This window comes from Trachinotus anak, unplaced genomic scaffold, assembly GCF_046630095.1.
Source record: "Trachinotus anak isolate AG129_WGS33_773 ecotype Australia unplaced genomic scaffold, CSIRO_AGI_Tana_v1 ptg000012l, whole genome shotgun sequence".
In the NCBI taxonomy this organism is placed as follows: domain Eukaryota; kingdom Metazoa; phylum Chordata; class Actinopteri; order Carangiformes; family Carangidae; genus Trachinotus; species Trachinotus anak.
Window position 1 is genome coordinate 17,292,900 of NW_027273863.1, and position 121,896 is coordinate 17,414,795.

General features: G+C 39.7%; 12 protein-coding genes, 1 long non-coding RNA gene and 1 pseudogene across 24 annotated transcripts; 4 read left to right on the forward strand and 10 right to left on the reverse strand.

The window, feature by feature from the left end:
* Positions 1 to 11,292: 11,292 nt before the first annotated feature.
* Positions 11,293 to 13,681, forward strand: LOC139629751 (uncharacterized). The gene is made up of 5 exons (XM_071492555.1): positions 11,293 to 11,779; positions 11,951 to 12,047; positions 12,197 to 12,313; positions 13,075 to 13,153; positions 13,331 to 13,681. Exons 1-5 carry the CDS (start codon positions 11,478 to 11,480, stop codon positions 13,417 to 13,419), a joined length of 684 nt encoding a protein of 227 aa, XP_071348656.1. The 5' UTR covers positions 11,293 to 11,477; the 3' UTR covers positions 13,420 to 13,681.
* Positions 13,682 to 24,588: 10,907 nt separating this feature from the next.
* Positions 24,589 to 28,214, forward strand: pter (phosphotriesterase related). The gene is made up of 5 exons (XM_071491997.1): positions 24,589 to 24,721; positions 25,189 to 25,634; positions 26,053 to 26,318; positions 26,952 to 27,092; positions 27,623 to 28,214. The coding sequence occupies exons 2-5, from the start codon at positions 25,203 to 25,205 to the stop codon at positions 27,831 to 27,833; spliced, it is 1,050 nt and encodes a 349-aa protein (XP_071348098.1). The 5' UTR covers positions 24,589 to 24,721; positions 25,189 to 25,202; the 3' UTR covers positions 27,834 to 28,214.
* Positions 28,215 to 28,268: 54 nt separating this feature from the next.
* Positions 28,269 to 31,014, reverse strand: c1ql3b (complement component 1, q subcomponent-like 3b). The gene is made up of 2 exons (XM_071491998.1): positions 30,089 to 31,014; positions 28,269 to 29,797 (listed from the first exon to the last, which is right to left on the reverse strand). Exons 1-2 carry the CDS (start codon positions 30,707 to 30,709, stop codon positions 29,618 to 29,620), a joined length of 801 nt encoding a protein of 266 aa, XP_071348099.1. The 5' UTR covers positions 30,710 to 31,014; the 3' UTR covers positions 28,269 to 29,617.
* A 10,658-nt stretch (positions 31,015 to 41,672) lies between these two features.
* Positions 41,673 to 56,233, reverse strand: gpt (glutamic--pyruvic transaminase). Of its 7 annotated transcripts, XM_071492154.1 has the most exons (14): positions 56,042 to 56,210; positions 55,877 to 55,901; positions 53,141 to 53,191; positions 51,729 to 51,915; positions 47,525 to 47,614; positions 47,200 to 47,308; positions 46,901 to 47,034; positions 46,340 to 46,583; positions 46,014 to 46,093; positions 45,790 to 45,926; positions 45,436 to 45,610; positions 44,174 to 44,329; positions 42,676 to 42,788; positions 41,673 to 42,292 (listed from the first exon to the last, which is right to left on the reverse strand). In XM_071492154.1, exons 4-14 carry the CDS (start codon positions 51,864 to 51,866, stop codon positions 42,202 to 42,204), a joined length of 1,467 nt encoding a protein of 488 aa, XP_071348255.1. In that variant the 5' UTR covers positions 51,867 to 51,915; positions 53,141 to 53,191; positions 55,877 to 55,901; positions 56,042 to 56,210; the 3' UTR covers positions 41,673 to 42,201. The 7 variants fall into 7 exon arrangements, with proteins under 7 accessions (XP_071348255.1, XP_071348257.1, XP_071348254.1 ...); XM_071492156.1 differs by lacking the exon at positions 51,729 to 51,915 and having other exon boundaries at positions 56,042 to 56,206; XM_071492153.1 differs by lacking the exon at positions 55,877 to 55,901 and having other exon boundaries at positions 56,042 to 56,116.
* On the reverse strand, positions 53,641 to 55,859 carry fuz (fuzzy planar cell polarity protein). Its single transcript, XM_071492163.1, has one exon. The coding sequence runs from the start codon at positions 55,653 to 55,655 to the stop codon at positions 54,339 to 54,341; it is 1,317 nt and encodes a 438-aa protein (XP_071348264.1). The 5' UTR covers positions 55,656 to 55,859; the 3' UTR covers positions 53,641 to 54,338.
* A 976-nt stretch (positions 56,234 to 57,209) lies between the features above and the next one.
* LOC139629509 (guanine nucleotide-binding protein G(I)/G(S)/G(O) subunit gamma-5-like) lies at positions 57,210 to 59,496 on the reverse strand. The gene is made up of 3 exons (XM_071492169.1): positions 59,338 to 59,496; positions 58,182 to 58,324; positions 57,210 to 57,485 (listed from the first exon to the last, which is right to left on the reverse strand). Exons 1-2 carry the CDS (start codon positions 59,416 to 59,418, stop codon positions 58,199 to 58,201), a joined length of 207 nt encoding a protein of 68 aa, XP_071348270.1. The 5' UTR covers positions 59,419 to 59,496; the 3' UTR covers positions 57,210 to 57,485; positions 58,182 to 58,198.
* A 92-nt stretch (positions 59,497 to 59,588) lies between these two features.
* Positions 59,589 to 66,168, reverse strand: ssx2ipa (synovial sarcoma, X breakpoint 2 interacting protein a). Its single transcript, XM_071492149.1, has 14 exons — positions 65,896 to 66,168; positions 64,719 to 64,865; positions 64,341 to 64,507; positions 63,969 to 64,178; positions 63,205 to 63,315; positions 62,950 to 63,085; positions 62,763 to 62,838; positions 62,493 to 62,673; positions 62,065 to 62,212; positions 61,713 to 61,849; positions 61,306 to 61,479; positions 61,090 to 61,207; positions 60,529 to 60,682; positions 59,589 to 60,223 (listed from the first exon to the last, which is right to left on the reverse strand). Exons 2-14 carry the CDS (start codon positions 64,759 to 64,761, stop codon positions 60,082 to 60,084), a joined length of 1,797 nt encoding a protein of 598 aa, XP_071348250.1. The 5' UTR covers positions 64,762 to 64,865; positions 65,896 to 66,168; the 3' UTR covers positions 59,589 to 60,081.
* Positions 66,169 to 66,577: 409 nt separating this feature from the next.
* On the reverse strand, positions 66,578 to 71,581 carry LOC139629502 (mucolipin-3-like). Of its 4 annotated transcripts, none has more exons than XM_071492161.1 (14): positions 71,381 to 71,581; positions 70,922 to 70,957; positions 70,531 to 70,750; positions 70,257 to 70,424; positions 69,980 to 70,133; positions 69,552 to 69,633; positions 69,377 to 69,473; positions 69,114 to 69,213; positions 68,796 to 68,908; positions 68,202 to 68,351; positions 67,874 to 67,975; positions 67,654 to 67,776; positions 67,308 to 67,514; positions 66,578 to 67,203 (listed from the first exon to the last, which is right to left on the reverse strand). In XM_071492161.1, exons 3-14 carry the CDS (start codon positions 70,744 to 70,746, stop codon positions 67,066 to 67,068), a joined length of 1,650 nt encoding a protein of 549 aa, XP_071348262.1. In that variant the 5' UTR covers positions 70,747 to 70,750; positions 70,922 to 70,957; positions 71,381 to 71,581; the 3' UTR covers positions 66,578 to 67,065. The 4 variants fall into 4 exon arrangements, with proteins under 4 accessions (XP_071348262.1, XP_071348261.1, XP_071348260.1 ...); XM_071492160.1 differs by having other exon boundaries at positions 70,922 to 71,062; XM_071492159.1 differs by lacking the exon at positions 70,922 to 70,957.
* Positions 71,582 to 71,784: 203 nt separating this feature from the next.
* bcl10 (BCL10 immune signaling adaptor) lies at positions 71,785 to 74,352 on the reverse strand. Of its 2 annotated transcripts, none has more exons than XM_071492165.1 (3): positions 73,905 to 74,352; positions 73,235 to 73,523; positions 71,785 to 73,115 (listed from the first exon to the last, which is right to left on the reverse strand). In XM_071492165.1, exons 1-3 carry the CDS (start codon positions 73,953 to 73,955, stop codon positions 72,700 to 72,702), a joined length of 756 nt encoding a protein of 251 aa, XP_071348266.1. In that variant the 5' UTR covers positions 73,956 to 74,352; the 3' UTR covers positions 71,785 to 72,699. The 2 variants fall into 2 exon arrangements, with proteins under 2 accessions (XP_071348266.1, XP_071348265.1); XM_071492164.1 differs by having other exon boundaries at positions 71,785 to 73,118; positions 73,905 to 74,338.
* Positions 74,353 to 74,734: 382 nt separating this feature from the next.
* LOC139629504 (CCN family member 1-like) lies at positions 74,735 to 82,001 on the forward strand (annotated as a pseudogene).
* Positions 82,002 to 82,972: 971 nt separating this feature from the next.
* LOC139629498 (outer dense fiber protein 2-like) lies at positions 82,973 to 92,220 on the reverse strand. Of its 2 annotated transcripts, XM_071492147.1 has the most exons (17): positions 92,074 to 92,220; positions 91,575 to 91,749; positions 91,325 to 91,448; positions 91,044 to 91,175; positions 90,820 to 90,894; positions 90,349 to 90,420; positions 90,133 to 90,249; positions 88,869 to 89,054; positions 88,651 to 88,760; positions 88,399 to 88,534; positions 88,047 to 88,157; positions 87,093 to 87,197; positions 86,448 to 86,606; positions 85,938 to 86,038; positions 85,684 to 85,846; positions 85,053 to 85,178; positions 82,973 to 84,910 (listed from the first exon to the last, which is right to left on the reverse strand). In XM_071492147.1, the coding sequence occupies exons 2-17, from the start codon at positions 91,736 to 91,738 to the stop codon at positions 84,737 to 84,739; spliced, it is 2,055 nt and encodes a 684-aa protein (XP_071348248.1). In that variant the 5' UTR covers positions 91,739 to 91,749; positions 92,074 to 92,220; the 3' UTR covers positions 82,973 to 84,736. The 2 variants fall into 2 exon arrangements, with proteins under 2 accessions (XP_071348248.1, XP_071348249.1); XM_071492148.1 differs by lacking the exon at positions 86,448 to 86,606 and having other exon boundaries at positions 92,074 to 92,219.
* Positions 92,221 to 92,289: 69 nt separating this feature from the next.
* ift22 (intraflagellar transport 22 homolog (Chlamydomonas)) lies at positions 92,290 to 95,324 on the forward strand. The gene is made up of 5 exons (XM_071492166.1): positions 92,290 to 92,571; positions 93,845 to 93,927; positions 94,193 to 94,279; positions 94,401 to 94,603; positions 94,689 to 95,324. Exons 1-5 carry the CDS (start codon positions 92,533 to 92,535, stop codon positions 94,835 to 94,837), a joined length of 561 nt encoding a protein of 186 aa, XP_071348267.1. The 5' UTR covers positions 92,290 to 92,532; the 3' UTR covers positions 94,838 to 95,324.
* On the reverse strand, positions 95,094 to 96,197 carry LOC139629508 (ATP synthase subunit g, mitochondrial-like). The gene is made up of 3 exons (XM_071492168.1): positions 96,069 to 96,197; positions 95,641 to 95,801; positions 95,094 to 95,287 (listed from the first exon to the last, which is right to left on the reverse strand). Exons 1-3 carry the CDS (start codon positions 96,118 to 96,120, stop codon positions 95,189 to 95,191), a joined length of 312 nt encoding a protein of 103 aa, XP_071348269.1. The 5' UTR covers positions 96,121 to 96,197; the 3' UTR covers positions 95,094 to 95,188.
* Positions 96,198 to 105,363: 9,166 nt separating this feature from the next.
* Positions 105,364 to 121,639, reverse strand: LOC139629517 (uncharacterized). The gene is made up of 3 exons (XR_011692993.1): positions 121,378 to 121,639; positions 110,468 to 110,532; positions 105,364 to 107,666 (listed from the first exon to the last, which is right to left on the reverse strand). It is a non-coding gene; the product is annotated as an uncharacterized lncRNA (long non-coding RNA).
* Positions 121,640 to 121,896: the final 257 nt, after the last annotated feature.

Here is a 121,896-nt window from a genome sequence, read left to right on the forward strand (position 1 = left end):
ATCCTACACACAGCTCTCTTTGTGTTTTACACAACTGCTCCATAGAGGACACAGGCTAAAATGACAATACACCATATATGAGAAGACTAGAAATTAATAACATATATATGTTATACTAATGTAATGTTGGAGTTCAAAATATAAATAAACCATTTTTTATTAGTTAATATATTGGCAAAAAAACCTCTCTTTAGTCATAATGTTTCTGTTTGAAAGGCCAGTCATCACACTAACCTAAATTAATTGATCAGATGAATGTGATATGGCCCCTATCCGACCATATATCTTATAAATACATTTATTCTAGTGTTGTTTGCCATTGTTCACCACGCTGTATGTGTGCATGTTTCTCTGTGTCTCTAAGCAGTAATGTCTGCTTTAGTCAAAGGGACCACATGGATAACAAATAATACATGAAATCATTTTTTTTTTTCATTAACAAAGTAGGCACCTCGTGGTAATTCACAAGTCAGATGACGAATTCTTCCTATGGTTAGTTAGTCATGTGGACTAGTGAACCAGATTAAAGAGAAAAGGGTCAAATACCCATTAAAGGGTTTATTCATCCAACTTTAAAAAGATAAACACAACAAACAATCACCTATTGTGGTATCAAGCCAGGCAGGTACTGTGGTTAAATCTGCCAACCTTTTCAGATAGTTTCCTATCTCTATTTTCTTTATTCTCTAATTCGGATAAACTGTGACTTAATCAATCAGAGAAGTTTGTTCCTCTTCTCTCCAACCTGTCCTACTGAAACCCTGAAGACACAGGTCTCTAATACTGATGAACTGAGCTTTAAACGGAGCCTAATCACATAAAAAGGACAAAGCATATTTGACTTCTAACAATTGTATTGTCTCATTATACTATTGTATTCTGTAAATATTTAGTCATTTCCATAAACAGAAATAAAAACAAATGAACCAAATTGTAGTTGAGAATTCAAAATGAGAATTGTTTCTTGTGTTATTAGAACAATCACCACAAGATCAACAAGTAATACAATCATCACAAGACCCACAAGTCATACCCTTAACCAAATCAATTTCAAGCATCATTACTGACCCTCATGACAAGCCTTATATTTTGTATAAATGGCTCACAAAGGAATCAGCAACCAGCCCACTCTCACCAGTTACACTGCACTACAGGAGGAAGCAACTTGCTTGACTTCACCATGAGGACTCTGTTGCTGGCCTCTGCTTTCTTTGCAGGACTGTTTGGCTCCTTGGCTGCTGTCCTGGTCCCTCATGCTCCTGCTCCTGCTCCTGCTCCTTACATTCCCTTCTGCAAAGCTTTATGGTAGGCTTGTTTTTCCATTTTGTGCCTCTGTATATGAATTTGATTTCAAAATAGTTTTTTATTGTCAGGAATGCTTACTGCTGTCTCAAATAAAAGGTTGAAATAGTTGATATATTTTCATGTTTAAAGTTTGAATGTGTCCAAACTGTGTTACACTCTCTTCCCTTCTAGGCTCTTTAAAGCACACTGTCCTAAAATCAGCACCATAATATCGCAACAGATTCAAGCATTCAGCCCTGTGATCGGCTGTGATGAATGTCGGTACATGGTAAGAACCATGTAGATAGGTCACATTCCAATAAATGATATCGGTTTAAAAAATACACAAACCATGATTTACCAAGGGTAACATCAATGTAAAAATACATCTCTGTGGTGGAATGATAAGTTGTTTTCTCTTCTAGCTTGTGTCAGCCACGCCTCTGGCGATCAAAGCCAACCACACTTCCCTTGATGGCATTCAGGCTGAAAACATAACCCTCACCTTCAGTCCTATACTGACTGGTGGCTGCCGTGTGTCTGTAAGTATCAATTACACTCGATTTTGAACTGACTTCTATTAATCAAGGACAAAAAATGGAAATAGTAAACTGAAACACCGTCAAAATACAGGTTAATAAAACAGTAGCTATAGCTTTAAAGACAAACTTATTAACTCTATATGTTTTGCATGACTTTTTATTTTATTTTATGCACAGAACACAAAGTGATTGTTGAATGCTTGTTCACAATCTGGCATGAGTCATTCATAACAGTGCGTAAATCATGGTATAAATTCTTGTTTTTGTACTTATCAGGCACAGTCCACCTCTCTTGGATTCACCAGCCTTCTTGATGATGGCATCAATTACTGCAACCTCCACAGACTGCTGTCAGGTGAGTCAACAAGTCCAGATTGTGTCATCTTTCACACTGGGGACTCTAAAACTAAAAATCACAGCGCTCATATAATTTGTTGCAGTGGTACTGCTGATAAAGTTCAGTGCCATCCCTGTTGATATAGGAATATGAGAAATGAATGTGGAATGACCTAATTTCCATCCATGTTTTGATTTTAGCAAGTGGACTCACCTCAGCACCAGGGTTCATGGAGATCACCAATGAGTGGGCTTGCCTGGGCTATGGACCCACCACCTGTACAGACTAACAAGCTTCAATTTTGAATTTAATTGACAAAAAAAGGCAATATTTTCTCTTTAGTCCTGGCTATTTCTGATACTGTAATACGTGACTGAAGACTAATACATGTTGTATGTACCACTGCCTATAGACTGAGAGTAACACCAATAAAGAGTTGCAATTGTATTTTACTCTCTGTGTCATTGTATGTGTGCCTTCTCATCCTGAAACAGGGCATAGAAAAGGAACCATCCTTTGAAGAAGAATATAGTTTGACACACCTTAGTTCCTCTTCTTTTTTCCCATGCATTCATTTCCCATAACTCCCTCCTCTTCTTTACCAAATTTCCAATTACCTTGACAGGAATATTGGTGTTTATCAAGTGTTAACAATAGCAGCATGCACACAACTGAAAGGACCAGAGCACATACACAGACATGGAGGGGGGTGGGGGGGTGGGTGGGGGGTGGGGGGGCATCACATGCTCCTACAGAGCACACACACAATGGCGTGAAGAAAGGGCATGCTAGCCTTCATGCAAACTGGTAAAATGGATCTGTCTCATATCCAAGTCGGTGCTCCTGTAAAAGTATCAGAGCCGCTGTATGAGACACTTAGATAGGTAAATGTATGTTTTTAAAACTTGTTTCAGGGCTGCAGATTACTCTTTCATCCTAAAGTTCACTGTAGCTATATGTTTTCTGGTTTAACAGCACCGCTATGAGCAGGTGACAGATGTGATTACAGTCTCTGTTTGCACTCAAAGATGTCACAGCAGGAAAAGGAGCAAAAATTAGCAGGTTCACCCAGATGCTGTTTTTACATCAATGCCAATCGGAATGGGAGCCGATAAATACCCACATCTACTGCAGAGTCATTTGACACGGGTGTAAATGCCGATTGTACCCTTTTCATTATCATTAACATCATGAGCTATGTTTTTTTGGACAGCAGTGCAATGCAAGGTCATTGTTCTCCAAGAAAAGTTGAATTGAGGACAACTGAACTTGGTTCTAGATAACTGAGGACATTTCACCCTGATCCAAAGGATTCTTCAGTTCTGACTGACTGGTGAGAGGATCCAGGTATTTAGCCTCTGTGGGATTGTTATCAAAGCCATTGATGTCACTTGATTTGTTACTACACCTGGTTGTCGTAAAGACAGTTGTTAGAGTTGCTGGAATCACCTGAGGCCAAGTGTGAATTGTTGTTAAATCTCCTGGAAAGGGATAAATGGACACAACATTGCAGGTGGCGATAAGTGGTGTTGTGGACCTCCTGAGATGCCTCCCTTTACTCCTCTATCAAACCATCTGTCCTTCCTATCTAAAATATGTACATGGTTGTCATAGAACCAGTGTTCCTCATCCTTTAGGTGTAGGTAAACTGCTGAGTCTTGGCCTGAGGAGTTTGCTGATAACTCCTGGCTTGTGTTCCAATGGGTGGTGAGAGTCAATTTACTGCACTGCAGCCATTTTATTTGTCCAATATCTGCAGGAGAAAACGTCCAGAATTCACCAACACCACAAACACAGATGAAAGGTGACTCAAATTAGCTAGGGTGACGCCTAACAGACAGCTAGTGGTGGCACCCCCCTGTCACTCAAAACAGCCACGCCCTCAATTATGCATAACTTTAAGCCTTAATAAAATTTGAACAGGTGAGTTATATAAAAATTCACCCCTGTACAGTTGTTATGAAGGGGGGAATTAGCTATAAAGACCAAAACTAGTTTTTGCACCAGGCTTGGCTTGGGCATTTTAACATGGGAACCCATAGGAATTGACTTGCTTTTGAAGCCAGCCTCAAGTGGCCATTCGAGGAACTGCAGATTTTGGCACCTCTATTTTGGCTTCATTTTTCATACCCAGAGGTTGCCACTTGAATGTAACTGACAGCAGAGGTTAGTGGTAATGCTTCTATTTGAAGGTCCAATCATCACATTAACTTCAGTGTAATTGGCCAGATTAATGTGATATAGCCCATGTCATCAGATATATCTTATATGTTTGTTTTGTTCTGATTTTGTTTACCATTGTTTACCATGCTGTATGTTTGCAGGTTTCTCTGTGTCTCTGAGCAGAAATATCTGTAGTCACAGTGACCACATGGATAACAAATGATATGCATGAAATCATGTTTTTCTTCATTAATAAAGTAGACACCCTGTGGTCATTAACAAATCAGATGACCAATTCTTCCTATGGTCAGTCAGACATGTGGACTAGTGAGCCAGATTTGAGAGAAGAAGGTCAAACATTTATTAAAGGGTTGGTTCACCCAACTTTAAAAAAGGTAAATAAACATAACAAACAACCTATAGTGCTACCAAGCCAGGCAGATGCTGTGGTTAAATCTGCAGGCATCTGCATGCTGGGAAGGTCTCCTCTCTCACTCTCAGAGGTGGTGAGAGATGGCAGTTGTGCAATTCAAAATGTGTGTAATAGGTAATCCTAAGTGTATTTATCTATTTGTGGGATAAAGTATTTGTGCAATTAAGCAGTTTATTTCTCTCTATTTATTTTATTTGTAAGTATTTGTATAGAGAGAGAGAGAGAGAAAGAGAGAGAGAGAGACTACTTTCTGTCTATTCTTGTTGCTTTATTTTGGAATTTATGACTGTATATATATTTTTGTGACTAATTGATGACTTTGCATCAAGGAAAACAATAAAGATCAGGCTGTAGATGATCATTTAAAATGTGTGTGTCTTGTTTGAAGTCTACAATAGTGTAATAATCAGGTTATCTTAAGTGTGTGTGAAGAATTTGGTATAATTTAGTATTTTGATTCTCAATTTTATTCGTGTACACATATAAAATACTATTTCCTTTGTATTCGTGTTACTTTAGTTCAGTATTGATTTGGTATTTAGTTGTATTTGGAGGTGTGGGGGCAGCAAGGGGGGTTCGACCAGGGCACCTTACAAGCCAGAACTGCCACTGCTCTAACCTGTCCTCCTTACACCCTGATGGTGCAGGTCTGTAATGTTGGTGAACTGAGCTTTTAATTTAAAGGACCCTAATTATAAAAAAAACTCCAGCACATTTGTACACAATTGTATTGTCTCATTATACTATTGTATTCTGTAACTATTTAGTCATTTCCATAAACAGAAATAAAAACAAATGAACCAAATTGTAGTTGCTGTGAATTTAAAATGAGAATTGTTTCTTGCGTTATTAGAACAGTCACCACAAGATCAACAAGTCATACAATCACCACAAGACCCACAAGTCATACCCTTAACCAAATCAATTTCAAGCATCATTACTGACCCTCATGACAAGCCTTATATTTTGTATAAATGGGCTCGCAAGGGAATCAGCAACCAACCCACTCTCACCAGTTACACTGCACTACAGGAGGAAGCAACTTGCCTGACTTCACCATGAGGACTCTGCTGCTGGCCTCTGCTTTCTTTGCAGGACTGTTTGGCTCCTTGGCTGCTGTCCCGGTCCCTCCGGCTCCTGCTCTTTACAGTGCCTTCTGCAGAACAATATGGTAGGCTTGTTTTTTCCATTCTGGACCTCTGTACATAAATTTGAGCTCAAAAGTCAGGAATGCTAACTGTTGTCTCAAATAAAAGGTTGAAATAGTTGATATATTTTCACATTTAATGCTTGAATGTGTCCAAACTGTGTTTCTTCTCTTCTCTTCTAGGCTCTTTGCAACACCTTGTGCTGAAGTCAGCACCACAATAGTGCAACAGATTCAAGCATTCAGCCCTCTGATTGGCTGTGATGAATGTCAGTACATGGTAAGAACCACTCACCTGTTTACATTTGATGGGCTGAATTCCAATGAATGATAATAATAATAAATGATTTACCAAGGTCTAACATCAATGTAAGAAGACATATATCTAATGTAACAATAAATAGTTTTCTCTTCCAGCTTGTGTCAGTCACACCTCTGGGCGTCAAAGCCAACCACACTTCCCTTGATGGTCTTCAGGCTGAAAACATAACCCTCACCTTCAGCCCCACCATACTGACTGGTGGCTGTCGTGTGTCTGTAAGTATCAATTACACTCCATTTTGATCTGATCTTCTATCAATAAAGAACAAATAATAGAAATAGTTAACTGACACACTGTCAAGATATTAGTTAACACCAAAGACTGACAACTCACCATGTCAAATAAATAACACATACCATCTGTGCAATGTCCCTTATCTGTTGCTTTTTTGTTCGTTATATTTATATAATATATATTTATATATATATATATATATATATATATATATATATATATGTATTTTGCAGTTTTTTTTCTTTGTACTGCCCACTTTGCTGCTGTGACACTGCAAATTTCCTCACTGTGGGACTAATAAAGGATTATCTTATCTTAATAAAACAGTAGCTACGGCTTTAGAGACATATTCATTAACTTTATATTTTGAATGTTTTTATTTACGTTTTATGTGCAGCACACAAAGAGGTCATTAACTGTTAAATGCTTGCTCACAATTATTACTGATCTGTAACCATATTGGAAACCGTTATGTCCTTCATAACAGTGCATAAATCATGTTAGAACTTGGTACAGTGTCTTCATTTTTTTAATTCACTTTCTTACTTACCAGGCACAGTCCACTTCTCTTGGATTCACCAGCCTTCTTGATGATGGCCTCAATTACTGCAACCTCTACAACCTGCTGTCAGGTGAGTCAAGAAGTCCAGATTGTGTCATCTTTCACACTGGGAACTCTAAAACTATTTTTAAAAAATCACAGTGCTCACATTATTTGTTGTAGTGCCACTGCTTTATATACTTAAATGATAAAATTCAGTGCAATCCCTGTTTACATAGAGACAAAGTAATATGAGACATGAATGTGAAATGAACTTATTTCCATCCATGTTTTGATTCTAGCAAGTGGACTCACCTCAGCGCCAGGCTTCATGGAGATAACCAGTGAATGGGCTTGCCTTGGCTATGGACTCGCCACCTGTAAAGCCTAACAAGCATCAATTTTGAAATTGATTAACCAATAAAAGGCAAGATTTAGTAAGATTTAAAACCCTAGTTTTCAAGGGTTTCTGGCTGTTTCTCATAGTTTATATAGTAATATGTGACTGTACACTAATACATCCTGTATATGCCACTGCCTATGAGCTAAGAGTAATATCAATAAAATGTTGCAATTGTATTATGCTCCCTGTGTGTTTTTATGTGTGTTGTCTCATCCTGCAACTCAGCGTAGAAAGTGAACAGCCTTGAAGAACAATCTGGTTTGACACGCCTGTCATTTTTCCCATGCATTCATTTCCCATAACTCCCTCCTCTTCTTTATGCTTGACAGGAATATTGGTGTTTGTTAAATGTCAACAATTTTAGAAAAAAGAGTATTCAGACTGGTGGTATAGACTGTCACTGCACAAGTACCCATTCCTAATCCATGTACACATAGGCCTAAAATTAGAGGGTGCAGTAAGGTTTTCACGCCAGGTAAAGATCCTTCACACAGCTATCTATGTTTCACACAGCTATTACATAGGGAACACAAGCTAAAATGACGACACACCATATATGAGAAGAGTACAAAGTAATATCATATGTATGTTATCGTAATATAATATTGGAGTTCAAAATATGAGTCAACAGCTTTTTTTTGGTGTAATAGAGTCAAAATCAATGGAGTGCAGATGGTAAGAATGTTTAAACTCGATGAACGACACAGCACACAGAGACCTGCTAACATCTGAGCTTTGTTAGCAATGGAAAAGGGTACAATCGGCATTCACACAATAAGTAAAGTGACTCTGCGGGAGACGCAGGTATTTATTTGCGCCGGAATTGAAGTAAACACGAAACCTGGGTGAACCCACAAATTGTCGTCCCTTTTCCCGCTGTAATGTCTTCCAGTGCAAACAGACATTGTAGACAGACCTGCCAAGTGTCCAGCATGGTGCTGTTAAACCAGAAACACCATGGACACAGTGCGCTTCAGGATGAAAAAGTGAGCTGCTGCCCCAAAATATCTTTTTAAAATCACCAATCGAAGTATGTCACACTTTTAGTGGAGCACCAACTTCGAGATGAGACATCTCCATTTTACCAATTTGCACAGTGGCTAGCAGCTCACTCTGTCCCCCCTGTGTCTGTGTGCATGTGATGACATCGCTCCTTGCAGTTATGTGTCCTCAGTCAGAACAGAGAGGAAAACTTCACTGGCATTGGAAAAGGGGTCAATTGGTTTTTATTAGCGGATTTACCTGTGTTTAAAAAATATGCTTAAGTATGTTAAAGTATGGACCACTTTAGTGTGTTGCTGGGTTTGCTTGTTGAAGGTCCTCCTGACTTTCTCACATACAGATTGAGGATATTGTTGCATTTACTCTTTTCTTCACCTCCAGTAGTGTCAGTTTTCATCATGGATCTTGTGGCTGATTTCACAAAGGTCCAGTTAAGGTATCCACAAGCTTTAAGTGCATCCCTCTGTAACTTATATTCCAGTGGGTAGTGAGAATCGTAGAGTTGAATTGTTTCCCAACAAAGGTCCTAGGATGGGGGCTGAGTGTTTGGCAATGTTATAGGTAACTGAGCTGATGCTGCTGCTGATGGGCCTGAGGGGTCTCCTTCTTTGTGAACCTTGAGGAGTCCATATATGCATGGGATGGCTTGTCCAGGATACCAGTGATTATATTGTTGACACTCTGTGGTTTGGTCCATCTGTCGGTTCTGTAAACATTCTGTTACCTTCTTTTTATAGCCACTGGTTGGGTCTCACCTCCATGTTTCATATGTGTAGGTATTGGGTCAGGTTAGGGTCAGGGTTAGGGTGATGCTCACCATGGATCCTCACATACAACACACATTTCACTTACTTATATTTTACAAAAACATTTTTACAATGTTATTACCAATATGTTTTCAATGACTCCTTAATTTCTCTTAACAGTAACTGAACTAAAACTGCTCAGTGTCCCCCCTGTTTTGTCTTTTTAAAGAGTATGTATACCTTTTTATGTTACATGATAAAATGATATATTAATTTAACAAATACTCTTCTTGTTCAGATTTTTCTCAAAGGTAAAATTTACTCCTCATATACTTTCTTTTATACTCTGTGTAAAATTCACAAAGATATTTTAAAAAAGTATGAACAAGTTCTTTAAAAAGAAAGAAAAGAGAAGAGACACCCCGAAGGACCTCTCCTTTTCCCACAGCTCACAGTGACCATATAAACTACAAATTAGGAGTGTAAAATCACTTCATTCTCCATTAACATGGAGTGTTAATGGAGTGCCTGATGATCATTCACAAAACAGGTGACTCTTGGCTTCTTTGTTGAGTTACGCACTGTATGTGGATCTGTTAAATCAGATTTAGGAAGCCAGGTTTGAGAGAAGATGAGCATTCATCCATTTTATTATTCTCTCACAACTCATGGGTAAGACAAAAAATAATTAGACTAATGAATGCTGCTCTTTTCTCAAATTACAACAATCCTGATATTTTTGGTTTTATTTTCCCAGATGTATTGAGATATATTTCTTATATTTCTTCCACAACTCTAATGCAATTGAAGCGAGTATTTAGCTCATGGTGCCTGGACTGTTTGAGTTTTTAAAAAGTTGACTGTGATGTGCAGTGACGATTCTAGAGTCCGTTGGGGCCTGAGGCAAATAATTGCCAGGGGGTCCCTCCAGTCAGCATTCATCACCATTATGTAATAAATACTCTGACGCCACCGGAAAAAAGGTACAATATGTAAACACTGTAAATATAAAGAATATGGAAAAATGTGTAAATTTTATAAATAAAAACCGAAATAAACAACTAATTAGATTCAATGTTGGCACTTTGTGAATAACCCATATTATAAGGTTAGTGCTCATCAGCACATAAAGGGAGGCTTCCTCCTCAGTGGCATCAGCAACTTAACAGTTTTCTCACTCTATTAGTGACTTTTAAGACGCCTTTAGCTACTTTCTTTCATAAAAGCAGGTGGTGACATATCAAGCAACTTTTTGGACAGACCTTGACTTCTCTCCTTCTCAGTTTAGTTTAAGTTTAATTTTCTTTTGTCCAGATAGACAGAGTTGACAATAGTGAATTAATTCCAGTGCTCTATTCATGATACTTCAGTTAAACCGTCTATGCAAGAGCCTGCATAACGTTTTTTTTATGTTAGGCTGTAACATTTAGATGCACATTGAGAAGTTGCTTGAAAAAAGTAGATCATTATATAGGTAGTAACAGTTTAGTTTAATCTAATTATCTCTAGAGTCTAAGGAAAATCTTGTATGTGCAGGCTTTACTGAAAATAGCTGGCAACACTGCTTCTGAGATGTTGTTGGTAATTGTCCAGGGGAGTTTTTCTACTGATAAGTCATTGAAAATTATCAGTTGGTTTTTTAAGATGGAGAAGGCTGCATTTTGAGATGCTGCTGTGAAATTAAGTTTGTCAGACCTTTGGGGACCTCTAATAGCCTGGGGCCCCAAGCAGCTGCCTGCCTTGCGTGTTTACAAGCTGCATCTCCGGTGATGTATCTTTCCATAAACAATATCCTGGATAATATTTCACAGATGTCATTTTGACCAGTTTTTAATGGAATGACTTTCTGCCAAAGAAATAGTCTGAAACATTGCATTTTGACACCACCAGGTAGGATAGAAAATATGTTTTGATGTTATTTTGATGAACTTACCCTTTAACTTAGGAAAAGTGCTGGATCAAAAAAGGAAGGGCTGACTTCTAATCATTGTTGTTTCTCTCATTCCATTGACATTACATTACACTCATTTGGCAGAGGATTTCGTAAAAAAGTTACCTATAATAAGTACATTAAAATTTCACAGTAACAAGAGTTAGATGTCATCAAAGACTGGGTATGCACCCTCTCAAACAAAATGATAGCATACAGTACAAGTGCTTCAAGTTTCTCCTTTTAAATCTATTTTTAGGTGAGAAGTACGTATTAGCTTGAACTGTGGTGTAGTCTTTAAAGGTGGGGGTGGGACTACACAATAGAGGATAGGCAGTGACTTACTGACCTAAATGAATGACGTGAAGGGCCCTCCAACCATGGAATGGTTTCATGACCACCAAGTCATATGTTTTGTCAAATCAGTTTCAAGGATCATTACTGGCCCTCATGACAAGCCTGTTATTTTGCATAAATTGGCCTGCAAGAGAATCATTCACTCAGCCAAACCTCAGCCACCAACGAGCACACTCTCAGCAGCCACTCTGCATTACAGGAAGAAGCAACCTGCCTGACTTCACCATGAGGACTCTGCTGCTGGCCTCTGCTCTCTTTGCAGGCCTTTTTGGCTCCTCGGCTGCTGTCCCGGTCCCTCCGGCTCCTGCTCCTTACAGTGCCTTCTGCAGAACAGTATGGTAGGCTTGTTTGTCATTTTGTGCCTCTGTATACGAATTTGACTTCAAAAGAGTTTTTTTTTATTGTCAGGAACACTAACTATTGTCTCAAATAAAAGCTTGAAATTCTCTATATTTTCACATTTAAAGCTTGAACGTGTCCAAACTGTGTTACACTCTCTTTCCTTCTAGGCTCTTTGCAATACCTTGTGCTGAGGTCAGCACCACAATCGTGCAACAGATTCAAGCTTTCAGCCCTCTGATTGGCTGTGAGAAATGTCAGTATATGGTAAGAACCACTCACCTGTTTACATAAATGGTCTTTTTGATTGATCAAATTCCAATAAATTATATCAGTTTAAAAAGAAATACACAAAAAAATTATTTACCAGTGTTAAATATCAAGATTAAAAAACAATAAATCTCTTTCTCTTCTAGCTTGTGTCAGCCACCCCTCTATCCGTCAAAGCCAACCACACTTCCATCGTTGGCCTTCAGGCTGAGAGCTTAACCTTCACCTTCAGTCCCACAATAACTGGTGGCTGCCGTGTGTCTGTAAGTAACAGTGACGCTCTTTTTTTTGACAGTGGCTTGCACTATTCAAGTGGCAAAAGGAAAATATTAACTGACACAGCAGCGAGTTGTTTGTTTTGTTTTATTCTGAATAATAATTTACATATCACTGATAAGCTGTTTTATTGCAATGACATATCTGCATTAGCTATTAGCTAGCTAGTATATTCTCTGCCAACAAGACATGCCTTAACGTTCCACCTTCCTATCATCCGGAAGATGGACTCACACCATCCATACATGTAAATGGGTCACTAATATGTATTTTTATATAATAAATTGTAGGCATGATGTATGGGCTTCCACTTCTTGTGAACTCACAATGAAGCAGGCCAATATTTATAGACATTTAATGGGCAACTGTCTTGAAGCCCAAAGTCCCAGGGGACCCTGAAAGCACCAGTCTCACCGTGTGTCAACTGGTGTGTGCTGATGGAGGAGGAGGGTCCCTGTTTCAAACACTAGTAATTTTACCACATGGCAAACCTGGGGCCATAGAACTACACTCTTCACAGAGGATGGGTCGAACAAGATTGACAGGGGCCCGAATATTTTTTGTCCACGGGCCACCTAGCAGTTTAACCCTGCTATGGATGAATTTCTGATGTAGCTAAAACACTTATTTAGTGATTGGGAAAGCTGTCATAAATGTTTTGGAAACTGTCAGTAAAGTAATCATAGGCACCCTAATATAATTCAACATTTACTAAGCTTAATTACTTACTTATTTGCTTATTTACCAGGCACGGTCCACTTCTCTTGGATTCACCAGCCTTCTTGATGGTGGCCTCAATTACTGCAACCTCTACAACCTGCTGTCAGGTGAGTTCAGGAGCCAACGTCTTTACCCTTTATATGAAAATGAATGATCTTTCCATGTCTACAGCTCCATATGACTGGGAAGTCTGACACTATTTGAAATGATTGTTGCTCTTGTAAGAAAACAAGATTACACATGCATGTGGAATGATCTAATTTCCATCTATGTTTTGATTTTAGCGAGTGGACTCACCTCAGCACCAGGCTTCATGGAGATCACCAGTGAATGGGCTTGCCTGGGCTATGGACTCGCCACCTGTAAAGCCTAAAACAGTCTTCAATGTTGAAAGTAGTTGACCAAAAAAGGAAAGATGTTGTTAAACCATGGATATCATACATATGGTGACATCAACAAACAAAAATGCTCTGAATCAGTCTTGCTACCTTGATGAAGTTTGAAATATGTTTTTGCTGAGGTGGGTGGGCATGAATATCTTTGGCTTAATACTTTGAGAACCACTGTTGTAGAGTAGTACTTACTGTATGACCCTACATAGGAAAGAAATACTAATAAAAAAAGTTGAACTTTCATGATGTTTTCGTTTGTTTGTAGTGTTTTTCTGTTAACATCCAGCAACTGAACATGTAGAGGGAGCCATGTAACAGACTCTTTTAATATTCTTTCCAAGAAGGGGAGCAAGTGATAGGGAACATCAATTGCTCCCCTTCTTCTCTGAAGCACCCACTTTTCCCTCTTCTTTCCAGTAAAGTGGATTTACCACTTCTCATGCAAGACACCACATTTTCTGGGTTTTTCAGTGTTTGGTGGTTTTGAGAGGCGATGAAGATGGCCAATGGCAAGAAACACAACATACTGTATATCTGCATTCATGGGATAATTAACAAGTCAATAGTCCTCCAAACAATAGGCCCACCACAGGAGCTCTGAGGTAAATGAGCATAGACAATTGCCTGATAAAACACCAGAAACAGACAGGCCAAAGATTTCTTTTCTTTGGGTCAACCCCTGACTGGAAGGTCACATGTTATAAGCAATAAAAAGAAATAGGATGAATGTTCACGGTTGATAGATAATGTGAATAGAAGTAAGTCAGAAGTCCAACCCACACTGAAAATTGCTTCAACTTTGCAGTCTTGCTCTTCTACACCATTAGCTGCTGCATTTAGAGGTCAGTTTCAACTTCAAACAAGTAAACATGTATGCATACATAAATTTTCCACCACTTATTACGGTCTGGCTACCAGGATGAATTCAACATACTTTTTCTCATCAAGTCACAAATATTGCGTATTTACGAGATGTCAAGCCAACTTTTCAGGTACTTCAGTCTCGTTATATTAGTGCTGCATCTCATCATGGTAAATATGGTATAACACTATAAACATGCACAAAGATACATGTACATAACTTGCATTTACTCCAACTGCTGTGACTAAGGGCTTGAGTAGAGGCTACTTGCAACAAGACCTATAGCCCACATCCTTGATCTGATCAATTTTCATCGGCCATAATGGTCCTCGTGACAAGCCTTGATCTGAATTTTCCTCGGAAATGTATCCACTTGCTCACTCACAAGCTCAGGTTACATCAAGGGTACACATAAAACTCCTCCAGTGTCATTGCAACCATGAGGACTGTACTGCTGACCTCTGTTCTCTTCGCAGGATTGTTTGGCTCTTCAGCTGCCAGTCCTGTACCCATTCCTCACAATGCTTTCTGCAGAACACTCTGGTAAGGCTCACCGACATGTCTTTATTGTAGGTTTCTTTGTGTCTTTGTGTTCAGACAGATGTTCTGTCAAATGGAAATAATAAACAGTAGATACTATAAAAACATGCACAGGAAGTCAGTTGCTGCTGCTTTCTACCATTTCAAGAGTAATGTGCCCATACTGTGATAATTGCTGTCTTCCTCCAGGCTGTTTGCGCTGCCTTGTGTTGACGTTGGCTCCAAACTAGTGCAGCAAATTCAAGCCTTCAATCCTGTGAATGTCTGTGAAAAATGTCAATATATAGTAAGTTTCGTTATTTTTTAAAAGCAAAGGCAATGTTTAAAATTAGTTATATTCCCATATAAAGGACATTGGAAGATTCATGTTTGTGTTTCTCTGCTCATCATAATTCAAAATTCTGGCCAGTTGCTACAGAACTGGTACTTATTAGCCGTAATATTGCTTCTTTTAAATAATGTGTTGTCCAGAGATGTTCTCTTTAATATTTCCCCTGAAAACAAACAGTACATGGGCAAAAGTATGTGGACCCCTTGTCCTCTGGGTGCTTTTATTCTGCAGCTGTCATTCATGGTTCGGGTTAGGTCCAATTTAGGGAAATCTTAATGCTACAGCATACATGAATATTTTTTTGGTAATTGGTTGCCTCCAACTTTTTGGCAACAGTCTGGGAAAGGCTCTTTCCAGTTTTATCTTGACAGTGCCCCCGTGCACAAGGAGTTATCCTGGTTTGTGTGGAAGAAATTGACTGGCTTTTCAACATGCCCACTGATTGTGAAGTTTCAACAGCTCAATATCAGTGGACAACGTCACCGATGCTCTTGTGGCTCAGTAGGAGAAAATCTTGTAGAAAATCTTCCCAGAAGAGTGGAGGTTGTTATAGAAGCATGATAATGCCCATGGGTTTGGAATGAGATAGAATAATCAAGTAATCATGTAAAGTTTGGATGTAGACTTTATTTGTATGTCCACACACTTTTGGCCAGTTAGTTTTCAATATGTTGAAACAGTGCAAAATCATATCATTAGATCATATATTAGATAGGCTATAATATATATGTATAACCACCTCTGTTATCCTCTGTTCCAGCTTGTTTCAGCCACCAACTCATCTATCCATGCCCACCACACTTCCCCAGACAACCTGTGTGTTGAGAGCATAGACTTCACCTTGCATAGGACTGTGCTGACCGACAGCTGCCGTGTGTCTGTGAGCCACTCTAAAGTTCAGTCCTTAACATGAATTACTTCCCTAAATCGAGAGAATAACACATAACAAGCCTTTCGTGTTTGTCTAAAAAAACAGGCTCAGTCTGTTTCTCTCACAAACACCAGCATTCTTGACAGTGGCCTCAACTACTGTAACCGCTACAACCTACTGACAGGTGATTTTTTTTTTTTTCTAAAAGAGGTTAATTATTTTGTGTTATAAAACCAAAGTTAGCTTCTCAAGTTTAGTCTTTGCTGTTCTGAACACACATTCCTTCCTATTTGTGGATGCATTGTGTGAAAAACATTATGATGTGAAATAATCTGATTTCCACTGATCTGTTTGTGAATGAATCCTTTGGTTTTAGCGAGCGGCCTCAACTTAGCACGAGGCTTCATAGAGATGACCAGTGAATGGGCTTGTCTTGGCTACGGATTCGCCACCTGTAGAACAAGCTGGAAATAATATAAGTAGACCTACAGCTTGTTGCATCATGCTTTGTGCTTTGCCAAATGTATACAAATGATCCAATCCATGCTGATGTGTGTCATGATAGGCCCTCTACCTGTGACTCTGTTCTTCACACCTAAGTAATTCTGTAGTGATTGATACATGTGACGTATAAGAATTCTCATTAGATATAGTTAAATGTCATTAATTGTTATTGTCATTATTGTTAATATAATATACATTTCATGTCATTCAAAGTACATAAAACCAAATAAAGTAAGAAATAAAAGCAATCATGTGAGCATCATGGATAATGTCGAAGGTCTACTGACATTGAATGAGCTGCCATGTCTGTAGTCATCATCACCTTCGACATCAGATAATAAGAACAAATATTTTCATTGGAATTTTCAACCCTGCTTTTATACTCTGTGAAATCTCTATAGTATTCATCTACATGGTGAAATGTAGGGTGGTCATTCACAAGTCAGATGACCTTTTCCAGCTGGCTGGGCATCAGGAGGCTTGTCACTCAATTTTGACTCATCTTGAAATAGAGGACAGCAGTGGATGTCTACATATATAGAATAAAAAATCCACAGAAAATTAACTGATTTATTTAGTCACCTTAAAGTGTGAATCTGGACAACAGGAAATGTTTTCATTTATATTAGATGTGAAAGTAATTGTAGATGTGAAAATGGTAAAAGCAGCAGGTAAACTGGAAACATATAGCTCAAAGCCAACACACACACACACACACACACACATACATACACACACACCACACACACACACAAATGCAATAAAGCACTAATTTCAGCTGTGTAATCGGTGTTATGTTAAATAGCACCTTATTCCTCATCCCCATCACACAAACAGACACACAACCAGCAGAGTGAGGGAAAACAACAACAACAACTTTGTATAATTTTCTCATGAATTGTATAATTTTGTAAACATAGCAGTTATGTGGAAACATAATGCCCAGCCTTTATGTGTGATAATACATTGTTGTGCCGGACAGGAAAGAGCAGCTAAAGAAAAATGACAGCAAATTCAGCACAAATAATCACCGACATTTGAAACTCTGTGCCATGGTTGGAGACAGTGATATCTTCAGTTTATGGTTTACAGCATGTCTAGAACTTAAATTAAAGCTCAGTCACTGTAACTTCATTATCAGGTTAGGTCAGATATATTTGTGCCTGCGGGTAAATTTGATTTGCAGTAAAAAAAGGGTCATCAATCTTACACACACACATTTACCACAGCACAGACAACATCACGTGCACAAGGTAAATAAAAATTAATTAATTAATTAAGTAATTAAACATTGCTTCTTTCCACTATTACTACAACGTATTCATATGAGTTATGGCTGCTGGAACAAAGCTCTTTGAAACAATGAACCTTTGACCAGAAGGAAGAAGCTGAAATTTACTGTTCAAAGGGGTCGTCATTTAAAATCAAGCCAGTTATCTGCTGCACCAGCCTGGTGTACAGGTGAACCTGTGACTCACCAGTCAGCTCATTGGACCATTTAACAATTTGATTCAGAGAATTCCACCTCTTCAAAGATAGGTTTCCAAAGCATGATACCAAAGAAAAAGATACAAATCGATCCAACAAAAGCAAGAAGGTGGAAGGAGGTCATCACGTTTTCTTGTCAATGTGGAAATAGGACAGCTTCCTCAGACACAACTAAAATCAACTATCACATCTTTTGTCTTTGATATGTTTAGTTGAAAGATATGATCATTGGTTTTAGAAGACGTGCCAACATAAGTCACTATCACAGATGTGACACTGAGTACCTTTCTCCAGCTGGCTGAAGGAGTCTTTTGAGAAGGAAAACATGGATTGTTGTTTTATTGTTAAAGAGTCTCGTGGATAGTGTGGCAAAAGCAGAGTGTCGTGGATCAGGCTTTTGTATGGATAATTACTTTATAGTCATACTTTATTTGTTTGACTAGTGGGGTCATCTGATCCTGGGCACAAAGTGTACTTTCTGATCAAATTTTTTGCTCCTTATTGTTTAGTGTATAGCACCATCCTGTGTTAAGTTCAAGAAGGTTTCGGGAAGATGGTTGCATCAGAGATGTTGGTATGTCTGGCAACAAGAATGGTATTGTGCTCAAAGTCCAATATTTAGTCAAACAGTAACTTCTCCTGTCTGCTTTATAGTTTAACTGTCAATATGCTTTAAACTGTAGCCTGTGTGAGATACTTCCTCGAGAAGCATGTCATGGGAGGCAAATTCTAACAACTGTGTTTAGCTGCAGCATTAATGATCAAATCTGTCACTGATGAAATTATCAACAACAGCCAAATATTGATCATTTCCATTCTTTGTGCGGGAATTTTAAGATAAAATCAGCTGGTTTCAGTCACTGTTGCCATCACATCGTCTGATTAGTTTGAAAATGAAATCCATAGATTCTAATTTTGTAGATTAGTACACCAGCAAATGTACCGTAATTACATTTGTGTCCCACAGGCAAACTGATCCTTCAAAAACAGCATAGCTTATTAATTCAGAGCAGAAGTTCCTGTGTTATAGCAACAACACATGATTTTTAGCCATGTGAACATAGCTTTTATTTTGGAAATCCATTCTTTTCTTGTGTGACAAGACAGAAATGTCAACCATTACAAAACACACATTTCAGATTTCACAATCATTTGCAGGAAGAAAGTCCAAATCCAAGGCAAAGCCACTCGTTGGTGTACTCCATGAAGCCTGGAGCTTTAGTAAGTCCACTTCCTGTACAGACAGGAGACGCAAAACAATCAGTGATGGTGCTCAATATATACATTTTAGGATTGGATTCTGACTGTGATTGAAGTAGGAAAATACCTAAAATACATCTTTTAAAGACAAGATCAACAAAAATAGTGCAGTTCAGTGTGTGAAAACTTACCTTGTATTACATTGCGGAGGTTACAGTAATTGGTGCCATTATCAAACAGGCTGAACCAGAATGCAGACTCGGATGAACCCTGAACCAAAGAAAACATGTTCATTACATTACATTTTTTAAGTTACTCCTCTAAAATGAGTCACAGATTTTTCTGATGATGATTAAATCTATGTCTTACTTGTACGTGGCAGCCCAGGCCCGTAGATATGGCGCTCATGGTGAAGTTAACTCTCTCGACCTGACCAACCGCAGAAGTGTGGTTGGCCTGAATTAGGACTGAGCTCACTGAGCCAAGCTGGAATGGAAACCCAGAAGAAGTATTTTGTAAATCAGTATTAACTACATTACAGCAATTTCAGTCACTGAAATAAATCAGTGTTAATATATAAAGTTCCTCTTTAACAACTTTCTTACCTTATAAGAGCCCATGGCTTTCATCTGAGTCACGATGGCCATGTTGACTTGGTCACACGGCACTGCAAGCAACCTAGGAACAGAAAGAGTAAAACAATCTATATATCAATCTATGTAATTTATATATACAGCATGTTTGGCCTTTTTCTCATTAGTATCTTATATTGCCTCTGTGTTCACACTGCATGGAACACTGGAAAACGAAATGAAAAACTCAATTCTTACCAGACAATCCTGCAGAAGGCGTGTGTTGTGTCGGTTGTTTGGCTGCTTGTGATGATGCTTATTCCCAAAAAGAGAACGCAGGCCACAACCAAAGTCCTCCCAGCCATGATGAAGTTTGTTCCTTGTTCCAGGGGCAATGTTCTCACAGTGTGTGAATGTTTCTGCTCCTGGGGTTTATATAGAGCACTGCATGAAAAGGAACAACTTGGCTTGTCACATGGACCCGTGGAAAAGTGATTTGCATGACACTTCACATGAACATCGTCTTATCTTTCAAACCATCAGGGTCAGATCCAACCGCCTCAACCCAGCAGGGGCATCTGGGACAAAAATGCCACTTCATCCTCGGCATTTTTGCTGAAAAAATGATTTACACAATCCAAAATTGTTGTCTATTAATTTTCATTTTCAGTTCAGTTCAGTTCAGTTTCCGATTAACCGACCACATGGTTAACCTCTCATCTGGTTTGAATGTGGAGGTGTAAGAATTGAAGTCTAAAGAGCTTTTTAATCCTTTCCTACAGTCAAAAAATATCTAACTGTAATAGTAAGAACATGCAAGACCATACTTAAGTGTGTCTTTGAGCTTGTGTTCATTGGCACATCTCTTTCCATAAACTTACCTCAATCTAAAAGTTGTTCTTCAAACCTGCTCTGTATGAAGCAGCTACTGGCTTTTACTTCCCTGTATACTGTGGACATGGCTGTTCACATACATTTATGTACTTTTGGTCTGGGGCTTCATGGTTTGGGTCAGGCCTCTTAGTTCCAGTGATATCGTAATAATACATACAGTGATGTTTTAGACAATAATGTGATTCAAACTTTGTGGAAAGAGCTTCAACATGAAAATACACCTGGCTCATATCCAAAGTTAGGCCTGTGAAGAAATCCACTGCTGAAGAGCTGGCTTGCCAACTGATCTGAACCATATCTAATGGCTTTAGGGTGAAGTGTAATGCCAACTGAGAGCCCGGCCTTATCGCCCAACATCGGGCTGACCTCACCAATGCTCTTGTGGGTGGAAGGGAGCAAATCCTCACAGCCAGGTTCCAATATCTTGTAACAAGCTAACCTGGAAGAGTGGAGATTGTTACAGCAGAATATTAATGCCCGTGGTTTTCAAAAGAGATCTTCAACAGTTGTATATGAGTGTGATGTTAAGGTGTTGACGTCCTTTTGGTCACGTAGTGTATACAATATGTTGATTCTTTCTAAGTTTCAGAGTAAGTCAAAACTGAAAGCTTTATTTTCATCAACTGATTGTATCCTGCTTCTTGGTTGATACTTATTGATTCTTTTCCTATATAGTAGTATATCTGTACATTGTAGACACAGTTTTCAGCTATTTTAACTGAATACTGTCAACACTGATTTTTTTTGTTGTTGTTTTTTTTAAAGCACAGTTCATATGGAGTATAAGGCAGAAGTTAACAATAGAGATACTCTGAAGACTCCCGCCCTCTGAATAAAGATAAAGCATAATGTTGATCACATTTTCCTGTCTGTGTATCATCCCGAAACATGTGCCTCTTCTTAAACGCTGTGGTTACAATTCATCAGTTTCACTGTTGTCATAATTCATGATTGCACAGTTACTTCTTGAAACAATCATGGCTATTGATTCATCACGCTGGAGGCTCTGGACAGCCTAGTCAGCACTGAAAATGAGACAAAGAGCAGAAACAACAAACAGAATACCAGACTAAACCACTGGCTTTTATTGTCATTCATGTCATTTAAATTGACTGAAGGCACCCCAGCCTCCCCCTCAGGCAGGAGGAGTACAATGTGCACATTTCTACTTTCAAGTAGATCACTTTGAGTGGTTGTTAAGACTAGAAAAGCGCTATATAAATTCAGTCCATTTACCATTTGCATGGGTGGGCTACTATAAAATAATATTTACAATGATTTAAATAATTACAGAAAAAATGAGATATACCAGAATACCAGGGCTTTTTGTTCACATCAAACTGCAAAATACATGCCTCCTCTTTGCCTGCAGAGGGCACCAGATTACAACACTCAGCTGACATCCTCCCCCTGCTAGCTTGAAGTCAGTCTTTTTCTTTCAGTACAGTATATACAGCAAATATATAAATGCAGAAAAGAAAAAAGAAAATGCTGTGTTCATAGGTAGATCAGCAGTGAGTTTAGAGCATATAGGCCATGCTTTCAGTACATTTGTATGTCATATCTGATGGTTCTTCTATCAGGAACAGACCAGGCAGTAAATCACAGCAGGGTCCACAAAATTACACAAACTCAAATCCCCTTTAATGTCGGCGCTGTTTCTCAGGCGGCCTGTCCACATGGGAGAGCGCTGTTTTAGTCATCCCCTCTCCTTGAGAATCTCCCTGTGGCCGTGTCCGTCTGAAACGTGTCTGCCATGCAGATGAACGAGAGTGACCATCTTCTCTTGTCACTAATGAGGAACCCTGCAGTGGGATGGTGCACATGAGTAAGAGCACTCCAAAAACCCATTTAGCCGAGGGAGTTTGTGTAATTTTTGAGTCAGTAAATTCATGTTGCATCCCTGCTGCCTTCAGACATATCAGTGGCTGACTGTGCTGATTTTGTCTTTCCGCTCATTATCAGTAGCGTTTGCTTAACATGTTGATATATTAGTGGTTTTTAGTTTTTTATCAGTATTTCACAGATCTTCATGATCTGTGGTTTGTCTTTTTGGGCCTTATGTAAGAAATCTAGCGTTAGCATCATTTAAATCTGCTTCAGTACATTGCATATATTTCTTAATTAATTTCTGTTTAATAAAATTACAACAAACTAAGTGAAACAAAGCACAGTAAAGCTGGGAGGAAAGTAAGTCGTTAAGTAAAGCTTATTGGTATGGAACCTCTCTACATCAGATGTTTCACAAAGTTCTTCACAATAAAAGAAAAAAGCTATGTATAAAACACAGATATAATATAAAAAGTGACAAATAAAATGGAGATATAAATAATTGAAGCTAAGCTAAAGTAAGTCTAAACAGGTGGGTCTCGGGCTGCTTTTCAAAGGTTTCGAAAGGTCTTAATTCCACACTTCCTGTTTCCAAACAGGTTTAAAAAATTACACAAATTAAAATAGTCACTGCATGTGGCCCCCGACCACCTTCCACTTCTTCGCTTATAAAGACATGAAAGCTTTCTCCAGCCTTGAACATGAAAACTAAACACAGTATGTTTCCTTTAAACCGCAGCTGTTGCTCTGTTCTACAGAGTAGTCATCTTGCCGACAAACGGATGGCACACGCTCCACAGTATGAGGATGGTCGATTGCTCACCCAATTGCAGGGATGGTCAGTGCAATGGTGACTGTTCACAGGGCAGTTCCCTGCAACAGCAGACCAAATGCTGCTGTGGGGACCATCTGCTCAGTGTACAGCACAGAAACAAAGAGTCACAGTCTGTCTCCCAAACCCTGCATCATCTTCACATGTTCTCCTCAAATTACTAAAACATGATATTTGCCAGATTATAAGGGACAGCTCATTACCCATTTGCTGGTAAATGAATTTAAGACTCTAGGTTTGTATGTAATTTATTGTGGTTGTGTAAATCTATGAATCTATTGAATCACTTGTGCTTTCAAGTTAAACAGTTTGATACCACTGTCTAATAACCCACCATTTATAAAGGGTTTATACATTCTAAGTAATTGCTTTAATAACTCATACTAAATAAATTAGTAATGCTTAATGGTCATCAATCACAAAAATCTTGCAGTTGCCAGGTTTTGGATGGTGTTCATCCTCCTTCAGGATAACTCTTTCCCAGGAAAACCCCTCCAACGTACTGTTTGACCTCTGACCCTTTGTGCTGCAGTGCATCTTGCTCTAAGTCCAGTCATTAACAGATCTTTAACATCTGCTGACTTGATGGATTGTTGTAATAACTCTTTATCAATGTATTTAACATTTAAAGGTGCAGATGATTTGCAAAGTTTTGTTGCTGGCTTAGTGAAATGTCAGAAACTCCTCATGGCCCTTTATGAATAACTGTATCAATGAATTGACTATCGATGACTAAGCAGCCGGAGAGATATTTTTTACAGTCTTGTTACCAAACATTTTTATTAATGGTTTCTACTATCTCATCGTTAAATGATTTATTAACCCCTTAAAAAGCCATAGGCTACAACTTTATTGGTTAGTATCCACAATTTATTCGTGTATGTATTATGTTAATGTTTTGCTTTTATTTATTTATGTATCTGTTCTCGCACATTGATCTACAAAATGTGTCAGTGCTAACCAAAAACGCTACTTTTCAACTCCTAAATCAGCTTTTAAAATAAGATAAGATATTTTCTCCTTACGAGATATCTTTCAACAATTAAATGTAACCAAAATTTAAAAATAAAGTAAAATATAAGAGTCACAAAAACATATTTTAAAAAAACCGTTATATTTCTGTAGGCTAATAAACTCTAATAAGAAACATACAAAGATATATATATATATCTCATATATATACCCCATGGATGTATTATAAGACTCACGTCGCAGAGCTGCTGTCAGCGGTACTGAACTCTCTTAAAATCTCGCGATGGCTCGCACTTGTCGCGACGTGTTGCTGTGCCCCTAATAGACCGTCGAAAGCGGAGCTGCTGGGTGTGCTCGGCTGGTGGTAGACGTGGAAGCAGAAACAAGGTCAGCTGTTTCTTGCAGCAGTTTAGCTACACTTCAGGGTTTAAGCTGAAGATAGTCGGAGTGTCCGTTTCCCTCCTGCTGCAGCCCTGACTTCACTGCACGTTGTTTAGGGTCATTTTCACCAGTTGCATGTTGTGCTTTCACAAAACGCTACTTTTTGTTAGTTAACTAGCACTATGCTGCAAGAGTTACTTATATTTTACAAAGTAGAGCAAATGCTTTAAGAGGGAAGGGAAGAAATACATTTAGACTTAAGTTGGACACACGTTTTAATAAGGATTAGGATTTGCATTTGGCAGTTCAAAGGTCTCTGCTGCACACACTTTACAGTGTGACTCAGCCTGGTCAATGAGTTGTCAGAGCTTCTTTTTCCAAACACACATTCCTGTTTTAAAGACCTGTTAAAGCTTCATCATTTACGGTATTTGTCTCGGCTGTCAATAAATCAATAATCTGTGTCCTTTCAGGCTGTGGCAGCATCATGTCAGAGTTGACTGGAAAGGTCCAGACTGTCCTGGGTCTGGTGGATCCGGACCAGCTGGGCCGCACAATGACCCATGAGCACCTGACCATGAGCTTCGAGTGCTGCTACTTCCCTCCTCCTCCAGGTGATGAGGCAGTGGCGGAGAACCCGTTCCACATGCAGCACATGTACTGGCTCAGGCAGAACCCTTACAGCTGCCACGAGAACCTGCTCCTGCAGCAGGAGACCAGCGCCGTGCGGGACGAGCTGCTGGCCTACAGGAAGGCCGGCGGGGGCACAATCGTGGAGAACACCACCACGGGCATCGACCGGGACCTGCCCACCCTGCGGCAGCTGGCCAAGGACACCGGGGTCCACATCATTGCAGGAGCAGGGTACTATGTGGACTGCACCCATAGTGAGACCACCAAGAAAATGAGTGTGGAGAAGGTGTGGCCCAGTCTGAGAGCGAGTGTAGCAGTGGCTAGTTTGGCCGAAATCTGGCGCACACACACTTTTGTCAGGAAGTTTAAAACAATTTTAAGTAAACTGTGGAAGCCTTATAAGTATGTGTGTGTCTGGAGTAGGACACTGGTCTGTATGTCTCAGTCACAGGGTAGTGAGAACATACTGCATCATTATTGTGCTGACAGTTTGATCTAGTCGCCCACTCTCTCGGCGCGTTCTGTGTTTATGTGCAAGGATTTCTTCTGTATCTTTTGATTGATTTCAATGGCTTTCTGGCTGCTCTATGAAAACCTTTAGAGATGCACTAAAATGTGCATGTGCCCTTTATGGACATTTAGATATTATCATTTTAATATGTTGATATGTCAGTGAATTAACCCCCGGATTTCCTGTGCAATAGCTCACAGACATCATCGTCAGCGAGGTGCTTCATGGCGCAGACGGGACAGACATCCGCTGCGGTGTGATTGGAGAGATTGGCACCAGCTGGCCCATCACAGAGAGCGAAAAGAAGGTGCTGAGGGCCACGGCTCGCGCTCAGGCTCAGCTCGGCTGCCCCGTTATCATTCATCCCGGCAGAAACCCTGCCGCTCCGGCTGAAGTCGTCCGGATTCTCCAGGAGGCTGGCGGTGACATCAGCAAAACTGTCATGTCACACCTGGACAGGTGACAAGTCCCTGAGAACAGTTTGCTTTTTAAGAATAAGTTCTTTATTGATTAAGGTTCAGAATTAAGGCCACATTTTCCATTAGCCCCAATCCGTGTGTCATCTTGCTACTTATCCAAGCAGTGTTTGTTTTTCTCCTTGGTTTTACTATAAATAAATATGTTACAATTGATTCTTCATAGATTTCAGCACATCTCCACGTGTATATATATTTAACTCTTTCTGTGCTGGAAGAAAAGCAGCAGTTATATGATAATCCATGAAATTATCTGCTCCTTATTCATCTTTTCACATTCCATAACTGGAAACATTTTCTTAGCTGTGCTTGTTGCAAGGAAATCTTGTTTACCAGAAACAGCAGTGACTAGGAGCGTAACTTCTGAACTCACACAGACATCAAATCTGCATGGAAATGTGTTTAAACTGATGTATTCTTTGAAAAAAAAAATCTGGTTGTTTTAGTGAAAATAAGTGAAAACTGAAAATGACTTTTTCTTTTTACAACACATCAGCTGAGTCACTATTACGCCGATCACTAGTGCACAGTGCATGATAAGGAAACTGGGAAAAAAAAACGTTTTAAGAGATATTCAGCACCTGGACTTTATTCTCCTTCTGTTCTCTTCCTGCAGGACTATATTTGATGAGGGCGAACTGCTGGAGTTTGCTAAACTGGGGAGTTACCTTGAGTATGATTTGTTTGGAACGGAGATGCTGCACTACCCGTATAACCAGGAGGTGGACATGCCCAGTGACAGCCAGAGAGTCAAAGCGTGAGTAACAGTGGTCAGGGTTAGAGCTGTCTTTTCAGAGTGACTTTTGTGATTGGATGCAACAGATCTAGATGACCACTCTGATGTGTCCCTAGTTGACCTTTAAATGTGCCCTCTGGGTTGGATCTATTTTCCTGAGAGAATCCCTTTATATTTTTTCGTGTACAGTTTGCGGTGTTAGAATTCACATCAGGACCATTTTATTTGAACTAAAACATCTTTTTTATTTAGTTTAACCCCTGTGAAGAGAAGTGTGTGTCCTACAGCTTATTCATAGAAACTGTGAGACATTGATCTCCCACCACAGTGTAGGGAGGAGTGTATGTGTCAACAGGAGGAGTGACGAATGAGTTGCGTCGCTTGAGATATTTCACATTCTCTGGCCAGACTTTTGTTTTCACACACACAAGACACGTTTAGTAACGCATGAAGGCCAATTGGCCGGTGACGTATGTTCTTAAGCGTAAAATGATCAGTTGTGTAATGGTCAAGACCTCTTAGTTTTCACAAGTTTCTTTGTTTGTGTTCAGCTTGGCACTCCTGGCAAAGGAGGGCCACGAGGACAAGATTGTGGTCGCACATGACATCCACACCAAGAACCGCCTGACCAAGTACGGAGGCCACGGCTACTCTCACATCCTGAAGAACATTGTGCCGAAGATGCTGATGAGGGGCATCTCACAGCACCAGGTGGATAAGATTCTCATCGACAACCCGAAACACTGGCTGACCTTCAAGTAAAGCCAAAAAAAAGAGACGAGAGGCAGGCGTTTGATGTAGTGATGATTTTATCCTCAGATGATGACAGTACAATGAACTTTTCTGAGATCTTTGCAATAATCACAGTCCAAAGTGAGTCATGAATGTGGTTTTGGGCCTTTAAACCAATAAGCTTACTCTGTCTTTGTCTTTAATTTCAATGTTCTTAAATTTATATCAAAGCAAAATATTTTGTGACTTTATCTTTTCAATGGAAAATAATTACAGGCTGTTGTTTCATCCAGCTGGAAGAGTTTTTTTTTTTTTACAGAGACCCTTATTAATTAAAGCTCAATTCTATATTGTAATTAAACATTATTCACTGTTGAAGCAAATTATATGAAGGAACCTTGTAGGATCACAGTGCCTCTCATTAGCCGTCTTGTTTTTGTCCCATTTATGCCACAAAAAAACAGCTTTTTCTTTCTGCAGAAATTTGAAAGCAATCTAAGACAAATACTCCCCGTTCTATGGAGGTATTGTCTACAGTGGTGCTCACAAATATGGTGCTAACTGATTTTTCAATTGCAGTGTCAGTGTCGTGGCTGCTGTCTCTGTATTTCTAAGTTACATTTCTGCAAACAGGCTTTATGGAAGGAAAATAATGAGCATTTTAGTCATCAGTATGCTGCTCTGCTCTCGACACATTGCGGCTTTGTTAGATGAGTTGTCCTGTCGCCCCTCAGTGGGTGCCAGGGTGTCTATGGGAGGCTGACTGTCTGGCAGGTCCAGATGAAGGACACATTCTCCTCTCACCTGGGAACAGGTGGCCTCACAGGGTGACTTCACCACATGATCAATGGCATGATCGCAACAGCTGACTTGTGCACCGTGAAAAACTATATAACTTTGATTTATCGTCTGTGAGGATGACAAGAGTGAGCCAGAGTGTTAAATTTTACGTTATATTTTACATTCAAGCTGACAGTCTTATCTGGAGGGGCTTAAAAAATCAGCAGGCAGATCGATGAACGTTGTTGATCTGAAGGAAACATTTCTGTCCGTGTGACTGTCCAGTTTTGTGATGGTGACTAACTATCAGACCACCCCGCTGCCCCAACCAGCTGTCGTATTGAGACAGACAAGAAAAATGAGTTGCGATGATGAGTTCGTGACAGTGCTTCAATGTGAACATCAGAATGGCCCTTTACAGATCTCTGTTTCTCTTTGAAATTGTTTTTTTTTTATGCTGCACAAGGTTAAACTGTTAATTTTTATAATCATGCATCACTACAGCTTTGAACATTTTCACTTAAAATGCAACAACTATCACATATTTTTAAGAAATAAAGGACAAAATGTGCACTAGCAACACTGTGAAAAGGGTGGGGATTATGTGAGGATCATTTTAGCTTCTATCCTTTAAGGTTAAAAGTCAATACATTGAACTTTTAATCTACATTCACTCGGTATGTGTGAGCCACAGCAGCTACAGTATGTTTGACATAACTTAATTTGTGAAGCGAGAGTTCATTCAAGTGCACTAACCAATCTGACAAGGGAATAATTCAACGCTGTACAAGGTAAAATTCATTATTACTATCCTGTAATTACACTGTAAGCGCATCACTATTGCAAAGTACAGTTCTTGTCTCTTTTTTTTTTCCCCGTATGACCTCCTCCACATCTTCCTTGACTCTTTTTGCAAATATGGAGATGGTGAGCTCTGTCTCTAATAATCCAACTGACACTGACTTGAGGCCGAGCAATGAAGCAAGCTATGTGCAGAGCAGATCCCCTCCCCACGGTAGATGATCTTCTGTGTCTCAATCAGCGTACAACATGAAGCCGGAGAAGGTGCTGTACTTGTTGTTGTTGCCCCCGTGTGCCTTCCCGCCATCCAGTTTGATGTAGATCTCGTCCCCGGGCTCTAGGTGCAGGACCACACTGTTGCTGGCGTAGTCGTAGTTCTGGTCGGCGTCTTGGGCAATGGCACTGGCTCTCACCTGGAAGAAAAAGGGTGTCATTTCTAGTGATGAAGTGTGCTTTTATTTTGACATCAGAGGTAAATTCACTTATAACAGGCCTGTTTATTTCATTTCAGGTGTTAAACTAACCCTCCAACAACTCTTTTTACTTCAAAGTGTGTGGGCGGCTTTCCGTGTACAACCGTGCGTAAAGCTTGTGCGTAAAAAGGAGGGGATTTTAATATAGGGTCTCTCCGCTTTGTATTGTACCAAAAGAAATGTTTATTGAGTAAAGATATTGTTACATAACTATACCATGAAGCGTCATACCTGATTGTTTTTACAGAGGTCAGCCCACATGCTGGTTCCATCTCCGCCTCGCATCAGCACATGGTAAACAAAGAAGTAAATCCCCGGTATTGAGCAGGTGAATTTCCCTGTGGCGGGATCATAGTGGTTGCCGAGGTTTGTGACTACGTCGTCGAATTTCAGCACTTCATATCCCTCATGCTGCTTCTTCAGTCCTGCATAAAATGCAATCTTTGGGACTGTGTTGTAAGTGGCAGCGCTGATGGCACCGTTGGGCCCATTTAGTCCGGGCACTCCGGGTGGACCCGGTGGGCCCGGTGCCCCTCTCTCTCCGGGTGGACCCGCAGGTCCAGGTGGCCCGGGCTCGCCAACCGGACCCCTTGGACCCATCCTTCCGGCTCGCCCCGGCTCTCCTTGAGGACCTTGGATGAACGTCGGAAGCGACTGAACCAGACGGTTGTCTTTGATCGGGTTGGTTGCCTTGGCTGTAGCTGTGGCTGCGGTCCCGTGGGAGTCGCACACCATTTGACAGGACCCGAGCATCTCGTAGCGGGCGGGAGTCCCGGCGGAGTTCACCACGACAGGGATCAGAACCACCAACACCAGCACCAGCGCAACGCCACAAACACCAGTTGCGATCATCTGCGCTCTGCGGATTCGCGGTGTTCTCCGGAGTGGATGGTCTTCCAGCCTGCTTGTGGGCGATATCTTTGCAGAGATGAGAATACGACCTGTTCTTGTATTAAACTGCAACTTTTGGAGGCGAAATAGTCTTTTAAGTGTTTATGCGCAAAAGTAATCATCCACAATCTTTACGCGCTGCAATATCCGTCCAACTGGTTCATCTCCACTTTCTCACCGCAAGAAAAACAACAGCAAAAGACTTTCTCAGAGGAAAAACTAAACAATCTGCATTATGTGATCAAAGTCGGCTGCACAAGTTTCTGCCCACCACGGTGCCACAGGAGAGAATGGGCTAGAAATTAAGCGTTACCCGTTTCTGTGTTTTGGAGAGTGAGGGGAGGGGTGGAGGTGATGGATGGGTTAGAAACCATGCATTTCTTCAATCAAAAGAGAGAAAGTGAACAACATACAAACATCGATGCAACTTTGAAGCTTAGAAACGTGACTGCCTTATTTTATGCATTTGTTTGTGAAGTTAGGAAAGCGCTTTGTAGCATTTCAACGGGGTTTTAACACTGATTGTAAAGTTACATCCCACAACATGTTATTAACAGTTATCCAAACACCTCTAAAGGTCTTGAGCATAATTAGGCCCATTAAAGACAAAAAGCTATACTCCTTTGGCACCTGGTCACACCTTAGTGGTTCCCTGTGTCCAATTTATCATTTGGAAAAAATCTATAGAGCCACTGAGAGGAAGGAGGGAGTCACTAGGAGCTGGCAGTGAAGGATGACTTCACACAGATATACTGATGAAATGCTGAGGCATTTAGAGACAAAATAAGATGAAATCCCATAATTACCAATATGAATTTAATATTAGTAGCTGTAAGTTAAGAAATTGAAATTATTGGTCATAATATTGTAATAAGTAAGTCATAGTTTGCTTAAAATGTACAACAGAATTTCAAATTATTGATTAAATGATCCAAACAGTCCATATTGATTTCTAAGATTTAAAACAATGATAAAACTTCAGCGCAGTGATTTTTTTATTTTTTTTCCCTGGGGTTTGAGTGATGAAGGACTAATTCTTCATGAGGAGGGCTGATGATGATATGCACATGAATGCAGAGGCTGTCACTCTGTGTCCATGGCACCTCGCAGCCAGGTGGAGAGAACATGAAGGAAAAACATAGATAGCCTTGTTTGTTTGGGAGGAGGGGGGTCAACTGATTGCAGTATGAATGAGAAGCTGGGGAAGTTCACATGCAACAACGTGTTTTTTAATCGTGATCTCAAAATGTGCTAGACAGAACTGTTGACACACCCTAAAAAGACATAGTTAAAATGGCTATAGAAATCATCCATATAAAAATAATCAGCTGTATAATTTGACTACAAATACCAAATTCTGTCACAGAGGGAATTATGTTAATGTAAATGCACACTCAAATCAAAGGCTTAACAGCCACAGACCTGCACTGATTTTTACATCTGAATGGATTAAAATACATAATTGCGGGCTCTCCATGTTTATAGTACATTGTATCATAATGCTCATTCTTACATGTCACTGACAAACAGCCCATCACACAAGGATATACGCTGAGGTGCAAAAGAAATAAAAGGAGACATATGTGTACATGTTCTTGGCACTTAGGAAAGAAGAAGGTTAAGATGTCTGCTTAGACATTAGAAATCAGGTTGATGGAAAGGACACATTCTCCAAATAATAAATAGATTAAAATTCAATTTTTCTTATATATTTTTCAATATTATAAATTATCCGTTTAGTGAATCTCAGTTTCTCAATTTGAAGACCTCCTCAATCCATCGCATAAAAGATTCAAGGGCAGATGGCTTTCCATTAACCCTGAGGATTCATTGTCAAACTAACAATAAAACAAACACTACAGCATTTGATGGATATGAAGCTACGCAATGTTCTTCTGAAATTACACCGAATATTGTCATATTTGTGTCTACTGTGTTGTAACAGATACAGGAGAGCAAAAATCATTTAGAAATGCATGATGAGAACATATGCTGCTGATTTGTGCTGCTGGTGTCTGGTAACATTCAGGGCAACTGACATCAGAACTGAATACATTTTGGGCTGCTTATGCACATAGATGAGGAGTGAAAACAAGATCCTAAGTGGTGTCAGGTATAGTCTAGTCTACCATAGACAGATCCTATCTCCACAGCGCTGTGTCAGCACTGGAGAATGGTCTGGCTATACACCCATTATCATTCTGCTATAGAAAACTAGAATTACCACCTCATGGTTGCATGCCCCCGCCAACCAGTTGTTGCAGGACATATGGTCACAATCTCCCCTTCCTTCAGTTATAGCATTGAATAATGACCAAAAGTGTTTTTGCAGAACATTACGTTGTCACAGTGAAGTTGACCTTTGACCGTTTGGATATGAAATGTCATCACTTCATCATTTTATCCTATTAGACTATTAGATTTGTGTTATATTGTTTCATTAGTGTATGAATTTGTGAGTTATGGCCAAAAACGTGTTGTGTGCTCATGCTGACCTTGACCTTTGACCTTTGAGCACCAAATTCTAATCAGTTCATCCTAGTCAATGTTTGTGCCAGATGTAAAGAAATTCCTTCTGGGCATTCCTGATACATCACATTCCCAAGAACATGAGGTCACCGTGACCCTGAACTTTGACAATGCAAATTTATTCACTGAGCAAAACTATGAGAAGTCTGAACTTGTGAACAGGTGGTGCAACTGGCTCCAGATTAGTTGTTGTGTTTAACTCTTAATAAATAATAGATTTGAATATATCAGCTTATAGAAAAATACCTGCGATTTCAAAAACAGTGAGAAAGGGAGCTTTGTGGATTTTTATAAAGTGCAGTCTGATTGCAATATTTTACAGATAATGACTTGACTTGAAAAATAGATGCTAAAAACTAAGTCATACAATTAGAGAATTATGATAAATTCCTCTCATAATTTCCCCTAAGACCACAACACACTCCTCATTTTTATTAGCTGTGTTATGATATTTTATATTCCTATTAGTATTTCCTGGTTTTGTTTTGTTTTATTTTATTTATGCATCTTTTTTACAGGTGACGGTAGGTTGGGGGGAGGGTGGGGGGGCACTGCATTTGAACTAAAATACATTATAATTACTAAAGAAACACATTTTCTGTGGGATGGTTGCAAGGTGAGAAAATGAATAGTATATAATTGAATAGTATATTAAGAGCCACATGCACATGCACGCTCACAGTGGGACATACTGTGGTGCTATGAGTCAGTGAACACTTGTTAGTGGTCAGGCTCTTTCCCTCCAGTTGGCACGAGCCTCTAGTGACTCAGGGAGACTTGTCGACCAGGAGCCAGAGTGAACAGCAGTGTCAAAATACACCAAAAGCTGTGGGAAGAAGACGCAACTTGTATTAGAAAGCTTTTCACAGTATCACACCAACTGAATCAGAGTGTACATTTTTCTATTTCTGTTTAAAAAAACAAAACAATGATCCTGCGTGTGTCCAAAGTTGACTCTTTTCACTCTTCACATCACTCTTTTTCAGTACAAGATCTTTAGTTACTCAGCTCACCTCTGCAGCTGTATTGAAAGATTCCTCTGGTGGTGGAGAGCTCTGACAGGTTGTTTTGAGTCTCAGCTTTGGAGTTCATTTACAACCAGTCAAGCAGGAGTCCTGGGGGAGCCTGATGATTTTTGACATCCGGACAAGCAGATGTTCAGAGGACATGAATAAAACATAGAGCTCATCTGACCACAGGCCGGAGGCTTTGCGAGTGTCTAATGAAATATGAGGCGTGATTTCAATTCACACGCTACAAAAAAATCCTTTTGTCAGTAACCGTGATGCTGCAATGAAAAATGTATGACATTTGTGTAGCCTGACCTGGGTGGCTAAGCAGGGTTCAGTTGTGGTTATGACAATCAAAGCTGAGACAGGTTTGTCAAACAGTTTGTGCGTTGAATGGCGAGGAAACTGAATGGACCTCTCATTACCAGCCAGGAATATAAACAGAAATATTATGTGACCACTGACACCCAAGTGTTTATCAACTGATAAAACAGCATGTGTGCCGGGCAGTGATAAGTTGCATGTCCCTAAGTACTTTTCACACGTTCTGCTCTTTCAGAATTTGAGTATTTATTTTTCTTTTCCACAGAAATGCCAGTGAAAAGGCTTGGCTCAACAGTTCAGCTCAGCAGGGGGATAACAGAATGCGTTACCAAACCACCCACTCAAAGCTGGTCCTGTAAGGTATTTAAGATGGAGAAGCAATCACAATCGTCCAGGGTGGGACTTTAGTTGCATACTGCAGAGCAGGGCTTTTCATTCAAGTGAAAATCAAGGTGTGATTGGTGATTGTTTGTTTCATTTCATTATTTGCTTTTAGCTGATAAGCAAACAGTTATTTTCAGACCTTAATTTTCACTTGTGTGCATGTCCTTGTGTCAGTGTGCTGCTGCTCTTTTCATTCTTCATTTGTTCATTTGTGGAGGATGCGTTCTCCATGTTCTCTACTCTTGTGTGCTCTTCTGACAGATAATAATAATAAATAATAAAGAATATAAGCAATGAGCAAGGTCTCGAAATACTGTATAAAGTTAAAGCTTCCCACATGAGGGAAACATACAAATAAAGATTCGGACCATTCAGAGCTTCGAGTGCATCATCTGTAGAGAGAAAATGTAGAGGAAGAGGAGATCGCAGATGAGAACTTGAGAATTTATAAGTACACGCATTGTGGAAATGCTAGTGTCTGTGGGTGTTCTTTAGTGCCTCAAGGACAGTTCATGAACAGGCAATAAACTATTTCAATGTTGCCCTTTCGTGATCTCTGTTTCATTAAAAATTTTTAACAAGTAATTTTCGTCTTTGAGTCTGAAAAGTCTCATTTTCTTACAAATGGAAAATCCACCAAGGCATTCAGAATATTTTGCTTGTACCACTTGTTTCTGATACAAATCCCCTTGTTTTAGTTATTTTGCCGAATCATGTTTACTTTTTTTTTTATCAATTCTAGTGCAGCCATCTGTCTTATTCTTTCTTGTATCAAGATAAAGATGTTTATTTTTGGAAAGTTCTGTTTCTGTTTCAACCTGTTTCTGTTGGAAACAGGTTGAAATTATTTCAGTACACTGGCATATTTTTTCCCACTTTTTATGATAGTATTTTTATGACTCACTTAAAGGAGCTATTTGTAAGTTTTGCTATTGCTACATAGCTAATGTTAGCATTAACTTGTTTACTTACCAGTCTAGAAGAAACGTTGCGAGTTCACCATCAAACTTCTACAGGAGAAGTAGAGCTAATGTAATAATGTTGTAAGCATAATAATCTAGTACATGGCTGAACCTTGCATGATCATCTGATTGACCATTTTATAAGTAATTGTAACTAAATCACAGCACAGTCTTTGTCTTAAATTTTTGTGTTTTTGGTGATTTTTTCAGATGACATCATGGTTATTATTTGACCATAGTCAGTCCAGCCATATACTAGGTTTTGACTTAGTCTTGTTAGACATTTGTTTAGCAGCTATTAGCATCATTTCACAATAAAACTCTCCATAGCAGCATTTTAGTATATGGGAAACTGGGTCACACAGAACCACTAAAATCAAAATTAATTTGAACACACCATTTCAAAAAAAGGTGATTACCGCATTGGATAACTTATCATTTGCAATGGTAGACTGCAGCTGAGTACATTCACGCAAGTGTTGCATTTCAACACAAATTTGAGACACATTTTATATTGTATTATATTTATATTGTTTATATTATACTGTACTCCTCTACATTTCAGAGTAAAGTATGGCACTTTTCACACCATTCATATGTAAGTAATAGTTATTAGGTACATTGCAGATTAAGATTTTACATACATACCAAATGATAATTTCTTGTAAAATATGACGCATTTTTCTGGATTGAATTAATTAATTCATCTTAATGAGTTTCTTTTTTTTACTTCTGATATACTTTGCTAATAAGACTTATGTCATTTTATTTAAGTAAAACTTTGAAGGAATTTGCAGCACTTTTACTTGACTCTTACTTCCTTATCTTACGTAAAGGATCATAATACTTCTTCCACCACCGCTGAAAGGGTCAGTTTCAGTCAATTTCAACTGTTGATTTCAAATTATAAAAATGATGAAAATCATCTCCGTCTTTAATCAGAAAACGAAACAAATAAACATTTGTGTAAAGCCTTGTTGAGATTTGGCAGTTCGTGTAGGCTAACTATTTCTAAGGAAATGCCCGGCCCTGCATTCCAAGGCTGTTTTGGTTGCTAACAATAAAACTTTATGTATTGCAACCTGGAATACAGGATTACAACAAAGGATTATAACAAAACCAAATCCCTCCTGCAACAACAACAACATAAAAAAATAAGTAGATTGATTTTCATGGAGATGTCAATCGATGCACTGTTTCGCTGATGGCATCAGAGGGTGGAGTGTCACATTTTCTGCCGATGAGATTGAGCGGCAGCGAGGGGCTTAGTGGCAAATACAATCGAGGAGTGTAAACATACCGAGGGCCGCAAGAGGCCGATCAATGCCTCCAGTCTGGGATTGATTAATTACCCCAAGAAAGAGACTGAGGTGTGAGGGCACCAGAGAAACCTGATCAGAACAAGATTTATCACCCAATCTCTGTATCATCACTCCCTCCCTCTCACTGGTCTCTTCTTTTACTTTTTTTTTTCCAGATCTGCCCTTCTCCATTTAGTATTAACTTGTGTGTGTCATGTGAAAAGGTGAATGACTCTAACATTTTGTAGAGGTCAAAAAATAGAAAAAAACCCCCAATAGGTTATGGTAACCTTAACCTACATTTTTGAACAATATTTATCCTGAAAATATATTTTTTTAATGGTTTGAACCCATTGGAAAATTAACATGTAGACCAATATGGGCTATCAAACCATAAAGTCCAACAAAGCACCTGACAATAAAATAAACCACTGGATATCAACCACACATAATAAAGCTCCATGATAACAAACAATTGACTTATTTTGTTATTTCTGAGACTTAATGGAATAAGTAACATAAAATTAATTTCAGCTTGGACAATAATAATAAATAAATAAATTATCTTTAGTCAAGGTCCACAAACATTTTTTGACATCTGATTATGTTCCATATTAAGGAGTTGTTTTTATGGGGAAAAGTTCTGTTTCCAAGGTCAAAATAAACTTTTATTTATTTATTTATTCATTTATTATTAGTGGGGTTTTTTTCAGGGGCACATTAAAGGAAATATGCTTCTCTTTAAGCCAAGCTAAGCTAAGCTAACTGGTTTCTGGCAGTACAGCCCTATATTTATCAGAGAGATATGACAATGGTATCACTTTTCATCTAACAAAAGCTTAAACAAAAAAAAGAAAGAAAAAAATGGATGATATGGAAACAAATCAGGCTCACATTCAGAAACAACCAAACATATGAGAGGGGAGGCAGAAATCTCGTTTTCCCTCAGATGTACAATTAAGCAACAACTACATGCAAACCATTGTGCTCAACACAGTGATTTGCAACAACAAAGTTTAGCACAATGTTAAGTAGTAGCCACATGTCATACCATCAAGAAAACAATGCAGTTGCTGATTGGAGGTACTGATGGTTTCGTCCACAACGCATCAGTTTCATTTACAGCACATTTTAATTGCAGCATAATGATAACATACAGGACAAAGATAGAAGCAGACCTGGATAATTTACTATTTCTGCATAGTTTTTGTAGACTTCCTTGTTACCAAATTGGTGAGGTTGGCTTCACAGAACAATAAGTGTGAGTATCTTAAGAAATTTAGGGAACAACAGACATATCTTATCCAACACTACTCTGTATAAATCCTCCATACAAGATAAACCCTCTAGGTCATTCAAGCAAAAAATAACAAAGAAGGAAGGATGATATCTTCCAGCGTCTGGATTCAAAGCTTAAGCCCCTAGATTTAACCAGATATGTGTTTTAAAGTTAAAAAATGTACAGCCATTGAGGGCTGTGGATATTTGACGTCATGGCCTGTGTCATTTTTGTGGGGATTTTTGCACCCAAAGGAAGTTCCATGTGGTTGGCATTTTATTGGCTGATTTAAGGATTTTTAGAGTCAATATGTTAAAATGTGATTTTTTTTTTTTTTTGGGCCAATAAATTTCAGCCTGTATGTTCTTGGCAGTGTGAAGGAGGCGGCCTTCAGAGCTTTGTTAAAGCTCCTCTAATCAATATTTTCCAATTAGCAATGAGTCAGATGACAAGGTTACAGTATGTGTTCATGAAAGGGGTTGCCCGTAGTAACGAACCCACAGAGAATTATCATCTGACTCTGCAGCTTACTCCAGCTCTACTGAGCATTTTATTGTCTTTTGACTATTATTTTGGTTTCACCTCTCAATGGCTCAGTCTCACTAATTTGCATAATTTCCACACATGGAACCCGTTTTCATAAATAAATAAATACCCACTGTGCACAACCTGTCTAGGAAATAACAAAGCTGGCAACTAGCGGCTAAAAAAACAGATATTTCTCTCAGATGTTGGTGGAGACCCAAAGCGGAGCTAAAAGGAGAGTGAATATTGGATTTACACCCATCAGGTGGTCAGAAACACAACTCCAAATGAATACTTATGTGCTTTGTCTGTTGGATGTGTAAATAGGCAACTGTTTGCTAACATGTTCACCATATCATCTTTACATCAATTTTATAAGGGGATTATATATCATGATTGTGATTAATTTGCGTTTGGGTATGTCTGATTGTGTTGACTTCTTGTATGTGAAATTGGTTCATCCATTTTAATTGTAAATACCTTTTCACAAGGTTAAGAGAAAATACATTAATATATTAAACACATTAAGAGTTAAGGTTTCAAATACCTTTGGTGTGAGTCTTTTGTTACATTTTCATTGGAATTACCTTTCAAAGACAAAGCCAAAGTTAAGATTTGGACCACCTAAACTATCAACACTATACAGAATATTGAACAATTCACAAATGACACTCAGTTACAATAAACTGTTCCAGTCCATCATATCTATCTCCTCATATAAAACTGTGCACAGTGACTAAAGACTGGTCATTGTCATAACCAGGAAAGCCACATGACAGCGCTGATGTCTGATGCATGACTGGCTCTCTGTCACCCTACACCCTCACCCGAACTAATGATGACCTTTGATTCCCAGAAGATGTCAAGAGATGAGAGAAAAAATGCAAACGCACCCAATTAATTTAGAGTGAAGAGGACTGGAACGTGTGAGCACGTCATGCTGCTGGAGTGAATGGTGAGGTGCTCCAGGAGAGACAAAGCTCGGTATAATTAGGATTCAGGAGGCCCTTTGTCAAAGATAATTAAAACTGACAGCCACTGTGGAGAAGAGAGGAAGAGAGCAGAAAACCCCTTCAAACTACAAGCTTCACTTTAACACACTCTCCGTAGTCAGTCAGTCTGTACACCTCACACACACACACACACACACACACACACACACACACACACACACAGAACCTGCAGTGCCATTCATCATCCCAGCTTTCCTGGAAACTGCATGCTAGGCAATAAATAGATGACAGACTAATAGAGACAATAAAGGTAGTTGTGGTATCTACACATCCGGCCTTTTGAGCCTGAATGAACACTATCATTATTAGAGGTGACGGTTTCAGCAGTGTGCAGACAGCTCACATCTCACCTTCTCACAGATGCGTGTGAGGTCTGAGGGGGGGCCTTTACTCTGTACCACTGAAGTGGAAATTGTCTATATAACTTAGCTAATTATCAACTGAGTCATGACAGAACAAGGATCTGCCCTTTATTTGGCTTAACACATAAACACCCAAAATGACCACACAGATAAACATTTAAAAACAAAGGCTTATTTAAGTGACACTTGGACCTATGAATGGGTTCGATGACAGTGAGACTTTGTAACTTGCTTAACAGCGGCCACTGTGGTCATGTGGAAATTACAGGAGAATGGCACATTCAATTTTCCCCATTTTAAAGCTGCATTAATCAATATTTTTACTCTAATGTATCAAATTATGATTTGTAATTTGAAAGAGATTGTGTGCAGTGATGACCCCAATGAAAATTATCACCCAACACTGAGTTCTATCGATTTTATAATCTGTTTTAGGTTAACTGGTTTTCCTGTCCCTTAAAAGAAACTTCTGTGAGCAGATGAATATTTTACAGTTATGGGACCATATGTTTATCAGAAATAAAGCAGAGCTAAGAAGAGAGCGAATGTTGAACTCAGGTGGCCACAAATATCTTTGCCACACAACTGATTAATTTGCCTTCCAGATATAATCATTAGGTAATGTGCATTGAAAGTGAAAGGAATAGATGCAGTGTGTTAATTTCTTGATTCACTTTTGCAATAAAAACACTTTTACATTTCCATATATGTATATGAGTCAAGAAGTCAGGGCATGGACTCACTAATGTCAGTTATACAGCAATATCCCATAAACTACTGGTCATACCAGACCAAAGACTGGCAGCCAAGTGTACTGAACTAGGCAAGTGTTTTTTTGTTTCTTTATTCAACATTTCAATTGACAGAGGAAAAACGTGTAATTTTTCTTTCAAACATTATATAGTCTCACTTTGATTTAACCCCCTTGTTACCTTATGAGTAACATTTTGTGAATGATTCGCTCATGTTTTGCCTTATATAATGTAATGATTACAGAGATAGGAAATGACTAACCACTGTACTTTTATATTTCTGTTTTAGACGGTGTCTTTTCAAATATTACACATATTGTCATTGCCTAATCCCTCCCTTAATGAAAGCTCTTTGAATGTTAAATAATGCATTTGTGACATTTTGTGGCACAACATCTTCACAGTCAAAGGATAGGACCTACTTGTCTTCTTATAAACTCTAAATACATCTGAAAGATCTTTCTAAAATAATGAGACAAACCGTAGACTGATACATTTATTTTAATTCTACAAAATCATTTCTTTATCATCATGCAAATGAGTCTTTCCTGTATATGCTCTCCATCCAGTACATCCTGTAGGAATGGAATATTTTAACCAGTACTCATGGTTTTAAGCAGCATCACATTTTCTTCACTTGTACCATTTTTTAAGCTTGGCATTGACATATACAATCTATCTCTCATACTCACAAATACACAGACTTAGAGTAAATACATCTTCAGGAACAACACTAGATGAAGCCACGTTTTTCGTACTAAGCTGGCACATGGCTCTCAATTCATTTCTTCATCTCCAGTTTTGTTTTGTTTTCTGACACAAAACAGTGCCTTGTGTACTGTCCACCAATGCCCAAATGAAATTGCTGTAGAGGCTGAAGTGCGTCATCACAGAGACCACCAGAGCCGCCGTAGAGAAGGCACTTATTAGTGACAGATAAATTGTGATTGGCTGAGTTCTTTTTTGTTGTGGTTGGTGAGCTCCTCCCTTTGAGAACGGAGGACGTGGAAATTTAAGAGTACTGGTTGGTGAATTTCTGGTGGAACTCCTTGACTTTGTTCAGCAGGATCTGCAGCTTGTTTGTTGGTGGCAAGATGGTCATCCTGGGCAGCAGAGGGGAAGAAAAGAAAGACAAAAATGATCCATTAACTTGAGTAACTGACAACAGGATGCTTCGGCAAAGAGTTAAAGATTATCATGGACTTTGTATAACAACCTAAGAATTATTTCTAAAAGTTATTCAATAACTGGAGAGAGTATATAGGGATAATTTGACAATCATTCTCTCTTCTTTGCATTGAGGAAAAAAATTGCTTCCTTTCAGCCGGCTGGAAGTAATCACAATAAATGCTCTAAATCATATTTATAATCAGTACACCTAGCAAAAACCAATGCAAAAGATTTTTATTGCAGGACTGTTGTATTAGACCCCATTAGTTTTTACTAGGTGTATCTAATAAACTGGCAACTGTGTGTATTTTACAACCTGAAATGGTAGGTTCCATCCTTCTGGCCAAAGCCGCTTCCAGGTACGAGGCAGATCCCTGTCTCCTCCAGCATCTTCATGCAGTAAAACATATCTGGCTGCTGACCTAAGTCCTATTAGAGAGGAAAAGGAACATGATAGAGCCACCTGAGTCTTAATGTTCTGCTTGTATGGAACTATTTCAAGTGGTATGAATTTGATCAGGATTTTTTTTTAAAGTACAGTTTTGCTGTTACTCCAGTATAAGCTATATTAATAAGCAGTATAGCCATACTGTGATCCTTCACACTAAAAGTATTGTATGCACTTTTTCTTGTAGCATTCCCAAGACTTCATTATTTTCTTTCAACTGCATTCTGTTTTTGATTCATGACTTGCAAATTGAAAACCCTTCTGACTAGGGTTTTCAATTTGCAGAAAATCAAATCAGTTTACAGTAGAAGATGGCTCAACTGAGCATCTGTTTGTAACCAGTTGTCCATTCCTGTACTTCAAACATAAAAATGGGTAATCACGATTTATTATACACTGGTATATCTCTGGAGGAACTCTTTAAAAGCGCTTCACGTCATCATTTCTACTGTTTCAGTACATGTATTCTTAAGTTTCATGGTGACAATTTTCCCCTTTTGATCACGTGTTTTAGAGTTATTTCTGTACAGGTGCCCTTCGGCTTTGAGTAAGGACACAAGGACATTTATTCAGTTGTAAAAGGGTAACTGAAGGTTGATGTTAACAAAAACCAAAAATACATGAATAGTAATTTGAGTTCAAATGAATCTGAAGTATATCCTCTGGATCAAAAGCATCTGTTAACACTTTTTTAAATTATTTTTGAAGTGATCAAGGACAAGCTGGACTCTACATGAGCTCTGCCAATGGTAATTCTGACATAAAGAAGCTCTATGTTTGCACATTGTTTCAAGAAAAGTGCAGGGAGGAACAAGTATGCTTACAGCTGTGTGATCAGGATGGCGAGAACAGTTACTGGGATTGATCAGGTGTCAAGGGGTCAGCTTTATTCTGACCTTATCCTCTGTAAGGCTAATCAGATTCTCAGTGGCTTGGCTCATCTGCTCTCCCTGAAATTCCTACTGAGCAGTCAACCGCGGGACAGACTTGAAACCACAAGCTATTGAAAATCATTTGTTCCCTTTAACAAAGGGTGGTAGATGCAGCGTGAACCTTGTTAAAGTGGTATTTCATCCAGCATAGTGTAGGGTACCAGATGTTGGTCTTATGTCTTTCTGCATTATGTCCCAGATGCAATTTCATTGAAGGTTGTTTGGTTTTTGGTTGTTTCTAGCACATTATGAGCAGAAATGGATCAATGGGTGTTGAGACCAAGAAATAGCAATAGTACGTGAAATGATAATAAATTGACCAAATAACAAGTTGTAGATAAAATATATATATATATATATATTCAATGTCCTTGAAGAAAAAATACAGTCAATTTTGAATCACTGAGACATTTCTAAAAAGGGTGAAGACTGACCATGGCCTCTTTGATGGCTTTTTCAGGGATGGTTATGCGAGGGAAGGAGTACATAGCACCCTGCACAGGATTGCAGCTGATGCCTTGCACAGTATTGAGAACTTGCTCTGTAAGCTTGGCCTTCTCTGCTAAGGCACTTAGGGTGGCCGTGCGCTCCTGGATGTGGGAGAGAGAATAGAAAGAAGACAGAGAGAAAAATAAATTAAACCAAAGAGAGACGTTACTAGAATCAGAACCACTGGCAACTACATTTGCGATGCCTGAGACTGACTGCAATAGAAACATTCATCTTATGTAGCAATACCCTGTCTTATTAAGCTCAAGGTGGTCTGGAGGAAATCTAAGCCACAGAAAAAGGGGATTTGTAAGTCCTGAAGCAGTGTAGAAATGACCAATTCTAGAAAGGGTTATGTTTCAGCACCGTTAAGTTGTCCCCTGCCTTATATTATTGGTTGAAAATGAAATAATGGCCCACTGTGTCTCTGGCCTTTTTTAATATGGTTTTCTGCTTGAATTTCTCCAGACTTCTGTGAGTTCCATGAGACGGATGAATGCCCATGTCAGACACTGTACAGTAAGTGTGAACAGATCATATGTCTCTTTTTTTACACACAAGATCCTTTTTCACACCTACAAGAGGTCAGGAGTTTTCAGAAGTAATCCATATATAGACTTCCCAAAGCAGCTTGGCACATGCTTTTGGAAGCACTGTTATGATACACTGATGATGATAATGCCTGTTATATGATTCCAGTGACAAGTGAAAAATGCAAATAATGTACCCTAGCCATGGTAAATCTATTTTTCATAGAAACAGAAACATAATGGGATATAATGCATATTCACTGTATTACAAAGTGTTCAATTTCAAAGAGATTTGTGATAAAAACTGAGTGCAACAATACGCATACAGTTGAGGCCACTTTAACACAGAAACATGAACATGTACATGTAAGTATCATAGTAAACCGGACGTTTTCAGTGTGCTAAGAGAGAAGAGAGAAAACAAAATTTAACAAAATTAAAGCATTAAAAGCAAAAAAAATAAAAAATAAAAAATAAAAATTTCTATGTAAAATCTATAATCAATGGCAGTGTAGATAGTGCATTGCAAAAAGAATGTGTAATCTTACAGGTGCCAGTGTGCTGGTAATCCATAACAACAGATTATGTTTAATCAGATTATATTCTGTATTGGTGAATTGATGATCTGTTCTACCCCGAGAGTAAATAATGATGGCTCTAGGATGTAAACTGTGCACCTTGATGAAGTTGTCATATGAAGGCTCGCCAGGCTGCGGAGGGTTGACCACCAAATCCATTAGGGCCTGACCAGGAACAGGAGGACACAGACGGACCGACACCAGCTTAGTCAGCTGGGCCTTCACATCATCGTCCATGTTGATGATCTCCATGTAGCCTCCACGGAAGCCACACCTAAGAGGGAGACAAAAACATTACGACGTGACCTAGTAGCACCAAAAACGTAGACAGAAAACAAAAAGACTAAAAGAAACACAACCAAACAAGTTGAAGCACACACAAAGAACAAGTTGTCAAAACTGTGGTCACGAGGTGTGACGGATTTATCCCTGAATGAAACTGAGATGACTTACTCTCCCATGTAACACTTTGAAGTGGAGTGGAAGGAGGCCAGTTCCACTGTATTTGAGTACTCGGGCCCCATCTCAAACAGAACCTTCTTAAAAGAGTGGAACTGGCAACCATCAGCATACACATTATCCTGGTACACCTGGGAGATGGGGACAGAATGAGAAATATCACAGGGTGAAGTGGACAATAAAGCAGGCAGATGTTGAAAAACATGCAGAGACGGTACCTCATCAGCCATGAGGAAGAGACGTTCCTTTGCTGCAAATCGGATTACGTCTTCAATGCACTCCCTGCTCTGAACCTGACCTGTGAGGGAATAGGAGGCTCATTATGGAGGGTTTGAAATGGTGATTAAGTAGGCAGTTACGTCCTGTTGCTGCCATCTAGTGGCTCCTATTTTGAGTGGCACATGAAATCTGTGGTCATAAAACTACAACTTAAGGGGAGACATAATGATGTCTATATCTTATGCAGGGAGATTTGATCTCAAGTAAATGAACTTGACATCATAATAATATTAATTTTGATCTAAAAAAATGAAGACAAGTTTACCAGTGGGGTTTCCAGGGTTGATGATGCACAGGGCTCTTGGGTTGCAGTATTGCCGAGCCTCATCCAGGGCGCGCTGCAGCTCGCTGATGTCCAGACTCCAGCACTTTTCCTCATTAAGGTAATAGTTGATCTGCACAGCGCCAAGTTCGGCCAGCGCAGCAGAATACAGGGGATACTGAGGTATGGAGATCATGACGCCTGTACGGGCCGCACCTTCACCACACATCAGCAGTTTCAGCATGGTCTGCCAGGGAAAGATGGGGAAGTGAAGAAAGACACCAGATATGTTGTATTGCATTATACAGAGAGGTGTTTTTGTTATTTAGTCTACCCTCACTGATATAAATAGGGTGGACAAAATAACACAAACATCTGTCAGTGTAACGTGCCCATAAAGTTAAATTAACACCTCCCTGAAGCGGTAACAAAGACTGAACATTATACCCGTCATGAAGGAAGGATTTATTGTCGAGCTGTTGTGTTAGACTGCATTCATTTTAGCTAGACGTATGATTAAAAGTACAGAGGAGACACAAAGTGAAAATGAGAGGTGCTTTGTACCACAATGCCGTCGCTGGCTCCTGTGGTGAGGTAAATGTCGTCTGGGTCGCAGAGAACGCCGCCATCCCTTCGCTCAATGTAGCGGGCCACATCCTGCCGCACAGAGTCGATGCCCTGACTGGCACTGTAGGAGCCTGAGGGAGATTCATGTGGAGACAATTCATAGCTTTAACAAAACAAAGCACCACCAGAAAGCATAATGTGCATATAAGGAGACTGAAGGTGATAATAAGCAGCCAAGGACACATAAAGCTTGTTGTGTTTGCATGTTTGCAAAAAGCCAACAAACTCATACACACCCATACTGTTCCCTCCGCAGGACTGGAGAATGCGGTGTGCTCTACTTTTAGCATCCTCTGGGAATGTGCTGTCATTCAGTAGTTCAGGATAGGAGCATAGAGCCAAGACCTTGAAACAAAGGGAGATGTGAGTACAAAGGGTACAAAGAAGGTACAGCATGTAACATCCTCCACTGATTATTGCATAAGACAGGACAAACTGATTGACACCAACTTCTCGAAGGAGGATGAAATCAGTTTTTTGCTCATTCTTATGTCAGAGGGGGAGGTGCTATATTTAGATGAGGTTAGATGAGGTTTGGGGGATGGGGGGGTAGGAGCAGACCTGTCGGAAGAAAGTGATTGGCTGCTGTCCCATAGCATGTGCGTCACCAATGTTGGCCTTGATGACCTCAGCAAATGGCTTCTTCATTCCCTGCAGAGCATTAAAACACAGCATACAGAAATGATTAAAAATATGAAGAATGGAAACAAAGGTATGAACAATGAGAGGATGTATTCACTTTGCATACAAGCAATAGTTCCAGTGACTCCCCGTTAACAAACCTGACTCAAATTGAGGTTGGCTGAGAGCCCCCACTGCACCTAAACAGGCTTGACCCTGTGCCACACACAGGCTCAAACACACATAGCTTTTCCATAAACATTTAAACCACAAGAGGCTGAGAGCACAGCAGCTGCAGAGCACTCGGTGGGTTAGCGGTTTACTCATAACCATTTGCAGGAGTGAAATTCATTGACTGTTGTTTGTACTCATTCAGTTATTTTCCTGTAGAACTGAGACTGAAAAATTCAAAACATTATAATTCTAAATATCTTTACTGTATTTTGGGGTACTATGTCCCAAATGTTATCCTGGACTAAAATTTGGTATAAATTATCAAGTGATATAACAGATTTTCTGCTGCTTCGGGACTAAAAGCAGGTGTAAAGTTAAGCTTATCCAAACGAGCAGGTTTTCTGCACAAAGTAATTTTCCAGTTTACATGGTTTGCCGTGAAATTTTCAAGGCCGATTTTCTAAGTAACAGTGTGAGCTCTTCATTCTCTATGCTAAATTTCTATATTTTAAAGTGTACTGCAATTCTTAACTGACAGAAATGAGGAAATTTTATGCAAATGCACATCTATTCTATGTGGTGATCTGGGTTTATTAGGGAGCTTACACTGGATTTTACCAGGGATAGAAACCATATGGAAAACAATTAAGTGTATTTGCAACACCCTTGATAAGGTGTGCAAGCAGGGGAACAAACTTCCAACCTGCGCGAACCACTTTATCTTACTGATACCACTAACCTTGTGACCCATAAACACAGAGACATACATTTATAGAGGCCTTTAACCTCTGTATAAATGTATGTCTGTATGTCAACCTGTAGGCTGAGGAAGAACAGGATTTATGACAGAAAAGCGGAAGTGAGCTCAATGTAAAAATATACTTAGGAGAATGCATTGTCAAAAGCAAGGTATCAATTTACTGTCCTCCAGGACAATGATATAGGATTTCAGAAAGATCACATCTTGAGCAGCTGAGATCAGGAAAAACAGCCTTGCAAAAAGACACGTGCACAAACACAAGCACGCACACATGCTGTTAACACCCGATGTTGGGACCATCGTGACGCTGCAAAGAGGCCACGAGTGAAACCTCACACTCACACCCTGCAGAAATCAAAGCAGCTTGTTTGTTTGATTTGTCCAATTCAGAGTTCAGATTGTAGAGCGGGCGAGTCTCTGGCTGTCATTGGTCGCACATAAGAGGCGTCTCTCGGTCTCAACCAATAGCATCATACGGGGTGAATAACACCCCTAGCTCAAAAGTACCGCCCATTCATGAAGGGGATCTTTCAGAAACAAACTGACCTCTGCTCCTGAGAACAGACTAGAAAGGCCTGTGCTTTTGTCCTCCATCAGTGATAAAAAACAGTCCAGCAAACAAAGCTGAAGTTCCAGCAGAAGGGGAAACAGTGCTTTCGATGTACAGCTCTGATAGTGTTTCTTTTTACCCCCAAAGAATTACAGCAAAAACTTTCCATTAAAGAGATCAAACAGCGAAAGTCCTTGTGAGTACCATTATGACCTGTTAACAGTATAACGTTGAGATAATAAACTAAGATAAGAAAATTCACTTTGCACCATTAAAGCTTTTTTATTTTTATTTTTGGCCAATCAGTACCAAACACATCCAATAATCAGACCAGTCTCATTCCAAAATGCAAGCTCAGCATGGCTTAAAACATTTTTTAGAGGCTTGCGTGCCGCATTTCATTCTTGCAGAATATGTGGAAAGAATCTGACAAACACATGCCTCGTGTATCTATGGTCTGTCGCCACAACAACTCTCCTGAAAAGGTCCCCACTCGCTATCAGCTAGCTGCTCATTAGAACAAAACAAAGACCACAAAGTAATAACTGCATGTGAAGCCTTTATCCGTGCGCTTGTTAACTGGAGCACTCAACTGGCTCAGCGTTGGTCTGGTTCTGTGATTCGGCTCCCTGTCAGGAAAAGCTCTAAACCACCCGTCTTTAGTATTAGGAGTGAATAAAAAAAACAAAAAAACAAGAACAATGACATGCTTGTACTGTAGACGAAGAGCAAAGATCTCATTTCCAAAAAAACAAGGTGTGTGGGAAACAGGAGTAGGGGATCACAGAGCGTGCATTTGTCTGAGTGTGTGTGTGTGTGTGTGTGTGTGTGTGTGTTTAATTCCCGGACAAAAGAGAGAATACAACTGTGACCCGTTTCCCAAAGTAACACAACACCATCCAAAACCGCAACTTGGAAAAGAAGAAGCCCGTAAAATGCAGAGGAATGTGTTTTGACGAAACTTAGAACAACATTTATGCCTATAATATCACAGTTCTCTTCTTCTGAAGACTCTCAGCTGTATCTGATTATGTGCAGTACATTTTTTACCTGCTGGCTTGGGAATGTATGATTGAAAATGTGTGGGTAATGAACAGAGAAACAGCACTATCTCTCCTGTCTTAGAGGGAAATGGAGAAGTATTAGCAGGTGTACTAAGTATGTTAATTATCGTATTGCTCCACTGAAAAATGCTCCCATCCCTCAATGATGTCTTGGCTGGGTTTGCCGCAATATCTTCTGCTTTCTGAACAACTAAACATCAACTTGATAATGCCTGATCAACCTCTTGTACAATTGAGAGGAAAATAAATATCCCACGGAGAGAGGGGGGGATCCGCTGCAAGAACAAACAGAGCATAAAATCTTTGGTGCCAGTGAACCATCTGGTTAAAAAGGTCACTACTGTCATTACAGCCCCTGCAGGCTCATGCCACTGTGCCTTTCACCTGTGCGAGAACCTGTTCGCATACTCATCCCTTCCTGAGCAAAGCACTCAAGAGAGGACAGTTTTCACACCACACTGCACTCGGTACACTAACAGCTGGTTGCCACATCACCATAAACAGTGCCAGAGGAAGGGATCAGAGTGTGCGTAAAGAATGCACAGATGATCTGGATTTACACTGGCACTGACTTGGAAAGGGCCTATAATATCTTACATATAAAAACATAACCATGTTTGTGCTTTGCCAAGTAGGACAGTTTGATATTTTTGGACATAAGGAATTTTCAGAGGTTGACTGACACATATCATCACTGGGTCATCAGACGGTGAAACACGATAGGACAACCAGACTGGACAAAAAAAAACACAGTCGGTAGTTCAGACTGCGAACTATGGACTCTCTTTCTTTCTCTCTCGCTCTCTCTCTTTATACAAGTAACTGAGTTTTAAAAACAGAGAGGATGAAAAAGCAACAAGTGTGACTTTAAAAAAAAAAAAACATGAGTTAGAGATTTACACTGAGGACTGGTCAGAAAGAGATGGTAAAGTATGTGGTTATCTGGATCATATTGGTCTACTAATTATCTGATATGATCAACTTTCTCAGGAATCACTAACCAACTGATGGACTTTGATGTGGGGCAGGTAAGCAGCCCAGCAAGTGATTAACAGAGAGTCTTCTTTTGGGATCATGTTTAGATGGTAATGGTGAGAACGTAATTAGGAAAGAAAACCTGCTGGTCTGCAATTAGAACTAATGAAAGACGGACTAAATAAACTCAAGCATTCAGGAGCAAATAAGCATGAAGAACCCCCTTTTAATGGAGTCAAAGCTGCAATGTCACTTTTAAAGAAAAAGTTATATTCAAGGTTCAAAGAGATTCAAAACTGTTCATTGTGGCAAGTCCTGGGTGATATGAACATCAATTTTTTCCAGTCTTCTGATTCAGATACAGTACACATAAAAAGGCTCTTAGAAATTTTAAGCCTAAATTCTAAGTACTAATTGTCTTCTTATAAACAATATGCTGGGCAAACTGGCTTGTGCTGGTCTTCATAAGGCACCGCTGCAACAAGCCAACAACATGCTGATGTAATGAAAGACAGACGACACCAGATGTATGTCACATGCAAAGAGATGAGAAGCGGGTCTGAAAATGAGACCTGATGCAACAGAGGCTCCAGGCGGCATGAACACTGAGATCGGACCAACCTCTGAGAGCTCCCTCTCCAGCTCCACGGCCCGCTGCACGATGGGCCCCCGCACGGCATACTCCACCTTCTTCACCGTGGGGTTCATGGTGTCGATGGTCAACACCTTGGCCCGGGACACTACTCCGTTTTCAGACATTTTCTCTTTGGGGAGCCCACGCCGCGTCGCACTCAAACTCGATAAGGCTCTGCCGGGAGAGGAGGAGGACAGAGGGGGAGAGGTCAGTGAGAGGACCCTGGGACCACCGCCGCGCCGCTGCGCTCCACTGCTGCCGGCTAACAACTCGCTTCGCCCGCGGCTTAAAAGCCGGACGTGTCTGGGTGATAGCAACTGCATCCGTGCCGCTGACATGCTGCACGGCCGTCTCTAGACGAGTGGGGCAACTTTAAAAGCCTCTGCGGTTCGACGGTGACCTGCACGGCGCTGGCTGCTTCACTCTGGCGGAGTGAAATCAAAGTTGTGCAAGAGGAGCCACCGCGCTCCTAAAAGTGACTCAGCGCTCAGACCTTTGAACCCTGCAGAGGCGATAGCGCCCTGCGGCTCCGACAAAATTATAATTCAGCCCCAGGAAGTTCCTTAAGGTCCTGGCTGCATCCACATGCACTGACTAAACTTTTCTCTCTGAAATTTTTTTGGGGGGTACGTTCCCCGCACACACGGCAACGTTACAGCCAGCGAGCGTATCCCTCCCCTTTGTGTGGTTTCTGGTCCACCGTTATCCCACCCCCACCAGTCCCCCCCCCCGCCCCCTCTTCTCCTGTATCCTGCGCACCGTAAAGGCTGTCAGTCAGGGTCGGTTCTCCGGTTACTGAGCCTGAACAGCTTTGGACCACAGACCTGCTGGCTCAGAAATATATAACCAGCGAGCCGGTGCAACTTTCCAACTTCCAACTCGGGCTCACTGCACAGCGCCTCACTTTTTGTCCTGAGGGCTCCGTGAGGTTTTGGGTGGAGACTCTGAAGGATAACAGCTGAGGAAAATAATCACGAATGCTCCTCCTATCTGGACTAGACTTAAGTTCCCTCCAACTGCTGAGGTGGTTCATGCACATTTCTTTGACAAAGTCTATAGTGACTCCTGCCATCAGAATAATTTGGGGAAAAAACCTATTATAATTAAAAGTCTACACATGGTGGCTTTACTTTAAATAAAAGAACATCCTGGTATATTCCTACAGGCCTGTGGTAAAATGTATTGTGTCATTGCTGCTCAGCAGCATTGATTGGCCCTTGATGGTGAGGTCAAACTGAAAGAACAAGGTAATGGCACTGGTTCAACTTTCACACTTCTCAGGTTAAACTGGGATGGTCGTGTTCTCCGACAGCCTCTCCTCACTCACAGGAACTTCTACATGCAAAATGAGCATGGAGGGCAGAGCATCTGATGAAAACTAGGATTAGAAACTACTTACTGGGATGTTACTGATCCTCAGTGTGACTTTCAGTGAAACTCTGCCTTCACACTGAAAAGTGAGAGAGCGATAGGTTTCTTGAAATCACCAGTGCAAATATAAACAAGACAAAACACAGCACTTATCATGCCTAGGCATATTCATTAAATAATGGTGTGTGTCTGTTTAGTCAATGGTATATTATTACACTATTATTATAGCATTATGTGGTGTGGAATACAGATGGTTTTGGGGTTTTTTTTGCATCTGTAATTGTGACTTATAGAACAGTCCCTTAAAGTTCGACCAACTTAGTCTTTATCCATACTGTCCACTGTCTATGTGTTGGCTGTTAAGAAAATGTCTGAGATATGAAAAAAAACATATACACATAACTATCTTTCACTGACAAGCAGTTTCAATTGAAATATCAATATTAAAACCAGTCAACTGCTTGTGCAAACATCATTATCACATCAGCTGTATGAAAATGGGAATAAATGACTCAATGATACAAAGACCCATAGAAAGTAACCAACTATATTTAGGATCAGAACTAGAACAGACAAATAAATTATTTCATCTTTTTGCAGCCAAATGATTGAAAATGTTAAAACAACAAACAGCAGGCACTTATTATCCCAGTGTAGCCTTTTCACATGATTCTCCAACACATTTTAAGATACAGTGCAACCATGTGATAATTTTAATATTCAATTTGGCTACAGTGTTTGAACTGTGGTCTATCCAGCTTTCATTGTTGTGACAGTTCAGCCTTGAAGCCAGTGAAGTTAGACACAATTGTGAGACAGTGACTTTTCTCTTAAATGCAAAACAAAGCTTGAAGAAGTTCACTTTGGTATGGCATTCCAACTGTTTTCATACTTTCTTGGCATTAAATTAGTAGCAGTAGTTTAGTAAAAATGTAAAAAGATTAACAGTGATTTGTTTTTCTACTGAACAGCTCTCATGAGTGGTCAGTTAATCACTGTCTTTATGAACAAATGGAAGCTGATTTTTATGCCTCTACTGTAGATCTGTTAGATAACATGTGATTTTATGTTTGCAGTCATCAGTAAAGATATAAGGAAAAAATAAAACATCAGCAGTCAATTCATGTAACAGGTGAATAGCTATTCACCTGTTAACTCATATATTATGAGGAGAAACATGGTAGGTTAACTAAAATTGAGATGTTATAGCAAAGTGAACTGTTCAATTAAAACCGAGTGGCTGCAACTATATCAGAGAGAGTCTGTGTGGCCACAGTACGCAGTGCAAAGGTGGGGACTGAGGATGGGATCAGCAGGAAGAGCTGGTGCTGTGCTGTCTGAAGTCCATAGCTTTTGCACTCCTCTGTGACTAGGTAGCACTGTAGCGGCTGGTGTGAGAATCCAAGGACAAAGTCTTCAGTGTTGCTTCTCTGAGCCCTCTCCTCTGGGGAGACAGACAATGTCTCCTCCTGGGTGAAGTAGCGTGTTGTGCTGAAGATGTAGAACAGCTTCAGCAGCTCCCAGCAGCGGGCCTTGGAGGGTAAAGGAGGGTCACTGAGCAGATGATTAGAGGGGGTCCGCACACAGCAGACTGACCGACGAGTTTCACGGTTGATGAGAAGAAGTGCCAGCACATCAGGGCGCAGGGACACAGATGCTGGTAAACAGCGTTCTCCAACAGCCAGGCAGTCTCTCAGGGTTTCCACCAGGGGTGACCAGAAACGACCCACCAGCCCACTCTCGGCTCTGTGAAGGGAAGGAGTGGGACCGCACAGCACGCACACATCTGCTCCAGGGAGGAGCTGGAAGCGAAGCAGGCGATGGGCCACAGTGGGGCTGCCATGAGGAAGGAAAACTGGGTAATCACAAGAAGCTGATCCAGAGGCTGAGAGGGAGCGAATCAAAGCAGACAGCAGCACAACTTCCTGTGGTGCTAGGCGCCACCATTTCTCAGTTGCTGCAGTTATTCGCCCGTGGACTATAAGGCAACCAAACTCACTGTCTGCAGCCTGAGCAAAGCCATCCACAGCCTCTTGAAGAAGAGAAGGGTTTGGAGGCAGCAGTGAATCAGCGCAGTGTGTCAGATTGCCCAGGATACCCTCTTGCCTCTCCTCCAACAGCTGATCAATGAGGCTGAAGCAGGACCGCAAGTCCCTCTTCAGCCTCTCAACATTCCTCATGTTGGCCAACTCATCCTGCCCCAACACCAGCACCATGCAGTTCCACACATTCTCCAGGAGGCGTTGTAAATGCACCTCCTCCTCTTTGCTGCTGCCTGCACCGCCTGCACCACCTTGTCCACCTCCACTCACAGCGATGAGCATCACGCTGTCCTGGAAAACCCTCCACACCACCTTCCCCCCACCTTCAGTCTCACAGCAGGACAACACGACTCCCTGACCACCTCCAAACATGTGAACACCATTCAGGGAGCCAATGACAGAGAAGGGAAGCTGTTTAGAGGCCCCCCTTGTGAAAAGAGGAACCCCGCTGCTGGCTGTGAGACAGAGGAGCTGTGTTGACCCCTCCTGGAGCATCATCATGGGGTTTAGCTAGCTGTGGTTCACTCTTGCATGCACGGTCAACAGACTCGCTTTACAGCTGCAGCACATCACTGAACCAGTCGACTAACGGTCTTCGCTGATCTGACTGTACAATAACAACCATTCAGTCAAAACTGAACAACTAACACTAATAGCTAAATCTGGCTCTAGGGTTACATCATGGAGGGTGAGCACCTGGGTGAGCCGTTAACGTTACGTACCGTTAAACCATTTTCCTGCAGCTGGCTGAAACGACAACAAGACAAGAGATATCATGCGGCAATTCTATCTATCATGCCCGGACCGTACACATACCGTCGGCTCGGTAACCACTTGCTTTTGTTGGCTAACTGTATTTAACATGCTAGGTTAACAAAAGAAGTTACCGTCGTTTCCACAGTAACGCTGTCCCATGATTCATTCTTCGAGCTGGCGAGGACAGTTACATCCGGCTGGTCGAGCTGCAGTTATGAGTTACGAGCTCTGTTGTAACCGCTGGAGCGGCGGGACGAGTAGACCGATCTGGGTTCAGTCCCTCGGAGCTCATGGAAGTGTTGCTCACATGGACCTCTTCGCGTCCGTTAGTTCACTTCTCGCGAGAGTTGAACCAAACCCGCGGATAAAGCTGCGATCGCGACATTAAACGATGACTTTATGGTAAATGGTGTTTTTTTTTTTTTATAATTAATTGGTGATTGTGACGAGTGTGTTATAACTTAGTGTCTCATCATTCAAATAACGTGCATTACTGTAATGTAAATGAAAGGACATTTTGTTATGGTGATCAGGCGCAGCTACTCAAATACTGTCCATTTTTGAGGTACTTTATTGTTTCAGTTTTGTTACTTTATACATTTAGTCTATAGCGCCCCAAAATGTTCAATATTAAATATATAAATATGACAGCATGAAATAATCAAATGAACAAATAAAACAAAATATATAAGTATTTAAAAAAACATTTAAAATGATTTAACCTCTTATAATTTTCATAAGTTTTATGTCTTTTTTTTTCAAAATGTCCCTTTTGAAGTCTGTCTATGATAGTATTTCCCCAATGACATTTTATGTAATATATATATTTTAGTTAGTTGATAACACCTATGTCATTTTAAGTAACATCAAGTAACAACAAGTTTTATTTCTACCAGAATAAATGTTACATTGTTGTATTTCTATTTTACTCAAGTAAAGGATCTGAATTCATCCATCCATAGCTCTGATTCTCTACAACCCAATTTAGCAGTCTGGCAGTTTATCACAAACTGATTAGGGAACTAGGCACAAAATATATATATTTTTCATCTTTCTTTTCTTCATTATTTTTTATTTGTATTTATAATTTAAAAATTGGAAATGCATTGCCCTCAGAGCTAACCTTCATTTAGTATATTCTATTATCGAAACCTCAGCTGCCTACTTAATTATCTCTGGAATACATTAAAATGCCTCAGGCAGGACTGTCCGCAGACTTTCACAAGCAGTTATATCCATCATGCAATGCTGTCAAACAGCTGAAGAGCAGAAAACAGAAAATGCGATATCGATAAAACCTTGGAGTAGGAAAGAATGTTTTTTATTCATTAAATACAAAAAAGTTCAGAACAGTGATGACTAAAATAGAACGATAGAAAAGGCACAATAATTTACTCAAAAATCACACTGTGCCATGAAAAATAAAACTGTCTCCTTTCTTCTACTGTGGCTGAAAATAGATGGTCGTCTTCCTGACAATGTGTTCTACACTCGAGAGATCCTGTGGCAGTATAATGGCTTGGCATGAGGAGCAGTGTTGAGGTCAACTTTTCCCTGTAGCATCAAAATGAAGGCCTGTGGAACAAAAAAATACAACCAGAGACAAAAATAGACAACACATTAGGCACTGGATTTGATTATTAATGAGTATAAGTTCAACAGTATTTCTACAATTGGAGACACATTATACCAGGCTTTTTACTAGAGTAGTGAGGACATTACACCTGCTTTAGCTGTATTCTACAGCTGCATATATTCTCAAGTAATTGCAACTTATGAAATACTGCCAAATATCCACATTGTTCAAATATAGCTCCAAACACATGTAGATGTGATGTGTGAACAGCTAACAGAGTCTCCAGTTTCACCATTTTTGTAGGAGAAATATTAGTTTGGAACATACTGAAAAAAAAGGTTTTCCCCCACTGTGAAAACATAACACCACGATGTTCAAGCTGACCACAGTCTCTATTTTTTCCGGAAGGAACCATCAACATTTAGAAGCCATTTTAATGAATTTTTTTTTTTTTTTTTTTTTTTTAGAAGCCATTTTAAATTAAAATACTTTCTATATAATGAATGAGTGTCCTTTCACTGAAAACACTTTATTTCAAGAGGCACAGAAGAGAACACCTGACTTCTCTGACCAGCCTTTCAACTATGCTTCACACCTTTGCGCGAAGCTATTCAAAACTTACACCAGTTGCTTGTGCTGGATGCACAGTATGTACGAGCATGTGTCTGAACGCGCTGACAGGGTGGCAGACTCACCAATGAATACAGTGGTTTCACAAGAAGGAGCAGACCTTCTGCGGCCTGAAGGGGTTGGTGCTGGAGGACACACCGGTGAGCAGAGGGTCATGCAAAGCGTTCTGAATGCAAAACTGTTGAAGGTCTGCAGCTGCCTGAGAGACCTGGTGACAAAAGAGGACCCAAAATGTAAACCATGACTTGGGATAAGATTGGGTTGTTTAACAGGCGGATTGGAAAGGGCCACTCCCTTGAAAGCAGTTGTAAAATGTTATCTGTGGCTATACATGGAGGATTTTATAACGAAAAAATAAACCCAATGACATGATCAAAAAGACGGTGCTGAATTAAATGGGCGGTTTTTTTTTTAAGCAAGAAAAGTCAGGATAACTTGGCCCCTGCTATTTACATTTTGACCGGTCTTTTTCGTTAAATCAGCATTTTTGAGTAGGGCTGAGGAATTAATTGAAATGTTATCGAAATCGCTGTATGGCCAATTGCAATATCCAGTGATTACTCGGTCAACAACTCATTGATGGAAAGAAAATTAACCAACAACTATTTTTGATAACAGATGAAAAGTTATGACAGACATTTTCTCACAAGTAATTAAATCCTAAAAGAAGCACTAGACTAAATCGATAATGAAAATAATTGTTAGGTACAGGGCCTAGTTTTGGTTCCCGAAATGCAGCGTGTTGCAGAAAGTGCTGATGAAATCTTACAATGTTTGAGTCTTCAATAACACCAGTACTGGCGATCCTCTTCATTCAAATACCTGAGTACTTCCCACATACATTTGTGTTTACATCTTATCATTTTATTTAGTCTGTCACTTTTACTCTCCAGTGACGTTAGGACAGGTTACAACTCCGGATTAGTAATCTTTAAATTAATAACTAGATAGATGCTAGCTGCCAGTGGCTTGAGGTCTGGACATTATCTCTTCTTTCTCAGATGCTGGGCGATTGATCTCAACATTGTATCAGACTTTTTTTTTTTTTTTTAAATACTTCCTTTCTTTCCGAGCAACGCCCTGCTACGCCTGTTGACTGTCGGCTAACTTAGCTTAACGCTGCTAGCCTCTGGCACTAGCTAGCGGTGCTAGCGGACTCAGGGTAACGGTCGCTATTCCTCCCGTTATCAAGACAGAAAAACAACAAACCCAAACAATTACCTTCACTCTGTTTATGCTCGCCTCGAAACGGAGCTGCTGTACGACTTTTTTCATGGCTACAAGATTTGAGGAGCCCGACATTCTCGACGTGCTGTGTGGAAAAATAAACGCCGAGCGGTGGGTGGGATTCTGGGCTGGATGCTGAGACAAAAGCAAAGATGATGACATCCGGATTCCAGTTTTCACACTTACGACTGCAACTCGCAGTGAAACCCGCTAGTCTGCGCCAAATTACAGAGAAAAACAAAGCGTTTAATTAAAAATATCTTTATTGTACTGTTGCACCGGCAGGGTGGGTCATATCATTCTAATGTCAATAAATGCTTCCATTAAAACTCGTAATTTATACATCTACAATATGTAAACATTAAAGTTAGTTTCAAACTAATATTTATGCATTCCATATAATCAATATGTAGAAGAGATTACCAACTGCAAATCTCTACTTGGTAAATACCCTCCCCCTGATTGTAGCTAAAAGTCTGAACTGTCAGTGTTGATTCACTTGTAAAGAAAATAACTTAACAATGGCAGATTAATTAAAGTGCTTTCTTATTTGATCAGCTTTGGTGAATTAATGACATGTGCATGTCCATAAAAAAAGCAACAGTGAAAAACAATGTTGCAAAAAAAAAAAAAAATGAAGTGTTCATCAGTGGTGATGGAATTCAGCCATGGACTGATACTAAAGTCCACTGTGGAGTCACAATCTTTTTTTTTTTTTTAAAAGGCACTGGTTGTTCCTTAAGTGAGGATGTTCTCATCTTCACCCAGGGAAAAGATACTCAGGTCTCCACATCGAACTCTGTTTTTTGACTGTGCATGTCTATCATCTTCAGTGGTGCTGGACTCTTGCCAGTTTCCTCGATTTGAATGTCTGGAGGAACTGCAACGGGAAAATACAGGTATTAATGTTTAACATGGCACAAACACGGACAGCAACAGGTTCTAGTCCTGACTTCTACACTAACACACGAGACATTTGTGGCCTTTACAAAGCGCTGAAATTATGTTGTTAACCAGTTGAAAGTTAATAGGTCATATCCTGCACTGCCTTAAAGCATTCCTGGTAAAATAACACTGCACAAATAAAATTCAGTAGAGCAAACATGACAAGAAAACAAAAATTAAAATTTCTCTAAATACAGCCAATCGTGTTTACAGCAATGATTAACTGTGACTAAATAATACCTGCTGTCTGGTATTAGGCGGAGTGTCCGGTACAGTTCGGTCGTGGATGGCACACCAGCACTTTGAGTAGGTTTAGGAGTGGAGAAGGTAGCGTAGGTTGAAGATTTGGTCAGTTCAGCTTTCGTGGAAGACATCCTCATCTCTGGCTCACTTCCTGTAATGCAGAGAATATTGATATAAGAAATAAAAAAAGAAAAGAAAAAGTTGTTTAAATCCAATATTAGTCAAAAATGTCATACTGTTTAGGTTTTTATTTTAATATCCAGTGTTCTTTATTTTTTAGTTTTCATTCCACTGTGCCATCTGCAATTGATACACATCCTCTCTAAATGAATAACTAATTTTAAAGAATAATGATTTGTTGTGGTTTTCTGACAAAGACTGCATTTTCTGAATGTCCCCAAGCAGCACATAGGAAGTGAAAAAAAAACTACGGTGAAGGTCAGTCCTACCAGTTATTTTGTGCTGATTTTATACTATATGTACACATATATAAATTTAAAAAATATATATTCTCTGAAAATGTATTATTATTATTATTTTTTGATTACCCACACTTACTGATTGATAAGGCACTTTGTCCATCAGATGAGGAACATCTCCTACGGTCTGTAAAAGGAGTCATACTCAAAAACTGATTCTTGAGCCAAGAGGCACGGTCCTCCTCAAAGGCCTTTTTCTGTGAAATGCAAAAAGATTAAAATGAATACAACGTAATTACAATGCCACAATATATGATGAATGACATTATAGTACCACATCAGAAGCCTTGAATACCTCTCGCCCCAGGCGAATAGCAGCCTCTGTGAAGTTCTTCCTCTCCCTCTCAAAGTTTCTCTTCTGTTCCTCAAAGAGCCTCCATTCCTCTTTGAGACGCTCTTTCTCCTCCAATGTGTAGCAGTCATTAAGAAGAGCTGCAGTCTCATCATCGAATGATGTATTGAGTTGTTGCTGCAAAGGCAGAAACAGACACACACTTAACATTTTAGACTAAATTATTATTTAGAATGTCCAAATAACATTCAACAATGTACAATAGACATGTGCTCTTCATCTAAATTGTTATTTCATCCCTTAATTTGCGCTTGAACTGAGAAGCCCCATGTGTCTCCGTAAAGAACTCTGACAAGCAAATGTTTAACCTGCACAGACCTAATGATTTTAGATGGTCAGCAGATACTGACCTGGAGAAGTTGTTGTTGTGCATGAATGAACTCTTTGCACTGCTGGACTTCACACCTCATCCTCTCCATCTCATCCTCATGGGTCTCCCTTGGTATCACCTCTTTATTGGACTCCAGCTGATTTTGCACTTGAGATGCTTGGAAAACAAAAGCCATCAACAGTTGATAAACATACTTTTCTTCCTAATATACTGCAAACATGTAAATTCTAGGTTGAACAGCTACACATATTTCCAATCCCAACTTTTTAATAACCTCAAGTTTTATATGTCAAAACATTTAATCTATAAAACCACCACCATAAGAGCTTATTTTAGTAGGATTTCAGGGTATGCAACAGTGCTGTGTTTACCTTGGCTATCCAACTTCTCCATGTGGTTCCTCAGTTTCCGCCACTGCTGGCGGATGCTGTTGGTGAGCTGCTCCCTCGCTTGCTCGCAGGATTGGTCCAGTGTTTCCCTGCTCGAGTCCCCCGTCTTCTCCTCCCCATCTGAATCAACCTGAGCAAAACAAAAAGAAACTGTAACTTTTCAACATAGAACCGTCTCATCTTATTAATCTGATACACATGAACGCAAGTTTGGTTTATGTGTAATGATCAATTTAAAAAAAAAGAATGATTAATTTGAATGATTAAACGAGCACCATGAACATAATTCAATAGTCCTCCCATCAATCCTCTCAACCCATCTAACAGGCTTCTTTTTTATGCATTAGCACTGTGAGAGAGAGAGAGAAGAGAAAAAAAAAAAAAAAAAAAAAAAAAATCTATAAAAACACCTGCTCCTGGCTGTCATCAGCAGTGGCTCCTCTGGTAGAGGACTGGCGTGGACTGAGGATATGTATCATCTCCTTCTTCATCTGCTGGAGGACTTTCTTAAGCTCAGCGTTCTCTAGCATCAAGGACCTCTGACTTGTCTCGTAGTCACTGAGCAAGGACTTGTACATCTCACCCTCATGGCTGCAGGGAGCAATTTACAGATACAGTTAACCTGATTGATGTTGCACATTCAACGAATTCTGTGGTGAACAAGTGACATGAAATGTTACCTAGCTGTCGCTTTTGCTGTCTTCCAGTGGCTCCTTTTTCCATCTGACCGGCCCAAGCAATTCAGTACATCAATAGCTAAAACAGAGAAGTGAAAATAACTTCCAGAATAAAAGATGAAGAAGCTGAATGCCATGTATCCAACACATACCCCTTGCACTGCCGTATGGTGGAGATCAGCATGCTTACCAAGTTTTTTATCCTTTCTATCGACCAGTAACTGGCTGAGGCGTTCCTTGAGCTTTACAGCTTCTCTCTCTTTTCTCTTGGCATCATGACTGTACTGTGAGGCACGGCTGGAAATGATACTTTGGAGCTTCTGAACCTGCACAGGATAATTGAATCATGAAAGTATTTTTCAGGCATGTGCACACACACTTCCACACACTGTAAAATTGAAAACATGAATGTTGCTGATGATAGAGGGAAAAAAATTAAGCCTACCTCATCTTTTTCAGTTTTCAAGCAGCTCTGCAGAGTCTTGATTTTGAGTTGTAGCTGCCTCTCTGTCTCATGGAGACCTGACTTCTCCCTCATGGACAGCTCCAACTGATCCTGGAAGGAAATACACTTTCATTATGAGCACAGTGAGATGGCAATGTTTTGAACAAGTAATCAGTTCAGGGTTGAAGCTACAAGAGTAAATTCCTGAGCAAAACCCCATCCTAAAACTGGTATGTGCTATCTGAAGATTTAAATACGCCAACAATATCCACACGTGTGGACCAGGTACTCGCTATTTTCAACTCCTTTCCTTAAGAAATTGAAAATAATGCTGTGTAATCCAAACTAAAATGCCTTCTGCACCATTCCTTACTCCTCACTTCTCATTATGGGACTCACAACCTTGACTTCTTCTCTGGTGGGTTTAGATAGAAGAGGTATGTTTAGTCTGGAGATATGGAAACATGACTTTCATTGCTATTCAAAATGACAGGAATTTGTCCTTTTTTGCCCTTGTAGTAGTGATACAGTTTATACACTTCTTTTTTACATGGAAGTAAAGAGTGAGGAGCAGCTTCACAGTATCTTTACAGTATATATAATTGTTGTGTCTCCTGTCTGCTTACTAGTGGGCAGAAATCTATAACTGCACCTTTACTCCAGGACAAATACAGATTAAAGTCTATGGGTACATTGAATTGAATCCAAAGCCATTTGAAACACTGTCTAGTACTGAAACCCCAACACCCCCCCATATTAGATACCTTGAGTCTGGAGTTATTCATCTGTATGTGCTCCAAGGTGCTGGATCTCTTTAGCTGTTCTTTCTCTAGCTCCTCCAAAGTGCACATGTTTCGTCTGTGAATCTGCAGCAGCTCATACATGGCATTCAGAGCTGGCACTGTGCACAGGCCGCCTCCCCCTGGTGAGCTGGCCTCGATACATGTGGAAGAGAGGCCCAGTGAGGCGAGCTCCTGTCAAAGAAAGAGGACATTGGTTACTGTCCTGGTTTTGTAATGAATTATTCCTGCACAGATGCAACGGCAAACAGAACCAAAGTTAATATCAAGTCTATTGTGAAGGACGAATGCATTTTATTTTTGTAACAGATTAACGACACCTGAGCATTTCCATACCTGATTGATGTATAAAATGCACTGAGGAATATTATCCTCTGTGCAAAAGGCACTTATCACACTGTAGGAGCTTTTGGACAGGGGCAAAGAAGAGTACATTGACACAAGGTTGTTCTGTCTTGAGGGTGACATTGTCAAATGTGATATGCTGGAAATCTCATAGTTTCCTAAAAAAAAAAAAAAAAAAAAAAAAAAAAAGACAGAGAGAGGGAAATTATGTCAATTGTAGATACATTTTGAGAGGACTGAATTAGGTTGCTACTCCAAAATGAGATCATGAATATGGGTCACATCTGGCAGATCCCAAAAACAGCATAGCCGGTGGGGTTTTGCCATATTTATAGTATTCTTCCAGATACAGAGGAGAAAAAAAGTTACCTATAGATGTCTCTGTCGGCACACTTGTCCACCACTCTCCCATATCACCGACACATCAGGACACAGGGATGTGAGGTCATGAGTTATCAACCGGGAGGTGGATTAGCAGTCAGGCCGTGGATCAGAGGCTCCCACTGGATCAGAGCCCTGAAATGGAACATCAAGCCATGTGATAGACCAGCAACAGATAATCTGGGCGGCAGCTTCACCCGCACAGGATTAACGGTCGGTTGTGTACCAGTGGGGGTTAGATTGGGGTTTAAGAGGGTCTTCCTATCGGCCACTGGCATCTAAATTGCAGGGTAGTAAGATGATCTCAGCTACAAGCCAATGTATTTACAAAGACGAAAATGAGAGAATCCATTAGAGAGGGTCTAAAATCATAACCAATCTCTAGTGGGTACAAAAAAGAAAATATAAAGTGTACAAGCCTTTTTTGGACTTTCATGCCTTTAGGATAATATTATTATCTTGACATGTTGTTGTGAAACAAGTTGAACCAGATAGCTACACTTGCCACTCCCACAACTTTACTATGCACTGAAATGTTCCAACTTGTGTTCAGGGCCTGTCAGGCACATTGTGTTGATTAACAAGGGAGAGAAACCTTCCGGTCTAGTTCAGTAATAAAACCGTCAGGGTTTCAGTGCACCATGTTGGTGAGGACACAACCAGTCAACGCAAATGCCTGCTTTTCAGTGTCTGCCATGTCAGTGTGCATCGCAGCAAACTCCCTTCAATGTTCTTATCTGGTCAACCAGAAAACACAACTTTTATCTACAGATACACGGACCGAGGAGGTCAAGTGTGATTCTGCTTATGTCATGGGTTAACCTTAACGTTATATTTTGATATCAAGGAGGACAACACGCATTAAAGTTGTGGTTGAGTAAGGTAACGCCTGTACGATTCGCTAACGTTAGCTAGTTTGCTAAATTAAAAGATTAATTGAAATAATTGACCCACTTCAGCGTTAAGTACTAGCACACCTGAGCTAGATAACTTAGCCAAACATCCCTGGTTTGTCAGATGAATTTGACATTAGCTAAGTTGTTAAACCCAAATATATAAAGTCGTACAATACTACGTTAACTGCCGTTGTGTCGTTTCGCTTGAGACGCTACCTTACAGCCTCTGCTAACCTGGATAATAGCGATGCTAGGTTAAACAAACTCACGGTCGCGGCGTGAAATGGGTCAAACTCAGTCCGACAGCTGCTCCTTCATCGACAACGCCTGCAACTTTCTGCGTCGAAGTCGACTGTCATCATGTTGTCAGCAAAAACACGAGCGAAAAACCTCTCGAAAAACCTCTCCACCTCCAGCGTGAACGCGGTCCAGCGGAGATGCGCCGACGGCACCGCTGGTAAAGCTCAGGCTGCAGCGGCGGCTGCTTGTGTATTTTTGAAGTCTACTCCTCCGCTGGCTGCAAACCAAACCTCTTTGTTATTGGAGGCAGCGTTGTTAGGGCAACCAGTATGTGAGCCGGACATTGGATGGGAACATGTGCAGTGTGCGGTTATGCAAATGAGAAATGCTGTCAGGTGTCATAAAGCACTGCACCTCTGTGGCAGCAAGAGGAAGTGTCACCCCCACACAGCAAGCCCACAGTGCTACTGCAAGATCTTACCTCACTATACTGTAGTACATAAAAGAACACAGTTTTAGGCAGTACTGTGGGATACATTTTATTTTAAATATTATGTTGAGCTAAAGACAAATATAGTGTATTAGAATAAAATATGGAATATAATCAGAGCGTAGGTGAAAATTGGCAAATAAAGAAAATTCATTTAGTCAGAGGTGCGAAAAATAAATAGAAGCAGTACAAAAATACATACAAACAAGTAAAACCATTGAGCCAATCCATGTCATTTATATGTCAGTATACAGAAAATATGCACAGGAAATGTTTCCAGTACAACGTGTACAAAGGATGAAAACAACCAATTACAATTCACTTTCTTGTAAGTGAGTAGCTTATTCCGTTATATTGTACATTCAGGGTAAGCGTGATTAAAACCAGTAAACCTACGTTCATTTAGATTCTCCATATTGTACTCTACTGCTTGTACAGTTATGTTATTGTGGAATCAGAACAAATGTCCTCTTAAGTTTGAATTGGAGGGGTTTTTTTCTTCATAAGGTAATCTCTGAGAAATCTTTCTTGATGGGAAAAGTTACCCACCACTGGATTGAAGAGTAAATGGATCAACCATTTAATGCATATTAATACTGAAATTGTTAACTTGAGGATATCACGAAGTCAAGTAAAACCTTCTGTTTGAGTAAGATGTTAACCCTTGGCCAACACATGGCAAAGGCACATGCTACATCTCTTCACTTCATCAAAAGCAGCAGCACGGAGAGAGGCAGCAGGACGCTGGCTCTTCATCAGTCTGGTATCTCCCAGACTCAGGCTGATCCCTGCACTCTGCTATGAAGGCCTGCAGCTGGGACACTGGCACCTTGTCTTTCTGATGATGCTGGAAAAGAACCATCGCTCAGTCACATATGAGGACTTGTCAAATGAAAAGATAACTAACATCTCTGTACAGCAAGCTATCCAGTCCAGGTGACTCAGACTGACCTTGATGGTCTCGTAGGTGTCAGTGATGAGAGCAATGAACAGGCTGAGCACCAAGTAGATGAAGAGGGAGATGAAGGAGTAGAGATAGAGTCTGCTGAAAAGCCACACCATGTAGCTCTTGTCTCTCATGTTCAGGAAGGTGGCGTACATGTCGTCGCCGTTGATGAGAGAGAAGAGGCACTCTGTCACCTTGTCAAGCGTTCGGAACTAGAGAAAAGACGTATTAATAATTGAGGTTTTATGTTTCAGTGATAGATGTGTTACCAGAACAGAGTATCACAATACTTGGGAGAATTTATTAGACAGCACAGACATTTGAAATAGATTATGATTATAATTTTCATACTTTGTCGTGGTAAGGGCCAAGCACTATCCAACCACAGAAGCAGTACCCAAAGTAGATCATGGCCGCACAACAGCAGAATCGGATCACATTTGGCAACGCTGCTCTCAGGGTTAATATTAAGATCTAAGAAGGAATTAAAGTTTTCACTTCCTTTGGAGATGCATTTGTTTTTTTTAACAGGTTGGCTGAAAACAAAAAGTAGAGTCATGAAAGTTCTTACATTGTATTTCTTGAAAAAACCAAGGTAACGAATCACTCCGACCCAGACAAGCATGGTGGCTGTTCCCAGCAAGATACTACAGACATCATAGTTTGTCAGGAACTGGAAAAGAAAAGAAAAGACAGCTTAATAAACACAATATCAGGTAATTTACATATATCAAACTACAAAACAAAAGAGCCTTTTTCAAACATTATAGATCTTGAGTGGTGATTTCGGACCATTTAGCTTTTCAGGTTTCCCTTTGCCTTCAGCCCAACATTCCTACGGTGAATAATATGTGAAAATATAGCAAATATATACAATACAGCTCAATAAAAAAACCAACCTTTGTTTGTATTCCGATTTTGAGCGCTGACCCGGCGATGGTTAATGTGTCGCTGACAATGATGAGGATATACCAGCCATTCACAAACTCCATGCGGTCTGACCATGTGACAATTTTATTGTAGTACGCGTGGAAGAATATGTTGAACTCCTGCATTAGAGAAATGAAAATATTGCAAAACACAACAATTAAACCAATACACTCAAACTAAGAGTTCGTATAGATGGAAGTTGGGTTGTTAAATTACCATGTGGTTAATTTCCAATTTTCCACATGCACATGAATCTAAAATATGAAAATTAGCTTATTCAAATACACACTGTATAAATGGTTTTAATTATGGAATGTAAATGCCCCCCCCCCAAATTCCCAAAGTACAGAGGACATGACCTCGGTGTAATACAGCTACAGCCCTGCTTCTGATGCTGGCTTACATGGTATATGGTATTAATTAAATCAGTAATTTATTACTGAATGAATGACCTTGAGGCTTAACTGAGCCAATGGCTAAATGTACCAAACTCCTGTACAAGGTAAAATTTTGTGGTGAAGGTTAAAAAAACGAATGAATTTATTCCTCTAATTTAAACTTACAAACTGGAGTTGGATGCCATTGATGACGGATCGTGTGCAGAGGATGAGAGAGGTGAAACAGGCGAGGATGACCACAGAGTCAAACCACAGGAGGAGATAATCATTCTTCCCAGCTACAAATAAGAGCCACAGATTCAAGTTTAGTTGTAGCTTTACCAGCTTTGTTATTGTTGTTGTTGTTGTGCCAATCAGATGCTGAGTTGGATCATATTATAGAATGATGTCACCGTGCCCCCTGCTGGCCATCACAGATGATGATGATTATTTGGTGTGCTGGTGTTGGTGCGCTTTACAGCATGAGTTTGTGTAATAACTTACAAGTTCCTTCCACATTCCAGTCCCTGCATTCATAAATCATAACATCATTTTCAACATCAACCCTTATCTTTCCACTGTGAGCACGGTTGTCAAACATGATCTGTGAAAAACAAAGGAAAGGAATTTATTAGAGAATTCGTTAGAGACACATCTCAAGTGGTTTCCCAGCATGGAAAATGATGTAGCTAACAATTGATTTATGAATTCATTATATCCTAAAACATCAAATCAGGGTGTGGCAGGTTTCGAACACTGTCACCAACCATTATATGGAAGTCATAACAGTCTGGTAGCTCATGGTGCCGCACAGTCTGCAGATTGATGGTTTTCAGTGTTAGGTAGATGTTCACTGACAGAAGCCTAGACACGCAAACATATATTAGCAGCAGGAAGCATGCTTGCCACATGGCATGGAACCAGTATTTTCAGTTTAGTCACCTTTTGAAATCTAAGGAGAAGTTGAAGTGTGCGGCCAAACTGCGGTTGTCAAACAACTGCACAGGGTATATGGAAATACAATCTGTGAGAAGGAAACACAGGCAAAGTTGCTAGATTTCATTTGGTAGTTCAGCATCAGCATTCATTCCCCTGACTGCACTGTGCTGCTATTAACAATGCCGGCTTCCTCTTTTTTAACGGAGTCACAAGTAAATCCACATTGTGATTATGTTCCACTGCTGCCATGAATCAGCTTCCATAAATACATCTTGCATTAAAAAAAAAAAAAAAAAAAAAAAGACACATTATGGATACAACCCGAGGTAGCTACTGGACTTAAATTCACAATTTCCACAGCTAGTTGTGACTCCGTATGATGATTCAATAAATATTTTGTATGTTTATGTGGCAGTTTTGTGCTTTAGTACCTTTATCAATATGAGGATCAATGTCAAAGGTCCCGTTGCCAGGATCAATGCTGCTGTTTCTGTAAAACTCTTGACAGACAGACAAAGGAGTGTACTCGCCATCAACCATCTCATATCCAAGATTACCTGCGGTCAGGTTCTGGAGATTGATGTACTGAAAAAAAATACGAGAGGAAGCGTAAAGTAAGTCTTTTCATGAAATAAAATAATAATTTTGCCATGAAATCCCCATGAGATATGATGTTAAATTCTTGTCATTGATCTACATTTGCAGTACCCTGTTGATAATGTAGTCGATGTGCTCATACACGTCTGCTTTTGTGTAAAGTGCGTAGCTGCCCATCCGGTGATCTTTGTATCCTTTGAGAAACAGATGTCTGAAAGTCATCAGATTTTCATCTTTGAAGGTGACCATCATTTCGTTGCTCAGGCCAAAAGACACTAACTAATTGGAAAAGGAGGGAATAATATGCAACAAATATAAATCCACCATCTGTACACATTCATACTCACTGAAAAATAAGTTGCAATCAAAGGATTTTGTCCGCTACCTGGATTGTGATGATGGCAATTTTTAATATTTGTAACATCAGTTTCCAAGGTTTGCGACCCCTGGCTCTGTATTTCTCACAGGGGTTCATGAAAAAGTACTTGAGCCTTCGTCTGAAGTCCTCCACCACCTTCGACTCCAGAGTGTGAGTGCTCCATCTGTACTGGCCGTTTTGCCTCCTCTCCTCCGATCTCAGTAGAAGTTGGGAGTCCTCCATTATACTGAAGTGCAGAATAAAATTTTACTGTTGTTGCGCAGTTTTGGTCGTGTTTGTCTTCACGCATTTTGTTCAAGGTTCGACACACATCAGAAATGTGTTGGAGATCAGGTTAGGGGTTAGCCATTCCAGTCATTCCGATGTGTATCAAACTGGTTCTCCTGCATGAACTCACTGCTGTCATTCTCTCCTCTGTCTTCACACTGTCATTCTGGAGTGCAAACTAATGGCATTAAAATCAATCAAATATTATAGGAAACCACAAAGGTGTTTTCTTCGGCGTCATTTAGCTCAGCCATAGCTTATTGTAGCAGACCTACCAGCAACAGTGAGAAGAAATGAGACAGCAAATGTACAGACTTCAACCATGTATATAACAAATTCCCTCTATGTAGAAGTAACTATATCATACAGTTAAATTTAAACGATGCAGAAAAACACTAGTAGCAAACATTAGTGAATAAAAGTTAATAGTTGTTACACTGTAGATACTATTGTACTGTTAATTATATATTATTTTTTACAACCCCTTGGTAGGATATATTAAATTACAGAGTAAAGGCTCCACACTTAAAGTTAAGTTAAGATATAATAGTAGATATAGTAGCACTCATAGTAATAGTAAACTAATTACCTGCTAAAACCTGCAGTGCACCAGCGAGCCACAGAGCAACTCGACCAACAGACGGCTCACTACTGTCTGTGGAGGAGGTGCAGTCACCACACCAGGCTTCACCACGATGACTGTCATTCCTGTGTGTCATCGTGGCTGCGTTTAAGCTTTTCCAGTTTTTCCAAGACAAATACAGACCTCCCAGTTACAGCATCTATGCATAGAAGCTGATATGTGGGCTTATCAGAGTCTAAGATACTATTTTGCAAATTACTAGAAAGCAAATGGGTCAATGGTTGTAGGATCTCTTAATGTCACCTTAATAATACGTCCTCACTATGTCCGATGAAATCAGCAGAGATAAACTACACCAATTGTTTTCTTAACCACCACACAGCCACTGACAAAAAAATACATGAGCAGGATTCATGTAGAAAACCTTTAGTATGCAATAGATTATTGTACAAGACCAATGAACGAAGTAAAAAGCAAGACATTATTTGCATTTCACAATGTTTTTTGTGATTCAAGACTTCTGTAGTGATAACAATGTAAAGCAACTTCTTGATTTAATGCTGCATAGAAAGTAGCGGAAAACATCATTTGAAGCTACAGGGCTCTGATCAAAGGCTTGAAAGATCAGACTTGCTCATTATGCACATGTATACTCAAGTAGCCATTCCAGTGTATATAGCATCTTTTTCTCACTACACCTACACCGCAGCTGCCATGTCTTCAAACTACACATTTTGTCAGGAAATCACACCTTTGATAAGAGGAGGAGAAAAAGTTAAAGAAGATGAGTCACATTTTCTTAGCTCACGACATATTGGGCTGGGAACTGAACCTCAACACATTCTGCACAGACTTAAACTCAACTTATTTAAATACTGTTTTTGCCAATTTAAACTGTATTTTATTTAGGCACAGTTCTTGCACATTTGCTTATGTTTCATAGACATTCAACGTTTGACTTCTTACATTTGATAAAAAAGGTTTCACAGAAAAGCACGTATATATTCTCATACCTAAGATATTGTTTTGGCCTCAGAAGAAAACTAAGGTAACAAATAAGCAAGTATCAAAACCCTTCAAACATTACCCCAGCCCCAGTGACAAAATGTCTCTATTTTCTCTCCAAACAGCTGATTGGTTTAGTACGAACATGTAGTATATCCCATGTGCAGCGATTTCTCACAAAATGCCTAATCAAAGGCAAAAGCAACAGCAAAAAGACAAAATGAGAGTGTTTGTGTATGAGCTGAGTTGAGTTAAGTTACTGAGGTTTGTACCTGTTTGTCGCTTTAACTGCATGAGAACTGTCCTATCAAGATGTGAAATTAAAAGATGTTCCTAGGTGACGACGGAGTGAGCGAGCGTGACCGGAGGGGCTGGAAGTTTGGGTCCCCTCCCGTGCTGGTGCACCCTGTCGATGTGGCATCTATGTTAGAGGGGGATTCGACCATCACCTCATCCGGAAGCGGAGGAGCTCCTGGGTCTCCAGGCCTCGGGAGGCTGGAGGAGGTTGTGGAGGTTGTGGAGGAGGCTATGGCGATGCTCGCACCGGAGACAGAGGACATGTCTCCGCCTTTTTGTAATGAGGGCAGGTTGAGTGAGGCTGCTATGTCTGAAGTGGACGGGCTTCGTTCTCCATCTGGGTGGAAGAGCAAGGTGGAGTTGTTTGAAAATGTTGCGGGGAGGTCGCTGGTTGTGCTTGGAGTGCTGAGGTTGCTGTCAGACGAAGAACTGGAGGCCCCTGCTGTGGAGTGGCAGATGAGGACAGGAAGAACAGGAAGAGGGTTTGAATTAAAGCATCGAGAATATCGTAAAGATTTCAAATACACAACAGGTTTCATTACGATTTGGTCTATATACCTCTGAGAGACTCAATCTTCTCATTTTTGGCCTTTTGCACCTCGTCAGTGATCTTGGTGATGATAAAGTTTTGTGAGCGCATCTCCCTGATGGAGTCAATCAAGGCGTCCAGCCCCCGGGGGTTTTCGGTGAGGATATCCAACAACATGGCTGTCCTCTTGGTCTGTGTGGTCCTGCAGCTGATTTCCTCCGCATCGTCCCGCGTCAGGATCCTGCGAGAGCGCAGGTAGTCAAGGTGGCGTTCGGCTCTGATCTTGTCACAGAGATAGTGCCGCAGTCTGATCAGCACCTGGAAATCCACAGCAAAGGGAGAACAAAGTGAGCTGTCAAGGCCCTTAACAGAATCATTCAGGGACAGGGAACCAAACCAAAGAAGGTGATCTGAAATCACTTGTATAGCCTGGTCTGGTTCTTCTGTCCATGTCATATAGTTACTGTGTGTAATGCAGACTGACTAATGCAGTTAATGTAGTCAAATCTTCCAGAGGAAAGGGTGTTGATAAGTGCACAGAGAGGGTGTGGCGGTTTATTTCCTCCTTTTAACAGGCCTTTTAACGCCAAACATGGAGCAAATTAGCGCAATACACGTATCTGCATTTGAGACACACATTACCTTATTCGCAAGGTTATTTATTCGGGAGTCGGGTTCGGGCTGAATGATCATACTCACGTCTTTTTTAATCTCTGCCATTTCATCTTCAGTGATCTGAAGAACATCCATCCCTCTCACCCGAAAAGTGAAAATCCAGGTGCTCCGGGTGACGAATGAGGACCGAAATAGGTCAATAAGCTGGAACCAATGAAGTAAACTACAGCAATGTGGTAATTGTAAAGCGTTAATCTGTTCGGCTCTTCATTATCTGTCGTTAAAAGGAGACGGATCTACTATCCATTCAAGTTTTCTGTTTCATGAACCGAAAAAAAAAAAAAAAAAAAAAAAAAAATCCCCGGACTTCCTGATTGTGTCGAGGTTTTACGTCGACACCAGAGGAGAAGTAACCGAGGGCAGAGTCGTGGGTTTCTCACTCACGGCTCATTTTTGAAGATATCAGTAAACAACAAGCCTGGATCACGACATTCAAGCGGACGCGTCTGTCACAAGGACAGGAAAGGCTGCAGCTCCCCAACTTCAGTGACTGGTTTCAAGTGTTAAACAGTGATACAGGTGGATTTTTATTCTGATTGTCTCCACTGGGTGGCGCTGCTGGATCTCCCCACACACACACACACACACACACACACACACACATACACACACACACACGTACTTGTACTTCAATCTTTGTGAGGACACTCGTTGACATAATGCATTCCCTAGCCCCTTACCCTAACCTTAACCATCACAGCTGAGTGCCTAACCCTAACCCTAACCCTGACCCTGACCCTGACCTTAACCTAAACCTAATTCTAACCATAACTCTAAAACCAAGTCTTAACCCTCAGAATGTGATTTGAAGGTGTCTCAAAAAGTGAGGACCGGCAAAAATGTCCTCACTTTCCCAAAATGTCCTCACTCTGTTAGTAAAATACTTTTTTTGGTCCTCACTATGTAGCAAGTACAAGTACACACACACACACACACACACACACAGTTCATTCCCCACACAAAATCTCATAATACATTAGAGATGTGTTTCCAGGGGCGGAAATGATTATATTTTGATGTACTTGTACTTTAGTTGAGTCTATTTTACGCTACTTTATACTTCTGCCTCACTATGTTTAAGAGGGAAATATTGACTTTTCACCACATTTATCTGACAGCTGTGATCACTAGTTAATGTTCAAATTAAGAATGTGCATTAAAAACAGATGATGAGGTTATAAAATACTAAACATAGGTTGGGAACCACTGAACTAAACGACCTGTACTGTAAAGTAGTTAAAACTAGCTGCTCCTGAATCAACTACAACTTTATGCTATTTATTCAGTGATTCAATATTATTAATCTAACAATCTCATATATGACAATTTATTAGGCACAGGGACCAAATACTTTTACTTTTGACACTTTAAGTATGTTCATTACTTTCAGTACATCGTTAGCTCAATATAGCTACCTGAAGTCTATTTATCTATTGTGTTTAAGTGGAGCATATTGGACACATTTTCAGTTGTATTAACGCAAACTGATTGATAGACAAGGCTACAGGTTTCAGACCCTTTGGAGTTTTGGGGCCAAGAGTTCCCTGTAATGAATGACAGAAACTTTTGCCAGGTTGGCCTCAGCCTCCAATAAAAACTGGATGAATGGTTTGTTTGGAAGGACTTAATTCAATTAGTGAACTGAGGAAATACATACTCACCAAACCATGATGTAACAGGATGTAATGATCCACAGCATTCACCCAGATGCCAGCCAACCAGGCCCAACATTCATGCCTCACTAATGTAAAACTAAAAGGAGTGTACTTCGATTGCAACGGTGGAGGCTATATCTTTACTTTAAGTCCCTACGTATCATTGCTCCGCCCAGTCAGGTTTTTTTGCCTATGGCGTCTGAAGACCGTGAAGGCGTGTATAGACTATGCTTGATTGATATCGACCTCATCTACCATCTCGAGTTTGGGGACCTTCCGTAATTTATATATAATAATACACAGTTTTTATCCAGCTGTGCATAGCCTATTTCAAAGTATAGGTTACTGCTATTTAAAATTATATGCGCAATGTAATTTTCCAGCTAACACACCAACTCAGCCCAAATTTGGTTTTGTAGATTATGTTACACACTTACCAGTTATGACACATTATTGAATTATGTTGTATACCACCATAATCATGGATCTACAAATGAAATTGAAAGGTCAAGGCAAGAGATAGCCTTTATTATTACAGGACAGCAGCAGTTATAGTGAGCAGCAACTGTAAGCTGTTATTGGGGATTGGCAGGGAAAGTGTGAATCAGGGCATAGAGAACAGTGAGTCTTCCTAAGTGCATGGTGAACTACAGTGCATGCGAAGAACGAAATAACACTCCAGTCAACTTGAAATAAACTGCAAAATGGCAAAACACATTCATTCAGGATCCACTCACTTCCCTCTAATCATGATATGCCACGGACTGTTTGAGGACGGGTGCTCCCTGAGGAGATTGTTGTCAGGCTTGTTTTGTCATGTTCTGCAATGTAATATGTACTGTGTAGCTGGAAAACACCGTCTCCAAACAGAAAAATATGCCAATTTAAAATCAGACACAAGGCCATCTGTTGCTCCCTGGAAGGGATAATGGTTTGAAAGAGAGGTTTGAGAGGCTCGAACGAGCGATAATGGTTTGAGAGTGGAAATACAGGCTCCAGTATCTGTCTGGCTGCTGTCACATCCCAGCAATTTCTGGGGGAGAACAGAAACAGAAAGATGCCCTTTAAATGTCAACCTGTGTTGAGAGGTCAACTTGTACGTTGATCAGCCTCTTTAGACAAGAAATAAATATTTGTTAAATGCTTACAAAGCATGTGCAGAAACTGAAAACACATGTCCGCTTTTCCACAGAAACTCCTCATGGTGATTCACAGTATTGATGTCAAACAGCAGAGAGCAGCAGCCTGGAAATAATGCCAAATCAGCTGTGAGAGACTCACACGAACCCAATGCACTGACTCGTGAGTGGCCTCTGCAGGGAACGAAAGTCAAGAAAGGGAGTCATTTATAGAAATGATGTAATGAACTGGATTTGCAATCATATCTAGACAGCCCCCACAGACATCCGTGTCTGTTGTACAGTGTGTGACCCGCTCTCACGTAACAGCCAGAACAAGCTTGTCTCAGACGCACTGTGGTTTTAGACTGAGTGCAACTGGGAAGCTTTGTCTGCCTTTCCATTCTCTGCCGCCAATCTTTATGAGACACTGAGAATTTGAATCACACACACATCGCCACATTTTTGTCTATGTCTCTCTCCTTTTTCCATTTGTAATGTAGCACGAATGTGTACAGTATAGCACATTTTTCACACATTACACTTTCCTCCAAACTATCATCATATATCTGCCCATCCACCACCTATTAAATGTCATCCTCAAGACAAAGGAACACGTGATTAACTTAAACTATTAATTGCTAAATTAATCCATGAGTTTTGATAAACTCTGACACATGTCAGTTATGTGAAGTTAGCAAACATGCCAGCTTTAGAGCTCCTTTCCCCTTCACTGACACTTTAATGCGTTGTATAATTAATCCAGAGAGCAAAATACCAAAGGGAAGTAAACAGAAGCACGGGGAGCTCTTGAGACTGACTAGCTAGCATGTTTCCTGCTAGCTAACATTTTCAGTGTTGGCTTGCCAGCAAAGTAGTTTACCAATGAGCCTTCATCGCCAGGCCCTTAGAAACTCATATTTTGCAACAACGGGGATAAATTCTGCTGTGCTGCTGTGTCACGAGGCCAGGCCGGTCTTGTCGTCCTTTTTTCTTGTTTGTGAGGCTGCCCAGAGACCGATGCTAGCTGTTTCCCCATGCCTCCAGTTTAGCAAAGAGCTGTTTTTTTTTTATTGTATTATGGTATTATCACATCAACATCCAAGTATAAGTTTTCTGAAAGCTCAGATATATCTGACATTGGCAATTAATTCCAAAGTGTCTGAAAATCAAACAAATGTGATGCCAAATCAGATCATCATTTAGTGTAGGCTAATAATAACAAATTTAATGGATATGTTTGTTTCCTCAAATTGATCTTTTCGTCTAACTCTCATTAAGAAAGTGAATAAGTTCTGTTAAACTATTGCTTTAGCTGGTGGCGGAATATGCGGGGAGATTTTCATTGAGTTTAAGATCCTGATTTGGCAAATCTCTGCTTTGCTAAAGGAAACCATTTAAAAATTTCACCCTTACATTAATATTAACATTAATGTAACGCTGGTGTTTTCAGGAACTGAAAAGTTGAGTGTCAGACAGGTCAGTTTAACATGCAACTGAAGTCCTCTCCAAGCCCTCCACAGCTGCATGTTTATGTCCGATGTTCCTCTTACCTAACATGGTTCTGCAAATTCTTTATATTACAGCTTTGGAGGGAGAAGTTTCCACTCCAAACCACAATAGTCAGCGATTTCCAGGCACCAGCGAATGCACGGAGCTCACGCTTGTTCGCTCTTCATCTGCCTGAGCTGGCACGGACTCAAACTTGCTCTTGTAACCTCGGTTAGATAAGACGGAACATGTGCCAGTCTTCCATGCTCAGCCTCTTGTTCTCACAGGTTATAATGAAAGGAAAGGCATTTTTGTCCTTGATAATTTTCATTGTTCTTTGATGTGGATAAAAGAGGATGCTTTTTATCCTGGCAGCTATTTCAAAGAAACCATCAATGTTCATCCCGAGAGGAATGTTGCTGCAGGCGTTGCTCAACTTTCCTTTTTTCTGTCTTGTTTTGTTGGTGTGTTTCTCATTCTGGACGCTCTCATTCAGACCGAACAAAGGATTCCTGAGTTTCAAACATTCCAAGAGGCTCTTGCCTCCTTTTTGAAATATTGAAGTCAAACAAAGTCTAACCCATCCCTACCTAGTAGGTGACGGAGGGGAATTTCATCTGTGACCTTGAATGCAAGCAAGGTTAGAAAACACAAACATCGATCACAGACAATGGGCAACAGTCTAAACACGGCTTCGTCTGAGATAGAAATTCAGTTGGTCATAGAAATATGTAGCTATTTATGTCAGAACTTGTGGTGTCCTGATGTGGAATCCCTCGTGGGTCTGCTCTCACATGCATGGGGCTGATAATGAAATATTTCAGGTATTAGGTATAAATGTACGTAAGGTTGTTATGTTTTGGGCCTTTACATAATCATACAGTATTACATGCCACCAGTCTTTCTTTCATACTTTTTACTCCATTTAACCAAAGTGAATAATATCTTTTCCAGGAGAAGGAAGCAAAAAACATTGTTACAACAATCAATAAATAATGATAACACAAACAGAAACAGAAAACAGAAGAAGACATTCACACAACACAAAAGCAGAAATAATATCCAGGTAAGCTGCATATGTGGAACAAAATAATGCAAAATATCTGACAGCAAACACATTAAGGCATTATTTATAATATATATAATATTTTATATGATATAATATATTTGTAATATTTTGTTACAGAATATGTACATTTCGGAAATCCACATACTTAATGGTGAGAAAAGTTAGCTCTGGTTCCTCTTCATGGTGATAAAACAGATAGGAAAATGAAAATTACATGGTTAAATTGGAGCAAAAGCCCTGGCAGAGTGGAAGTTAGACAGGGTGGTTCTTGGCTCACTGAGTGAGAGGAGAGGAGGAGGGGGGGGCTTCTTTTGGGCTTATGGGAGGACGCATGGAGGAGCATTCCTATCATAGTTTCAGGACACCTCTTCAGCGCGTATAAAAGGAGATGGGGACTCCAAAAGAGGGAGAGCAAGTAGTCATCAACTCACCGCCAGGTCTGGTGTTATAATAATTAGACAGAAGTTTACTCAGGAAAGAAAGCTTTAGCCTCTGAAGATGTGGAAAGTCGTTGTCATCGTGATCCTCTGTCTTACACTGGTGAGGAAATAATCTCTGTTCTGTTCATAAGTTGCTTGCAAAGCTGTTATAAGATGATCTCTTTTGTGAGCAAACTTTCAACTAGACGTTGTGTCTTTTCTCAGGTGTCAGCCTTATGCCCAAAGGACTGTCAGTGTCCCTCTGAACTCCCTGTATGTGCAGCAGGAGTCAGTCTCATGCTGGACGGCTGCGGATGTTGTAAGGTTTGCGCTCGGCAGCTCTTTGAAGACTGCAGCGGGACACAGCCATGTGACCACACAAAAGGACTGGAGTGCAACTTTGGAGGTGGATTTCATTCCGCTAAGGGCATCTGTCGAGGTACAATAAGTTCTCTTCTTATCTCTTTTTTTTTTTTTTTTTATTCATTTCCTCACTTTGCCCACTTCACTCTTCTGATTTTGAGCCTCACTACTTTCCCTGTTTTTGTAAATCAGCGAAATCCGATGGAAGATCTTGTGAGTACAACAGCAAGATTTACCAGAACGGGGAGATCTTCCGTCCAAACTGCAAACACCAGTGCACTTGCATGGACGGTGCTGTTGGATGTGTCTCTCTGTGCCCACATGAGCTCTCACTGCCCAAACTGGGTTGTGCCAAACCCAGGCAGATCAAGGTACCAGGACGGTGCTGTGAGCAACTCATCTGCCCCGAGGAAGCAAAACCAGAGCGTGCCGTCATGAAGAAGCACAGAAAAAAGAACAGTGAAGACAGTGCATCTGAAGACGACCTTACCAGCAAGAATGAGTTGGCTCCCGTGTGGCTAGAGGGATCAGAGTCTTTAGCTGGTGAGCCGTTTTACACAGAGTTCTTTCTGCTGAAAAATGAAACTTCAGGAAATGTATGTGAAATTACAAATGTAGCTGTGTGCATGACACGTCTTGATTTTTCTTGCATTTTCAGCAGATTGACTGTCAGCTGTGTCACCTAACCTATTTATATTTTTTCTCTGATCAGCTTTCAGGAGTCACCCAATGGGCATCATGTTTGCCAGAAGAGTCAGGTGTGTGTCTCAGACAACAGCCTGGTCACCCTGCTCCAAATCCTGTGGCACTGGAGTGTCCTCGAGGATGACCAACAGAAACACCCAGTGCAAACTGATGAAAGAGACTCGGGTCTGTGAAGTCCGCCCATGCAACCAAATGACCGTCATCAGATTGAAGGTATACTCCGGACCTTTTATGTCCAGATTTTTACCTGCTTTTATAAAGACGCAGTCTGATTATTTCATTACAGTCAGCATCCTTTGTGGAATACAATTCTCTCCCTGAATTGCATTTTGAATCTCTGTTTACATTTAACGCATGCTTTTGATTGCTTTTTTTCCTGAACAGAGAGGCCGCAAATGCAACCACATAGAAAAAGCCAGCCGTCCAGTGAAGCTGTCCCACGCAAGCTGCCGTAGCCTTAAGAAGTTCCAGCCCACATACTGTGGGTCTTGCTCAGATGGGCGATGCTGCAGGCCTCATCGCAGCCGGACGATACCTGTGCGCTTCAGATGCAAAAATGGAGAAACCTTCAGCAGGATGGTGATGATGATCGAGTCTTGCGAGTGTAACCTCAACTGCTCCAGCAGCAACGAGAAGAGACAACCCCCCCCACAGACTTTTTAATGATATAGACAAACTGAAAATGTAAACCTCTCAATTTAAGTGGAAAGAAGATCCATTATGACAGAAAACAATTGCACTGTGAGGTGCCAGACACCTAGTAGGATGAATTTGGTGAACTGTATTGTTCATGATTTTGCTTCATAACACTGGAGCCTTTTGGTTTGCTTCTTTGTGAAGCTGTTTGTACATTGACAAAAATCTTATTTTTCTAGTTAAACCAACATTTTCTTTTTGTTCTCCTCTTTTGTTTTTATTGACATACATATTTAAGCCTGTCTTAACAAGACATACTACATGTTAGCATGGAAACGACGTGAAAACTATGGCAGCTACTAAATAAGTCATTACACAATATGTCGCCATGTTTCTGTTGATTTACTGTACTTATTATGTTATTTTCATTTAATTTATAACAACTTGTGTTTCATAGTTCATTTAATGTATACCTATTCTCATTCATTGAATATTGTACCATAATATTGGTTTGACATCCTGTTTTACATGTGTTTATCTATGTAAAATGTTGAAATATGTCTGAAGGCTGGACACATACTGTCCTGTTTGTAAGTTGACCAGTTAACTGCCAAATTGTCAATTTTATTATTCGGTTTTTCACAAATAAACATTAGAAAACCCAATAGAGTTGAGCATTTATATTATTTTAGGCTAAAAGTAAAAATATAGTTTGGCAGAAAAACTGGGAAATTCTCAGGGGATCTGTTATAACAATTTTGAGTAGGAAATGAGCTATACTGTTTCAGCTGCATATGGCTGAACCACTTCTGAGAGGACCTACATGTCACTGAATAGTTTAGGGAAAGACTAATGTAAACCTCAGAGTGGTTTTCCTGCTGTTGGACAGATGCTGTATGCAAACCACAGAAGTTTCTTTTGTGAAAAAAAAAAAGTTGTAGGTTAGCAGAGAATAATCTAAACTATCCACGCAAATTTATTATGTGCAAAACAGAGGACGATCCCTCGTGAACAGTCCTGAATCTGAAGTTATTTGCTTTGATTTGGATGGATTTTCCTTCGCGTGTTGTCTTTCATAGTGAAAGAGCAAATTCATAGTATTCTGCTCAATCTAATGTTAGTATGACTTTGTCTGACTGCGAACATTTTCCAAGTTTATACAGTGGTTAGCCTGCTGTATGTGACCGTCAGAAAATCATTTTATTACATAAACAGTAAAGCCTCTGTTTTTTGATAATTGGCTCAGCAGAATAGAATTTCTAAAAAAAACAAAAAGACAAATGGGTCATCCAACTTATTTGGGCCTAATAAGCACGTAGGCTCAGGGTGTGTCCATCATGCTGCTGTGTTTTGATACCAACCAAATTGCCAGAAGTCAGATGTAAGCTTATTTTCCAGCAAACAGCAGAGAGAAGCAAATTCCCAAAGTATGATCAACAGAATTACGTAAAGGGGCAAGACCAAAAGACTGAGAACAAGAGCAAAGGAAAAACAGGGGTACTGACGCACGCACAGATGAAATGGTTCCATCCCCTGACGGAGAACACAATAGGGCTTTGTCTTTGAGAACTTGAGAGGAGCACTGCTCACGCGGGAGAAAACGTCCGCTGCAAAAGACACACCACAGCCTCGCAGTGGTTCTGGATTGTAGTTTATTACCATAGATACAGTATGTGACCACAAATCAAGCAGCAACAGGAGAACAAGAACATCCAAGTACAGTACAAGACAAACAGTTCAGTTTTTGGGTGAATCGTGCTGCAGCAGATACCTGCATCCTTCTGTGCCCCAAAGCCTCACTAACACAAAAACATCCATTACAAAAGCATATGAGCAAGCCAGCATCAGAGGTTTGGAAATATCCCAGTGTTGCATGTATCTCAGTAATTATGCCCGCAACCCTAAGGGCATAAGCTTCACAACTGACAGCTAAACAGTCGATTTTCAGCATAATTCATCTCAGTCCAGCTGAGAATCGGGACGTGAACACATTCAATATACATCACACCTTCCTATGACTGCTAAAAAAAAAATACAAAAACATACACAAGCTGGATTTCAGCATCAGACAGGGAAACAAGTATTCGTGTGTGTGTGTGTGTGTTAGGGCTTCAAAATTCCCATCAGATGCATCAGCAGAAGAATTATGATGATTTTAATGGAAGAAAAGCAGGAGCATATTCCTGTTCAAATGAAGCACCATGTTAAACGTGGTTTATTCTACCACAGGTAAACTTGGCTGGAGACATATGCACCGAGGTAACGTTTTGTTTTAAAGCAATAATAGTATTGGTTAACAATTGTTGTCATAATTGGGTGTATGTATGGCTTCAAAGTATGACAAAAAAAAGCCCTCTTTGATCAGGAGCCATTTGCACAAACACAGACATTGTCTTCCACCTGCAATAGACACTGAACATTGTACGTTTCACAGAACTCATGTAGTAGTGACTAAAGTAAGACTGACGATCAAATGCATAACAAACTGCGGGTAAAACACTTCCCTTGACAGAGGAGAAAAGATGGTTAACAAAACAGTTCCACCTAGTGGCACATTACTTTTCTCGAGTTGGAAACCCCCTTTTTTTTTTTTTTTTTTGATATATCATGTAGTCTATGAAATATCAGAAGATTGTAGAAAATGCCCAATACAATTACTGTAAATTACTTCTCTTAAACCACTAACAGTCCAACAGTATCCAGATTAAAGCCATAAAACAACAGCAGTAAATCTCTACATGTGTAAAGCTGGAAACACTGAATGACATAAATGACTTGAACAATTCATCAATATTCAAAATTGTTGGAAATTAATTTCCTGTCAACACAGAAATGCTGATTTTTTTAGGCTATTATAACAGACCAAAGATTTGCCACATTGTTAAATGTTAAATGTGTTAAATAGCTAAATGGAGGTTACCAACTCACAATATATATTGACGTAACAAGTAGGTCTCTGTCACTTAAAAATAGGGTTTGTGGCTGTTTCAGTGACTCCAAGTAAGTAAGTGAGTAATATTTATGAAACAGACAAGTCTCCTTTTCGTAAGGAAACACAGTAGCACCAAGAGTTCACAGTCCCAACTTTGCATACACGTGTGAAAATATTATGTAACGTTACTTATAACATGATAAAAACTGGTATTGAAACTTCTCACAAGAGTAGCAGGTTTCCCTGAGGGAGATGGTAGGTTGCTAATAGTCAGCTAAATGAAGAAGTAGATATCTAAAGATAGCCCAGAGCTAGAGAAAATTAAGCTTTTACTTCCTCTAAAAGTGATATAAATTCTTGCCTCTGTTCTACTTTAAAAAAAAAAAAAAATAGGCCTTATAAATATTACAGCCCACAAAAACAAATAAATAAATACAAAATTTAAAACATCAACAGATGAATCCCTGATCATTTTAGAAAATATGATGATCCAAAAGTCGAAGTTTGTACTCCCTCATCAAACATAGTCTTATAGGAGTTTTTCAGGAAGTCCACATAGTTCTGAATGCTTTGTTTGTGGCTCTCTGATTGGTCCAGGCTGAGCTGCAGGTCCTTTAGACGCACCTCAAACTGTCTCTCTGCCTACAGATTCAGATAGAGACATTGGTTTTCCTCAGACATTACTCAACAACAACATCTTGGTTTGCATCTAGTATGAATTCAGTGCAATCTGATCCATCACAATTTAACTGCTTTATGTGTTATAGAAAACCATGATACTCACAGTCAGTTTACTTTGGCGAAGAAGCCTCAGCTCATTTTCCCTCCTGCTCTTCTCTGCTTCCAGCTCCAGGACTTTGGTCCTAAGGGCCTCTTCTCTGGAGAAAGCCTGGCCTGTTACCTTGTTGACCTGGACAGGTGGAAAACATTTAGACTATCAGACAAAGTGAGCACACATCACTTCCTGCCTTCCTGGAAACACCTACAGTAACAAAGACTGTGAAACCACCAAAAAAAATGTTTCAGGAAATGGAGATAGGCTTGACTGTGCTGTATCAGATCCATCAGTGACAGAGAGCAGCAGAGCAGTTGTGTCTTTATATGATAGGTCATAAGTTGTTACTTTAAAGTTTAAAACTGTAATGAAACAGTAATGTGTTGAGAAACACTAAAATTGGAACATTTGCATTATCGTAGAAGCTCTTCAATACATTTACTTTTGTTGCACCTGCCTGTTTGACAATGCCAAAAAAGTAATATATTTGCATTAAAGGCACCTGTTCAAATGATGGCATTTTGTTGTAACCCGACAGACAAAAGTATACCAACAAATAAGAAAAAAACACTTTTTCTTGATGATTGATGGTGACAGTCAGTTTTTACTCCAACATCACTACACTGTCTCTGAGTTGTACCTGTTGTTTAACGTCTGATAGAGCAGCCTCCAGCTGCCGGCTGAGGGCCTGGCACTCGGTCGAGCGCTGATGCAGCTGCCGGTTACTGTAGCTCAGAGCTTCCTCCTGAGCTGCGAGCCTCCGTACGAGCTCCAGGTTCTCCTGCTGCAGCTTGTCCATTTGCCTACCAACACACCACAGAATACACACATTTAGGAAATCTATACATCATAAGCATTTGACATCTAGAAAACGGACACGAGTGGATGTCTTACTTTTGAAGAGAATTCACTTTCTCTTGTAGTTGTAAGTTGGCCTCATGAATGGACTCTTTCATCTCCACAGATGAGCCCAGCAATTTTGTCTGACTCTCCATCTGTATATGCAAAATGCAACAATAAGAATTGCGATTTTGCTATTACTTGCACTGGTTACAAGGGAATGGGGCAAAAAGGAGGGTTTCACTTCACATGCAACTGGATACAACAACTTTCAAAAATGGACGGTTTTCAAAACACCAATTCAACATCGCTGATGAGGGTGATTGAAAAGGACTCACACAGCACAAGACACTCACAAACTGGTATGTAGGTACAGATGGTTGCAACCCTAAATGTTTCCACTGCAATCAGAGATTCTATCAATCACAAACATCAAAACTCACAGCAGGAGCACAAAACAAGATGCACCGATGGACACATGGGGTTGTACTACTGCCTAGTGGTCAGATGTAGGAAAATGACTAAATTTCATATTCTCTGACCACCACAGCTCACGTTGCACACCTTAACCTGCAGTTGCCTAATGGACTCTGACTTTTCTGAGCACTTCCTCTCTGAGCGCCGCAGGTTCTCCTGGCACTCGAAGAGACTCTGCTTGGCTGCACTCAGTAACTCAGGGTAAGCCATCAGTTCGTCCACACGTGTCTGCAGCTGCTGCCTCACCTGGGCTCCAGAGAGGGGTGGCAGAGGGAGTGGAGTGTTGAGAGTGGACAAAATATTAACCTAAAGGCTCACAGTAAAGCCTGACAGCTCAGAGATGCACATCATCCTTTAAGCGTGCAAAATATACAAAGTTTCCTGAGCTTTGGCGGCTGTTGTTGAATTACTGAAGGACGTTTTGGTAATTTATTCAAACACATGCAGGTGCAGGTGCAACAAATGTTTTGCAGCTGAAAAAGCAAGAGAAGAATCTAACTGCACAGTGACTGGCCATTCAACAGCAGGAGGAACAGTGCTGCGGAGGTGCTCATACTGGAAGAAGTGCAACAGTGCAGTTAGAATTTGTTAAAAAACAGAAAGAAATGAGTCGCCTTAAATATTACATGTTGTCAAATGTACCAACTGGTAGGCAGTAAGATTTGTGCACATTAAAAAAAGTTCTAAACTTTCATAACATATAGGGAAAACTCTGGGGAGGCAGGGGGTTACCTTCTCAGTTGCTGTGTCTTTCCCATCACACATTTCCTCCGTCTCTCTTATAATATTTGCATATTTTATCCTCAGATCTTCTATCTCAGCCTGAAGTTCTGCGATCTAGAAAAATAAATAAATAAATAAATAAATAAATAATATATATATATTATATATATATATATATATATATATATATATATATATATATATATATATATATATATATATATATATATATATATATATATATATATATATATATATATATATACACAGAACACTATGATCAAACCTGCTGTGTCCTTCCCCACAGCTGAAAACCGCGAACTAGCACTGTTGCTGAATTATTCATTCAGAAATCTTAATCAACCACAGTCAGTGTAAATAAAACGCTGGTTTAGAATAAGTTGATATAATCACTATGATCATGCTCCTCTTTGTAAAGCACTTTTTTACTGTTTTCTAACTGCCTCAGGATAAAGAACTTACACCACAGAGGATCAAGTAGAAATAAAACACAGTGTTAGGGAAAGCACAGAATACATAATTTATGGCATAAGAACAGAGGATTAAATGATTAGTTGTCTGGAAAGAAGTACAACAGTTTGTGGTCTTAAAACTTGGCCTTATGTCCAATGCTTTCATCTGGTGGTGAGTTTTAGAAATTTACTCGGAGACAGCATCTGTGATTCACAAACACCTAAAAACACTCCACATTTTATTTTAAGGCATAATTTGCAGTCATTAATACGCCATCTTTTAAGCAGTGCAAAGTTATCTCTTTATCAATATTTATTATCTGTATGTGTGTTTTTATTAACCTAATGTTAATTGTAAGCCTTTGTTCATTCCAGAGCCTATTTTCTTTCAGGTTAGTTGACAAAAATAAAGAAAAGAAAAAAGTAAAATATTGTAAAAAAATAAATAAATAAAGAAAGAAAAATATTAAATTAACTAGCAAATATTCACCTGATGTTGACTCTGCTCGGCTTGATGTTTCCTCTCCTGAGACATGACCTTCTCCTCTATCAGAGCAGACTCACAATCAGCCAGCTGCTGCTCCAACTGAGCAACAGAAGCCTGTAATTACACAAACAACAAAATCATTTTAGTGATATGCAAAAAAAGTTCTGAGAGACAGAGAATACTTTTTCCAAGAATTTAAATCAAAATTAAACATTGACAGCTGTTCATCTGTCATCTCATGATTGACCATAAATCTCACACCAAATGGCTGTATGAATAATTATAGACAACATGTTTATCCACCAAGTGTTTTTATGCCCTTTTCTACATGTGCAAGCTGTTTAGTAACGCGCACCTTGAGTGCTGCATTATTGACGCTGAGGTCTCCGTTTTCAGCGCTGAGTTTTTCAACACGCTGCATCACAGTTTCATTGGCCGTAGTTAGCTCACACTTCTCCTTCTGCAGCCTCGCTGTCAAGTCTGCGATTTGACTTTAATGGAGATGCACATTGAAAATGTATCAGTGAAAACTGTAAGTTGGCACATGTGTAATGATTTCCACTGCATACTAGAAAGGTGTGGCGTGTTAAACAGAGAAAAGACCGACCTTTTCAGTAACTCTACATGAGCATCGAGCTTGTCTCTCTCATCTGTAATCTGCTCCTTCTGCCGTCTCCTGGCATCTCTTTCTGAACGGGCGCTGGCCAGCTGAGCATCCTTTAGTCCAACCAAGGAAAAGAAAGACAAAGCCAGATACAGAACAATGTGACTGTGGATAGAAAAGAGAATATTTTCAAAACCAAAATAGCTATTTTGACTTCATACCTTTTCCTTCAGCTGTGCGTAACATTTCTCAATAGCAGCTTCAAATCTCTCAGCTCTTAGTTTCTGCGCTCGGGTGGCTTTCTTGAGAGATTCTTGGTCCTGTGCTGCCTTCTCAGTCAAAGAGGCGATGGAGCCTCTCAGATCATCAATCTCCATCTTCTGTTCGGTCAGGGTTCTCTCCAGAGTCTAGAAGACACCAAGAACCCACAAGGGCATGTTTGTAATATTACACATTTTATTTAAATCACCCGTATTTTACACTTTTCTGGTGTCTTATTTGAAATTTGGATATCCATAACAAGATATGTTTGTGGTTTGAAGCACAAAAAAAAAAAAAAAAATTCAATGTAGTTTATGAACCTCTCTCAGGCCTCTGTCTATAAACATGTCAATGAGCCAGAAGCTCTCTTCTGATTGGCTGACTGTTTCCTGAGGGATTGAGTAAAAATAAAGGAGATTACAAATAAACACTCAGGGAAACCAAATCCTGCAAGGTTGAAAGGTGGGTCTGCGTGGGCTGGGCTTGGGGCATGGCTCAGAGTGGTGACTGCTATGTTGTGACATCACAAAGTTACGGAGGTCCTGATGGCTTGTTTTATGACAGAGTTTTTGAATATGGGCTGTGTGCATTTCTCTGGGGACTGAGCACTTTGATAATTTCACATTATCAATATAGCACCAAGACTTGTTTTATTATGAAAAAAGGAATAAAAATCTCAATTTATACAATACAGGACCTGTAGGTGTTTATCTAGAGCAAATAAGTTTGCCCTTGGGTGATTTTTTTTTCCAATTTAAGAAACTGATTAAAGTGGAGTTTGCTTTGTTACTGTTCACATGTGTGGAACCGTGACCCACCGTCATATAGGCTGGTGTAATTTTCTCCCACTTTATTTTGTAGGCAAAATCACTAAAGAGGATGGGATTCTGTGGGTAACTGTTGCTGCCATAATGAGATTTATTTTAACACCAGGTGCTGTCCACTGACTACTGTGCAGCCAGTGGCGTGATGCCTGACTGTTTGTGACATTAACTCTCAACATGGATAAAAGTATAACAAGCATTCTTCAGGGATGGTAGATTCTCTATTTGAACATTTTAACTAAATGTGGGACTGTTCGTCAAATACTGTAAGATTGGAAAAAAAAAAAAAATCTGATTATTAAAATAATCTGATATTGCAATAACAATATTATTGCAGTTTGGGCTACATGGACCACCAGTTGCCAACCACTGGTCTAGAGTAACATTGGTTGATATATACCCGTAGCTGTGCAGTCAGACGATTGTTTTCAGCTTCCTTGTTGTGCAGCTGTCCCTGCAAGTGAGCACGAGTTGCCTCCACTGACTTGGTGATGTGAACTGCTGTTTTTATGTTCCCCTGTGAAGACCAACGACCAACACGGACAGATGCTTTTAAATGCAATGATTTTGTTAGTCTGCAGGAACATCCATATTTTCCATATTCCTCTATATTTACCTGCTCTTCCTTCCGCAGATCCATCAGCTCCTCAACTCTTCTTTCTGTGTCGCTCAAATTCTTTTTTAAATGCTTGAGAAAAATGACATGCAATGACAAATGCATGATTAGAAAATGGTATTTGCACAATTTTGTAGTTCTAATGCAATAAAAATGTTCTTTCTAAGAGTGCATTCAATCTCATTCAGTAGATGCCTATATCTCATGTCTTTCAGTTATCACATCAATTTAGTACCAATGTGGCTGTGTTGGTAACCCAGCCCTTGACATTAATTTGACCAGATCTTACTGCCTCAACCATCCATACCACTACACAGAATAAGCTATTAACCTCACATAAGTAGATTAACCCTTTTCACAGACTAAATCTTCCACCAGGTTGCTACAACTTAAGCACAAAGCTTAATTCGCCTACATGCAAATTAAGTTCCTTTTCTTTCGAGCATTTCCTAAATGTAATGAAACACTCACTTCATTTTCACTTTCAGCCTGTGTGATCTTCTTCAGTAAGATGTCAATCTGTTGGTCGGCATCAGTTTGATTGGCCTGCATAGAAAGACGTGAGTTATTGAGAATAAGAAAAACAAACACATTTTTGCACACCTTTTATTTGCTGTTATTAACTTAAAGTAAATACAGTACTACTCTACTCACTATCCTGAGAAGCATTTAATGTAGAGGATATTGTAACCAACCTCGGTTTCCTGGAGCCGCTTCAGTTTCTGCCGAACAGACTTATTTATTCGTTTAAAATCCTCCAACTTCTCCAGCAAAAGTCCTCTCTGCCTTGTAATTCGGCGTTTATCTATGGCAGATTGTCTCGAATCCTTAATTGACAGAGAAATAGAAACAGAAGTTACACTACTGGGTCCTGCATGTTAAACTTATGTTTGTTGTGGGTCAACTATTCTGGTTTCCCACATGAAAGGCCCATGTTTGAACCCATTTGATGTATGCAAAGTTGCAACAAACATACAGCAAATTCTTCTTCCATTGCATCTTTAAAAGACACAAGCTGTATGGCTGCAGAGTTGGCGGCTGCTTCTGCATCCATCAATATTTTCAGAAAAGGGCTCTTTCCTCCGGCAAAGTCTCCATGGCTAAATGAAAAACAGCAAGACAAGAAAATGCTTTAAAATCACTTCGGCTGTGGCAGCTGGTGAGTGGATGTTCAGCCCCACAGATAGGGCTGTGTGTTCAAATGTCCATGCATTATAGGGCCTCACCAACTGATGTCAGCCTCTGGGGTTCTTGTCTGGAGGCTGCTCCGTGCCCTGCTCCTTCTCCCCAGCTCATGAGAGCTGTCTAGATCACCACAGCTCAGAGTGAGGTCCTCCCTGGTGGAGCTGAAACCAAGGGAGGGACTTTGGACTTCAAACTCTGGAGACATACCTGTTACTACTGACAAAACAACAAACGCAATAAATTAGTTTTAACACGCAGAGGAGTTCATACTAAATGACTTAAAACTAGCTTCGTTAGTCTTCATAGTCCAGTTCTTTATTATGAAGACAGTGAGACTTGTTGTCAAGCTAACTAAGCTTACTCCATAGCGACAGACGGGACCAGGTTAAGTGGCTACAAAGCTTTACGCCTCATTACAGACAGCAACCAGTCCACCAAACAAACCCACTGACATCTACAATATGGTTATTGGAGGTAAAATCCAGTAATCTCTCATAAAACAATGCCACTGGAAACGTAAATAGACTACTATTTACTTACGCTTTCTTCTTGTGTCGGTTGTGAACGACGCTGCTACAAACTGAGAAGCCCCTCTTAAATTGTCGAACCTGATTGGTTAGCTCCGATACAACGTAAAGACGGCGATTTAGTCGCTTGCTACTGATTGGTTACCAAGGGGCAAAGTAGGCGGGACTAAGTTTGATTTAAGTTACGAACAGCCAATGAAAAAAGAAAACAAAGAGACTGGTTGAAACCATAGAAACGAAAAGGAAGTTTACTGCCACGGTATCTCTGGCAGACCATGATCGATGGTTGTTAACATTTTTTATATTTCATTGCATGAAAACACAAAGCCCAGAGTAGCATTGTTTAGATATACATTCAGCCAAGACTGAATGAGTGTTATTTAATGTGTTTTGGTGGCATAGCTCGGCAGTTCCAGAGCTTCTTCAGTTAAAGTTAGCTGGGCAGCTAATGCTTGGCTTCTGTTGAGTGGAAATGTTCAAAGCAAAAATACTCTTTATTGGTCCCAGCGAGGTAAGTAAATACCTTTATAACTCTGCAAGCGCACTCTGTTCTCACTCTCAGATGTAGGTAACGAGATAATAGTTTTTACAGTGAAAGCGTAAGACAGCTTTTATGTGTTTAGCACGTTAGCCAATAGCTCCCACCATGCTCAACACTCAGTATACAACACTCCAAAACTGATGTTTTGTTGTAGTAAAAACACGAAAAGTATATGTAAAAGTAACTAGCTGTGTGTTTATATTAACTAAGAAGCAGGTTAAAGTAGAAGTGGTGGAACGTAACTAAGCATATTTCTTAGTTACACTTAGTGTTAAGGCACTTGTACAGTACTTACTTAAATATTTCCAAGTTATACTTCTTTATACTTCTTATTCACTCAATTTAAGATGGAAATATTCTATATAAATATACTCTATGCTACTATATTTATAATATACAGCATATGATAATATGAATAACATTTATCTTACAGTTTTTATTAGTTACTTTGCAGGTTGATATAAAACATATGATAAGCTTATGACACACAGATTAAATGACCGAACATTATATAAAACAGTTTGAATGAACTCCACCTTGAGCACCTACAACATTAAAATTCTGCTTTCAAATTAAGGCTTCAGTAAAAAAAAAAGATTTACCATTACACTGATAGACGCAAGTCTGCCTGCATTTTGAGTAATATTACATTTGACACTTCAAGTACATTTTGGTAAGAGTACTTGCATACTTTTTCGTGAGGTAAACTCTGTGTGTGTGTGTGTGTGTGTGTTGCATTGCTATAAGATGTTCAGCAGTCTGACAATCAACTGATAACTTCAGTAAAAGTAGTGAGAGACCTTTTTTCACAGCACACATTTTGACTTGTTGCAAAAAAGCACAGATGTAACTTTTAATTTAACTATTAATTACACCTGTGTGTGTCCTTCTGCTATGAAGTCTACACCACAATGTCACACTACAGCAAAAAAAATATATTATTGTGAGTTAAAGTATTGTTTGTAAAATCTTCATGGACAAATAACAACACATTTAAATCTGTAAACCTACTGGAGTAAACTATAGTAGTTCCCTCTGAAATATTGTGGAGTTAAGTTAAAGTATAAAGTTAAAAAAAAAAAAGTACCTGGAATTTGTAGTACAGTACTTGAATTAATATTTCTTTTACTTTTATTATTATTATTATATATTTTATATTTCTATGACTTTTCAACTCCGTCATGGGGGTAAAGTGTTCTTTAAAGTGTAATGTGACTGTTGTAATTGCCTGTCTGCCTTTCAGAGTGGGAAAACAGTTCTTGCAAATTTTCTGTCTGATACAACGGAAAATGTGGGAGGTGAATACAGTCCTACTCAGGGAGTCAGGTACACTGTGTCAACATTACTGCTATACACCTGATACAGTTTAACTGTATACAGCAGTTAAAAGATGGAAATAACATTATCTAACTGAGTTCCTGTAGCGCTGGTTTCAAATTTTGTGTAAAATCAATCACTTGTATGATTAGATTATTAGCTCTAACCTGTCTAGATGAGCTTGAAATACTGTATAACAATATCAAAATATCTTGAGAGGTATGACTTACTCATGTCACACAAAACATATGCATTTGTTTCCATTTGTTTCAAGGATACTGGAATTTGAATCGCAACCTGAAGGCAGTGGTGACAACAAGACATGTGAGGTTGAACTTTGGGACTGTTCAGGAGATTTCAAGTCAGTTAAATATCATTTATATATTTTCACTTAACAAAGACTAAGATTTTACCTTGACCAATCTTGTGATTTTTAAGAAAAGTTCTATCACTTCACCTTTTTCCTCATTCTCCTCATCCAGATTTGAATCATGCTGGCCTGCGCTCATGAAGGACTCCAGCGGTATGGTGATCATTTTTAATCCAGATGTTCCAAGCCACCTCAAAGAAATAGAGACGTGGTACTCGATGTTCATCTCCTCTCAGGGGTTGCAAGACAATCAGTGCTTACTCATAGCTCACCACAAGCCTGGCAGCGGAGTGGAAGATGGACGCCTGCCCTTAGGTAATCCCACTGCAGGCCTCCCACAGCTGGTGTATGAGTTAATATAACTATTTCTCAGCTAACATGTTAATTCTTTTTGTTGCAGCCTCACATCTGAGCAGACTGCCACTTATTCACTCCAACCTGGAGGAGGAACCGGAGGATGTGAGACAAGCTTTCTGCAGATACTTGGGAACTGTTGTAAATACGATGTCAGAGAGTCGGGAACGTGAGGAGATGTCGATCATTACATAGCAGCAAAATTGATCAAATATGCAGCTTAATGCAGAAAGATTGAGAAAGATTGTGTTGGTGTCTACAATCTACATTAATGATACATCTTGACTGTGATTCAGCTGTGCATGAAATCTTCTAAACCCACTTTCAAACTTTAATATTTTCCTATAGTTTTATGTTCTTGTTTGTTTTTTCTGTTTCTTCTTTTTTCTTTTGTGAATAAAATAAATGTTACTCCCTCAGGAAATTCATACTCAAGAGATACAAAACATACTTCTGAATATAGACATCTGTTTATTTGACAATTTGGTGCAGGTTGTTGAGAATGTGACAATTAGATGTGCAGAGGGAGAAAGAATAGTTCAATATTTAGACGTCATATCCAATAATGCCTCCTTTGCCAATGCATTCTCCAATGTAGAACCACATCAGTACCTCTGTGGTCACGAGACCATTCCTTAAGGCATCCTAAAAAAGAAATAAAAAACAGTTTTGGTCAAGAAAATGTATTAGTGCAATTAATAATCAATATTTTAAATGTATTAATTTTCTCTTGCTGGATTGAATGATTAATCAACTAATGCCGTCAGCTGTAATTGACTTCAAATAAGTTGCTGGGCTTCAACACCTCCATGTTTCATAACAGGCCAAACAGGTGAGAACATGTTATAGATAATATCTGCCCCTACTTCAAGCTTGTTTACATTTTGCAGAATTAAGACAATAAAAAAAAGTTAATTCACCTATTGTTGACTATGCAACACAGGATTCAAAAACTCCTCAATGAAAGTCTAGCAGTTGTCAAACTTGTAAGGACTCACCTTCACTGTGGTTTGTCCCAGGCGTCCTGACTGGAAGCTCTTGATGAGGCCTGAAGCGGCTTCTATGGCTTTGGGGATCTCAGCTGGAGACGGTGGGACGAGCTCCACCCGGGCATAGTGCCAGAAGGTCGCCAGTCTGGGTTTGGAGTATGTGACAGCGGCTGCAGGTGAGACAAGCACAAGTTGTCTTAGGAAATACGTTCGCCTCTCTTCAAGGGTAATCTTACAAAAGAGATGACAACTTTCTAAAGAAAACCTGCTGCAGTTGTTGATTGGTGTATTGACACATGTGGTTGTCATATCAGAGGTCACACTGAAGTTGTGCCGCTGCTAATAAGCTCCAACAACGTGACCCAGCCGATGTTGTAAACTTTACCCCCACAACTCAAACTGTAAGCGGTCAAAAGAAAAACAGCGTATAAACTTACCGCCGACTAAAGTCGGTACTTTCGCAACGAGTTTCTGTACTGCCTGAGCCATTGTGAAGAATAGCCAGGGTACCAGAAAAAAAGGAACGAAGAAGAAAAGTGGCGTGTGAAAGTTTCCGGGTTGCTGATTCCAAAATAAAAGGTGTTTAAAAATGCGAGGACGCTATTGTGTTTTCAAAATAAAAGGGCCAAAAAGCAAGGATTGGTTTAAAATAAAAGATAAAATCCGTGTCCTGTATGAGACACATAATTGATTTGGGCCAATTTCTGTAGAGTATGTGTATCCATTCAAAATCAGAAAGACAAATGGACAAATATGTCCATTCATAAAGCATAATTATTAAATAGGCAAAGCAAGGCAATTTTATTTGGAGAAATGAATGACATTTAAAAACACAATAAACACAATGTCAAACTTCATCAGTAAAGTGACTTAATTATTCTTTCTATGACTTAACAATTCTGATTTCAAACAAATAAAAGGATTTTGATTTCAGTTGTGTGTTAGTTACCAGTGTTGAGCACCTGGTTGGAATTCAATGCCACAGATAAAGATCTCCACAGTTTGCACCGTTTCCCTTCAACCATTGTTTCTGATGTACAAGGAAACTGATAATTGGAGCACATTAGTCCATGGAGTAATTTTCCAGCCCTATACAGCTGTGATGATGACATCCAATGATACAAAGATCGAAAAAAAAAAAAAAGAAGGCGAAGATCCGGCCTCATAAAATGGGGTTTTATATGATCTGTATTTGGGTGTGTGTGTTTGTGTGAAAGGGTGAGAACAAGAGTACAAGCCAAAGACAATGCATGCTTAATTTTGTATGCGTGAAATGTGTTCATGTAGTTTGGGGGTATAACATGGATGACTAAATCATTACTCACTCTCCTCTGACTCATCCTGCAGCCCACATAAAAATGGCACAGTGACAATGTACTCACAAGAATACAGGTTAGACCTGCATTTCTCAGCTAAACACCCACATACTGGTGTCTTCTGACTGAGGAAAAGCTTTAAAGATAACACTAATTCTGTTAATTATATCTGTGAAATATCTTACATGCGTGAGAAGACTAACACTCCAATTAATGCCCCCTAGTTTTACATTCATGTGGCAAAATTGGATCTAAACAGTTTACATCCAATTTGGTAAACGGTTACAGGTAGCTGTGAGTGTTAGGTCGTAGTTTGAGAAGTTCTATAAGTGTGTGTAAGTAATTTTAGAATTTCCTGTTGTGTTCTCAACATTTTACAAATCCCTGCAGTACAAAGCAGCAATAGGATTAGATTTTCAAAGAATAAATCACTAGAGGGAGCTCTGTAATAGTTTACAATACCAGTGGAGTTAGAGAGAGATCAAGAGCAAGAAACTCTGCATAAAACTCAAAGAGTACACTGAACTACTGCATTTTAGTATTTAAGATGCAAAACTCTTCTGTAGTCCCTTCCTCCTGTGTAATTATTGTGTAGTTTTTTAATGTATTTGTATGGCAGATGGTTGTGGGTGTTTTTTGTTTTTTTTTTTTTTGTTGTTTTTTAAAAAAAATTTTTTTCTTATATTCTCATGTCACTTCATGTGCGGTGTATGAACAATAATATAAAACACACTGAATTTACCTGTAATGGAACATGCCATATAAATACATTTCCCTTGTCTTTTATTGCTTCCTGGGGGAGTTCTTCAACTCCCTAAGCCTGTACAGCCTTTAATGGTTTCATTATTACAAACTCATGTAGCACATTTAACCATTGTAAGAACCCACGGGGACTTTATTTTGAACTCTGCTCAAATTGCCACGGTTTCCAAAAATACCAAATATGTCAGCCTGAATTACGAGGAAATGTCTTTAGAAGAAAAAGGGCATCAAACAGCATTAGAATTTTCCACTTCAACGTCACCTTAGATTTCATTCAGAGCGAGAGTGATGGACATTTAAAGTATTTTGTGTACAAGCAGAGGGCTAACACATACAGTAATGATGTCGGACAGTGTGGAAGCATTTTTAACTTTGAGGATATCTGAGTAACTTTAGGAGGAATATTAAGATCACGGTCACTGATTTACTGTAATGCACTACACAAATTACACACTGCACTCAGTAAGGGAATAATTTGACAATTTAAAAAATTGCTTACTGCTTTTCTTGCCAAGATTGATATCACTCTGATGTCTGAATGCTAAATATGAAGCCAGAGCCTCAGATGGTTAGCCTAGCTTAGCATAAAGACTGGAACCAATGGGAAATAGTGAGTCTGGCTTGGTCTAAGAGGAAAAACTGTGTTCCTGCACATAATCTTATGTAAAACCATAACTTGTAGTGTTTACATTTTCCTATGAGATATAGCTAAAATGTTAACTGGTGAGCTTCAGAGGTGCTGCAAAGTGGGTTTTATTTACCTTTGGACAGAGTCAAGCTAGCTGTTTCCCCCTGTTACCAGCAAAGCTGGTTAAGTCCTGCTCCTGTAATGCATGAATCAATATTCTCATCAAACTCTTGGCATGAAAGCAAATTTTTGCCCAAGATGTCAAACCATTTCTTTAAGGTAAGATCAGGATACAGGGGAAGACAAAACAGAAAAGAGCAGTGAAATTGTAGAAGCTGGCCTTGTAGCAGCTGACACTTTTACTGTCACACATAATGCATTATGAGAATGAACTTTATTTCTTTTAACCTATTTTAAGGAGTGTAAAAGTCAGACTTTGTGCCTTTCAGTGACCCTGCAGCACAACGCTCCTTAAAGAGTTATGTGTCAGTTCCACACAGTGAGACAGAAGGACTGTGTGAGTCATAGAAACAGACTGAAACGGACAGAAATATACATAGATAGATGGGACGACAAAAGCAGACAGGAAAGGACTGAGTAAATCTTGCCTTTCATGGTCTAAACGGCTAGAAAATGCAGATGAGATTAAAACAAATTACATCACTACCTCAGCCTTGGCAATCAACATAAACACACACATTTGGTGATACAGCAGCCGTACAGGCCAGTGATCAGTCTTATCCCGGCGGGGGATGAAGACAGAAAAGGACATCATTCAGTTCTCTGTATTGACCTGTGGGGAAGTGTCAAGTGAACTGCCAAGTCTGAGATGATGAAGTCATTTGTTTGAATCTTACATGTAGCTATTTCAGAATTTGAGACAGCAAACAGATTATTTCATTGCATGACTCCCCTCTCTAATAATTATCTTTATCCTAATCGGTCTTTTTCTCTGTTTTCATTCTCTCTGGCCCTGTTCAGATGTAGTATCTGTATCCACTTATCCAGAATGGGTGTAGGTAGTTTAAAGGAAACAAACTGCAGTTCACATTTATATAAAAATCAATTTCAAATGAGCTGTTATATTTTGCTTAACTGGCTGCAGATTTTATTTGTGGGAATCTGTGCTTATACAGCTTGAGAAGAGGATTATTGTGTGTATTTGCAAATCGGATAAAGCTGTAAAACAGAAAGAGATAGTGGATGATACAGTATCTCAGTCAGGTAAGCTGTGTTTGGCACACGTATCACAAAATTCCCTCAGCAGTTCTTCAATGCAGATGTGAACACATTTCACTGTATATCACAAATTTGGGGACACATTAGAAATGAGGTTGAATGTGCTTCAGACCATCGATACATGTGGCCTGATGTTCAGATCCCGCTGTGGCCTGGGTCACCAGTCCATTTGTGATCCACTTAACCAGCACAGATTTTAATGCCAAACGTGAGCAGGTTCCCCGGCCATCACTTTGTATCCCTGAGGAGAATAGTTTGTAGGTAAATGTCAAGAGTGAATCCGTGTGTCTGTGTCTGCTCGACTGACACAGATTGCTTGAATCAATATTTTTCTAGGATATATAAGACACTTTATTTCCTAGAGACATACAATGAAATTATTTTTGGTAATTCTCAGCGACCAGCAGTAATGGATATAGATAAATGAATGAATGAATCAATAAATAAATAAATGAATAATACCATAAAAAGGCTATGGCAACATGTGCCACAGGGGTTGCTCATAGTGACAAACCCACAAACAGTTAACACCATTTCTCTGTGTTTTCTTTTTTTTTTTCATCTTTAAGCTCATTATTTTGCTTTTAATGTCCTGAAATGGCACAGCAGGCAAGTGTTTTAAATGAATAATCTGCCCAGCACCAAATGCCAGATGATTATAGCATGAACATAGTGGAGCATTTAGGAGCTAAAAAGACAGATATTTCTGTCAGGGGTTGGTGGAGACCAAAACAGAGCTCAAAGGAGAGTAAATTTTGGATGTAAATTGATCAGGAAGGCAGAAACATGACTCTAAATAAATGGTAATTCTGCTCTGTATGTAAATAAACAACACATTTACCATATCAACATTGAGATGGTATTGAACAAGGACTACAGTATGCTAAGTATAAGTATAGGCGTTCATATAGTACATCCTGTCACTTTGCTCAGTGAATGAAGTTTCTCAGTTTTATATATTTCCTATACTTTAAACTGTATATTTTATATTTGTTGTCTATGCTATTAACACCTTTTGGACACTGTCTATTGCATATATTAAATTTAGGATTTGTTCCATTTTTAATAGAGTCAGACAAAAGATCCTCACACTGTGGTGACATGAGGGTTGTGTGAGGTGCTTATTTACAGGCATTGTATTATCCGGAGTAGATCAGGATCAGCATGTTCCCTGTTTAGAGAAGCAGCCAGGGGCACCGGCACAGAAGCTGCGTGAAGCACAGTGGGCATCGGCCCATCTGTAAAAATGTGTTTTAGCCACTTTTAAGAAATGCCCACAGAAAAAAACAAAATCAGTGTATGCTTTATTTGGGATATTTTCCCCCCTTTATCTTGCTGTCAAACAGCCCTTTCCTTTGGAACTACAGTTTTTCAACCATTGAATTACTGTAGGTAAAGGCTATGTTTTACAGTACATATCTGTTCTTCTTTTTTGTAGTCATGTATTTCTATTTTAAAATAGTGTCCTTCTTATCAACATTCATGAAGACATCTAAGATACTGTACCTGAGATTGCACTCACACTAAGGCAGCCACTCTTCTTCTCACCTAAGCACCTAAAAGCTGCTCTCTTTGTGAGAGATGTACTCAGACTTCAGGTTCACACTGAGCTGAAAACAATGGTGATATTGTGCGATGATGACACAAACACAGCACCAACCACAAACAGCAAATATTCCTCTATAATGTCAGCCAGACATTCTCCAAACCTAACCTAAACATAAATCAAACTTGTCAGTGAAGAATACAAAGAGAACAGAGGACACAGTGAATTGTTGTTAGAGTCTTAGCACTGTAAAGGGGCCAATTAGAGCAAGACTCCCACCATCTTGTTCAGCAGCAGAAATGGGCCCATTATGTCAGACCACAGAGGTAATAAGAGTTATGAACCTCACAGCATATGCCTTCATTAACAGATTGATCTTTGTTCTGACCCTCACTTTAGTCAGAGGCTCCAGGTGAGACAAGCAGCTGATACACAGCCTCTCAACAGGGCGGCTGGCCTCATTCTCTGTTACATGATGAGGAGTTCAACAGTTTTAAGCCCTTACTCCTTCATAATTAAGACAGCCAGGTGATGTGGGGGTTGAGTTAGGATTATATTACATCCCCGGCGGTTAAGAGATCCTGGTACAGGCACTGAGGGGACTGATGTCACTGTCTTTGCAGCTAGCAAGTAGGTTGGAGGAGGCATGTGATTTATTTCCACCACAGCTGATGCTAAAAGGTAAAAAAACAAGCATCAGAGTTCCCCTCAAAATCTCTGGCCGCATTGGGAAAGGGCACAGGGAAGTTCAAACGATGTCAAGTTCAGCTGTGCACTCTCGCAAAAAAGACATACTGCCGGAAGCTTGGTTACATCATACTGATCGCAATTCAACAACCAGTGCTTCAACAGACAGGACGAAGCTGAGGCAGGATCTGGAAAGATGAGATCCGAAGCACATGGTAATAGTAGACACGAAACATGTCTTCATCAGTTTAGATGTTTCACTTGCCTGGACACTGCCAATAGCTGTCTCTCCTAGGTTCATGACATTGCTTACTTCTATCCAGTGCCATATTGCTAAAGCCCCTATAATTATATAAAATATCATAGACACAGAATGTTTTTTTGGAAACATTATAGAACAATTACACAACGAACAATGGATTAATTTCTCAAAACAAAGATGAATTAATTCATTTCAAATAGCATTCTCCGTGTAAAAGTTTGTTTCCAATGTCCCCTCCCCAAGGAATAAGGAAATTGTTTCAATCCCCCAGAATTTTGCAGATGTAGTTGGTGAACTACTGTAGCTGTCTGTGGCCAGCCGGAAATATGCTATCGCCAATCAGCCACATTAGCTCTTCGAACAAGCTGGCAAGCTAGTTAGCTCAGTTGCTAAAGGGACTGAACAGTTTGCTCAAGAGACATATTTGACATATAACCGTAAAATCCAGCAAGGCAACTGTTTGCAAAAATATTCCTCTTTTGTGGGGCAACTGATAGCAGATGATACCTTCCTCCATTTGGATCTTTAGCTCTCCCTTCCCTCAGTGGTTTGCACTTTCCAGAGGGTATGCTGTTGGTCAATGCTGTGAATTCACAAAGTTTGCAAAAGTAAATTTACGTGAGCACAAATTGAGCACATTTGCTGCTCGCTGTGAGTTCATTGAAATGATTCTGGCATAATTTAAGCATTTTAAATACAAGTGTGACTGCAGAAGAGCAGTTTACTGAGGTGAATAAGTGCTTCTTTAATAATGTGGGATATTTCCCAGAATGTGGATTTAGGTGCTGTTTCACTACAATTAAATGGAATAAAGTGTGGAAGCTGAAGACAACTCACTGTTACACACACACATGCTACAGATCGACCAACACCCTCTCAAACACTTATTGGAAAAATACTTCGAAGATAAGAAATATTTTATCAGACCATTTGTAGAGACAGTCTCTCTGAGATATTATCTCCCTAAAACATTTTCCGGACAACTTTAAGACTACACACTTGTGATGCTTGTGTTCTCTAGGGGGGGCGTCAAAACCCCCACCAACTGTGGCCCCCTCTTGGCTTTGATTTTTTCTGTTCTTGTTCAAAATAAATTAATTGTGTGTGTGTGTGTGTGTGTGTGTTGAAATACAACCAATGAACGTAGAGTTACCTTATTTGGATTGTTTTTTTGGCTGTGTCTGAATCACGTGACTGCGGGAAATTAGTGCCAAAGCCGACTGGCTGGTTTTGCCAGGAAAAGGCTTCATAAAACATCATGAAAAACAAACGTTGGAGCGCTGGATCAACGAGAAAGGCAAAAAAAGAAAGGGATATCAGCGATAGGGAAGGGATATTATACAATGAGTAGTTGACATTAGCTTTGGAAAACGTTTGGCTATTGTATCATTATATCTCTATACCAGGATGTGTTATAGGAGGGAAATCCTGGAGACCGGTTACATATATTATATAGTTCTACCTATGCAGAGCAGTATAAATCGATCAGTGTATGTGTGTGTGTGTGTTTGTGTGTGTGTGGCGGGACAATCTGAATCGTAGAATTGTATTGGTATTGGTAGGGCAGTATGTGCTCTGGTATGCCATTCAGCTACACACTGTAGGCTCATAAGTTGATATTGTTGCTGCTGCCACAGACAAGTATTGTTGCAATCATGTGGTGTAAATCCTGCATGATGGAATATATCTGCAGGTGCTGATATTGTCCTTCAGGTTGGGATCAGAGGCCGTCAGTGTAAGTCCTCTGTGGTGTTTCCAACAGATAGTAGCCTCTGCTGTGAGTTTATCATTTAAAACCTGGATTGTATGTGTGTGGAGAGCAATTCATAAACTGGGCCTCCACGCTTTCTCTATGCACTTGGGAGTGGCTGTAAGTATTTCCTCAGACAGCTGGCTTTTCTCAGACAGCCTTTTTGAGCTTGTCATCACACTGTGACACTGGTATGTTTTGGCTGCTTCACAGATGATTAATTATCACTGACAGGAGACTCTTCTATTCATTTTCACTTGCTAAACATTTTTTTCCCCATGGCTGGTAACACGTTACATGACCTGTCATAAACTCTTCTCAGTTAAACTGCACACCCAAGGCTGAGAAACGTATAAGTCACTCTATCAAACTTGAATAAATACTATCTGAGCAACATTGGGACTACAAACAACTCATAAAGAAACACTCGTTGCAACAGGTTCACTTTGTAATGTAGAGACTAATGTTCATCTACTGTTGTGAATATCTAATCTATAATATGAACCCCACTTTTTTCCAGAAGTACATGCGTCTCATCTGGGCCAACACAGTACACCAAGCACCTGTGATTAAGTCCTCTATTTAAAAAGCTCCTTCACCCATTCCCTTGCTTTGCTTTTCTCCTGTTGCACTGGCAACTTAAAAATAACGTCAACTACTACTAAGCAATTACTTCAATCATTAGTTCCCACCAATGTCATTGCTCATATGGCATTTTACAGGCTTGCTCTCTCCTGCCAGCAGTTGAATGACGTGGCTCTAGGATGCCTTTGTAGAAGAATAATTGAGTTTGTGGTGCACTCCCTACTACTGGCTGTGGGTCATATCAGCTGCATGCCACACACACACACACACACACACACACGCACACCCGTTGGACGAACATTTTGAATGATAGCGTCTCTCTCTAGATAACTTATTCTCCAATGAACACTGCTTCATGACACTACATGTTTGCTGTTTGTGCTAACATGCACTTTGTAAATATGTGTCTGCCTGCTTGGTAATGCTAGTGAAGTTATGTGGTTGCTGATCCTGCTGTCTGTTTCTGCTTTATGGCTCTCCTGTTGATCTCTGTATGGGTGATGTCATGGCGTCTGTCTGCCTGTTAAGTTATGCTGTTACGCTGCTGTCAACAACCCATGTGCAGTATGTGCCCTGGTATTTACTGTGAATTCTTGTAATGAATGAGCTCGTTTACCTTTAGTGTACTTGCACTATGATGTTTTCACGCTGTTGATTTAGATACTGGTAAACTATAAACTCTATGTTAAATCTGTTATGTTAAGTATTTGGCCTGTAATGATTTTGCAGTACATTCCCCCCTTGGTGGGTGCAGCTGTTTTGATATGAGGACTCAATATAAACCACATCTCTTGGTGAGGATGATAATATATATTGTTTTTAGGAATGGAAAGAAATTACAAATAACATCAGATGCAATATTCATAAGAACTTCAACATAACTTTTTTTAATAGCTTTTACAGTTGCTTGTTGCTAACATTGCAGGTGGAAATATAATCATTACTCCTCTACCTCTCTTCCCTCTACTTCAGGAGCTTGACTTGAGAAGGAAAATTGGCTGTAATTCTAAAATATCAGCATTACAACCAACCACGAAAAACATGCAGAGGTCAAATTCATTGCACCCAGCTATCAGAGCTCAGGAGACAAAATTTCGTGCAAATAGAACCACCCATGTCAGAGAGCCTGGCCATAGTCTGTCTCTGAGTTTCAAGGCATATTTTTTGCACACTGGAACCAATTAAAGACCCTTAAATTGCCTCAGACTGTAATTTGTTTATCACATCTCAAACCCTCGCTGACTAACATAACACTCATGCAAGGATTTCAAAATACAACAAATATCCAAATCTTAACTTTAAAACAGATTAATTCCAAATGAGCTGTTTAAATCGTCTTCGGTCTCACATTAAATACTGAGTTTGGTCCTTTTTTCATATGGGACAGATTATATAGTTAAAGATTTCAGTCTGCTTAATGACCTCAGTCTTATCAAGTTTGTCCTAATCCATAGTTGTTAAATGTATGAACAGTCATAACATTTGACTTTTTTTTTTTTTTTTTTTTGGGCCAATTTCAATCACAAATGTGAAATGCCTGCTGAAACGCACCCATAAAGTTTCATGTGGAAATGTGTGTGAGTCTACTCTAATTATTGAAATTTGAAACTTTATACTGGGTTTGGGTTTGAGGCTGTCACAAACAAGCCTGACAAATGATTTATTTTTATATTGAACACTGATTGCACTCAGCAAATGCACACATGCACATTTACACAAACACACAGCTGTTGCTGTGGTTTCTCTCAGAAAGGGAAGATTATCTGTTGTCACGCGAACTGGCTTCTCCTTCACTATTGTATTACAGCTGTGTTTTTACTGTCCAACTTGCAATATGTAGAAGAAAATATAGCTGGCATGCACTGTCTTGGTACAGTGCTGTTTCTCCTTGTTGGAGTGGATATTGGCTACCTGTGAAAAACCAAGGGTTTTGTAAGAGTGGTGTTTGAGTGGATGCAGGTGTGTTTATACATGTGAATGGGTGCACACTAACTTGGAGCGTTCACGTGCTGATACAACAGGTCACATGACAAACAATGGTACAGTTACATGACTCATGACTTCAGAATCACTATAGAGAGGGAGGAAGGAAGGAGGATGAGGAGCTAAAAATCTCTCATAGCCTCATGATTTGCAGGGAAGATAAAACACCAGGAACATAATCACAACTTTCAAAGATGATATTTCTTTAATGTCACTTTTGTCGTATTTCCACCATCACAAAAGTCATAGTCACTGAAGGCACATATGTATTTCCTCTGCTACATTATACAGAATACTGGTGAGTTTTTATATAGCAACCTTGCAGCAATGCTTAATTTTGCGATTTTATTATATGACAGCAGCAGACAGTGAAGGTGTGATGATGGCAGAGACTTATCAGGCCAAAACTATTCTATTCATATGAGACTGAAGCACTTTTTGAAGTAGATTAGATGTGGTTTGAATGGAAATGAAATGTAGCACCAATCACTGAATATTTAAACATTTTTGCAGTGCATTTGCAAATCAAGGCTGAACTTAATCTTCTTAAAAAGCCAAATCTGGGCTTTTTACATGTTCAGAGGCAAACATTTATAACAAAAACTGATAAGAAGCCTAAAGAAAGTTTCAAAAACACAGTCTGACAATGACAGCATGCATACTATTACTGGTATCAGCAACTCGACCGACCTGTTGGATCAGCCACACTTTTCTCATTATGCAGTGGCAGCAATAGTCAAAAAGTGGCACATTTCCTATTCAAGAGCTCAAGTTTGCATTTATGCATGTTTTTGAGTCTGCCAAACAGCATACAAACATTCATATTGCTGGAGGTGAGAATAAATAATTTAGTAAACTAACAATTACTTTCTTTACTAATTCTTGATTAACCGATTAAGTGTTTAGTCTATAAAATGTGAAGTCACGTTAAATTTTATTCATATATCATATTTTAGTCTAATATCACAATTCACACATTCCCTCAAGGGACTTTACAAATCTTTTATAGACCCTCCGTTCAGTCACCCCAGGAGAAACTCACAGACAAGACATGCAGTTAATTTTGTGAGCACAGAATAGAGAACACAGATTTACAGTACGGACAGTCAGGAAAACAAAATGAATAGATAGTAAACATATATGAAGAAAACAATCCAGGAGGACGTCAACTTCTGGGTCCAGTCAACAGAGACCTGAGCCACATGACCTCCTCTCCACCATTAACACCTGGGGAGAGGACAGACTGCACAACACACAAGAGACAAACTCAAACACACCTTTCACACATCAAAGACAAGTGTCATAAAATAACATGTAAGTTAACATATTTAAACTTTATGTTTTGTTCTGCCAGTGGTCCAAAATCCAATATGCAGTTAACTATTGTAGTAGACCGAGCAAACCAGTAAACTTCAGGCATCATTGCTTCTTTAATTCATCAGTATTGTTCTCTATTAAATTGTCTTAATCGTCTAGTTGTTTTCAGCTGAATAGTAACCTCCACCTGGCATATGTATTGTACTGACATCTGCACTGAACACAAGTAAGTATGTATTTGGCACTGTGGGTGAATTTCAATTTCAGAAACACCATAAATCATGCCGTCATGTCCTCCATATATCATGCAAATTATTAGATATCCCCAGGTAATATGAGAACATAAAGTATTACTGGGAAAATGTGTATAGGCTATCTGGGAAAACCTGCTGCTCACAGCAGATGTTACATGTAGTCTTGGCTCATTCTATTAAAACAGAAATGTCTCAGTGAGTCAGTGTTTTCTATGTCTGGCTAAACAGCTTTGTCCTTATACTCAGCAGAAGTAACCAAATGTATGTGTGTGTTCCAGTACAAACCCACACTGACTTCCCCTCAACACTTCCTCCGGAAAGAATCAGTCACCATCTTAAATTATATTCAAATACTACTAAAAACTCAAGCGGATTTCAGTCAGGTTAACCCTTGAAGGGCTGAGGAAATGGATGATCAGTGATGTACACTGAAGTGGCAAATGTTACCCAGGATGCACTGTGATCTTTTCTTATACCTCTGCACATTTTGAGATTGGCTATCAAGTGATTCATAAGCAGCAGTACAAAAAAAAAGGTCTTTTTATTTAAATAAAAGCATCAGTACAACAATAGAAAAATACTCCTTTACAAGCAAAACAATTTTACGTTAGTATTATCAGCAAAATGTTATTTTTCACCACTGGTTATAAGTAAACAAACAGTAGCAACATTAAAGGACTTATTTATGAATGTAACTCATCTGCAACAATCTTTTTCTCAGTTTGAGTAGTCTCAACCTTCATTTAATACTCTCAATTATTAGTCACGTTGAAGCAGAAGTCAGATGTATGTTGCTTGAAGCGCCAAAAGAAACTAAATGAAGGCATGTCAAACTCACTGAAATACAATGCATTGCTTAAATGACACCCATAGAAATTTCCCTGGAATCTTTGAGCTGTACGATGTGGAGAATACAACTGGAAAAACTCTGGTCCTGTGATCTTTTAGTAATACCAAACCAACAGAAGCAGATTTCCTCCATCACAAGCTTTACAGTGAGAGCTTAAAATTTTTAGAGAGGATGTGTGGGTACATTTATGTGACTTCTGTGTTTCCTTGGCTCTGATTAAGGATGATTACACTCTGGCTGTTACTTGGGGAATGGCCTTGAAGAGGCTTTGTGGAAAAAAGGGTAATGGCCTCTTGGCGTAGTAAAGAAATAACTCCAACGTCAGTAGAAAACACTTACACAGTACCAGTTATGTTGGTACACATGCAGTACAGTGTACCAGGCAAACACTGATTACACATACAGATTTTTGTTTTTTTCCATAGTGTGGTTTTTTAATTTGACAAAAGATCCATTGCAGCTGAATCCTGATCCGCTGCTGTTTCTAAAGGGCCTAACTCCGGTTCCTGCTGAACTGAGCCAGTACTTGTTTAACATCTAACTGTAATCAGCTCAGTAGGCACAGGAGGTTGAGCCCAGGCACCTGCACCACCCTGCTGTCACCACAAGGGGAAGCAAACAACAGGTACACTGCCACAGGAAGTTCGGACACTAAATTAGACACATGAAACGGATACATGACACACTCTTACCTCAACAGAGAACACCCCTAAAATTCATGTCACTCAATTTTTTTTTTAATTATTCAGCTACAGTTGTGGTATCTAACTATGTAGATATTTTTTTTATGTGCTCAGCTTTGAAGTTATCACTGAGATTTCTGCTTCTCTTGCACTGAGAAATAAGATTCAAAAAAATTCAACAACAACTCTTTCAAGAAAGAGCGTCCACTTCTGTTAATGTCCAGGAACATGATTAAGATTAAAGCAATAAGCATAAAAAGACATGACATATGCAAGATATATATAACACAGCAAGGTTACATAATTAATACAGAAATAAATAGATATGTAATTAAAAGCTAGACAACACATATACAATATTCTTGATGTGATATATTCTGACATAGATTCTTGTATCAGTAGCCGGTAATAGCAAGGGGAAATTTCACAGTTTAAACAAATTGTAGAGATGGTCAGTCACTGCTATGTGATGATCTAAGTGCCCTGGTTGGAACATATTTTCTGATCACATTACTGAGGTAAACAGGGTCGGTGCCATGGAGACATCACAAATTAAAAAATGAATCTCAACATGAATGAATACTGTGCTAAAATGATGTTATCCAGTGTCTAGTCACTGCTCTTGGAGACATGATTAGATTGGACTCTACAGTATGCTGTGTCTGGCCAGTGACACAAAAAAGTATCACAAGATACACACAACAAACAATGTTAGCAATACTGTGCGGTCAAGCACCATTTACAAAAGACTTTTTTTCCTAAATACATGAATGGTTGCACATTGACACACATGCACGCACACACACACAGATACACACACAATCAGTGCTTTCCCTTCATGACCACCCAGACAGTAAATGAGCTCAGGGTTCACAATTACATTGCTACTTGTTTTCCCGATGGGACATTTCCTGTACTTCCTTCCTGTATGAGTAAGCCCTCCCGGCCTCCTCCCTCCTGCCCGCTTCTCTTACCCATCTCGCTTTTTCCAGGAGCCTCATCTTCATCTTCTCTGATAATGTTGTTTTCCCTCCATCTGCTGTCAAGAAAAGATAAAAGGCATGGTCAGAGGAGAAGGCAATGCGATACTAACAGAGATGTTATGATGCTTGTGTGTATATACTGTAAAACTGTTTTCTTTATTTGGAGTTGGATGATGAGCCACAAACTGTAACCATTGTTACTATGGTTATCTCCTTGATTTATCATGTTTCTTAATTGCCTTTGATTCCATGTTGACTTCTTACAGCTGTTACAACAGTGGGAGTTAAAAGCTGGAAAGGCTTGTGAGGAGCGGAACTTAGCCACTGTGAACACAGGCTTTCACTGAACTGTTCACGGAGCGAGCTAAGTCCTGCACCTCCACAAAACTCTGGACAAACACATACTGAAGGCATCGAGACAGCGCTGGTTATCCTGTATTTACTGTTTACTATGTAGTGCTACTTAACACAGTAGTTCAAGAATTTGGGAAATATGCTTATTCGTCCTCTTGCCAGGAGATGGGTAAATATGAAGCTACAATCAGCAGCTGGCTAGCTTAGCTTAGCACAAAGATGGGGAAGCACCTAGCCTGGCTCTGTCCGAAGGTAACAAAATCCTCCTACTAGCACCTCTTAAGATCAGTAATTAACATGCAATGTCTTGTTTAATGCAGACAAAAAGTGTATTAAACAGTGAATATGTATGGATTAAACAAATGAGATATAAAGTGTTGGGTTGTGAGCATTACTGGTGTTGGTAAGTAGAATTTGTTGCCTTTTGTCGGAGATGTCCCACTAACTGTTTCCCCCTTTTTCCACTCTCTATGCTAAGCTAAGCTAAATGGATGCTGGCTTTATATGCAGCATGCAGTCACGAGAGTGGTGTTAATCTTCTCATGTAACTTTCAGCAACAAGGCAAATTAGAGTATTTCCCACAATGTTTAACGGTTGCTTTAAAACATAAGGAGATTATCAGGCTGAATTAATTTTTTCAAGGGATTTGTCATTAAACATTTAGAAAAGGATTTAGGGCTGTGACTTCTGCGAACGGGGGCGTTGCAGAGCACCTGTCAGGTGTCGGGAGTCTAGCGTGGGTTTCAGCTGTAGCTGGTTGGAAATCCCTGGCAATGTGATTTACATTACATCACAACCAAATCACTCTGCCAGGAATCCCTCCAGCTAAACCAACCATTCAGTATCCTGTTTGGGAAGATGAAGACGCGGAGGAGGAGGGGAGGGAGCGGAGGGGGGGGGACTTCAAGCAGAAATATGGAGGGTGACTAGAAATAAAGACGCTTGTTATGGTGAGCGAAGGCTGCAGGTGAGGACGGAGAGAGAAAGAGGGCAGACTGTAGGTGTCTGTCTGAGCACACATCAGCGTGGCAGAGCACATTTACTCCCTCATCACTATGTAATTATGGGAAACACGCGCACACACTTTTAAATGCTAACACATGCACACCCACTCACACCACGCATGACCTTTCTTTCACTGATGCACCTGGACAAACAGAACGGTATTTTAACAGCTCTGTTCTATAGGCTGTTGTTGACTCCGGTCACGACGGCAGGTGTGTCGACAAGTGTTTGTGAAATTGTGCGTGAGTAATAGTTCAAGCTTGCACATACGTCTGTTCCCCTTAGAGACCCGCAGGTTTGCAACCACTGAGGTATTAGATGTTTGTCAGACAGTTTTAATAACTCTGCCTTTGAGTCATCTCCGAGCTACATGATATGATTGACTGAAGGGTTTTATGTGCCTGACATGCATTAGGCAACTTTTATTATATAACCTATAGTGATAAATAATATACTATATATATATATATATATATATATATGCAATTTTGTGACATTTTTTATGACCATTTGCAGCCTGTAGCTACATTTCAAATGAAAGATTTCCTAGTGCAGTGGGACAGTGCAGAATAAAGCTTCATGCCGTGTTCCTGCATTTGTTACCACACGCTTTCTTTCACGTAGCACTTGAGTGAGCTGGTATAGAGAGGAAGAAAAAGGAAAAAGGGAGAAGTACCCTAGAAGAGCTTATGCAGTTCAGCAGCAACATTAAATAGGCAAAAATGTATCCATTATTCAGTATGGCACTCGAATGATTAGGCTCACTAAAGCAAGCAGGTCTTTGTCCTTTGAAGCAGGTTTTGAAACAGACTGTCTTCAAAAAAGAAAGACGACAACCACAGAAACAGGAGTAAAGGGGTGCACGGGGCTGGCCCTCAAATATTTATCTCAATGCAGTGAAAGAACAGGAAATATGAGTGCCCAGTCCAGACTAAACAGCAGCCTTCCTCTCACACCGACACTGATATTTTCAGTTAAATGTTTCTGCCGCTGCTGCTGTCAGAATATTTTTTTAAATTGCTAATGCAGATTTGTTCAGAGGGAGAGAGTTTGCTTTAGATATGTGGAGAGTGAGGTGGGTGATGGGAAGTGATCTGTTTGAGTCTGCTGAAGGTTTGGCTCTCTCACACACACACACACACACACACACACACACACTTATCACCACCTTAACAAGCAACAAATCACATAAACTATTTTCTGGCCATGGTAAATTAGTAAAATCATGGCGGACCCCATAAAAGTAATAAAATAAACTTAATATTATTAGTACTATCCTCAAGTCATTCATATTTCAGTGCAATGTGATGGGGACTGGGGACCTTAGCTGCATGTCATCCCCCTCTCTGGTTTTCTCTTTCAACATTAAAAAAGGAGAAAATGCCATTAAAAAGAAGAATAATAGTAACTTTAATCTACTCCCGACTTTATTTTGTTCATTTCAAACCTGTAGTAAAACTGGAAAATGCACCACACTTTGGAATTAAAAAAAAAAAAAATGCAGAAATCAAAGAACAACTATCAAGTCTTTAAGCAGCTATAATCAATATATTTGTATTGACTATGAATCAAATTATGTATGTGAAAGGAGTCACTCTTCAAGACAAACCCACACCAGTCTGCATCTCCTCGTGGCAGTGCTGTGTCTTTCAGCACATTGTTTTGGCTTTCCTGCTCGCACCTTTACTGATTTGGTTCGGTCACACTCGTCTCATTAATATAATTTGTAGATGCACCAGGCAGCTGTTCTCAGTGAAAAAACCTACTTTATGCTACCTGCTGAGTGTCAAACTGTATACACACAACGTTAGCAACGAGCTACTCGCTAACATAGCGAAAACATTTAGCTGACGAAAACCCAGATATTTCCTTCAATGATTATGTTGCTTTGGATCTGTGTCAATAAGTTTTAATACATTTTTGTTAAAGGTGCTGATATATCACTATTGTGGGATTAATTGCTGTCCATTAGTGATAACCATTATTGGGTATGTTGCTGTCTGACTCTTCTCTAGTCTGTCTCATTCTTTCACAGCTGGCTGGCAATAAAAGCTTCTCTAGCCTCTGGGCCCAGCTTTGACAGCCAGTCACAGTAACTCATTACCTCGGTGCCGTTCGCCTGCCTCTATGTATGTTTCCATCTCCCTCTCTCTCCATTTGTTAACCGCCAACCTAGAGTGGTATTTTTTTGGATCGTGATGTGCACTAATGCAGTACGACTGCACTGCATTAACGATGGCATGAATGACAAACCTGCACATAGGGACTGTTGAGTTGGTTCCATCTGCAGGATTTTTTGGACACACCTAAAGTGACACAGAGCAATTTCAAGCTAGGGGGGAAAAAAAATCCAATTTAGCTCAGATTTTAACCTCAAGGGGCTGATAACATGTCCACAAAAAACACACTCACATGACAACATTAAAAAAAAAGTCTAACATTTCAACCAGTATGAAACATGTTCACTCCTTTCCTGTGGCTGCCTCTTGGCTGTAGCTGTTTGACAGCTAAATGAGCAACAATTGGCCTGGCCAAGCTCCAGACTGCCTGAACTACTCAATAACAGCAGGAAGTACGTACATGAGTAATACCCTCCACACACTTTGCTGTTTTCTGTTCTCGCTCATTTTCCATCCATCATTCTTCAAGCAACAACTAAGACTGAAGGGGTGAATGCTGCCCATCCCAACTCATGACCATGTTTTTTATGAAAGACACAAAAGATGTAAAAATAGACTAATGAGCCTAAATTACATGTGTTAAACCCTCATGATTACAAAATGTAGTGAGTGTCCCTGGGTTTTAATCAGTTAATGAATAATGAATCACCCATCAGCCTTCATAGCTCAAAGGAAGGCCTCTCATGACAACTACAATTACAACTACAGGCTATATGGAGAAAATGAAATCCTTAGCACCCACCAGCAGCGTCTGTCCCCTAAATGTTTTTCACTACAGTGGTTTCACACTGTACCAATTGAAACAGCGTTTGAAACATGTCTGCTGGGCTATCTCAGTCGAAGATAATAACTGAATCCCTATATGGACAAGTGCTGGCGTGTTCTGTAGAATGACAGTTATAAAGTCTGAAGAAAATTGTTTTCACTCGCCACCCTTTCATCTGGTAGAAAAGTATGTTTGAAAGAGAGTACTACAATGACTGGCTTTAAAGAGCATCCATTCCAAACATCAGCAGCTACCCCTCCGATCAGGGAATGCATTAACCCGACAATCAGCACGTAGATTGGTCTCCTGTATGGGAGGCCTCACTGGCTGTCTTTTTATTCTCAGGAGACCTACCAGCCTGGGTTCTTCTCTTGTGATTATCCCGTGATTTTAACAGCCTCAGCTGTGCTGTATTTTGGCTAGACACTTTTTTTGGAATCAGGCCAAGGGCACACATGATTGGCTGGGGTCTGTCTGGGGCTTGCACATGGTTGGTTTGTCCCAGTTTGACCTGTTCAGTCACTTGCACTTAAAAAAAAAACTTTGCTCATAATGTTCAAAGGTTTGGATCAGGACTCTGTAAGTCGATCTCTTGTCAACATCTGAAGGTGGCTTCAATCCAGAGCCACAAGTGGTGGCGCCACAGTGTCCATGTCAGTGTGGGCAAAGGAGGCACGGCATTATCATGAACCTATAGGAGGGATTCCTGAGCTGCAGTTTCAGTTGGCTTTGTGCCCAAGGCGGGAAGAGGGGACAGGAGAAAGAGAGACAGACACAGGAAGAGGGAATAATAGGAAGTTGGACTGAGACGACATGACGTATGAGCAGACAGTGGGATCTTTAACAGCACTTGAACAGAAGACCTTGAGAGATTCAACTTCAGATAGCCTTTAACTACCTTAGCACAGCCAAATCTTAGGACCTGTGAAAAGCATGCAGTGTTTAAAAGGACCAGGCAGGACTTTTATGACAATATCAGAGTCACCATAAAATTATATGTGGTGAAATGTCCCTGCACAGCCCTGTAATATGAACTGAAGTGCCTCTTCATTGACGCCAATAAACATGTTCATTTGAACTATTACCTCAAGCAATTTCAGCCATTTATCAATTACTTTTGGCTGTTTCAACTGTTCATCAATTATATTAAGCCCCTTTAACCAATTATCTATTGCTTATAGCTAACTACCGTATTGAAAGAATACAAGAGGTTGTTCTTTTCTGGAAATTTGGCTAGAAACAGTGTGGGTCATCTTATATTTGAGGACTAGACAATTACATGTTCAAAACATCCGATTTTTTTTTTTTTTTTTGGATTGGAGAGAGCATCAGTATAACACCGACTTGTACATAGAGTGTTGAATTATGGGTTTTGCTCTGCCTTAAGGTTGCCAAGCTTGTGGGTGTTTCCAGTCTTGTTACAGTCTTTCTCAGTTAGTCAGCACAGTTTTTTTTAGTCCAGTTTAACTTGCAGGAACATCTAAAGACTGGTGTCATGTGTTTTGCTGTGACGGAGGAAATAATGAAACAAGTGAAAAAGAGTTCATTGTGTCTTCAGGCAAGAATTACAGATGTCACAGATGATGTCAGATAAAAGGATACGACCACTTCCAAGAGCCTAACAGGAGAGAGTCTGATAGACAAGCTGCATGAATGTCATTTTACATATTACTGTACTCCATGTGACAGAAAATACAGAATACAGAAAAAGTGTTTCCTGTCCCCAAAAAGTATTTTTCTCAAAATGCTGTTGAAAGCTGCTCAAACTTGGGGTCAACTTATAATAAGGGTCATCCTATACCTGTATTTCAACAGTTTGGAATTACTTTTAGCTTGCACTTTAACCATTCATCCATTACTTTTAGCTAACTGTTAAACTCTCAGTTACTTTTAACCATTTTAACCATTTATCCAACCATTTACAACCATTTCTTGATTTTTATTATTGTTTCAGCTTCATTTACTTTTACCTGTCTAGGTTAACCATCCATCTGTTACTTTTCACTGTTAAAATGTTTATCCATTACTTTAAGCTATTTATGAATCCATTCATTTTTAACTAACCTAATAAACGTAACTTCACCTCAACATTTAAATTGCAATTTCTATCTATTTAGCAGAGCTATTCAACAATCTCTCCACGTACCCCCTGGCAACTGTAGCAGTACTGCTGGTTGAGACATGAAACAGCAGACAGCCCATAGCTGGTTTCAGTCATGACTGATATGTCCTGTTTCATTAATCATACAATGCAGGGGTTTTTGTTTTTTCACAGTAGTACATTTATAACCATCTGACAAACATTGTCAAAGCAATAACTGTGGTGATCACAGTTTTTCAGTAGAATAAACTGCTCTAAAATTTTCTTTGAACTTTTGTTTCATAGGAATTTTTTTTTAATTCTTTTTTCTTCCTTGTGCTTATTATTAGTTATTTAAATCAAAAGTTGAGTAGTATTTCATGATGTTTATTCTCCAACTGGAACATAATGATTTCATAATCAGATGCATTTTTAACAGCTCCGCTGGCACTCGTTTGAAGATTTTCAGCCTCCAAATGTCCAAACATAACCTGGAACATATATCTTTTTCCAGATAAAGCCTCAATTGTCAACACATGCGCAAAAAGCCTGGAATTAAACCTGATCACAAACCATAGGACTGGGATGGTTCACATTTGCCTGTGAAATAAATCAGCACCAAAAATAATTTGGTTGAGGTTTGGACACTGCAGCCAAATCACTTCTGTAGAAACTCCTTGGCCACTAAATCTCTTGCAGACCCACGTCCCAGTGAATCCGGAGGCAAAACAGCCCTTAAGGAGTCCTTAACTTTATTTACCTCTCAACATGGTACCAGAGTAATGTATGCCTTTTCCAGCTTTTTAAAGGGCCCTCTGTGGACTCAAAGTCTTGGATCAAGCCCAGACTGGTAGACCAAATTAATGCTTTGGGTGTTTGGAAACAGCGTTTAACTATGAGGACCTATACATCAGCAGAAGATACTGACCAGGGTTGGTTTCATACTTAATATATATTGTATATACTTATACTTCATAGTAATTAAGGCTACAATAACCATTATGTATATTTATTTTATACATTATTCATTTTTATTATTAATCTGTATTTTTAACCCATATATATTATATATCAATTATATATATCAATTAATAAATGAATGGTTTAGTCTATAAAATTATGAAAAATGTCCAAACCCCCCCAAAAAGCAATAGATCCACACGTCTGAGACACTTTATCCGGCAAATATTGAGCATATCATTCCCTGATCAATTATTTACATAGAAATATTGTCAAGAATTCATTTTCTGTCAATCAACTAATCAATTCATTGTTTCACTGATAACAATAATTCTTACAAAGGACCAAAGTGACATGTTTTGGTTTGCTGGTTGTGTCAAAAACTGTTTTTTTTGTTGTTGTTGTTGTTGTTTTTTTTCCCCCCCTTTGATCATAAGAAAAATAAATTATAACACTTTAAGTTAAAATTAATAAGTCTGTTTATAATTTTAATAATCTATATAATTTTTATTTTTCTGTATATTACAAAATGATGTCACATGCTCTATTTAGCGCACTCATGTGACATGTTAGATATAAACAATTACATTATACAGTTCAACTCACATATCTCGAATTATCGTCATGAACTAGAGCTGAAACATATTTTGAGACATCTTCAGTGGTCGTGTGTTTCCCGTAAATGGCACAGTGTATGCATCAGTCAGAAGATGTTATTATTTTTTCTCGTTTCTTGTTAAAAGCAGTGACCTTTAAAAAAAAAAACAAAAAAAAAAAAAACAAGTGTATGAACGCCTTGCACTAAAACAGTGACACACGCACACACAGACACACACACACACACACACACAGAGTACATTTCCAGACACGGCCAAAGAATTAATTCAGAGGAGGATGACTTTCAGCGGTCAATCTGTAGCAAGTGTGTAATGGACTTCGACAAAAACCCAGGATGGGACCATCCTTGAGCCAAACAGCAGCAGCAGCAATCATACTTTCCCACACATAAATGAAGGTATAGGGAGTTTATGGGGCTTGGAAAAATGTAATAAAAAGCCTTTCTGTGAATGCAGCCATCTGTGGAACTTTAAAAGAACTTCCTGTAAACAAGACTGAGGAGAACAAATCCTCTCACACTCGTCCAACACTTCACTGCCGCCTAGAATTAGCCTTTCATCTTTGTTTTTCCTCAGTTTAGTTTTCTCTGCTTTGCTTTGCTTTGGGCCTTGGATCCTTGACTCTTTCTTTCTGGTTTCCTGTCTGTCATCTCTCCCTGTCTGTGTCAGTCTCAGTCGTCTCCTTCGCTCTCCATTTCTTCTTCCCTGACTCGTCCTCAGAGCACCTTTCTGACGTAATTGTGCTTCTTTTTTGTCCTGAATCAAATTTCTTTAATCTAGGATGCTTTTAATTGTTATTATTGCAAATTTAACAAATAGGAAAACTGTTTTTGCCAGTTATTTTGGTGATATAAATTATAACTTTTGAACGTCTTGTTGTATTGTATTTAACAGGATGTGACAGATATGCCATAAATCCAAAATGTTGAGCCTTGAGTTACCTCTGAATACAAAAACTAAACTCCAGTTATGAAAATCTACAACAACTTTTTTGTCTAAAAGTCAGAGTATTTCCATATTCTTTCAAGCAGCCTCATGACATATTTGATTTAGGAGAATTTTCCCAGTTTCCTCTGTGCACACTGAAAACCCGGCTCAATACAATTCAATCAGCAAGGCCTGGACACTGTCTCAGTACACCTCCACTGATGTGTTGTATTTTATTAGCCTTAAAGCTGATGTAAAGCAGTTTTACACAACAGTTACGCTGCAGATAAATGCCATGAAATCTGAGTATTTTCTGTTTATGTTGTGTATTGTTACGGCAGCCAAAAAGAAATGAAGTGGACGAACTTGGAATACTTAGTTTGTTTCACATTTATTTGCCACAATGAAGCAGAGATTCTCTACTGCCATAAAAATCATAAAAAAGGACATTGCGTGCTTTCAATATAAAATATATCTATAGAATATGTCTGAAATATGACACAAATTGCCGAAAAAGCATATCAAAGAAAGCTGCAGACACTTTGAATACAGACTTCATGTTACAACGTATTTTCGTGTCAGCAGCAATTTGTCATGGTGACATGCTGCTGCTCCTCCCGTCCTTTGTTCAGAGCTTTAGTTAAACCAACTCTGGACTGTCTCCACACACTCTCCCTGACATATAGGTTGAGGCAGGTGTGTTTTGTCAGTCAAAGTTTGCTGTGTTTTCTCCACCTTTCTGGACAGTATCAGCTTAATTTTTACTGCTCGCTGAGGAAACCCAGATAGACTTGTAAAGCCAAATGGGCAGGCAGCGAATTGGGGGAGACCATTGTGTGTAAGCGTGAGTGTGTGTAATCGCAAAGTGATGTCAGGTGGAAAAGACTGGCTACTTCCTTCATGTGTGCCAACTTGTAACGTATGGAGGGAGGAAGGAAGACAGCGAGAAAGAAAGAGCTGAGCAGAGAAGCCACATGGTCCAAGTTTCATATTCTGTTTTCTGTGTTTCATCTGAATTAACCGAATCCCCTCTGAAAAAACACGTTTATCCATTTAAAGTTACAGTTAATCGTGAGAGACTCCCGGTGACACTGATCATGAAACTTCGTAAAAAGTGAATCCTAGTTATGGTAAAAAGACATTTATTGATGAGGAGAGCTCTGGACGGCCAAAGAAATGATGAATGGAGAAGCCTATTATACTCCCATCAGTACAGACAGTGAGTTTGGGCAAAAAAAAAATACAAAAAAGTGTAGTCACAAGTACTTTATGAGTCTGAACCAATTTATATGAAACTCTCACCAAAAGCACGGAAACCGAGGGGCGAACATCCTGAAGTCCGCCACGTACACCACAGATCTGATTAATATTTACTCATCTACTGCAGTCACTGACATCGAAGTGGGCCTTCATACGCTTTCATATCATACAAGTTCATATTAGAACACAAACTGCAGATTGAAGCAAACAGTCTAATGAGAAATTTCTGAGAAATTTTAGATAGAAAATTTTGAGTTTTTGTCTGATCATGATTTAATTCCGTGATGCAAAGTCGAGTCTCATCCCCACATATGCACATGTCATGTCACATGCATGCATTTCCTGATCAAATTAGCAACCAACAAACAAAATAACTTAATATCTCTACACATGAAGGTTGTACGGCTTAAAAAACAATGAATCACCCACGGAATGAATTCATTTTGAGAAATCTAGGGATAGAACATTCATCATTACATATATTTTAAATTCATGAGAAATTTGCAAGAGACACAGAAGTCTTGCACTACTCTAATGCCACTGTGTAAACTTTATAAACAGACTTATTAACTGTCCCACTGAATAAAGTACATATAAGGACAACTGTAAAAAGGCACAACTCCCCAGAACGTGTCACAAATGGCCATAAAACTCCCTCAACTCTTTCATTTTCACCTTCACAGCAGCCACCACCTGCAAACTTCACTCACCTCTGAAACTTTAGTGAAGCAGAAATTGTTCTCATACTCACACGTCTTTGAGTGGAGACAAAAAAGAAAACAAAACAAAACAAAAAAAAAAAAGAAACCACTGATGCCTCTACACGCTCAAACTGATGAGATCCAAAAGTGCAGCACAAAGACGACACAGGTCACAGCGTATGTGCATGTTGCCTACAAAAGCCTCCGAGCTCAAGTCCAAGCTCAAACTGAGCTCCAAGCGTTGCTTTGCTCCACCTCCTCTGAACTCCTCTTTTAGCTGAAGGGTGTGGACTGAGTCAAAGCTATGACTACAGAGTCCACATCATTCACACAAGTTTGCCTCTTGAAAACCACACCCAGAGAGAGAGAGAGAGAGAGAGAGACAGAGAGGGGGAGCAGAAAGGGAAACACTGAAGTTTTCCTTAAATAACAACAGAGGAGGAGTGAGGAAACTTCTGGTTTCAGGGTCATCCAGAGCCTTGAAATAACCAGGCTGCAGGCTCTGTTATGAAAAGAAAATTATGACGCAGAGCAGTGGTCATTGCAGGATGTTTATGTTATTTGGCAGA

What these genes read in the sequence shown, in the direction of transcription:
- ift22 (XM_071492166.1), top strand. Translation starts at nt 92,533, where the DNA reads ATGTTCAAAGCAAAAATACTCTTTATTGGTCCCAGCGAG. An exon ending in AGTCCTACTCAGGGAGTCAG is followed by an intron (nt 93,928 to 94,192) that starts GTACACTGTGTC and finishes ATTTGTTTCAAG; the next exon opens with GATACTGGAATTTGAATCGC. An exon ending in GACTGTTCAGGAGATTTCAA is followed by an intron (nt 94,280 to 94,400) that starts GTCAGTTAAATA and finishes CTCCTCATCCAG; the next exon opens with ATTTGAATCATGCTGGCCTG.
- pter (XM_071491997.1), top strand. Translation starts at nt 25,203, where the DNA reads ATGTCAGAGTTGACTGGAAAGGTCCAGACTGTCCTGGGTCTGGTGGAT. An exon ending in AGAAAATGAGTGTGGAGAAG is followed by an intron (nt 25,635 to 26,052) that starts GTGTGGCCCAGT and finishes CCTGTGCAATAG; the next exon opens with CTCACAGACATCATCGTCAG. An exon ending in GTCATGTCACACCTGGACAG is followed by an intron (nt 26,319 to 26,951) that starts GTGACAAGTCCC and finishes CTCTTCCTGCAG; the next exon opens with GACTATATTTGATGAGGGCG.
- fuz (XM_071492163.1), bottom strand. Translation starts at nt 55,655, where the DNA reads ATGATGATGCTCCAGGAGGGGTCAACACAGCTCCTCTGTCTCACAGCC.
- LOC139629751 (XM_071492555.1), top strand. Translation starts at nt 11,478, where the DNA reads ATGACCACCAAGTCATATGTTTTGTCAAATCAGTTTCAAGGATCATTA. An exon ending in GTGAGAAATGTCAGTATATG is followed by an intron (nt 12,048 to 12,196) that starts GTAAGAACCACT and finishes TTTCTCTTCTAG; the next exon opens with CTTGTGTCAGCCACCCCTCT. An exon ending in CTGGTGGCTGCCGTGTGTCT is followed by an intron (nt 12,314 to 13,074) that starts GTAAGTAACAGT and finishes CTTATTTACCAG; the next exon opens with GCACGGTCCACTTCTCTTGG.
- LOC139629509 (XM_071492169.1), bottom strand. Translation starts at nt 59,418, where the DNA reads ATGTCGGGCTCCTCAAATCTTGTAGCCATGAAAAAAGTCGTACAGCAG. An exon ending in CGAGCATAAACAGAGTGAAG is followed by an intron (nt 58,325 to 59,337) that starts GTAATTGTTTGG and finishes TTTTGTCACCAG; the next exon opens with GTCTCTCAGGCAGCTGCAGA.
- bcl10 (XM_071492164.1), bottom strand. Translation starts at nt 73,955, where the DNA reads ATGGATGTTCTTCAGATCACTGAAGATGAAATGGCAGAGATTAAAAAA. An exon ending in TGGCAGAGATTAAAAAAGAC is followed by an intron (nt 73,524 to 73,904) that starts GTGAGTATGATC and finishes GTGGATTTCCAG; the next exon opens with GTGCTGATCAGACTGCGGCA. An exon ending in GAAGATTGAGTCTCTCAGAG is followed by an intron (nt 73,119 to 73,234) that starts GTATATAGACCA and finishes GCCACTCCACAG; the next exon opens with CAGGGGCCTCCAGTTCTTCG.
- ssx2ipa (XM_071492149.1), bottom strand. Translation starts at nt 64,761, where the DNA reads ATGGGAGAGTGGTGGACAAGTGTGCCGACAGAGACATCTATAG. An exon ending in GCATTTTATACATCAATCAG is followed by an intron (nt 64,179 to 64,340) that starts GTATGGAAATGC and finishes TTTCTTTGACAG; the next exon opens with GAGCTCGCCTCACTGGGCCT. An exon ending in CGCCTAATACCAGACAGCAG is followed by an intron (nt 60,224 to 60,528) that starts GTATTATTTAGT and finishes TTCCCGTTGCAG; the next exon opens with TTCCTCCAGACATTCAAATC.
- gpt (XM_071492150.1), bottom strand. Translation starts at nt 52,079, where the DNA reads ATGTCAGCGGCACGGATGCAGTTGCTATCACCCAGACACGTCCGGCTT. An exon ending in CAACCCTGGAAACCCCACTG is followed by an intron (nt 46,094 to 46,339) that starts GTAAACTTGTCT and finishes ATTCCCTCACAG; the next exon opens with GTCAGGTTCAGAGCAGGGAG. An exon ending in TCTTCCTCATGGCTGATGAG is followed by an intron (nt 45,927 to 46,013) that starts GTACCGTCTCTG and finishes CCCATCTCCCAG; the next exon opens with GTGTACCAGGATAATGTGTA.
- LOC139629498 (XM_071492147.1), bottom strand. Translation starts at nt 91,738, where the DNA reads ATGTCTCCAGAGTTTGAAGTCCAAAGTCCCTCCCTTGGTTTCAGCTCC. An exon ending in AAGACACAGCAACTGAGAAG is followed by an intron (nt 86,607 to 87,092) that starts GTAACCCCCTGC and finishes TCTGGAGCCCAG; the next exon opens with GTGAGGCAGCAGCTGCAGAC. An exon ending in AAAGTGAATTCTCTTCAAAA is followed by an intron (nt 85,847 to 85,937) that starts GTAAGACATCCA and finishes GTGTGTTGGTAG; the next exon opens with GCAAATGGACAAGCTGCAGC.
- LOC139629508 (XM_071492168.1), bottom strand. Translation starts at nt 96,120, where the DNA reads ATGGCTCAGGCAGTACAGAAACTCGTTGCGAAAGTACCGACTTTAGTC. An exon ending in AGTACCGACTTTAGTCGGCG is followed by an intron (nt 95,802 to 96,068) that starts GTAAGTTTATAC and finishes TCTCACCTGCAG; the next exon opens with CCGCTGTCACATACTCCAAA. An exon ending in TGGGACAAACCACAGTGAAG is followed by an intron (nt 95,288 to 95,640) that starts GTGAGTCCTTAC and finishes TTTCTTTTTTAG; the next exon opens with GATGCCTTAAGGAATGGTCT.
- c1ql3b (XM_071491998.1), bottom strand. Translation starts at nt 30,709, where the DNA reads ATGATCGCAACTGGTGTTTGTGGCGTTGCGCTGGTGCTGGTGTTGGTG. An exon ending in ACCTCTGTAAAAACAATCAG is followed by an intron (nt 29,798 to 30,088) that starts GTATGACGCTTC and finishes TTTTTCTTCCAG; the next exon opens with GTGAGAGCCAGTGCCATTGC.
- LOC139629502 (XM_071492159.1), bottom strand. Translation starts at nt 70,746, where the DNA reads ATGGAGGACTCCCAACTTCTACTGAGATCGGAGGAGAGGAGGCAAAAC. An exon ending in GTTATGACTTCCATATAATG is followed by an intron (nt 69,214 to 69,376) that starts GTTGGTGACAGT and finishes TGTTTTTCACAG; the next exon opens with ATCATGTTTGACAACCGTGC. An exon ending in GTTTTTTCAAGAAATACAAT is followed by an intron (nt 67,777 to 67,873) that starts GTAAGAACTTTC and finishes ATTCCTTCTTAG; the next exon opens with ATCTTAATATTAACCCTGAG.